A 115,517-nucleotide genomic window follows, 5' to 3' on the forward strand; every position below is an offset into this window, starting at 1 on the left:
GCTTGAATTCATTGTATTCTACGCATATTGCATTTTAAACTGAAAGAAACGAAGAGCTCATAAAGGGAGAAATGAAAAAGTATTCACCAATACACTCAACCCACTTTCCCAAACGGATATTCTAGGGTTTTTGTCCAGTGATTTCTAGTGCAATATTTATCCTACACGTTCCAATGCTGCCTTTAATATTTACTTTTCAAGTATCACAGGATTTTGAACGCTTGCACCTTAATTTTCTGCCCTACACCTATTCACCAAATAGTGGGCTAACCTAGGATTATTATTGGCACCAGCGAATGCTCTACTTAATTTCCCCCAAGATGACTGTAATTAGCATAATTTCTGATGTAGCAGACTGTTGAGTACAGAATATACTGTCAAAATTATAATTTTATTTCTTTCTCCGAGGTCTTGTGTACTCGATTTTTCATTTGAATATTTTTTTTGTTTTTCCTAGCAAGAAATAGAGCCTAGCAAATACAAAATACTTATAATTGCTTCAGTTGGGGCAATTAAATTCCTTTTCGTAGCCATCTAATCTAATAACCCTAGCTCTTTTATGGCTTTCGCTAGGGCAAATATTAACAATACGTAATCTATTTCTGTTGGCTCTCACGGCATAAAGGTCGTCAATAGCAATGTTAAACAAGAGTATAAGTCACTTCCTCAAAAATTCATTATGACTTTCACAATAGGGATGCTTTCAATTTTGTTCGTACAGAGGAATTCTGTCTGCATAGTGCAGTCCTTTTTACAAAGACAATTTATTATCATTTAAGCGAACGTCATTTTTTCTTGCATTACAGTTGTTAAGAACAAATTTCAGGGAAAAGAGGGCATATCTTCCTAAGTAGAACAAAATTTAGAATACTGTCGCAAAAGAAGGTACACCCATGTATTTAGACCGCAGCCTGCTGGAGGTTAGATATGAAGCAGCAAATCCTTTTTAGAGCCTGTGCATTGCCTAAAAAATAACTGCAAAGAATAGGCTAGAATTAAAGTTGGCATAATATGTCGGCATTGGAATGTGAGTCGAAACCATATCACTGATCTACATAACCTAAAAATACCAGAAGCAATTTCGCAAGAGATTACATTAATTTGAGTTGTCAATCAAATTTTTGCTTCTTGCAGGCTAGGAAATTCAATTTTGACATTGTACCCACAAGTACTTCCTTTATGGTGATCGGGGAACGTCCTCCAGTATTGTTAAAAAAGATATCTGGTACTCTGAGGCATAGGTTTAGCGCTCTTCACACAAAAACAAGGGAAAAATCACTTCTAAACACATTACCCGCCGTAAATAGATATTTGCTCGATCATCTAGAGAAGTGACTTTCCTGTTTCCCAACACGGGCAAGTCAAACACGCGACTTATTTGATACAGATATTAGGTTTAAAGAGAGGAACAAATTTAATTAGAGAAATTGATATCCATTTATTTTTTAATTTCGTAGTCGAATTCATATTCCCAACTGCCGGTACTCTACGTATCTACTTATACAACTTTGAAATCCGCCGCAATTGAATCATGATATGCGTAATGCGTTGGGCAAGTTTGCGTCTGACAGTATGAATCAGCTGATTATGGATGTGTCATTCTTGTACCGTCTGTTTTCTCAGCATTCCTATTAGGTTTAGGTTTACCAAATAATTTTGTACTGTATTTCAAGGAACTAGGTGGAATATTAAAGGTAACACAAACTCAAGGTTGAAATGCAGAATTAAATATTCTCTTAAAAATATACGAAAACAGCCCATGAAAAGCACGATGATCGATTACAAATTGTTTAATATTTTTTCAAAAAGTGAACTGAAAATCGGACTGTTAACATCAATTTACTATCATGCCCTCTTCCCTAAATGTTTGGGCGATTTTTATTTTCCGGAGCAGAATTTTAGGGTAATCCTCAAGTTAGTGTGTATTTGGTTACAAAATATTCTTCTTCTACCGAGGCCTTGAATATTTTATAAATTTTAAAGGGAGCCATACGGTTAATGTTGTATGTAAATTATCAAAATCCGTGTCGGCCATTTTTCATTCAACTTTCAGACCAAACAACCACATTTCAGAATTTGTGCGAAATCCACCCATACAATAAATTTATGGTACTAGGCAAAAAGCTGACTTCCATGTTCTTTAAATTCGAACCAGAAAAACAGCTTGCTGTCTGAATCATACGGCTCTCCGACTATAAAAATCCTCACAAGAAGCTTAAAAGTCTCCATATGCACCTAATAGTTTAAAATGAAGATTATTATTGGTATTCTAGCGGCTAAGGTAGGATTTTGGTGGAAAATTATGCAACAATACTTTTACCTGCCTATTCTATCAAAAAACAAACCTGACGTTGGACACTGTAGTTAGCCCCTCTTCTGTTTCACATACTTCCTTCATTCCGTCCAACATTCCTACCCTGCTCCTGCCCTTTCCATGCTTGCCAACATTCTCCCCCTATCACAGTCATCAACACCCCATTGCCAGACAATATGCTCTGAATCCAACTTTCTTGCCTCCTTTGGACTTCTCCCATACATCCTCTCTCCTCCCCCACCATACCCAGCACCTACCCATTAGTTTTCCTTTCTGTCCTCTTACTTCACATTCTCCATCCGTCTCCACACCCTCATTTCAAAAGCCTCCAATCTATGCCTATCATCCTATATCGATGACCATGTTTCCTCACCGTACATAACTATGCTGTATATCAAAGTTTTAACTGAGCCTTTTCTCATCATGATTACTCATCGTCATCCTGTCATCAGTTCCCTCCTCCTTGTGAAAGCTTCCTTGCCTAACACAATTCTTCTCCTTACATTCCTACTACTTGGACCATTTTAGTCGAGAACATTTTGAGATAGGGAAAATGTTCTACCTGTTGTAGTTTATGAACTCCTATTTTAATATTTAACTTCACCTTCGTAGAAAACTGCATAACCGTTGTTTTGTTTATATTTATTCTCATCCCATATCTATATCTCTGTCTTTCCAATTCACTCAGCAATGCTTGCAATGCCTTAGATGATTTACAAACAAGAGCTTGGTTATAACGTAACTGATTTAATGTATTCCCTGCCAACTAGCATTTCTATCTCCAGTTTTTCCCTTGCCTCTTTAATAATTTCCTCCACATGAACGTTTAACAGCACAGGTGATAATGTACACTCTAACCCATCTTACTCCTGTTAACACTGTGCATCCCCACTCTCCGTCTCCCACTTGCAACTGAGCAGTCTAAAACATGTGCAGGTTGCAGAGTAGCCTCCTGCTCCTCTACTACTATTTTCTACAATGACTTAATTGATTCTACCTAAATCATGAAACACTTTCTTGAAATCTACAAAACAGACAATTCCTCACTGATTGTATGTAAACTGAAGATAAAATCTTTTTTACATGCCAATTGTTTTTACTGAATTCAGGAATATCCATCAATTTAAATCACTTGTTTTCTTCAATAATATTAATACAATATCAAACTGTATGATTTTGCCAATTGTCTTGTGTACCAATCCTCTATGTTTCTTATTTCTGCATATTCCATAACTTTGGGGAATAAAATGTCTTATTTTTTCTCCAAAATAAGATGTTTTGAGTAACACGTTAACGATTGCACATGCTGATGAATTATTGGATTTTTTTGTAATCTTACCCAAAACATATGCTCACATCAAGCTTTCTCCATCACTTGCGGTACAGTTACTCACCTGAACGCTCTAACCACATGCCAAAGTTTCCACATTGGCAAGCGATTTCCTAAGAAGCAGACAGGGTAATATGTGCTTGGAAAATTTCATTAAAATTGAGATAATTTTTAGATATGCATGTAAGTGCTTTGATGGTTAATTCCAACTGAGTTAGGCACAGAAAAATCCTAATTTTTTGGAGAACAGAAAACAATTCCACAACTGCCTTTTCCTTGTAAACTTTTGTGCCTCTGTTACATTTTTTCAATCATCCCATTCTGGTCCTGAGGCTAAATTCTCAGTGACTTGAGGATCTCTTTCCTTTCACCCATTACTTTCTTGGCTCATTTCTCTCACTCAAACCATTTTATCTTCTGCCATATTTTGCTCGATGATGACTCTTAACTCACTTTCTTAGGATGACCAACAATTGAAAATTACTTCTTTCACACTCAGTTTTTATGTTTTCCACATACTGCTAACTTCATTGTCAGGTCTTTTTATCTCTTCATTTAACTATATCATGTTACACAAACCTGATTTTGAGTAGAATACATGATAAACATTGTTCAATTATTTCATTGTTTCTACTCATAGAGAATTATTCATACCTTCATTCTTTCTTTATCAACTAAAACTATTTACACACTTTGAAGTGCCATGCTCTTGACTACTATCTTACAGAAGCTCAACCAACAGCAATCTGTCAGTATTAGGTTAGAAATTTTACATTTACTCCGGTCAGTATGAATATGTTTTCCATATCTTTTTCTTTTCTAAATCCATGAAAGCATTGAATATCTAGGATTATTATTTATTCTCATATGCATATTGTTAATTACCAGCCACTCAAACCCCGATTACATCTTACATTTGCCCCATTCCTTTCATACAATCCTCAAAAGAACATTGCACAACAAATACTCTATGCAAGATATAACATTCTAGAATAAGGCCCCATAATGTAGACATGGTACATAACTGTGAACTGCAAATGGTACCCAAATCCATCTACATAACTGATGTATTGGCCTGGTATATAGCACAGGCATAAACTTGATGGGTAACAGTTGGGTAGACTTTTGATATAATGTATGAATAGGCTTCACTCGACATATTTTAACTTATTTTTGAAACTTTTAAGTGTTTTTCAAAATATTTCTCGCCGTTCAAAGATGAATGCCAAGTGAATTAACATATTTTTGTACACTAATGAAATGCACGAGGTTTGGCGTGAATATACATAATATCAATGGTTTGGTAAAGCCTAATAACTGAAGCAAGTCAGTATCCCACTGGATTATGTTCTTTGCAACTATCGACCCAGAATCTGCTCAGACTATATTCAATCATACCATATTCAATGCTGAACTTTTACTTGACAAGAAATGCCAAATCTATGCTTGTAATACAATGGATTTATTTCCTGCCACAAACATCAGTATTGACCATTACCAAATTCATTATTGCAATAAAATTGTTTAATGCAATTAAATAATTGCAGTTTTACGCTAAGTGGAATAACATGATCTCATAAATATTATGCTGTCCAAATAATCCATCATAGCGCAAACAGAGTCAGCAAGGTGATTTTATTCGGGTAGTCTTGAGAAGCTATTTCCAAAGGCAGGGAAAACTCACCTACAGATTGTATGTAGGATTAGGGAAAAGACTCACTCCAACACTATTAACACTGAGCAAAAAGAGCATTCTACCAAGAGAATTTTACTGGGAAATGGGGTGCATTAACTGGGCAGCAATATATGAAAGTACAAAGTCCAAGACTGATGCTTCACTAATGCACAATCAGTGATAATTGCCATAGATTCAAACAGTTCTGTTAGTTTTATTAAGATTGTAGTTGAGAGTGAATTGCAGATTGTGCTTGGGGCGTTCAAGAAATTAATTATTTTTTATGAGTCCTTTATTTTGTGTGCATTACAGAACATTGGGAGTGGTGTGTTCCATGTGAGACTTATTTATCACTCTCTTTCCCTTAGGAACAAACTCTTTCTGGAAAACACATTTTGAGTAAAAAAAAAGACGATAAGTATTGTGATACTTATTTTTGGGGAAGACCCTGTAGATGATAGTAGCTCATACAAAGCAGGAGCATGAGTCATATCAGGCTGAAATTCAGTAAGAAAAGGCTTCTGGTTGCACGAGTATGCAAGTGACTGAAAGAATACCAATTTTGTCTTTACTAGTTTTTACACCATGACTTTAGACACTAATTGAAAGATGGCACTGGCAGCTTTCAATAAGTGGCTAACTGACCCCAGCTTTCCTACTCCAGCTACATATACAGTTGAATTGGCAAGATGTGAACTGCAAAACCTGCAATATGAGAATTTTAAATCCACCTCACAGCACAGAAATTCAGGGGAAACTACAGCTCCTGAGTAATGGGGGTAGTCTGATCTCCATGTTGGAACGTGGATAAATAAATTTTATAGAGTATGAAGGAACAGTATTATTTTCCAGCCAGTTTCATTTATATCACTTTTAATGTACCATGAAATGCATAAGGACCGCAACACCCTATGTTTATCATCGAGGTGAATCAGGTCTTTTATTCAGGTGATTAGTCAATATGCTAAGAACTTCAGGTAAGCATTTGCGCCATTCATCAAGACCTGCAAATTTAGGACCTGAGTTATCTTACAAAACCCACCAAGGAAGTCAATTGCTGTGGGACGGTCCAAAGACATAGCCATGAGGTCCAAGCTGGAGATTTTACTCTTTACTTCATTCCAGAATCTTATACAAACCTGACCTACATGAACTCCCAGCCGGGAAATTCTTGTCAGCACCACCAGTGCTGCTGATTAATGACCTCAATCAAAATCATCAAACTGTGTGCAAAATTCAAGCTATCCATGGAATAATATGCAGCTGTGCAATCTTATAAAAAACTGATGCTATTCCAAAAAAATCTGTCAGTCAAATGAAAACAAAATGTAATCATGCACAAACATTTAAGTATTGTACAGGCCTTCAAAAAGTCTATTCTACACAAAGGCTGCTGAGAGCTAGGAGACATTACAGAATTTCTCCCAACTCCTTTGGTATTAATAAAGTGAATAGCACCAAGAACTTGCCTCAATTGTTTTATATTTCATCAACAAACAATGCTAAAATTATTATTTTTTTCAATTTTTATGACTTTTTGAGGCTCCAGCCATGGTATTTGGGTTGACAGTATGGTTCAACTAAATGTATAGTAGTGATTTTTTAATGATGGTAATGATATTCTGTTGGGGCAGCACTTTCTTTGGGCATTGATATCAGGAGAGAGAATATGTGTAGCCAAATAGGGCCTAATAAAGTGAAAATATGTACCTAGGCAATGGTTACTGTAGTTGGTCCTAGTCTACTGTTCACAGAAAAAAGTATTTATTGTGATCACCAAAAAATAAAACAGAAGGGCACAAGCAGAATAACAGTGATTAGAAAACTCAAATAAATTTCATAAATATGGTGACTTATCATGATGATCATAGATATCTATATTATGCTCTACCCAACTATGGCCTATATTGGTTGATTGGCATTTAAAAATGTCATAATTTTTTGACGATTTGAGGTAACTTCTCCTATTATGAATAATATGTCAAGCTTTTAAAAACACCCTTTCACTGGGAACTGATGTTGCTATTTCAGCTAGGCATTTCTTTGGCTAGTTAAAGTCTACTTGGGTATACTTTCTCCCTCAACTCCCACTATGCTAGAGGATTTTTCTTCCTTGATACGAATGGTTCATTTGTGAACTGTCGGAATTCCATCAGTGCTAAGGGCATAGAGATAACTTTAAAGGATGTTACTCAACTATCAAAGTAATGCCAAATTGAATTATCATCTACTGGGCAAGCACAACCACCATCTTCCATCAGAATTACAATTTTCCTCTCTTCAGTGAAGTCTTTCTTCTACATCTGTCAATATGTCTTTTACTGCCTTCAACGAGTATATCTCTAGGAATGCATTAATTTCAAATCAAGGATCTTGGAAGGATGAAATGACATACATTCAACTCTGTAGAATTGAGATGACAATGTCTTTAAAAGAGCTTCAAGCAATTATAGTGATTTTTCTGCCAAGAGGAAGATTTCAGTCTACATGGGCTATTATGAAAGTAATGTGCATGCTTTAATTGTGATGCAATTATCCATGGCAGCAGAGTAAAACTGGTTGGGAAATGGTGGGGGGTCTGCCCTTCCAACGCAGCCGGTGGACAGTTTGTTCCGAGCAGTCTGAGTGAAAAGGCATGCCTCTGCATGAAGTGTGTTTTTTGGATTTGTAACACAGCACGATGGAGCATTCACTTGAACAGTAATGTGCCCTCAAATTTTGCATGCAGCTGGGAAAGAATGCAACCAAAGCATTCCAGATGCTTCAAGAGGCCTTCAAGGACAACTAAATTTCAAGATTACAGTCAGGGAAGTGGCACTAGGCAGTCACTAGGCCAGGAGGAGGTCGCCAATGAACCCCATTTTGGATGCCCACCAACGGCCAGAATCGATGAATACGTGAATCGTGTGTGTGAAGTTTGGCATTCCAACCATCGATTGAGCATCCAGCAAATTGCTGACGCCCTACACATGTCCACATTTGGAGTACATGGGATAGTGACCAAGGATCTGGAAGTGCGCAAGGTCAGAGCGAAGCTTGTGCCAAAAGTTTTGCCACAGGTCCTTCATTGTTACCAACTTTCTGGCCCGGAGCACCACCATGGTGTTCCCCCAGCCACCTTATAGTTTCGACTTGGCTCTGTATGACTATCTTTTGTTTCCCCAACTGAAGAGGGAGCTGAAAGGAGAGCATTAGGAGACTGTGAAATACATCCAAAAGCATGTTACAATGTTCCTGAGAGACATTCCCCTTGAGGAGTTTCAGGGTGCCTTCCAGATGTGGCAGAAACGTCTCCGCAAGTGTATTGATGCATTGGGAGAGTATTTTGAAGAATATTAAGCATTTGTACAAGTTTGGTCAATAGATCTACTTCTCCCAGTGAATGCGCATTACTTTTATATTGGACCCTGTATTTAGTGCAGCCATAAGCCTTCAAGGAATGGCAATTACCTTGGACACAAGGACTGATTTCTCACTGCACAACTCAACAGTCACTATGTCAAAAGGCTTCAGTAATGAGCGTATTACACTTTAAGTGCACCACTGTAGGTCAGTCAAGCTCTCCGCAGGATTGTGTGCCATTCCCAAAGTTGTTTCCACTGATTCCTGAACGTCACATTTTCACTGGAACATGTGGTAGGTGGAATTCCATCGGGTAATGACATCCATCTCTAATTTTAATGGCTGAGAGTCCTTCCTCTTCTAATGCTGAAGTGAAAAGAATTTTTCATTATCCTAGGAGCTTCTATAAAAATATTCAAAAATCCCTTCAACCTTTTCATGAATTGACTTAATGATTTTAAAACCACTCAGCACTACAAGATTAAGTGTGTGAGTGAAGCAAGGCAAATGAGCCCAGCCTGTTAATCTCACAGCTGTACTTATCCATGACAATGGTATCAAATTTTCTTGAATATCCCAGTCATATGCAATTTTCTTTATCCTGCACAACAAATTTTCACCAGCATGCCTACTCTCAAACTTGAAACCCTTAAGTAACACAGAAAAGGTCTCCCATTTCTCAGAAATAAAACGAGCTGTTATAGCTATGTATATCTCATTGGCCACTGTAGTTCAGCCACCTGTTTTCAAGGTGAATGGCACAGCAGTTTTCAACTGTCTTTTCTTGGCTTGTATTGTATTGTCATACCTCTGAGGTAGTAGTGTACTCCTGAACATAGTCTGGCTTGGAAGCTGATATACAAATTCTTTTTCTGCCATTCATTTGTTGAAACATCTATCCTTCAGTACAGTGAAATTCCATAACAACCATTTCCAGTATTAATCATCAATTTCCTTGTGACATCTAATAGATATGGGATGGAGAACAAGGTTGCTAATTGATATCTTCTGCACTGCAGATCTGTGCACTGAATTCACTGTGGCACTACTTGTGGGTACACTTGATGAGGGATTGATCACTGAAGAGAAGGTGCTGACATAAGGTTTTGAGGAGGCAAGTGAGGTAGGTAGTGCTTTATTTGCATCTACTGCCAGCAATGATTACTTCTGGGTGCCACAAGTTTATGCGGTTTTGCTATATAGAGGTGGTTCTACTTTTGTAAGAGCAGAATAAAACTATTAATCACATCTACCCACTCACTGCTTTTACTTTCCACATCATCCAAATGAAATTATAGTTTGCTACTTGAGCCTAACAGCTGATAGTTAATTTCTGAGTCTTGTAGGGACGTAAGGGTATCTTCAGCAAAAACAAATGTAAGGGCATGGCACAAATGACCTCAGCTCTTGGTTGCCTCCCCTAAATCTACTACTTACGAGTGTAAGGACCCTGCTGAGTGTCGTGTATGCGCAGTAAGAGTGGGTACTACTCGCATATTTTTAATTATAATTGACACCATTATGCAGCAAGGTAAAATAAGAATATATGTAATATATATGCATACGCATATTCAAATAATTATCTTACATAAATACATAACAATATAGTTGTGTACTTCCTGTTAGCCATTGCCTATCATTTTTCAAGAAATGAATGATACTCATTTAGATGAATTCAGAAGTTTTAGAGGAAGTCATACTTAGCACAGAAAATATTCCTGAAAGTAAATTATGTTGGATTCTTAAATGTACTATCCAAAATGTATGGCTGAATTGGTGCAGATATTTACTGCATTGAAATAAAAGTAATTAGACAATTTTTTCAATGCATATTTATTTAAGCATAACATCTTGTGTTTATTGTGATTACTTTACCAACATAAGGATTAGAATTTACATTAACTGATACATACTATACATGTATTTTTTAAGCATTTCATGCCATTAAAAGAAAAGACTCTTCCAGTGGTTTCATTAATTGGGGAAAACATACATCCAATGCATTTTTCATGATTGCATTTTCTGAAGAATTGATGCATTCACATATTTTGACAGATGTGAGACTTTATGTAACTAAACAATACTTGATACCCACCCAAGAATTCTGTGATTACAATCAACAATTCCTCAAAAAAGGCACATCTACCCATTTCTTATTCTAGTTATCCTCATCTAGACATTGGAAGGTACATCTATGAGTGTACCTATAGTAGGATCATTACATCCATATATGGAAGTATCTAAAATATGAATGTGATGACCATTTCCCATGTTTGTGATTTATTATGCTAATTTAAATAATATTTTGTCTTTAATTTTAAATATGTTCCCTTGTCAAAAAGAAGACAGCCGCAAAAGAATAAAAATAACCGTAGAAATGAAAAGTAAAATTACTGAAAAGGGAGAGATAAGAGGAGAGGGCATGGCAGATCTAGCACATAAATAAACAATTGGTCAAAATCAATGATTGGGCTTTTCTTCAAGAACACAGACAAGACTAAGGAGATAATTGCTTCAAATAGTGACAAAAGTATCTATGCAATGGTAATGAATTCTCAATGATGTTGAAAGGTTGCTTCTCATGTAGAAACAAAAAGCAATGGTAACTCAACACTATTAACAAGAATATCATTTGTGAGATGGGGAAAGTGATTTGCAGATCTCATTAATAAGATACCAGGATCATCAATGGTTAAATAAGTATTTAAGGGGAGCTTTACGTGGTTCAAGATATTTAATAGAAGAACCAGCATCCACAGAGAACTTCCATTAGTGACCTCAAGATGCTGGTAGGTTCAGAAGGATACCTGCCACGGCAGTTATCCCTAAGTAATTGTGATATGATGGGTCTTTTACTTTAAGTTTTTTGTGAACAAAATTTTGAAGTACCAGCAAAAATAAATGCCCCTTGGCCGCTTTATAGTAAAATAGAAATGTATCATAAATAATAAAAAGTACCAGCAAAAATAAATGCCCCTTGGCCGCTTTATAGTAAAATAGAAATGTATCATAAATAATAAACTCTTTCAATTATTTTTTGTTCTCTACAAATCAAATTGACATTCCAGGTTGTTCATTCCATGATATAAGAAAAGATGATTTATGATCATATACAACAAATATATAACTTTCTTTGAATAAACATTGAACATAACTTTTGTTCAGAATGGAATACGAAATCATATTACACATGAATTAATATGGCTATATTTGTTCTGCTTAATGAGTAGATTCCGGATCCAATTACATTTATGGCTTCACTGTAGTTGTAGCTTCAATTGTGTTCAGATATTTGTGTTAACGCATTGAGTGCAGATCACTCATTGCCTGACGTAGTAAGAGCTGTGCTGCCCTTGTGATGAGTCAATGGGTAGTTTTAGGCTTTACTAGGTGGAAATGATACACATACAGGCGAATCACTTTGTTTCCATATACACAGGTCCTAAAGACAAAATTTAAGACTTTGTACATCAAAACTTTGGTCGGACAAAGAAGTTAATGTGGATAAACAAAGTAGTTTGCCTCAGCAGGAGTCACTGATTCAGGCAGGTGAGCCTTATCTTTTCTAATAAAACACATGCACAAACATGGTGCTAAGATTTACATGCTAAATGGACACCCAGGTGTTACCCTGAAACTGTTAGTTTACTCTGGTAATGGGTAATCATTGGGTCATTGTGGGCATGTTCATAATTTTGTACTACGTGATTTTCTGAAATGATTTCGGAATTACATTGTATCACCATTGTGAAATTTGGGAAATATTCTCAGAAAGATGAATTCCTGAAATTTTCAAGGACTTTGTAATTTCAAGTAGAAGTTCCCAAATGTACCTTCAAAATTTTACCTCCTTGTCCCTCTTCAACAATAAAATAATTACATTATTTCTCCCATAACATATTTTCATAACTTAGCGATATAATTATACATACATCTACATTTTGCCATCATCATAGCCTGTTGTTGAAATGTGAGTTTGCACTACAATTGCATTGTGGGTTCCATTGCAACATATCACCATGATGATCCTTCCATTTTCTTGCAGCCAGCTCTTTAATCACCCACAAACTATGCAAAACTGTGCCCATTCCAAGATTTCCATTCCTAAAGCCAGTGCCAATGACCGATAGTCACCACTCTGTCACTTTCTTTAGGCCATTTCATTTCATTAACACCCAAGATGTCAAACTCCATTCTCTAAATCTCTCCCTTTGGATTCTCTGACCTCCCATAAGCCAGGCATTCCAAGTTACCAGCCTAAAATGACTGATATGCTCAATTGATTAGTCCCAGCCACGAGATCCAAATTCAGGACTAGTTCATATCTGGAATATTTTACTTGAGTCTCCCATCATGTCTGTTGTTTAATTCAATATAAGAAAAATAAAAAATTGGTGACCTAGGAATAAACACTATAATTATCATTATAGAGGTAAATACATACGACACCATCTCCCTCATTATTCCAGTACCCAAATTAGGGTCTGTATGCACTTACGTTGCCAGATCTATAATTATTGCCTGAAATTCTCTGCATACTCCCCATTTCTGGTGGCATTGACAGGAGACTTTTTGCTCGCACCAGACTTGGCTCAATCCATGCTTCTGTTACTTTAAGGTTACCATTACTTGTTTTCATACTCATTTGCAGAAGCAATATCAAGTGAAATTACCCATAAAAAGTGTATGTGGTGTATATAAATCTGTTGTCTAAAACAAGAATTTTAAGGCAGGAGGGTTCTATTTGGCACAATTCCTCTGGAAATGTAGTAAACATTCCATATTTTACCGTAAATTCCTGAATAATCATACATACTTAGCCTTCAAGTGGTGTCACTTCAGAAGCTAGGCACCATTCTGTGGTATCAGAATGAGTAGAGACATGGCATCAAAAGTGACCAATCTATGCAAGTAATGGCATCAGCCCATATGATGTGGATGTCCTTGTAACACTGGAATACTTGGATGTACATAAATCTGAATATCTCTCAACAGTCTCCTAGCTGTGTGTCCATTGTCAGCCAGCAATAATAGAAATGGTACGCAACCATTGATGCAGTTTTTGACATTGGAGCCTTCGAAGAGTGTATCCAAGCTGAGTAGCTCTTCAGATAAGATTTAGTACTGACACAGGTTTACTTCAAAATTTTAAAGGTTTCAAAATATTAAAAGTCAACATAGGCCAGGGGAAATGAAAACTATAAATGAAGGATGCTCTTATTTCACACAGCTTCCAAAGTTTCAGCAACTTATCTATATGAGTAGTTTCTGGATCCAATTATATACACAGTTTCACTGCAGTTGCAGCTTCAACTGTGCCCACATATTCATGTTCACACATTGAGTGCAGATCACTCATTGCCTGACGTACTGGGGGCTATCTTTCTGTGGGACTGCAAACACTTGCTATTGGAAAATAATTTTTGCACAATGTTATCATTAATTTTCATAGGTCACTCACTCGTACATTTATTTTTCAGCTAAAAGTGGTTTTATGGCTCCAGACACTCCTAGCTTTGTCCAACATGTGTGATTTCGTAGGTACCAAAACTTCATAGGAAACCACAGGTGACAGAGTGAAGAGATTTCCAGTCCTGATGAATGACTTTCACACACCATGGGGATAAATATTAGGTGAGTCTTAAATACAGTTTTCTATATTTTGTTTCCAAGTTTGCATGGGATTTCAGTCACCTTCCCTTAGGGCATGCAGGTGCTGGAAACAGCCATTACAATAATATGACTAATGCTCGTGAAAGAACTCAGAAGATCCTTGAGAAACTTCAACATACTCTCCAGCAAATATCATGGTCCATCAAATCTGTCGTCATGTGTGCTGGTGGGGAAAGGTGTCCTTAACCATGACAGCTCGTTTATACTCTTTACAGCATTACTCATGCTTCAAGAATATTTTTAATTGAATCATTGTATGTGGAATTTTTTTGGTAAAATATTTAATTATTTATATGACCTGCCATGCATGTAAACTAAACATCAAAGAAACACAAAATACACAATAGGTAACTTCCTAGATACAGTGAAAACTATGGCCATGCTCTTTGCTAACTGGATTACTTCAGTTACATGTGAGGGAAGTAATTGACATTCGCTATGGGCAACAACAACATCTAGCACTATAATTGAAGGCTTAGGAAAGAGGAAATACTGGCAAATTAAACTAGTCACAAAATTTGAAAGCTATTTAATGTCACTCAAAATCATAAAACAAAACATTGGATGTTGATTAATAAAATGCATTCAGTTAACTTATAATAATGGGATAACAAGACAATTTTCATCATACATAAGAGCTATACATTTTGTGAACAAAAATTGAAAACATTGAAATGAGAATTCAACACAAATCAAACAACATAATGATTTTTAAAATCAATAATAAGTAAAAAATTTGAAAAAAAATAAAAACTAAGTTTAAAGAATAAATAGCAATGGTCCTGTTAGGCAATACATTACAACTTACCTTGTGAGTAAGTATTCCTAAATTCTAAGAAATTATGGCTAGATGAACTAAGAAAACTTATAGTATGATTCAAAATAATTTTATTTCTTATTCACTCTATTGCAGGATAAGCTATGCAACCATAACAGATACAATTACTTATCAGTTCGTATATTCCCCCTCCAAGTTTTAGAGAATTTTATTAAACCATGTTTCAACAATTTATAATTAAACTGTGATATCTGAATATAATTCAGTCATGCTTTTGCGATTCATACAATGCTTAGGGCAAATACTTCCATCAACACAAAAGATTCCTCAATCACTGACCTCACCTATGATTCAATTACCAAAAATTGGCATCTTGGTTAAGAGTACAAAATCACACATCCAAACTTCAGCTTTTCTAACAGGCTTGGAGTAGTCCTCGGGTGAAGATGCAACCAAATGAGAACTCAGCACCTCATCTCCTCTGCTCGCGTTTTCTTCTTTCCTCTGGTCTGAACACAATCCATTGTGCAGAGGCATGGCAGGGAGAGAGCACACCAGTTGCAAACTGTGCCCTCCCCTTACTTGCCTCATCAGTTTGACTCTCCTTTGGCCTGCCTCCGTTGCAGAGCGGCTGCAAGGTCATGCTGGAGAAGTTTTTCACGTGTCTTATCTACCAATGGCTCAACAGAACGAAGGCCATTCACTATATCTTTTGTTTTTCCAAAATATATTTCATTCAGCGTATTTCGTATTTTGTTCTCCATATCTTCAACCATACGTCCTATATTTGCTATATGAGGGGAGGCCTCACTCACACTAGCATCCTGCTCCACCTGCAAGCAAAGCAGCCACAAATCAATGACTGTTGACAAATATTATATGCAGCAAAATTACCTGGTTTAACTCACAAAATAATGATGATGGGATGCACACCTTCAGATTTTAAGGGTCAAACATTTCAATGATTTCTCTTCAAACATTAATTAATAAATTCACATTTGTTTTGTCTAGTGGTCTACTAGTTGCTCCAACAACTGTCACTTCTGAGCTCCAATCCAGTAGTCTACTTAAAACATAATATCCCCTTTTTATTAGGCAGTGCACAGAGACTTATGTTGTGGAAATGGATTCTAGTACAACCAGCCATTTCGATAGAAGAACAACTCTGGGTTTGGAATAGATGTAGCCTATACCTTTTGGTGGGGTTAAATCAAAATATACATGTATCTACAATGAAATTTGAAGCCATGACCTGGTTCCATGACTTCCAAACCATGTACATGTTTAAAATCATGTTCACATTTTAAGCATTCCAGGAACCCCTTTTCATCTCTGTATTAAGTACAACCAAACCAGTAGATCTTATGGAAAGTGTCCAAAATAACCTTCAATCAATGCCTGCTCAGTGTACAATTGGTTATATCTCAAGGGAAAGTTGTTCATACATAAAGTTAACTCATTTGGACAAAGGATAGTGAGCACTATTCACATACCAACTTTCATCATGAGAAACTAGGAAAGGATGCTGAAAAGTTAATATTAGGCCAAATAAGCAAAGGACTCTAGGCTTTGAATCACTTTCAGAAATGGATTTCCCCTTGTTACTCCACTTAAAAATAGTTCAATCTCAAGGAAATAGATTCTGCTTCTTTACTAGGGTCTCTATTTACAATTGGGTCAGAATATGTAAAAATTGTATGACACCTTGCAACCAAGATTTTTCCTGAATATAGCAGGGTTCTGCTCATTACAGGTTCCACTTGGCATGTTTCACTTTAGTAAGGCTTCCAGGGCATATAGTATATTATTTGATTTTCAACCCAGCTGTAAATTAAATTACAACCATTTGCACAGAAGCGACCAATTAAAATAATGAATGAGGGAGAATGATAATAATACGGGGTAATAGAAAAGGGAAAAATGTAATTAAGCACATCTCAAACGAAACAGGAGAGGGTCTTCTCCTTTCCATACCCACATGAGCATGGAAACATGAAAACTTACTTGGCGGGTCAAACTTCCTCCTAGATTCATTGTACCAGAGCCATCTTTATTGGTTTGCAGCCACAGCATGGCAGTCGATGTCAATTTGTAATGTGCGCTTCTTCCACTAGACTTTTCTTGCACTTCGACTACATGAATTGAATCCCAGCATCCTTTAATCTTTTTTGAACCATCACCTGCTTTCTTAATGAGGATGACACCTGAAAATCACACATCGATCTTTCATGTAAAAATCATACATGTACTAATATAAAGTTAACAGTTTCAGGCTTAACTTTGTGGAATTCCTTAATGATGAGGGTAAAAAATAAGAGAAAGTTTACACTTCCACACACTTTTAATGTTCTACAACCATGGTTTCGACTCTGTGCATCATCGTCACCTAATGATGATGCACAGCATCGAAACCGTGGTCATAGAACATTAAAAAGGTGTGGAAGTGTAAAGTTTCTCTTATTTTTTACCCTCATCATGTACTAATATTATTATTGTAGGCTGCACATTTTCTCACCAATTCTGTTTCCATTAGAAAAAAATAGCAGCCTCTATTCTCACAAATCACAGCCATATTCCTATAAGACTTTTAAATAAAATTATCTAATGGAACATTCACGGACCAATGGAAATCATTTGCCCTCCTCACGTGCCTAATCCCCAATGCCTGACAGTTTTGAATGGGTTCATTTGAAAAGTGAATTGATGCAATGGAAGTGCAGGGTTGAGACTTTGCACAACAATGACTCATTTCTGACAACACCATTTGCAATGCACACTGATGCTCCATAGGAGGGCATCAGGCTAAGTGGAGCCCCATCCATATTTTTCTGTGTCGCTTCTTGTGACTTCATTTGACATGTACCTACCGTTAAATATTTTTGGAGGAGAGCTCTGATACAGTGATATTTAAACGAACTTTCAGTAAAAGTGAATGATTTTAATTTTTCAGGAATGACATTGTTGAGTCCATTGAAATTGGATCAAGACAAAATAAGCAACAGTTACTTTCCATCACTATCATTTCCAGCAAAAGAAGGACAATACACATGAGTGAGCAAGGCCTATGATGTTCAATTCACAACAGAAAATGACAGGAAATTCCTAGAGTTTACGAGATCTTCCTGTTTTCCAAAAATATGTCCACCATTAACTGAAAATAATCAACAGAGAGACTTGAAGAAAAAACAAAATATCAAAGGCCGTACTATGTTTTGCAGTCATCATACAAAAACCTCAATGAAATGTATTTCACAGTTTTAATTTGGGACACGTTAAACGTAAGAGGACTTAATGAGGTATTATAGAAAAGTTTCTCACAAATAATGTAAATTTTCAGGCTTCTTTCTCATGTTTTTCAATTTCCCTGCTCTATCACGCATTTCACATTAGGAGTCTCCGGTTTCATTTGAGAAGAGAGGTTCTGTACGTGAATTCTGTGAAAATGAGTAGAGAAAGATATGCTTGAAAACTTCATCACGCCTGCAATGTGCATTGGGCATCAGCAAAAGTTACGTTTCAGTGGAATGCTAGAGACTGAAGTTATATAAACTGAGATGTAGGTGTCAGCCAGTTACGATAAATGTAAATCAAGTTAAGATTTACCCTGCACTTATGAAAAAGATAAAAGTTTGCATATTCCTGTCTTCGGCTGTATTCAACATAAATATATAATAACAAAGTTCACAATGTCACCAGTTAAGATGTTAACCAAAGGATTTCCCAATAACTAATTGATATGACTTTTCAGATTAGTATAGCATTCATTTTGGGTATTTTGCAGGGTAATTATAGAGATACCACATTTTACATAATTAATAATGATTGTTCTACATGTCTCTGACCGTGTAATTTTTAAGGCATACATTAACATGCATATTATCAGGCTTTGGCATTAATGATTAAAAATGCAGCGATTAATTTCATTAGAGTAAGACTGGAACACTTGACTGTGGTAAGTTGACTGTTTTTGATTTTCAGGTGGGCATAAATTAATTTTTGTCTTTTTTTAAATATTTTACTTTATTCATTTTAGAAAAAGGCAACACTTTCCAGCATAATATTTTGAATAGATGTATTAGTAGTAGTTTTTTATGGGACGTGACCAACAGCTAAGGTCATTTGTGCCATTAGGGATGGATGGGAAAGGAAAGGAAGGTTGGAGAGAAACCTGATGTCAGCATGAGCCTACTCTTGTCAAAAGGTGCCATAAGGTCCACAGTTTAACGTCTCACCCGCTGGACGTCTTACTCACTCAAAGTGCTCTCCACAAAGTACTTCAAGTACGGATTGGGATACAGCTGAGAAATATTTGTTGTCTCCAGGATTTGAACCCAGGCAAGTAGTACTAGTTATTAGGATAGGCAACCAAGAGCAGAGTTCGTTTGCACCAGAAGAGATAGGTGGGTAATCTGGTAGGGATAGGATGTTATAGGAAAGGAGGAAGGGTTTCTAAGCAAAGACTCCAACAAAGGTCTTAGCAAAAGATTTCCAACAGCTACTTTGAATAATATCAATTGAAAGCAAATTTTTTGATAACAATTTGATAGTTCGAGAAAGAAATAATTTGAAAAAAACTTTTACGAATGCCTTTTTGAACTGCTAAAAATGTATACGAGAAAGTGCTTAATATATGATCAGTGAGTAAAGCTAATTTCATCCTTTGGTGTTCTCTTGTGGCATTAGTGACAGGATTTGCACCACTGGGCTTGTGCAGCAGTGTCACACATGCATCACCACTCTCGATGCAGCTAGGCATAGGGGTACGCGAAAATCTGTGCACAAGCACTGCCTGGCCCTTCTATGTCACCATCGCTTGCACTGCACTCAAAGTTGTGCAGGTCGGCAAGAGAGACTAAGTACAAACTGAACAAAAAGAGACAAGTAAAATACAAATTGAGAGGGATGAGCAATTCATCACTCATCATCCCTCAGGAACAGCAAGTGAGCTGTGCACCAATTTTAGTGCTGGATGCCCACTTAAAACAAGTAGGCAGCCAGCTGGTGGCAAGCCCTTCTGAAAACTTTACAGTCAGCAGCATAGCTGGGGACTAAACCCCCTAACTAGATTATATTATTCAGTTAATTTAAAGTTTTTTTGATTTACACATATAATTTAATGTTTTTAGGGAGAGTTTAGGTTCTATAAGAATGAGAATATTGTGTGCGCAACTCCTCAGCTGGCTAGAGGACATGGTAGTGCGATTGGGGTTTATACAGGGTCCTTCCCAAAGGTAAGTAAAATGATGCTCATTATCTTTTTTGACTCAAAAAGCATTATCCACACAGAGTTTGTGCCTCAGGAAATACAGTGAACGGCATGTTTTGCAAGGAAGCCCTCGAAAGACTGTGACAAAGAGTGGAACACATCAGCAGGAAGGAGATCTTTGCCAGTTCGAGGCCGCGAGACAACACCAGCAAGTACCAGTGAAGTTCTGAGTCCCTAGCCAGGCACAAGGAGGCAATGCTACCCCAGCCACCCTACAGCCCACAAATAGCCAGACTTATTTTGGTTCCAACAAATAATGAGGAGCCTGAAAGGCAACCATTTTGGCAAAACGGATATTGTCAAAGAGGCTTTGATGAGGCACCTTAACAGAGTTGACACCTCCAGGAAGCATCCCACGACTGGCAGAGGAACTGCCATCAGTGTGTTGATGCCTTAGATTGCTTTTTTGAAGAATTTTAGTCATTTGCACAAGGATGTAGAATAAATTTCCCCTGGTATTTTTTCTATTTATTTTTTGTACAGGCAGGAATGAAACGTGTGTCGCACAGGTGGTCATTTGGAGTTCATGGAGAGGAGGGAGTGTGGCACACCACAGACTGGCCAAAGCTATGACACTTTTAGTCCCTGTTTTTCTGGTACACACAATTGATTTGACCTGTTCTGAGAACAATGCCATTTTTAATATTTAGGTACACTACATGTGAGAACAGTTTAACCAAGCCTATCCCGTTATTAAATTATGCTTCGTCACTTCATTGTTTGATCTGTTACAGCAAAAGCTCAACAAAATATAAGTATAAACTACACACAAACGGGAAAGAAAAATTTTCCACCTGCTGATGGAGAGTTTTGATTGGAAACATTCAGTATTTGGCACGAAATTTGATCAATTGAAAGTAACCACCATCAGGGCTGAGCTTGCCCTTCATTTACAGAGGAAAACTTAGTTTTTAAAAGGAATGCTACATTTTACATGTTATCTTCTGAATTATTGGTAATTCTTTTTAAATTTTTCAGTGAAGGAAAATTCCAGCTAGTTATTTTGCCGAGGTAAATCTATACATTTGGCCATCATGACTCCTAATTTTTCCAGTTGGAGGATTCACAGTGTACTCATTGACAGTCACTAAGTACGACAATAAAATAATTTTGTCATGATTATCATAAATAAATGGAGAAGTGTTTTTGAAAATATTGAAGGTAGTTTTTGTTTATCAAGTCTCATTTGAGATATCTTCTAACATAGCAGTTAGAGTATCACTTCAACAAATATCAGTACAATATCAATAATAAATTAAAACAACAAAATAAAGCTTAATTTTTTACATTTTATAAAATGAATATTATTATTTCATTTTTCAGGGAAAAATATCCCCCAAGCATTTATGCAGTGAGAAAGAGTTATATTTAATTTCAAAGGGAATTATAGTTGTTTTACACATAACATTAATATATAAATTTTATTGAAAGGAACTAATTACTTGAGACTATATTTGACAAAAGTTTACAAGTTAAAACTAAAATAGATTCACTGGAATTAACTAAGCAGAATTCCATAATTGAAAAACTAATTTTGAATAATACACATGACAAGTAAAAAACAGAAATTTTAAGTAATAATTTGGGGGTCAACCGATATAAGAAATCAACCTATTTTACCTTGTGTAAAAAATGGATTTGAAAAAGCTTTAGGCAATATTTTAACACCAGTGCTAGAAGATGAGGAAGAGTTAACTTGGTGATGGGCTTGAAGAGATAACAAATGCAATTAATTCATTTAATTGTGATTTAGGTGAAGAATTTCTTGGATTCGAGTGATCTACCTATCCTATCATACATTTATGCGGACGTCTATATAATACGACGTACTCTACTCTACGATGTGAAGTACTATGCACTAGAATAAAGAAGTGCTAAGTATTATAATAAATGAAGTATAGAAATTATATGTTTCTTCTTTTCCTCATGAGATGAAATAACTGTAACAGTCGCAGATCTGTATAATATAGAATGCAATTAGAAAGGCATGCCTTTTAATTTAATTTATTTTTGCGAGACTCTTCTTTAAATTACGGTGAACATAGGTATGTTAATGCTTGGATATTTTCAATTTTCATTACACAACGCGCATCGTCATTTTTTTCGATCACTGAACATTTTTGTATAGATAACGCACACGTTATCGATGGGAAAATATGGTGTATTTGATGGCAATGAAGATTCAACTACCTACACAAAATATTGTATGTTAATTAATAATTAATTCCAGTGAGCAAATCCCAGTGATATGGAAAATTGTCTCTGTCATAGCATAACAATGTTATTCCATTTCTTTCATATGTTACTTATATTATATTATGCATAATGATAAATATTATGCAAGCCTATTCAAGGATCACCCCATATCCCAACCAAAAAATGCTGCCTTGATGGGGTTTCACTGTGTTCAGGGATCCAAGATGATCGTAAATGCACTTGGGAGTTCCCTCAGCTACTGAGAATCAAAAGTTGCCTGCCTGAACACACCAATGCTTGGTCTACATAGGCAAGGGAACAATGCTCATGAATGCTGATTACAATTATCATTTCCAAATGGATTTTTTTTAATTCATTGATTATATATTAAAATATATAAGTTAAATAATATTCTGCAAAAATAGATTTAATTACTTATCAATGACGGCTAAGTACATAAAGTTTGTAATTTGAGTGTGTAGCAGCTATACCATATATCAGGGAGGACAAGTTATCATGCCTTTTAAGCCGTGATGGGCCTCCTTCAACACTTTCACAAATAATAATCTATTTATTAATTGTTTTCAAGTAAAAGAGGTAGTTCATTATAATATTTGAGTAATCACTTAAATGATTTTTAACCACTATAAAAGGATCATGGTATTTTATTAATAATTATTGGGTCTATCTTATTATGCCATTTCTTGACCTTTCATAGTCCTTAGATATGTACAGTAAACTCTCAATTATCCATTTTGTGCATTATATGAACTATTCTCTCTTTTGGCACATCACATTTTTGATAAAATTACAATTGTGCAGCTAATTAACCGCTTTGGAACTGCGATATGCTTTTTCAATAAATACCAATGTGAAATGCCTTGACTTAAAAGTTTTTAGTTTCACAAAATCAAGAGTTGCCAATAATATTTAACGTTTTAATTGAAGCATTTCTGTATTCTCCTTATTTTCTCATTATAATTTCTCTTGCATTAATTAACCCTAAGAATTCTGCATTCTCTTTTAAGCATAAATAATTATACAGGTAGCTTCACTATCCATCAAGTTCATCATTAACTATTTAACACAGCTTCATTTTCATTGGTGTATCATGCAACAAATAAAAAATCCATATAAGTGATCCTTTCCAGAAATTCGTCCTTTGCCAGTAATTTTCCTATTTTTTTCCTGGCTATGTGGTTGTTTCTGCTTTCCGAGGAAAATACATTCTGCTCTTCTCTTGATCAATTAATTCTGTGTCTATCAATTAATTGTTGAACTATAAGGCCACCCTTACATAAATGGCTGAAACATGGAAAAAAATTGTACTTTCCAATGCTAAAAAATGCAAATTAATCACACGGAATGAAAAAGGGGAGTCTGTATATATCTATTACATATCACGGCCATATTTTCTGCATATTTTGATTAATCATGTTTTTCAATTTTCTACTTTCAATGTGCTACTTCATGAATCCATTAGCACGGGCAATCGAGAGTTCACTGTATAACTTTGCCAAGAGTAGACATTAGTAGTATCAGAAATTTGGTGACATTAGATGAATAAAGACTCAAATGTACTTTAAAATGCTGACACCAACATTTTAATTCATGTTTAGTAGTTAGTAAATGGTCATTACATTCCCTTAAATTCGTGTCAGTTAGTTCATCTGATAAGTAGCTGCTGGCTGAGAACTGAGATGTTTAACAATGAGCATTATATTGGTCCAAAGGATAATACTTAATATTAGTTTGTCTAGCAACATTTTGTATGGCTACGCTTAGTGTTGGCTCCTAAGAAGATTCTTCTTTGAAAGCATTCACTTGGGCTTCATAAAAACCACCTAAAAAGGAAAAAAATAATTCCTCAGGACACTCCATAAGCGCTCATCATCAATTTGAGCCTAGTTTTCTTCTCATGTACTTATCGCTGGCATCAACTTTATATCGCACCATAGTGCATTCATTGCTCGTGGCGCATGAGGAGTTTCAAATATTAGGAAATGTGTGCATCATCAGCTGGGTCTTTGGTCTTGACATTGGAATGGAAGATCAAAATGTATCACCACTGCAACTGCCATATGAGTTTCACATGGATGATTACTTTTGTGAGGAGAAGACCTCAAAATGGCATTGAGTGCACTCATAAGGATCCTGAGCCATGGATTAGAATGATTTTTGAAATGACTACACGACTACAGTTGATGGCCATGCCTCAGATGCAGAACAATGGTGGTGCTATGGACAGTGTACCACTCAAAGTGCATCAGCAATGATGGCATGAGAATCGTTATTGGTGACAGACCAGCACAGTGGTGCCTGTAGGCACACACATTGGCCCCTTCTGACAGATCCTTTTTGCAATAGGCCACTGAAGCCTCATCCCCACCAGCTCAAAGATATTAATCTAAATCCATTTAAAAGCTAATATGATGCCATGGCATGAGTGAAAATTTTCAGGCCGAGGTGGTGAAAAATATATGCTCAATCATAAATTATGGATGCAGTTTAATCATTTCCATTTTTATTCAGATGTTGAATCAGTTTTTAATTTGAAACAACCACTTTATGTACAATTTTATGGTCTTGCTATCATTGATTTTATTTACATTGAAATCTAGGTAAATATTGTCCACAACACCGATAAATCTCATTTGATTTAAAGTTTCATCAAATATTGATTGAGTTTGCTACACTTACAGTCAAAACTGAGCAAAAGGATTTCATACTCTTTCTGAATTAATTAATAAAATGAATCAAATAATTAAGTTTAGGGCAAATTCATAAGTTCAAACATCACACACTAAAGTTTTCAATTATTCTGCTATAATTATATAAAAAACTGCCTGTTATTGAGGCACAAATGAAATGAACAGGCTTTGTAATGTAGTCTCTAATATCTGTCCTAATTTATATACTAAAATGGGGTCTAACTTGCATTGTAGTGAAAAGCTTAGTGACTCACTAATATCTAAGGTAATTCATAATGTTAGTAGCTTGAGAGTGATTAATCCACGGAGAGTTAAAAATGTCAGGGTTGCCCTAAAACAGATTAAATAAAGAGAAGTACATATAAAAATATTGCTATATGAAATAATATAGTTTTCCTGAAAATGTTTGGTCAAGCGTGCTGAATACGAACATAATGTTCCCCAAAAGAGATCATATACCTGCAAAACCATAGTCCAGATCCCAAAGATATACAGATGAAACACCACCTTCGAAGTACATTTCTCTGTATTGGTCAAAGGCATGATTGGCATCTATCTCCAGTTTGCGCAATCGCTCAGATGGCATTGACCCATCTTCAAGTGGTGGATCGTATGCATTGCTCCAGGGTGATCTGAAAGAAAATACATTCCATAATTAAAGTGATGCTCAACTGTAATGGTAAATTTAAGAGTGACTTTTTTAATATAAGAAAATTATTATTTTTCATGCTGTAATTTGCATTGTAGTGTTCCAATAGCTGAGGTCATACCACACCAAGAACTCAACTTTTAAAAGATTCAGTTCATAATAAGACCTTAATGTTAAATTCAAAAATCCAAAATTCAGCTTTATCGGAATGATTAAATAAAAAATGATGCTAAAGCAATATTCAATTATTCTGAACAGAATGCGCTATGGTGAAATGAATGAGAGGTGCTGTGTGGAATCCCATTTTGTGATTTGTTGACAAATAGGGAGGAATTCATACGGCTGATCACTTCATCAGCAAAGCCAACAAAGGTTAATCACCATGGTTTCTTTTTTCTTCAAAGTATAAGCGCAATTAGAAGTTACACCGATTCTCCACACTGACTTATAGAGACAAATACTTCAACGTGCCATTATAATGACTTCAAGTCTGGTAGCATAATCACTGTTTATCCTTAAAATTCAGAGTGCATAAAGAGAGAACCATGTGAGAGATTGATCTAACGAGGAGTATTCATGAGTAATGTGGGGCATTATGTGTGACTTGAGTGAGTGGATGGGTATTCTCACTGCCCTCCCTCTTGAGTCTCATCAAGTGTTATGAAGAAAGAAGGACTTGACTGACACCAAGTCTTTAAATCCTCCCCAAGGCTCTTCACATACACAAGTTCTATTGTTGAAATATCTTAAACCCATTTCCTTTAGCCCACTTCCAGACCAACAGTCAACCTCCCCTTGCCCCCCTCCTCCAGATCTCTATTCTGTTCCATTTTCCTATATACATTCCGCTATAGGCTTCTTATGTGAAAGTACCACAATCCGACTAAGCCCAGGGCATATTAATTCACAAAGAGGATTTATTAGTATTGGATAGTCGACTGTTTAAGGAAAATTATGGATTGACTCTGTCGGACCATGCCTCATTTCTTGGCCTCCTCTAACAAGACACAACTGATTACCCTGTACAACAATAAACTGCTCTGCAATTGCAAATGGGTTCTATCTCCTGTCATTCCATCCAAAATACCTCAACCTTCTTTTCCTCCCCCTCCTTCACAGCCCTAACTCCCTTCCCTCTATATCATTATTTTCAACATTCCATTCCCAATCAAAACACTCTGCATTCACCTTTCATGCCTCCTTTGGATTTCTCAATGCCAACAATCAACGCACTTTCCTCCCCCACCATCCTTAGTACATTTTCATTAGTTTTACTGCACATCCATTTTACCTTCAACATCCATCTCCACACCAACATAACAAAGCCTTCAGTCTATGCCTATCATTCTTCCTCAATGACCAAGTATTTTAATGGTACAAAACCAATTTCCATACCTGAGTTTTCACTAGTCTTTTTGTCTTTACTACTTTGATTGTCTTGGGGTCCAAATCTCTTCCCAGATAGGTAAAAGGCTCCACCTTCTCTTGTTTTTGCCCTCATATTTTAAATGCGCGAGGTCTGGTCATGAAGTTCCCAAAACTTTTGAATAGGGTATCTCTGGTTTGTTATTTTTTAACCTGCTTAGAGGTGTCGTGTTCATGGAAACTTCCCGGTTAATCATTTTTCAACCACTTTTTTGATATCTTGTTTTGTTGATGACTTATGGCCGTTTATGTAAAGGGGTGTTCGCAGAGTGTGGTGAAAAATTGGATCCACAGAAATGAGCTATTTGAAGGAGTGGCGTTGTTCTATGAAATTCTGTGTGAAACTCTGCAAATCCTTCATAGAAATTTGAGTTTATAACCAAGAGTTATGGTGAGGATACTATGAAATGTACCGTGTGTTATGAGTGGTTTATCAGATTCAAAACGTGGTGGTAATCAGTGGGAGACCATGAGCATTTCAGAATACCATCAATGTTCCAAAGAAACTGCGGGAGATGCCGCAACAGTAACTTTTAACGGAGTCATCCGCTAATGTGCATTTCAATGCAACAATTTCAGAGTGTAAAAATCATTCGCCTTGACTGGGATCCCAGTCAAGGCAAATGATTTTTACACTCTGAAATTGTTGCATTGAAATGACCATCAATGTTGATTATTGACCCTCACATCAAGAAAGCAAACACACTCGTTCATCGAAATCAACGTTTGACTGTCAGGGAGCATGCAGATGAGTGTGACATCTCGATTGGTTTGTGCTATTAAATTCCCACTGAAATTGAGGATGCATCGAGTTGCCACCAAATTCATGCCTCGCCTGATTACAGCAGACTAGAAACAACATTAAGTAGAAGTCCCTCAGGAACTGTTTGATCCAGCTGAAGAGGATAAAACCTCGTCCTGGATCATAACAGGTGATGCACCATGGGTTTCTGATATGACATCAAAACAAAAGTGCTATCTTCACCACAGATTTCTGAAAAATCCCCCCACCTCAAAAAAGCTCAACAAGTTTGCTCAACGGTCAGGGTGATGTTGACTTTTTTCCGATGCATAGGGGGTTGTGCATCACGAATACCAGCCTAAAGGCCAGAAAGTCAACACGGAGAGCTACTTGGGGTTTATGAAATGCCTAAGAGAGAGAATCAGAAGAAAACCTTCTGAATTTTGGAGGAATGGAGAGTGGTTTTTTCACCACAACAACAGAGCAGCTCACTTATCTCTGAGAACTCCCGAGTTTTCAGGCAAAATCAAGATCATTGTGTTTTCCCACCCACCTTACCAGATCTGACCCCATGCAACCATTACCTGTTCCCATAACTGAAAACCCTGCACTCAAAAGAAAAAGATTTTCCACCATTCCAGAGATAGAGAAAATTTCGATGAAGGGAATAAGTGTTCCAGGACTATCTCAAAAAGTGGAAACACCATTGAGAGAAGTGTATACATTTGGGAGGAGACTAATTTGAAGGGGACCTTGACCAATAATTTGCTAGTGAAGTATTTTTTCTGTAATAAATAATGTTCAGGAACTTTTTGAACATACCTCATAAATCACCCTTTTTTTCTCTAAAGTTTCCTAATCTTTGTTTTGTTAACAATGATTCTCTTCCGTTACCATTCACACTGGTTTTTTAATTTGCTCAGTAATGATTGTATCGCCTTGGCAGACTGGCCACCTAAAGCATGATCATCTACAAACCAAACTTTCATGAGTTCCCTGTCTCCTTTCATCCCCCGCTCCATTCCCTCCTATTCCTCTCTTGCCATTACCTTCAAATATACATTGAAAAGAACAGGTGCTAATGGACATCCTACCCTACCTCACTTCTCCTCCTAACACTGCCCATCTCCACTCCACATCCCTCACTCGCATCTGAGCAGTCTGAGACATGTACAGGTTATTGATAAATCACCTATCCCTCCAATCTTAACCTACCATCTGTGATAAGTTAATAAATTCTATCCAATTTACTCAAAGAATGGTTTCTTAATATCTACAAAACAGACATCTTGATTGTTCTCTACGCTCCTCACTATTGGTGACCTCATTTTTGCTTTGTCATCATTCACATGCCCCTCTTCCTTAGACTAACCTGAATACCCCTTAGGTAATCACATGCCCTTCTTTCCATCCTCTTATCAATCCTAAGTACCACCTTACCTGCATGTGAAATCAAACTTATTGTCATATATTCCTTATATATGACTACCTTTCCCTTTTTTTGGTGGGAACCAACACTGATTTAAATCTTTCAGCTAAATCCCTCTCCCACAAATGCTATGAATTACCCCTTAAAACTTCCTCCCACATTTTCCCAGTCCCTTAAATAGTTACTCTCAGATGTTATCCATCTCTTTGGCCTTACTTTATGTCTATTTCCTTAACGCCCTTTCTATGTTACAATCAAGGAAGCCTAGACCTAAGCTCTTCTCATTTTTGCCATGTTCTCTTTCTATGCTTAAACTTATGGCCTAATAGCCTTAAATATAATCCCTGATGTATTCTTTCCATCTCTCATAGTTTAATTGAGAATTTTCCTACATTATCTCTCATAGTGTGGATATGTATTTTCCTTCCCTACTTCTTGAGAGAGCTTAGCGTAGTGATGATGCTGCAAACAATCAAAAGACCACGTGACTGTTCTGTCCTGTGTTTCTATGCTTTTAGCACTTTCACTCTGTTCGAGTGACATGAGGTAACAGGTGGCCACTGGATTAGAGAAGTGATGTGGTCAAAGGACAAAAAGTATTTCAGGGAGGATCAGAGGGAAACAGAAAAGGGAGAAAGGGGATGCGATGCTATTCCAATGGCAGGCCCATTTTTGTTGGGCAAAATATGATATTGGAATGATTGCAATACAGTTAGGTGGCAAGAAAAGTGAAGGGGGAATAAATGAGAGATAAGAGAGGAGGAAGACAATGTGACCCATGCCTGCACTTATACTACTACCTGATTTTCAGGTGAAATGCATTGGCAGAAGTCACAGAGATGGACTTTTTAAGATACGTAAATCTAAGGGAGATAAGGAGTGGTTGGTTTCTATTAGAAATTTGTAGAGACTGACTTTTTCAGTCTATTGTGCTAAAAATGACCTAAATATTCTCTGAATCAGTTGAGGAGTTGATCATTCGTTTGTCAGGTATATGACAAAGTTGATTCCATCCGTCCTACCTATGGCCTTCCCTTTATTTTCAAAAAAACATAACTTTGTTTCTGGAACAAATTTAAATTAAAACTTCTGCTTTTCCGTGGTAACAAAGGCAGCCCTTCTCTTCAGATAACTGTTATATACCCTATCCAGTGCCCTTCCCCCTCTTACAACAAACAAATACTGGACTGATTGCAATTTAATTCACTTTCTTCCTTTTGCACACCTGGATGATTTCATTATTTTGTCTCTACTAATTCTTTCTTCTCCATCAGTGGACTTGGTTCATTCAGAAGACAGCCCTGAAAAAGCCATCAGTTGACTGAATCGAATTATTGGAATAACATGTGAGATGCCAACCTTCCCATGGAAGAGATCAACACCAGCAGACTAAATGGACACAGGAAGTGGTGAGATACTGAAACACTAATGTGGATGAGGGCAATTTGACATAAAAGAAGGCACCCCCAACTTGCATCAAATTGCTTTATTGGCATATGCTCAATTCACTTTCCAAATCCTATGACTCTAAGCTGATGGGGACTATGCAAGGGAATTTGAGTGGGCACTGCTTTTAATTCCAGGCTTCACTCCCCACAATTCATCGGACAGAATCATGCTACAGCTGGATATTGCTCTGATAGATTACTGCTGTCAGCCATGGATAAGATGGGGTTTCGAGGCATAGCAAAGGATAGTTCAAAGCAACTTGAGCACACCAAAGCTGAATTCGAATCAGCACATGGTTGAAAACAGCATAAGCCAGTCTGAGAATTTTTCTGACATGAAACATGACCATTCTATTAATTTCCAATCTGAATGATAGCTTACCCCATATTACTATGTTTGCCTTTTTCCCTCCCTGTCTCTTGCATGCATGCTGTTACTACTGCTCTTGTTTTCTTTTTTATTTGTGAGTCTCATTCTCACTGTATTTGTCGGGGATATTTTCAATTAATGTGACAAGCTCCACTGAAGTCTTAATAATGTCTTTTAGGAACCAATAAACATCATCATCTTTCCGATAATGATGCCTCTATACCAGACACTGAGTTATCCAACATGGATGGCACTTACAGAAAACTCTTACTCTTTATTTGGATAAAACAAAACTATCCACCCATTATCAATTAAGAAACTTTGTGGAAATGGAGGACATTGAAATTGAGTCAAATGCATAGCCTGGAGGAGAAATAAAAAAATATTCCCCTATTTTGATGAAGTTGTTAAAATATTTTTACTTCTAAAGCTTCATTGCTGCTTTCCTGAAATGTTTGGAAGATTACATGCATGATGACTACCAGTAGAAATTAATCCCTTGATAGGAGTAAAATCACCTGCGTCCATAGCTTTCATCATCATTCCCATGAAATGAATGTCGTCAGAGTCAATTGAAAGTAATATTGACATGATTTATATGCCATTTGGATTTTGCTGCCTATTTCCACTTGGCATAAGTCATGATAGCCCAGTGGGTAGATAATTTGACAGCAAAGCAGAGGGCAAATGTTGAAATCTGGGTGGTCTTTAGGCATCACCCTAAAAAACTCAAGCCTGTCATTTTTTGGAAATCTGAACTTCTTTGGAAACCACAGGCAGCTCATGGAAAGCAACTAGCCCCCGTCCCCCAATACCTTGAATGTGCACTTTTATGCACCACAGAGCTTGGCGCTAGACAAGCTTAGCGTGACGACCAATTTGAAGCCACAAGAGATATTATTGCAAAAACAATATACAACTGCACCCAAGAAATGTGAAATTGCACGTAACAAAGGCAATGATTCTAGAAGCCATAAATTCCAGGGTTCATGCCAAAATTCCCTCGCTATTCTCACAATGTAGGACTTCCTGGAGATAACAAGCAATAGAAAAATTTTTGGTAATTAACTAAGTTAACATGACAAACAGTAAATACAATTTGCTACACGAAATAATATGTGATCCATTAACCTGCATTTTGAGCTTTTAAACACATTATGGTGACTGCTTCATAAACAGCAAAATAGCATTTGCCAAACCTTTTCTCTTATTGAAGCAAACACCCATAAGGCCAGTTCTACAAATATACATATTAGAGACTGATAAACGAAGTATCGGATGTAATCTCTGTTGTTTCATCATGATGGCACTCTATAACTTGTCTTCCTTAAAATTCCATATACATGCATGTATATACATATAGATTGTCAAATCTGATGACACTGCAGTCAAACATCTGTTGCCAAAGCATAACAAGGGAAAGTAATAGAGGAACTTCACCATAGGAGGAGTTTACCTCTTACAGCAGGGAGTAATTGAGGCAATTTTAATTGTGGATATAGGGAGCAGATTTGTGTGAAGGTAGTAATTTGGTAGAACCTATAGGAAGAAGCTGGCAAAATATACTTGGTACTTAATTGCTGAAACTCGTTTTTAGTGTGGTTGCTAAAAAAAGAAGGATCACAAAGCATTGATTGAAAACTTAAGATTGTGTCCCAGATGCCATTTTATAAACTCACTTATTAAACATGTGAAAGTAAATGAGAGATTTTGAGCCAGCAGCAGACAGGAGAAACTGTTGGGGCCAAGTGACATACTATCGTGAAAGAACTCCCAAAACCACTGTGAATAAACGCCAAGGAAAACCTCAGATTCCACTCAATGTTAAGCATTTACTCTAATGCCATTTTTGTTTTGAGCAATTGTGAATTACTGAAGAAGAGTCCAACACCGGAAGGATAATGGTATAATTGAAGCACATTAGCTACTGTACATTTCATCATTCCTTTAAAAAAATTCACATACCATGGTAGGGGGACAGTTCCTTTCACTATGCTGGCTATGGTCTGGAAGGTCTAGTACCGAAAAAATCACACAGTTCGGGTGGAGCTGAGGGTACCCAGGGAGGCTTGCCTAGGAATTGAACCCAGGCCCTATGGTCAGTAGTCCAATGCTCTACCCCTAGACAACCATTCCTACCAATTTGGAATATTAGAGAAAATATGACATCCAGATTGTGGTCAACTAAATCTGAATTTCGAGAAATTTGGAAAGGAAAATATTTATATAACTGTTAATTCTTTCACAATATCAATTCTAAAGATATGTTTTCATTACCTTTTCGATTTTAGAAATGGTCAGCTTTGAACAGAAAATCACTTTAAGCTAGATGTGGCTTTCGGTGATAGAAGAAAGAGTTTTTTTTTAGTAGTCGAAAAATTTATATCTATCTGCTGATGTTACCTATCAAATTAATTGTACAAAAGGAAAGGAATGGTAATGAAATTGAAATTTGCGTTGAGTTATCAAAAAATGACAAACTGATGCTTGGCTGTACTCGTCTGTGAGAAGCAAAACATCACCTTGCTCATGGCCCTATTTCGACTTGTCTCGGCACAACCGCGATTCTTGTCCGAGCTTGCACATGCTTGCTGTACAGTTTTGTGTCGGTGTGAATAAGGGGGTTAGAGAAACAACACGTGTACCCATAATGCGTATGTGACCACAATTAGGCCATAGTCCATATTATTTCAGAAAGGAGTATTAAGAAGTCCAGAAGAGGCATAACTTGTGACCTCCATGACAACTTCAAGTTAACTAAAAAGTTATACGTTAAAACACCATCATTTATGATCGAGACCATTCGATTACATGGCTCATTAGCCCATAAATTTCTTCATCAATAAATACTAGCAAATTCGACAGATACCATAGACATTAAATAAATAAGAAAGGACACACCTGTATGAATCACCGTCACGGTTATAGTCACACAGAAGGTAATCTTTCCCAATTTCCTTATCTCGGGCAATTTTTAGGGGTTGATCCACAGACGACAAAAGGTCCTCGCATAGGCTTGGAACAAGATCAATTAAATCACTGAGATTTTTTTCTATTTGTTGAGGAGGAAGTCTTCGCATCAAATCTAATGCACAATCCAATTGCTGCTCAGTCTATAAAAAACAGATACAATACAGACATGAATCACATAATTATCAATTCGCAATCCGAAACGCGCGATGTCAAAGTATTCCAGTCGCTCTGAAATAATCCTGGGGGAGAGAGCCATAAAGTTTTGCAAAACAATCAAGAGTACAATCACACTCATCAATCAGGACAATCACACTAAACTTAGCAAACGAAAAACCAGTAAGAGGAGAAATAGCTCTTTCAATTATTGAATCAATCTATACTACTGCCTTAACTGCAGATTAAATATAAGAAGAATAAATAAGAAAAAAACAAATAACGTCATTTGCATAATTCAGAGGGCTAAAGCGGTTAGCGATCTTGCGAATCCGCAGAGGCGGAGAATTCTCAAACAAAAAATTAAATAGAGTAAGCAGATACAGTCACCACTACGGAATCATACGTTTAATTTGAAATAAAGATCCTAAATTATCAAATTTTCCTAAGCCAACTACTACTTATAGTTCCGGTAAAATCTCAACGTCATAATCGCATACATATACGAACGATTAAAAGCTTGTGGTTTTAAAAAAATTCATTAAAATCGACACAAAAATATTTTTGGGTACATACCATATTTATAAGTATCCAGTTTCACAATGCGACTAAACACCTGACGACCGGAATCTACTCAATAACTGTTGGGTACCAGCAGGTGGACGGAAACTACTATTTGCGTCAAAATAAATACCCCCTCGCACTTTTGAAACAATTATTGCGTTAAAATGAGTGACATAGCAACAATTATTTTAAATAAATTAAAATAAAATTATTTTTACACGTAAAATATCATCATGTAATTATTTTCTTAAACTTTATGATTAATGTCAAAAAAAAACTTGTCCATAATTCCATAAATTATGAAGCATTATAAATGGTCAACGGTAGTTGACGTATTTCTTGAAGCTCTTCACCTCTGAAGTTGAACTTTGTTTCATTTCATATAGGCGCAGGAATTTGTTAGATTATTTACAGTTAAATCCTTAACCCCTTGCGACCTCGTAAAGGTATCTCGCTCATGAGTAGGCGCTGTTCGTCAGAGATGCATTGGGATTAGGCGGGGTTGTAGTCATCGAATTAATTAGTCAATAGTAAGTCACTATTTATGTTTGTTTTAAATAGCTATTAGAGCTGAAATGAACTTTGGGTAGTTTATAATGAATGGTTCTTTTTGAAGCAAGTATTTTGAACTTTTAAATTTGAGCTAAATAAATTGGTAATCTAGTTCTTAACCAAATTAAAAAAATATATATTTAAATTACCCGTGCAATGAAAACTTCTTTTTATGAAATAGATATGCTTAAATGTATCTATTCCTTCTTATAGAAGCGGAAACCAGTCACCTTCTTGAATGAATTTTACGTAAATCTCGTCGGGTGTCAGTGCAGAATACACATTAAGTTAAAACGTTAATGCCAAGATGCCGACTCAAATGGCTGTTGAAACAGATGTGACAGAAATTCGGGTGAAGACAGCATACAATGGGTTAGTGATTTTTAGAATATTCTACGTAAATAATATCTGTGACTGTTCATCTTAGTCCTGTCATTATTTATGATTTAACAAGTTGCACATCACAGCGGCTGTTATAGCTTAAATAGTTTCCCGTCTGTTCTTAAAATAAATCAATAATTATCTCGATGTGTTTATTCACGGCGTCAATATTTTCGTATGTTGATGGTGTGGCAACTGCCCAGTAACTTGGTTGATGTTAAGATGATAAAGGGCTCACATTTTCCTTAGCTTTTAATAAAATTTTAAGCATTGTCAGTGATACCTGTAACATTAGTGTAAACAGCAGGTGTCACATTAAATGAGTTGCATCAAAGGGAGTAACATATAATATTGTCAATGAAGTAAAGGGGCCTTGGGGCTGTCCTATTTTGCTAGTAGGTATTTTGATTGTATATTGCAAACTCAAACCTTGTTTTTTTTCACATCAGGGAGGTAATGATTACATACATTGATCCTCGCATCTCTGTGGATCAACTCCGTAAGGAAATGCGAGATATTTGCCGTTTCAGCCCAGATCAGCCGTTTACCATGAAGTGGGTCGACGAAGAGGGTGAGTAGAGCATTTCCTTATCATTTGCTTCGGAATATGGGTGTAGTTGATTAGATTTGTCACTTCAACTAATTAATGTTGAAACCATTGTGTGTGAACAAAATTGACCTTTGCTCCATGGTCAAATATTAATATTTTTGTAGAATTAGCTGCTTAAGAGGTAATGTGGTGTGCTATTAAATTTTATATTTATTTAGTAACTTAAAAAAAACATCCACCCATGAGGGGAGTTGAAATGGTGTTGACCATATGCTCCATCTATAATAGGATAAACTTTCGGTATTTTCCTCATGTCAGTATATATTTAAATCCAACATTTGCGGCTACATAACTTCCATTTTTTAAAAGTAAAACCTCTTTTAAAAAGGAAGTTTTGTTGCCGCTCTTTATATTTCTGATGTCAGAGCTCTCTTCAGGAATGAGGTATGCCAGAGTTATACCTCACCCCTCAAGAGATCTCCAACATTGGAATGTAAGTATTGGATTTTGATGGAGATTGACATGGAAAAATTCCAAAAGTTATTTTATTGCTAATCATTGTCTCAGATTATCAATCCAAGGATTGGTTTGTAGCAGGTCTTTCCAGATTCACCTTTTCCCTGCTTATCTATCCATTCCCTAATATGTCATTGCACAGACATATTCCATTACCTGCTTCTCATAGTTCATCGTGGTAATCCTTTATAATTCTTCCCCTCCATATTTCTTTCAGCTACAGACTTCAGTAATCCATCTACCAAGTCTCTCTTGCATAGATAATAAGACTGCATAAATAACTCGGAATGAATTGATTCTTTATGTTGCTTGTTTACTATTTGTTGTTTCTTCTGTTAGAAAGCCTTCCTTGCAATTCTCACTCTGCTTGGTCTTTCCCTATTACTTCTTCCACCTGAGAATTTTTTCCCTAACTCCATTGCTGATCATGACCTTAGTTTTTATCTTGTGGTTTTATTTTTCATCCTGTCATTCATATTGGCTGGTATCCTTGTGAAGACCTCTTTTTTCTATGTCAGTATAGCTATACCATATGCAAATTTCAGCATACCTAATCAACCTTTTTTCCTTAAATCCGTACACCTCCTCTATCTTTTTCTTGATATCATTAATTGCCCCATCAATATGCACTTAGAAAGTAAATGGAAATAATGGGCAGACATTTCTTACACCTTTCACTAGCTTTCCTAGCTTCTAATCCCTGGTGACTGCTCTCTGCGTAGAGCATGCGCCATTCTCCTGTCCTTGTAGTTCATTCCAAATTCCTTCTGGGTACATATCATTGTATACCATTGTCTATGTTGTCAAAGGCTGCCTCCTGATCAAGGAATGCGACTTGGTTGATATTTCACTGCTCTTGTCTCTGCATTGATTCTGAGGAGCATAGCTTCTCTCCTGCCTCTAGCTTCTTCCAAATCCAAATTGACCATCATTTAAATGCTCATCCACGTTGCTCTTCTTTCTTAGGTAAATTATTCTTGCCATAATCTTCGATGTATGGATCATCGGACTGATTTGCTCAAACTGTTCTGCTCTCTTGATTTTTGGTGTGGAGACATTTACATTCTTCTTAAAGTCCATTGGTATTTTTCCTTTTATATGCAGATCACCTATAAGGTTTTATATCTCTGTCAGAAACTTATCTACTATTATCTAATTAGTTCCCTGGTTCATTATTTGCCCCAAGTCCTTCACTGCAGTGTCAACTTCAGACTTCCATTTAACTTGAATTATGTCTTAACCATTTATTATTACTTATTCTTACAAGTAAAGGAGACATTTTGCATTTATTTTCCTGAGGGCACTCCTGAGTGGTGGCATAAAAGGTCCGTACGAAAAGATGAGACTGGTCTTTCTACGTGCGAACTGTTGGAAGGATCACAATCAGTGAGGTGTCGCCTTCTAGTGGTGGTTGTGGGAAGTAAAACACTGCCTTGCTCGTGGTCCATTCTTGACGTGAACTGAAACTAATGCAATGAATAAAGAGCCATTCGGCAATGAATCTATGAGTTGGGCTCAGTGTTTTTGTTGTTATAACCACTTTCAATCTTGCCAAACCTCAACTGATGAAGAGCTGAGAAGTGGACCACCACCGATGGCAACAAGCGATGATCATATCAACAGTATGAATGACCTAGTGCATGCAAACTGTCGGGAAGTTTGACAATGAAGTTGATATTAGTGTTGGATTGTGTTTCACCATTTTGACATAAATTTTGGGCATGCAGTGCATCGTGTCCAAAATTGTGTCGTGGGTCTTAATGGATAAACAGAGGCAAAAATATCTTGACATCAGCCAGGAGCTGCTCTCTCCTACAAACTATGACCAAATCTTCTTAAAAACAGTCGTTTCAGGTGGTGAAACCTGGTTATATTGTAATGATATAGAAACCAAAGCCCAGTCTTGTGGATGGGGCCATCTTCCCTGTGAACCAAAAAAGCTCGAAGGTTGCGATCGATTGTGGTGTTGATTGTTTTCTTCGATTGGGAAGGGATTATTCATTATGAATATGCCCCCAAAGGTCAAACAGTGAATGGGCAGCCCTAGAGGAGTTAGTGGTAGTAGTTTTTAGGGGAGGTATCTCAAAGCTGAGGTCATTTATGCTATTAGGCATAGACAGGAAAGGAGGAAGGGTGGAGATAAACCCAGCTTCAGCATTAGCCTACTCTCATTGAATGGCCTCAAAGGGTCCATAGTTTAACATCCCATCTGACAGACCGCATACTCACTCAAAGGGCTCTCCTCAAAGCACCTCAATTAGGGATTGGGATACCACTGAAAAATATCAGCCAAATGTGGGATTTGAACCTGGACCCTCTGGGTAGGAAGCAAGTACGTTGGCCACCACACCATCCCAATCCCCCACATAGAGGTTATGAGAATGTTAAGTCATGCCATGTTGCAGAAGAGACCACAAATGTGGAAGAACAAGTCTCAGTGCTTTCATTATAAAAATGCAACAGCGTGCACATAATTAATTGTTACAGAGTTTTCAACCAAAAACAGCACACTGATGGTAATCCAGCCACCCTACTCTCTAGATCATGCTCCAGTGGTTGTTTTCTTATTTCCTAAGTTGAAATCCAACTTGAAAGGATGCTTATTTAAAACTATTGAAGACTTCCAACAGTATTGTACCACAGACTTAAATGATATCCCGAAAGAAGTATTTCAGGTGGAATTCAAAATCTGGAAAAAATGCTAGGAATTTTGTATTGGTAGTGAAGGGCTGTATCTTGAAGATGATAAGCGTGATTAAAGGGTAACTAATAAATTAAATATTTATTCAAACTTTGTCATCTGTTTTTGAAAAGCCCTTTTATTAGGTTTCTAATTTGATGAAATCATATTTGGAGGTAGTGAAATAGAGTTGGCTGTTAGATTCAAAGTAATTTGTGCAAAAATATGAGGATAAAGTGGGAGTTCTTATAGATAGAGCACAAAATTATCAATCTACATTGGTAGCATTGCCTTAGATGATGGGAAATTCCAGTTTTGTTATTCAATGAAAAAGTATTTGAAATTTAGCCAGTATCTTTGTTGTCAGTTCCCTATGTTTTATGAGTGATAAACAATGGTAATGACTTATATGCATTGATGAGTGCAATGGATCATTGACTGCATACTAAAAGCACTTTTCTAGAGGTAAATTATTGTGTTGTTAAGTTTCAGATTGAATTGTGGGAAATGAAGTGTGCCAATGCAAAAATCGTACAAAGTATTTTTATAGGTTATTACTGAGCAATCGAAAGGAAAAATCTAATGTGCATTACACTTAAGTATGGTATAATGTTTACAGTATTTAATATCATGAATGTTAGTAGAATATCATCCAGGACAGATTACTTTTCAGCAGGAAGATTGATATGAATCTGGTCCAAGCAGCTCACTAATACCGTCTGTCATGATTGTTCCGTTAAGTGTAATATTGTGTGTTAAACGTAGCATGTTTTTCAGTGTGTTGAAGTACTCTCACCCCTCTGAAACATATTAGTCCTTCTTTGCTGCAGTTAAAATTATGTTAAGATGATAGGGTTGGTAGTGGCCCTAGGAAAGATTGGCGCTAAAAAAATAAATTATTATCTTGAGACTATTCGTTAAGTTCTTATTCCATTGTTAGCAGTTTTCCATCAGTGTAGGTTAAGTTTTCGAAGGATGCAGACATTTCACAGTGCCGTTCTGTGCTCCTATGCCCTGAGTTTCATGAAAAAAATAACCTTCAAAACCTCATGGTTCATGTGGCAAACACTTGTTCTTTAACTCTGTGTAATTTCTACCTCCCTTAATTCCATTCAAAATGCCCATTCTCTTATCCTCCCTCTGCCTTGCTTGCTTTCTCAGCATTCTCTCCTCTGCATCCCATTGCTTCTCCTGCTTACAGTTGTCCTGCCTTCTTTCAATTTCTCCCAGAAACCTTCTCTTTCGTGTACGATGCCCAAAACTTCCTTATTTGTTTTCCTTTCTGTCCATTACATTTTCACCATGCTTCTTTCTCCACACCCAAATGTCCTATAGGTCCAAAATCATGCGTATACATCCTTTTACCTCAAAGGCCAATTTTCAAGCCATACAATATTTGCTCTGTATTCAATTTTCACTAGTCTGCCCTTCAGGACTTTATCTAAAGTGATTATTCTCAACTCCAGCTTGTTTTAATAAGCTTCTTTCCCAAAATAATTTTTCTTTTAATGTCCCTTGATTAGCTTTTGTGAGTCTTTTAGGAGAAGCCTATCTTCTCTGAAAAGACTTAAATGGGTTACCTTTTCTACCTGTTCTAGTTTATGTCTCCTAACTTAAAAGGTTATGGTACCCTTCCTATTTCTCGAGATTAACGTTGATCATCATTTACTTATGAAAAGTTTTCATCCCAAATCCATGGCTCTTATTCTACAGTTCATTTAGTAACATTGGCAACCCTTTGGCTGATAAGCTAAGAAATGTGTGATCATTTGCTTATCTAACTGATAGCCTATCTAGCCTGCAGCCCATTCCATGCATTCCTTATCATTTCCTCAGCATACTCATTGAAAAGAGCAATTGATAAAATGCAGCCCTTTCTTACTTCTCATGCTGGCTCTTATTTTGCTATTAGAAATCTTGTAGTGTAAGATTTGCAGATTCCAGGTAGTCAATGATCCTCCCTCCAGTCAACTCCTTTCTTCTAAATGTGCACTTATCGACTCCAGTTTATTCTGTCAAACACAATATAAAAATACCTGAAGCAAACAAATGCATCCTGGATCATTCTGATGTTTCATGGATAACTCTCCCTGAAATTTATGTGCCTATATGTAATCATTTGCTCTTTTCTACATCCTTTTGAAACCAATGTGAATGAAACTTTTTCCTGGATGATCTGAAAACTTTCCACCCTCAACATGAAGATGGTGACGCTCTTCAACAAAGTTAGGGAATGTGTTTGCGCATGTGTTGGAAGGTACTCGTCAAAGTCCATTATAGTTACTCAGTTGTTGTTTGACAAACATTAGAGTGAGTAATTGTGAGAGTTTTTGTGAAAATGAAAAAATGAGTATCGAGCTGTCATCAAATATTTGTTGTCGAAAGGCAAATGCATATGCAAATCAAAGACAAGCTGGATGCTGTGCACGGAGACTCTGCAGCATCATTTATGACCATGAAATTTTCAGGTTAAAAAGGGTTAAGAATGTTGGTGTTTAGCTTGAAAAAGTTTACAGACTTAAGAGAAGATAATTTTGAAAAATAAATTAAAAGAAAAAATGTCTTGTTTATTTGTTAGGTTGGAAACTTATTAGACTACCCACATAGCCTAGTTTTCCCTTGTTAATGGGTGTCAATATGAATCTAAAAGTCTTCAAGCTAAATTCTTCCCTCTTGCTGTGAAAGAGCCCATTAAAACTGTGCCTATCCCATTACCTTAAAGTTTTGAGTAGTTCTGCAAGGATGTTGGCTGTCCTCACAGCCTTCTTCATTGAAGTATCCTCTTATGCCCCTTCTATATATATATATATATATATATATATATATATATATATATATATATATATAATTATCTATATTCACTTTTAACTCCCCAACTCAAGAGTTAAAAGTTACATAATAATCCTCCATAAGCATCATTAGTGAATATCATATAAAATAAGCAGAATTCATACTCTTCTTTAACAGCACTTCTCATTTAGAACTGGTTTAGAAAGCCTATTATGAACATTTATTGTACCATGCCAAAATGTTGTATCAATTATTTCACAAGTTTAATGATTGATTTTGGGTTCAATGTCGTCCCTGAATGTGTTCAGCATATTGTGAGCTGGTAAAATGTCAGAATCAACTAAAATTTGGCTCCAAAATCAATCAGATTTCTAAAGGAGTGGAAATTCATATTTTTACTGTACTTCATTACCCTAATCATTTTTTTAGTTAATTGATTTTAAGAGTCAATGATTATTACCTCAAGTGATGCATGGTTGAGGAAATATTTTTGAGTTCATGGAGTATGCCCTAACATTAGGAGTAAATTTAAAAGGTGAAAATTATACATATCACATTCATATCAAGGTTCACAATAGATTATGAACAGGGATTTTGAACTTCCATAAGTGATGGAGCGAATAATTAAGTAATAACGTAGAATATACAAAGAATTAAATGCACAATGAACATCTTAGTTGCTCCAGGAATCACAAACTGAAAAGGAATGATAAATAAGGAAAATTGAAAACGCTCTGAATAAGTAATCCTGGAAAAAACAAAAATGCCAAAAGATTTATCAATACATGCAGGTATTTATTTTGAGCATCTAATTATGGTATAGGCAGTTCATTAAGTATTGAAATTCATGGCTAAGTCAGTACAAGTAAGAGAGATGAAAATATTTTTTGGAAATGAATACCTGTACATTTTCAAGTGTCATTTCATCATAGCTTTCTTTTTTTTGCGTCTCTTATGCCTGTATCTAGGCAATGACTGACTTGCTAAAGGCAGTTGTGCACATCCTGTCACAAGACATCCTCAGTTGAGAACTTTTACCAAGTTGACTGAAAGCCATACCTTTAAATGAAGGCAAAATGTGTAAAGATAATATAAAGACCATTAGTGTATAGATTATTTTTAATTTGCTTGCTTTGGAAGGAAGTATGTTGAGTTGAAAGGGGCTTATTGCAGTGTTGGATGTCAGATTATGTTTTTTTAAGAGAGACAAGGGAATTATTGCTGTGCCGTTTGGCAGCATGTGTCCAATCAAAATGTACCTCAACTGGTAAATTACCAATAATAATTTAGGAATATCTGGTAAGCCAGGGTTTTTCATTGTACTTTGGATTAAATGAAAATATTATCTCCCATTGAGTCAAACATGGCAGGTGTTCCCATTACTTGTAAATGAAATGAAGAAGAAAAGTTCTCCATTAAATTTGGCTGAAGGAGACATCTATTGTTTGGGGATAAAACATGTTAAGAGTGCATTTACTTAGCTGCAGAGCCCTCCCTCCTTCCCTTAGCCTTTCTCTCACCTTTCTCTATCTAATAATGTCCACCTTTTTGAACAGAATCGCAATATTGTATAGTTTTATTTGAAATTGAGTCTAGTGTTTACAATTCAAATTATCTTTTGATAACCACATTTCCTGGCCCCTAAGACCCACATTTTTTACTAAAAATGTGCCTTAAAATCAGCCTGCATCTCATGGGAAGGGTGTATATGGGTATAACCTCAATCCCATAGTCACAAGTCTATTCGCCAGAAAAATACTTACTGTTAAGTATTTTTTCCTGCATCATGCGTAGAAAATGGGTGCCGTGATTACAAATTTCAATAATATCACAGTTTTAAGTCGGTACTACGCAATAGAGGTTTAATATTTCATTGAAAGTACATCCTCTAAATATTCCCAAATTATGCATAAAATATATATATATATATATATATATATATATATATATATATATATATATATATATATATATATATATATATATATATATATATATATATATATATATATATATATATATATTCTATAATATAAATATAAATATTCCCATTTATGTACCATTTAGTTTCATCTAAAGTGAGGTGCAGAGTCTACATGCATTCAACCTTGAGTAGTATTAGAGTGTCGTAAAGACATAGAAAATGGTTGCCCTTAATACAAATTTCAATAATATCAAAATAATAACAGAAACTAAGCATCACATAAAAAGTTAAAATAATAACCTCTCATGGGATCTTTAAAGAAAAGATTGTCTTACAATATTGCATATAAACTTAACTTTGTGACTTGCAATGCAACAATTTCAGAGTGTAAAAATCATTCGCCTTGACTGGGATTCGAACCCTGATCCCTCAATATCCGGTCGAGTGCTTTAGCCACTTAAGCTACCGAGGCGTCCTCTTAAACTCTGAAATTTTGGGGCTTTTAAAGGAACTAGATGAGAGTTTCTTTGGAATTTGTCAAGGTATAAACACCATAAGTGTTTAAAAGTTGGCTTTAACCTCGTGGACAGTGGTGCGTCGCGCAAGAATATGAATGCCTTTGACATTGTATGTACGGCATTTCGTCACAACATCTAGTTCCTTTAAAAGCCCCAAAATTTCAGAGTTTAAGAGGACGCCTTGGTAGCTTTAGTAGCTAAAGCACTCGACCGGATATTGAGGGATCTGGGTTCGAATCCCAGTCAAGGCGAATGATTTTTACACTCTGAAATTGTTGCATTGAAATACACATTAGCGGATGACTCCGTTAAAAGTTACTGTTGCGGCATCTCCCACAGTTTCTTTGGAATTTGTTTGTGACTTGCGCTTGAAAACATGGAAACAAGGCAACTGAGAGGCGTCTTGGGCCAGTGATGATGAATTTCTGGGATTCTACAATGAATAAACGTTGATATACTCATGGATGCTAATTTTTTAATGTAATAATTCAATTTTCTTCATTTTAAGTGTTAACGTCATAGTACTTTGATATTTTATGTCTTATTTATAATTCATAAATTTTAAATGAAAAAAATTACAGTGCATCTGATGAGCTGGGAAACAGTACTATTTTTTATTTAAGTTGCATCCTAACAGGTTAGGCATTTGGGCATGCATGGTTTTAGGTGGGTGCCTAAATGTAAGTATGGCACCTAATGAAAAGGCAGCTTAAGTTTGGACACCCTTCACAGTAATACTGCCATCTATGTAGCCAAGAATACAGAATTTACTGTTTATGTTCCAATGTAAATATTTTGACTATCGAGATAGCTTGTGCAAGCATTGTGTGTAGTTGCTAAAATCACGTTATGGTTTTTGTGTGCTGCTGAGTTCACTTTATAATTCATTCTATAGTTTTTTATTAAAATTTTCTGTTTCTTTCTTTTAATTTAGTAGCTTGGGCAATTTTTGGGACTAGTTTCGTGTTTTTCTTTTCTCTTATTGGACTATATTTACTCGATAGGTTTTCCGGCTTTGTTAGAGTTGGCTCTAATTTATTAGGTCATTGAGTATTTCATATAAATAATTTTAGGCTTCATACTGTATTATTAGTATTTTAATCCAGGATAGTTATCTGGTCATTAATCCTTGTCGGTAATTGTTTTAAGGTATGCTTTTTGTTGGAAGTATTTCATTTATATTTAGGCATATTTTTATAGTTAAAGGTTTCATATTTTTAAATTTAGCTTAGTATCAATTGACTTTTAATCATACAATTAGTTTTTGTCGGCACCTTTTTAATTTTTGTTGGTTGTATTACTTTTCAGGCTTTTTCTAAGTGGTGAAATGGTGACTCCCTTTGAAAGCCCAGTTGCATGAATGTAGACAACTCAGTTTTAATTAAGGGCATTTTTACGCTCTTCAAAACACAACATTTAGCTTGTAGGTTATTTTCTGCAATGTGTATATACTAAAATAATATTTTTTAAATGAGGATATTTGAAAAAAACACAAACTAGGCATGATACAATCACTGTGGTATCCTGGGAAAACAGATGGTACGGGCAAATAAGAGTAAACAGAACAACTTAGAAACACAATGTTCTTAGTCATGACATGGAGCACCAAACAAGAAAAATGTTCTCACCTCGACATTTCAAATATTTGTATTCTATAACCAGATAAAATAAAGTTATTACTGGAATTAAACTACATTCATTCAGAATATGTCAAATTTCTCTTGCCTTGGATAAGCTTTCCCTTTTCCCACATGACGTTAATAAAGCCCTTCGTTTTTTCAGCGCTTCCTGAGTCATGATAAGTGTACTCTCTCAAAGAAAAAACCAGTGTTATTGTGACCTACATGTATAATACAATCCCACCATGGTGATTATTCTTCTGCTGGTTGCCATGCTTCTAGCCATTGTAATTATGGGGTCGCAAGATGGTGTATTTAGAATACACTTCTTGTATCCTAAATCTGGGGCCAAGATAGGTGCCCTCTTGCTGCCTAACAAGTTGGAACACCTTTCAAGATGACGTCATCTCTAAATTTAAGCAGATTAGGTACCTAACTGATAAGTTTTGATGGAGCTTTACTACTTTTATTTGTCTACCAGGCATGAAATTGACATTATTCTCTTAGCTCTATAGCTCCACTCAGATCTTCTAAGTCCATTTCTTCTGCATGTGATAATTAATATTTCTGAAAATGGGTTGTGTGTACATATTTTTTGATATTCATGGCCATTTAAGACTCAAAAATATTAAAGAAGTGGGCACCAATGATTCGCCTTTTTGGTGAATCAATATTGAAGTTAAAAATGGACCAGAGCACACATTTGTTGTGGGTGGAGGTGGCAATATCATGTGGCCTCTTTGTGCACTCGGTCCATTCTAGTGCTCCAATCTCTCTCTCTCTTTTATTTGTTTGCATTCCTCCATCAATACTGTTCCCAGATACAAGTGTCTTTGGTTTTGCTCCAGCTGCTCTTCTTCCACATTGATATTCAACTGCTTTTCCTTTCCAATCTTTACTAATTTTCACTTCTGCTTGTTTATTTTGTGTCCTTATTCCTGTTCTGTTTTCCTCAGGTGCTCTAATATCACATTTGGGTCCTCTTCACCCTGATCTCACTTAAAAAATCATGTTGTCTTCAAATCATTAATTAGTTTTGTTTTTCTTCCCCCTATGCTCACTCTGGGCATATTCACCTGTATGACAAATTACACTCTTCATATTCCATTAACTTTTATCACCATTACACAAATATTATTTTGCTTGTAAAAGTCTTTCCTCATCATATTTGCAATGAGCTTAATTTTTCTTCTACTTCTTAAGCTATCAGTGAAATAAAATGTATTTTCCTTGAGTATATCTTCAACACGCCTTTCTCATAGCACTTCACCTTTCATTCCAATTTAGTCCTCTTGTTTTCGTTCATTCCTCCTCTGTTCCTTCCAACTTTTCCTTCCAAATGCTCCTTACATTCCTTGTCCTTGTTGTAAGTGCTCTATTGTCCCTTTTCCTTCCTCCTCCTCACACTTCTTACCTGAGTGCATTTTTTTCTCTCCCGCAGATAAACCTTGTTTCGGGTGCCATTTTAATAGCCTTGGTGGAAAAATGATCAGAAAAACCCCTTGTTCAGATTCTCAATTGTATTCAATTGAGTTGTTGTCCACATCAAAGGAGCATTATATTGGAGTAGCAGAATGTGTTGCTTAAAGTAAATTGTTCTTTCGATGCAAATAATAATGAGAAAGAATGCTTCCATAACAAGAAACATAAGTGTTTACTCTAAAGTGAATTTAAAAAGGTCATTCTCCTCATGAGCTTATGGCAGCCATGTTGATGTCTGGTTGGTAATTCTGTGAGTTGGATCTCCTATTCACATCCCCTTATGATTAGCCGCAAACCCGCATGCTCTTACAAGAAAATACCTTGCAATATCATCATACCATGGTCATAGGGTCTTAATTTAAGCTAGAGAATAACTAGTTAAGTAGTTTAAGCACCCAAACTTATTCTCTTCTGCTAAGTGATTTGCTCATGAGTGTCTTTAGTTTTTGTTGTTTAAGGAACCTCGGGCAATCTTTTGCATCAGTTATGGTGAAGGGTGTTTTAAAAGAAAGATTCGTGTGATGAAAGTACCGAAACCATCTTCAAGCTGAAATTTATGTCTTTGTGTGCTCTGTACTGTATTTAATGTAAAACAGACATGGACTGTATATTTGAGTGAACTGCAAATCTTTTTCACCATCACATGAGATGGTGTCTGCATTTGAATAAAATGAGATGACAGCCTAACAGACCCATGTGTGGTGAAGAAAGATTGGCAGATCTACACTTAGAGCCAAAAGTTAACCTTTGGGCTTGCTGGTGTACTTTATCAGCCATATTGTCTGCTTCAAAATTTGATAACCTATGGGATAGGAATTCTGTGGCTGATAATTGTTAATTCATAGATAATAAGTTTAATCGTACATCAATTGTCACCTAAGTGAAATTTTTTATTATTAACTTCTACCCTTGTGCCTAGAATGGGATCAGGTTGTAAAAATCATTAGCTAGGTTGAGAGAATTAATGTAATACTAATTCTTGTCTAGGAAAACAAAAATAACTAAGTAAATAATTATGGTGAGCACAGGGGTGAATTGGGCAGGTTTTCACAGTTAAGGTCAATACAAAAGGTAAGTGGCCTCAAATGCCTTCCTGCTAGGGACACAGGTATATTTTCGCAAAGCCCTTTTGGGAGGAGTGACCACCACTGCGCAAGTTCATGGCAACATATACGTTTATGATGATAATCGCTTCAGATGTTTATTCTGTCTCTGTGAAAGAGCGATGTAAATTGTGATTTTATCTGTGAAAGAGCGATGTAAATTGTGATTTTTATCTGTGAAAGAGTGATGTAAATTGTGATTTTATTTACTTAGGGTTACAATGGAGACAAAAGTAGAACTTAAACTTTAGAGTAGACGAGTAGGAATAAAGGGAAAAATGGAACAAGCACATGTGTTGCATTTAAAATTAGAGGTCTTACACAAATAGTGTTAGGCAGTGCATTCATAATCTTTCATTTATGCATAGCTTGGGTGCATTTAGCCAGAGTTAGGATATCCAATGAGGTCACCACCAGCTCATGCCGTGCTTCCATTCCATTGGAGGGCATGCTATTATTTCACATGAATGCCACCTGTAAATGCCCGTTAATGTCTTCTTCCCTGTACAAATTGAGAAAAGGATTTTTATTTTCTTGTTCTTTGAATGGGGGTCATGGTAATCGAGAGTTGGTAAAGGGCTCCAGTTAGGTTCTGGGTGATGCATCTGCTCCCCCCTCCCAAGCTTCAGCCAGGTTGTGTGGTTATTTAGGTAAGAGATCATCCTGAGCAACCACCTCTGGTGAGGAAGGAACTGTCCCCACTAATTACCCTGCTAATGTGTGAATTTCAGATGCCTTACGGGGGCTTATCATTGTGAGGTGAGTCCTATTCTCACCAATGAAACAAACCTTTAGGTTGATTACTATAGGAGTGTTTTTGTTTCTTCTTATGTTAATGAGGAAGATAATTAAAAATACTATTGACCATTATGTACAAAATGCAGTAGAATCTTTGAGGTTTTTCAATGTCACGTTATTTAAGCCTAATATAGGTAGTATCGGGGTTTTTTAAATAGATTTTAGGTTACCTATATGTTTTATAGTCATTGGTGATTGTATTTGTCACAATTTCATTGTTTATTACAGGAGATCCATGTACGATATCAACACAGCTTGAATTGGATGAAGCAATACGCCTTTATGAAGTGAACAAGGACTCAGAGCTTACTATCCATGGTAATTATTTGCATAATTTTAACATTTTTACAAATATAGGAGAAAATTAGCTATTAAGAAACAAGTTTCCTTTAAATACAGGAAGGCAGTCAGGAAAACTCAATGAGTTTTGCTAACTGCCCATGTGAATGTAAGATGCAGTGTGGTTAACCTGGTTGATATTTTCAGAGTCACGTTGTGGTCCGGTTGTTGTTTGTGGCCTCTGTGCCAAAACCAATTTTTGTGGTTGGGGATTTAATTGTGAGTAAAATCATTGTCCTTGGAGCATGAGATTTGTTTTGAAGCCTGTCTTATTGCTTCCTCCAATTGTCATCCCCCAATAACGACACCTTTCTCCGCATGCAGTGTGGCCACACTTCTCTCAAGTGAGTCAACAGGAAAATGTGTGACCCCAGTTATAGGCCACACATTTTCAAACAAATTAGCAGCCATCACCTCCATGGGAACATACCCTGCAGATCTTTCTCAGGTGTACTTACCATGTTACTATTTATTATCATATTTTATTGATATCACAGGCATATTTTATTGATTCATGGCTTAAATTATATACATTAGGATGACAGAAGTTTGAAAACAAAAAAACTTGATGATTACAACAGAGTACTGCAGGCCCAAGTTTGAAAAACATTTGACTAGGTATTTTTTATGCATAGAACTTAAATTGTTAGAGATATGTCATTTCACGTACACTTGCTGCAATGCAGAAATATTCTTGGCGTAGTCTCACATCTCAAATTCATTTATTTATGGTAGCCCTGGTTAGGAATAGTGCATTTATTTTCGTCAGGTATTAGGCAACATATACTGTTTATTAATTTATTTTAATCTCTGAGGAGTACAAAATTGCAATGAAACTGATGTTTGAGTTATGTCTTCTCTTTAAATAGTATAAGATAGATTTTTAAAGAATAAAATGAAAGTGTTTCAATGATTACTGCATTATTTAGTCTTATGCCTATAGTTGTATTATAATTTTTATTATTATTGAAGATTAAAAATACCAGGGTTCTCTGAAATGTTTCCAACCTCAGCATGAAAATGGCAGTGCTCTTCAGCAAAAAATGTGGGATGTGTTTGCATATGCAGTGAAAAGTAGTTACCAAAACTTCAGCCATTTTGGACACTCATTTGTTGGAGTGAAATCATCGTGGGTTTTTCATGGGGTTAGTGTCTCCATTGATGGTGATGTTTCAGAAGCCCTGAGGATGATGACGGAGTCAGTTTTCGAAACATTGACAGCAATGGTGACATTAACCAGGGGGAAGACCCATAAGTATTTCACTCAACAGATATACTGAGAAAGTACAAGATTTTTCTTCGCTCATTTGTTGTTTGGCAAACATTTGAGTGAGTTGTTGTTAGAGTTTTTGTGAAAATCGAAAAATTGAGTATCAAGCGGTACTTAAATGTTTTCTTTTGAAAGGCAATATGCCTACACAAATCAAACAACAGTTGGATACTGTGTACAGGGACTCAGCAGCGTTAACAGTCATGAAATTGTGGACAGCTGAAGTTATGCATGGACATACCAACTTGATTTGATGATGGGTGTTTGGGACAGCCAAAAACTGCAATAACCAGTGATAACATCAAAAAAGTTCTCCAAAATAAATGGCCATCAAATTAAGGCTAGAGAGATAGCAAAGGCTATGGGCATATTGAAAGAATGTGTCTATCATATATTGATTGAAGAATTGGACATGCGTAAGATATCCATGTGTTAGCTATTCATGTTTTGGGTTAGATCATTTTGGACCAAAAATACATTCAAATTAACATTTCAAAGGCCCTGTTGGAGCGGTTTGAGTGGAGCGAGTCCGATTTTTGAGTCGATTCATAACTGCAGATGAAACTTGGATTCACTGCTACACTCCTGAGATGAGAGAACAGTCCAAGCAGTGGACTGCATTGGGTGAACCTACTCCGAAAAAGGCAAAGACTCGTTCCATCGGCTATGAAGGTGATGGCGACTGTTTCTTGTGATAGTCACCGTATTGTGTTTATTATTATCTTCTAAAAGGTAAAGCAACAGTGTGAGAGTATTACCCATCACTTCTTGGCAAGCCGAAGGCAGAAATTACAAAAAAACAACCAGAAGAAGAAGAAAGTGCCTTCCCATGAGGTCACTGAACCAGCTCACACTTTGGTGGTCACCATGGCTAAAATTCACGAATTACACTTCAAGTCGGTTGACCACCCACCATTTATATTTATCCAACCTGGCCCCCAGCAACTTTCCTGTTTCCTAACCTTAAAGTTTCTCTTGGAGGAGATAGATTTTTAGTGGACAAGGAGGTTATCGCATTTTCTAATGCCTGTTTTGAGGAGAAAGACTACTATTTGGACGGGTAAAATAAGTTAGGGCATCGCTTGAAAAAATGTGTTGACTTACTATGTTGAAAAATAAAATGAATTTGAAGAAAAACTGTCGCAATTATTTGTTAGGTGGGAAACTTTTCAGACTACCCTCGTAGTTTACGTGTTTAGGTAGGTTTTCGGTGGACACACTGACTAACTGCTGCTGCACTAAGTCTCTCTTCAAATCCACATACTTCCTTCCTCCCTCCATCTGCCTTTTCTGCCTCGTATTCCTTCCCCTTCCATGCTTCCCCAAGATCTGTCCCTTCTATCTTCAGCATTCCATCACCAATCAAAATGTCCTGAATTCACTTTTCTTGTTCCTCAGGATTTCTTCCTGCAATCCCCCTCTTCCCCCACCATATCCTGCACTTCCTCATTTATTTTCCTTTCTGTCCTTTTAACCTTTAGTAGTTGTAGTTTTATCCTTCCGACTTATTGTGCATTATAATATAAAGTATTCTTGCATTCATTGATGGAAATGGAACTAACTTAAAATGTGGAATGCATATTTGTAATGTTCTCAGTGTACACCATTCATGGCAGTTGCAGAGTATTTCTTGAACTTCCTAAGAACCATGTCTAGCACTAAGTTCCAAGTTTGTTGTTTTCAATATAACACTTTGAGGATTGCATTATGCATTGCACTATTTTGTGTTTTTTAAATATTATGTTCTAGTATCAGATCAAGTCATATGTTTTCATAATGTTGTAGGTATATTGATTTCTTCCATTAAAGTCATTTTTAATCCTAATTATTAAGTTCCGTTGAATTACTTGTGAGATTTTCTTGAAAGTGCTATGCTGATGTAACGGTTGATTTCTGTAGGAATTGCCTTAATTTTGTACCCTTTTTATTTCTCTTTAATAGGTATGGGTATTTCTGGTGGCCATACTGTCATGAAATAAATGTATGAGCTTTCCCAGCCTTGATCAATTAGAATAAAATGCCGAAAAACTCCCAAGGCCATAAAGGGCAGTGACACCAAAAGTGTTTCAAATGAAATTAAATACTTGTGTGATGGTTTACGGAGAAATTAATCCCTCAGTAGGGATCACCTCACACAGGCAGTCTACTTTAACAGGCTCTTGTGGTTGCTTACTGAAAGATTAATGCATAGCCAGGGAGAGCCACAAGAATCACCCACACAATCCATTTCTAAGTACTGTGACAGGGTATTTAAGGAAAGGGAGGGCCAGAAGGAGTATGGCGCAGAAAGTAGTTTGTGAAGAAAAATGATCCCACAGCAGGTACTGGCTTGCCAGGCTCTCACTTACCTTGTTTTACCCATAGTGGTTTACAAGGGGGTGATAAAAGTCCATGGACCGACTTTGGTAAACCTTGCCATACTGACAAACACACTGTTACATATCTTTTGCCAACTGCCAAAGTCAAACAGGCCAAGAACAGGCTATGTAAGTCTTAAAGGAAAAAGAGCGACCAGGTGGTACTTGGCTATCAAAAAGAAAAAGAGGAAATGGTGAAGAATGGAGCTGAACATTTTGGCTGCAAAGCGATCTTTTCCCCCGCTTTGGAGATAGGTTACCACTACGACACAGGACTGAAATGACTTCCGTGTCTCAGTGTTGGAGTGACTGGTTCCTCTCTCATGCTTCAAGGTTGATTTTATTATTCTTTTAATGATGAGTGTACCTTATGTTCTGTTTTCTTTTCATTATTTGTTCATTAGGGCTACTTCTTTAGCAGATATTGCTTTTTGGGAAACTGCCCACATAACACAATGTGCTATGTTTTTTGTCCATTGTAGATTCTTATTTATTTCTTTAATAGTGGAAATGTTAATTTCCTTTGCTTCTAAGTGTTTTAGTGTGTCGTGGACTCACACTAGTCCATCTAAAAATGATAAAGCTCACCAATTTGTCATGGCCATTGCTTATCCATGAGGTCGCATGTTTGCAGTTTTTATTCACTCAAATGCCTCTCTCCCGCATGATAGTTCATCCCTGTTCATAGATGTAAGCCCTACACTAAGGTCATTCAGTTAATTTTTCCATTGTTATTTATCAGTCTGTGAAAAGTATTTGGGAAACTTATTTTTTATTTGCATATAACAATTAGTAAATGATATGATTCTGATATTCTCTATATCTATGACAGGGAAATTAGTGCATTTATCTCACTGGAGTCTAATTGGATCTATTGTGTCCTTATTAACTATTGTAGAATTGAATTCCTCTTTGCTTCAACTTTGTTAAGAAGGCACAAAAACTTAATATATTTATCTACAAATTTAGACATCAAGAAACTGGATTAGAGGAGTCCTACATCTACTAGTGCTTTCAGTTGATCTTTGTAGCTAATTTAGAGGGCAGATTATCACACTAGATTACATGTTACTATGTTTCCTTAGCATTACTTTTCAACAGGAATTAAAGTTTACTCTTGGCCTGACGTCATGCCTCAAATATTTGTTCTCCCTTTCTGTTATATAGTGTATCAGGCAAAAATTAACTTTTGCTATCAAAATTTTGGTTTGTAAATTGAAGGAGCTTTATTTCTTTTGATACTTCCAAATTTTTTTGTTTTTTCATCTCATGCTAATGTGTGTCATATTGATCTCTAGGGGCAGTGATGGGCATGAGTTGAAAGAAGTACCCTAGCATTAGGGACAGTATATTTGGATATACATCCAGAGGGCAACTTTGTACTAGATGTCACAGAGGACATCAAATAGTGGATACTCGACCAAATACAGTGTTGGCATGGCCAGTTCGAATTTTTTCCAAACTCCATTATGGTTTGAATATTTTCACACACCGTAATTACTAATTGATGACATGCAAGTACTGAATGGAATTACTTTTACTTCGAAGTTTCAACTATCTTTTAAAGTGGAGGCCCCCAGCAGTGCAATCTCACCTAACATTAAAGCAGTGGGTGAAAACCATTTTTAAATATTTGCATATTGACTAGGTGATCCTCACATAGTCATACAGTGGGGTTAGTGAAAAATTGACCTGTTATTGTAACATAATTAATATGCCCCTAACATAAAACTTGTTTGTGTCACCATGCCTTGGAAATTTCAGATGGGTTTCATGAGTTACGTTTTGCATTAATGGTACACCAATTTAACATAAAACAGAGGAGTTATAAATTTTCAGTTTTGAACCATTCTGCTATGCATTCCCCTACTACTTCAAGAGAAACTCAACCTGTTCTGCAATATGCGCTGATGGCTGAAGTTGCCAATATCGACTCTTGTGATGCTGCAATTGCAGCCGCCAGTGGTGGGCTAAGCTCGCTGTCTGATATATATCTCCCATCAAAATACACAGGACTTCGGTGATCATCTTCTTTTCCCTGTGTTGCACTGTGATAAGCATGGAAAGGTGGTGTGATGGTGACACTGCTTTTGATATTTGTGTCATCTAATTCATGTAATAGCGTCAAATAAGTTGCCTCTGTAGGCATGCATTTGAATCCTGTATTTATTCTGCAATATCTCGGTTAACTTAGCCTGTTCCACAAGGTCAAGTGACCACAAAATCCACAGAGCACACAAAGGCATTTTCGATATTCTTTATTTTTAATGTTCTCATCACTGAAATTGGGCCCTGTGTTCTTCTCCCTCTTCTAAACCTGAACTGATTTTCCTGTAGGTAGTTAGTAGCACTATTTTTTGACTATTGATGATTATTTGAATTAACTTTTCCATTTGTGAAAGTAAACTTGTAGCCCTATATTTCCCACATTCAGTAGCTTCACTCTTTTCTGGTAATGGGATCAAAATTGACCTGAGGGAATCTTGTACACTTATACCTTTGTCTTAAATGCTGCACATTACGAGGTTTTAGGTCAAAAAACCCCACTCTTACAGTTTCATACTAACACTTTAAGTAATTCTTCGGGGATGTTATTTACTCGTATCTTTTTTGACTCCATTTCCCACCTCACTTATCTGCTGTCTATTATTCCTCTACCCCGGCTATCATTGTCTACGTGTCATTCCCTTTCTATTTTCTAATATCTTTACCATACAGCTCTACGCATTCTTTTGCAAACCCCGAAGTCCCTGCCTTATTTTAATGGTAGGAATAATTTTCCTTTGCTACATCCAGACTATTCTTATGCCTTTAGATATGCACTTCTATGTTTTCCTTTATATGAAATTTCTTCTAATCATTGCACTGATTTTCCACCACATTTCCTTTTCCTAATTTTTTTATCGTTTAATCTTATTGTTTACTTCTCTGTTCAGTCTTCTTTCCGCTTCCATGTTTACTCTTCCATTTTCTGCTTTCATCCATCATCCTCTTAAGCATCTCTCTTGTAACCAATGGCTGGCTGGCTTCTTTATTCTCCTTTCTTCTACCACTCGTATTATTTCCTTAGCTGCTCTTTCTATCCCGCTATTAAACTCTACCCTCATTACCCCCACCATTTGTGTTCCCTAATCTGCATTTAGATATTTAATTAGATTTGTGTAGTTTTCCTTCATTTTCACTCTGGTTAAACCAGCAAGATTCAATGCTGGTGCCTTATACACTTCCATCCTAATCCTTTTGAAATTTAAATTGCATTTCATAGCAGCTAATGTATCATCCAATTCTGCATCACTATCCAGGAGGCTGTGTGAGTTGATGATGCGGTTTTCAAATCTATGTCGAACATTGATATAATCTAACTAGTATCTACTGGGAGGCTGTTAACATCAGCATCTTCCAATTGTGCCAATGCTAATAGTGATGTTTGAACCAGGTTGTGGCCAATATTTATCTAATTCTGCAGAGATCGACTGCTTTCTCTCTGCCATTCTTTCGAATTCCTAAGCCATACTCTTCGTAAATCTCTACAGGCCCTCTATTTGCCTGCCACTGTATTTCAATCCTTATTACTATAATATGCTTTCTCTCTTACTTATTCCCAAGTATTTCTTCTAATTGATCTGACAGACTCTTTTTTTCTTTCTGATGACTCATGTCAGCATATAAATGTGGGATGCCACTAGATTGGTCAGGTGAGCTTTTTCATCTGCTCTATATATTCATTCCTTTCTCCCCAGCTTCCCATTCAATAGTACAGTCTCTCTATGTTGACTGTCCTCCCCCATGATGTATGACTTTGTAACCATCTTTCCAGTAATCTCCACCATCTCTCCATATAACCTCCTACAGGCCCAACATGCCTAGACCCCTGTTTTCCATTTATCTTTTGACATTTTCTACCTTCTGTATCCCCATCATTGTTCTAATATTCCATCTATGTATCGCAAAGCTGTGCTCCCCCTCCAGGTCATCTTTTCATCTGCTCTCCATTTGATTATCTATTGATTTCATGAGATGACGACCCCCGAGGTCTTGCCTCTCCTGCTGCTGGGCATAACACCCAGCAGGCAGTTCATATAGTTGCCAGGATTCACCGTTTATTTGTTTACATCTGTATTTTTAATCAGAAAAATAATTGAGGTGCTTTCTTCTTGCCTTACTCAATGGTGTTTTTAATGTGGCACATTAGAGAGACCATCTGGGAAGCATTTACACACACACTCAGGGTATACAAGGATCCCTCCTATGTCAGTGACTCACCAATCACACCGATGAATACAAACTAATAAAATGGATGTATGCACGCTTTTGCTCAATCACTCAGGTGTGTTTTCGAAAGCAGTGACCTTTGCAATTCACAAGTACTCACTCATTCAGGGTTTACCAGGATTCCTCTTATGCCAGAGACCAATCAATCACACAGAAGTAACAAACGAAACATAAAGGACATATGTAAACACGCAATCACTCGGGTGTATCAGACCATTGTGAATCGCACGCACTCACCTTTAATAAATATGTAAAGAAGAGACCATCAAAAACGCTAATATGGAGCTTAGTTTTGTTAAGATTCAGGAGTTTCGTCGTTAAGATAGGGGAATCAATGCAGTTTAAAGGCCTTTGGGTTGTAGTTGTTCATAATAACGGAGGAATTAAAATGGACGCAAATGAAAACGTTAGACTAAGTTCCAAGGCATGGAAGGGGAAAGGAAAGTAAGGTGGAGGGAGGAGAAGAAAATCGTAGTTGATGTAATGGATGGGGGTAGAAAGTATGCTGGAAGATGACCGGCCGAGTGCTTTAGCTAATTGAGCTACCCGAAGAGGCGTCCTCTTACACTCCGAAATTTTGGGAAAGATCTTATGACGAAATACCATACATACGAGTACAATGTCACAAGTATTCGTGCGCGTGGGGCCGCAGTCCACGAGGTTAAAGGGATCCGGGTTCGAATCCCGGTCCAGACGAATGATTTTTTACTCTGTGAAATGTCTGCATTTTGAAGTTCCTTATTTTACACCTATCTAGGCAGTAGCCCAAAATTTTAAATGCAAAGGTGTTTACCTTAGACAAATTCAAAGAACTGCAAGAGGTACCGCGGCAATAAAGTGTCATGCATTTATATGCAACTTACATGTATGCATTATAATTTAGACATTTCAAAATCTCGTAGTGTAAAGGACACCACGGTAGTTTAACTGGCTAAAGCACTCGGCCGGACATCTAGGGATCGAATCCCGGTCAAGGCGAATGATTTTTACACTTGGAAATGTCTTCATTTTAATGCATATTAGTGGATGACTCTTTCAAAGGTTACTGTCGCGGAATCTCCCGCCGTTCTTTGAAGAAGGAAAGTTGTCATTTTAATTGCCTCCGTCCCAGAGAATGCTAATGCGTTCTTATACAAGATCTGATCAAAAGTTCCCGAACTTTATTCATTCCAAAAAATTCTTCACTAACAAATTACTGGTCATGGCTCCCTTCAAAGTAGTCTCCTCCTCAACGCAAACACTTATTCCAACGGTGTTTCCACTTTTGGAAACAGCCCTGGAACATTTCTTCCAGAAAGCTCATAAACTCCTCCGTCGAAGTTTTCTCAATCTCTTTAATGGTGGCAAAGCTTTTCCTTTGAGCGGGGTTTTATTTAGGGGAACAGGGAAATGTCATGACATGGGGCCAGTTCTGGTGAGTAGGGTGGGTGGGGAAGTACAGCGGTCTTCTTTTTGGCTAGAAACTCACGAGTTCTGAGAGACGAATGACGAGTTGCACAAACGAGATCGTTCACTTTATCGATTTGGGGGTCATCAGTTGACGTCGATGGTCTGCTGGAAAGCTCATCCTCATCCTCTGGTTGCCGCCTCTTTTTAAACCGGGTAAACCACTCGTAACACGCGGTACGTTTCATAGCATCCTCACCATACGCCTATTAATATAATAATAATAAACTCAAAAGCTTCCGTGAAAGATTTGCTGAGTTTCACGCTGACTTTCACAGAACCACACTGCTCCTTCAAAGAGCTCATTACCGCGGAACCTATTTTTCCCCGCATTCCACGAATATCCCTTAACATAAACGGTGGTAACTAATCAAAAAAACAATATACAAAGGCGGTTTAATAAGTACCCGTGCTAGAAATGAAGAAACCATTTTTTCAAAAGCAATTTCTTTATTTTTCAACGTAGTCCCCTTTTAGAAAGATTCACTTCTCCCAACGTTCAGGCCATTTTTTTAACCCCTCCAAAAAATAGGATTTGTCGAACTCTCCAAAATACGCCTCTGTCTCGCCGACAACTTCCTCGTTTGAGCTAAATTTTTTTCCCGCGAGCCATTACTTCATGCTACGGAATAAGAAAAAGTCACAGGGAACCATATCGGGTGAATACGGGGAGTGCGGCAGCAATTCATAACGTAGTTCATGCAGTTTGGCGACGACAACTCTGGATGAATGTGCTGGTGCGTTATCGTGGTGAAACAACCATCGCGGCACCCATCGGGCCGACATTTTTTTCATCGCCAACTTATCGTGTAAAATATTAATTGCCGTTCTGGTCGACACACCCACGGCCTCTGCTACTTCGCGCTCTTTCGTTCGTCGATCAGCGAGAATCATGGTGTGGCCTTTTTGAATGATTTCCTTGGTAACAACGTCTGCCGGGCGTCCTGGTCTCTCCTCATCAAAAACAGATGTTCGCCCACGTTTAAATTCGTCGAACCAATGTCTAACTGTGGTCATAGATGGCGAAGTTTCCCCATAAACAGCATTCCACTTTGCTTGTATCTCCTCGCATTTCTTCCCATCCAAAAACAAAAAGCGAATTACCGAACGATGCTGCTCTTTTTCCATCTTAGCGAAAATCACGAAACACGACTTACTCGAATGGCTGCCAAATCCAAACTAACCTTTAAATCAGTCTGAAATTTGTTTCGCCGTCGTTTGATAGATAGCAGCACACGATGATAACATAAACTTCCCTCAGGAACGCCCTTTGTCGTCAAACATGGGTACTTATTGAACCGCCCTCGTATCAACAAAGTGGGTGAAGACGGTTATTCGGGAAGTTTCCACGGACACAGCACGTCCAAGCGTATTCAAAAATAACCAACTGGAGGCGCGCGATTCAAAAAGCTCGGGAACTTACTGAACATACCTCACTAAAACAAGGTTCTGGCCTGTATGATCGTGAATAATCAAATATCCTTTCTTATAACTCGTAGCCGTACGTTATGAGTATCCATATTTTCCCCACAATTTTCAAAGGTTTTACTCATGTATTGCGTGGCGTACGCAACGTATATTATTTTGATTGATAAGTGAATTGTGAGTAGACAATATCCTAATCGAGTGCTGGAGAAAAATACCATAATCACAGTTATCAACCCGAAGGTCGGTTTGATGGAGTCAGAGTGGAGATGGAGATCAGTAGAGTTCATCCAATACTAGGCCTAAGTAGTAGAAGTTTTTATGGGAGGCGACCGACAACTAAAGTCATTTGCGCCATTACGGAAGGATGGGAAAGGGAAAAGGGTGGAGGGAAACCCGGCATCGGCATTAGCCCACTCTTAACGAAAGGCGCCAAAGGGTCCGCAGTTGAACGTCCCATCCGATGGACGGCGCACTCACTCAAAGTGCTCTCCACAAGGCACATCAAGTGCGTGTATGGATCGGGATACAGCTAAGAAATATTTGTTGTCTCCAGGATTTGAACCCAGGCAAGTAGTATTAGTTATTTAGCCAACAGCAGAGTTCGTTTGCACCAGAAGTGATAGGTGGGTAATCTGGTAGGGATAGGATGTTACAGGAAAGGAGGAAGGGTGTCTGAGCAAAGAATCCAACAAAGGTCTTAGTAAAAGATTTCCAACAGCTACTTTGAATAATATCAATTGAAAGCAAAATTTTTGATAAGAATTTGAAAGTTTGAGAAAGAAATAATTTGAAAAAACAAACTCTCGGTGGGAAGCCAATATGTCAACCACCGCACCATCTCGATCCCCTCTAAGCCCAACCGCGCGTGGAATTCACACATCAGAATAGGGGAGCCTTTCCTTGTGCCGATTAAGGTTTCTTAGGAAGATCTGGTATCCGAAAAAAAATCTCAGAGTTGGAGGTCAGTAGTCCAATGCTCTACCCCAGGACTACCGCGACCCACGATAGTTGAAAGGCAAGTTAAATTAAAATCTCGTCAGAATTCTGGCATCCATAGTCTGACGTGTTCTCTACGACTTGTGTCGCAGGGAGATTTACGAGGTACGGTGAGATGAGTTTTTATTGTAAAATATTTTAAGACGATACTTTGTTGCCACGTCATCAGCGTCGCCGTTGGCGTAGTGGTGCTGATTTCGTCGGAATAGCGAAGGTTGTATTGATATTCTGTTCATTTAATTGTGTATCTTCCTTAGGAAGTAATTTTCAGGTGCCAAAAGTATACCGCAAATAGACGTTTTTTTTAATTTCAAGTGTAAATATATTTGGTTACTTACGCATGAAATTGCAGTCTTAAGTTAGCAAATTTAACCAGTTTTCTCACGTTTTCGCACGATATATCCAACCTCTGGTTGCAGGTACATTTTAACGTTTATGGTGACGAAATTTACTCCTGGCAACTCAATCATTAGACCCATGTTTGCTACCGAAACCCTTTTACTAATTTAATAGCATGGAAGAATTTATTCAATAATGCATACATATTATATGAATTATATAGCGTTGCTTTTTATGAAAGCTAGCGTTTAGTTCATCATCTCCTGGGCCCTGGGCCTTCTCTTCTGTGCATAATGATAAGGCGGTTTGCGCAGCGCCGTGTTTTATCTATGTTGCTTAATGTACTGGTACGTAAATTGTGAGAGAATTCCTTGTTACAAATTTCCACGTGTTGGGAGGACGTGTTGAATGTACGGACCTGTATGAGCTTCTCAGGTAGTGAAGCCAACTTTTTTCATGGTAAAAACAAGGAAAGGTAGAGCCAGGTCTGTAATTGGCCATGTGCAATTTACCTGATAAGTATTTCTGTTTATTGAATCGATTTCTTTCTCCCCATCTTAATCGCCATCATCGGGGGTTATTTTACATTTTGTTCGTCGCCTTTGAAGTGTCCATAATGGCTCCTATAGCACCATGTTGAATATGGAATTATTTTTGCGGTCGTGATCATAACCTTTTGTAAACGATCACTCTCCTACTTGAAAATGTTATATGCCTTGTCCAATGTCCCTATTCGGAATCAAAGTGCAAACTTATAAATTTCTGTAAAAATTGGAAAAATTGAATGATATATGAACACATTGGTGTGTCAAAATTTTTGTATTATTAAAATTACTTCAGATTTTGGCTGCTCATTGCGGCTTGAAGAACCACTGGGTGTGATTTATGCAAAGATATTTCTCGGGAGTCATTATTGATTGAAACAATTCTAGTCTCATTCCTGCGGAATTTGCACAGGTATGCAATTTCGTCATAGTTTTTCTTTCTACGAAACATGAAAGCTTTCCGTTGTGTTGGTTTCCAACGCCCTTGGGATTTTCGTTCGAAGTGGTAATTGGAAATACATGTCTTGGCTACTCGCTCGAAGCTTCGTTGCTCGGGGATGCCATTAGTGCAGCCAGCAAAATGATTGGGATCGACGGGAATCGGACTGCAGGACAAGAGTTATTATCTGTCACGATGGTTTTCCCTTCGAATTTCCCCTCCCTCCCGTTCGCGATCGCTTTAAATATTTTTCAATGACGACGCCGCCTTCTAGTCGAGGCGGGAATGTCGGTCGATTTTGTTTTCGTTCAATGGGACGCCGTTATGCCGCGTTCATTTCATCAGTTGCGCCGGGCTGGTTATCGACCGAGCGAGCTCTCTCGGGCGAGGGTGCAGGGCGGGGCAAGGGGGGGGGGAGGGGTTTCGGGAGCGCAGCGGGTGGGTAGGCGGACGCCAGAGAGCGGACGGCGGGAGCGCGCGACGGCCGCGACGGTGTCGATGGCGTGGGGCTACTGGAACGCCACCTCGACCACCGAGGGCGGGCGCTCTCCGCGGAGGGAGGCGGCGCGGCGCGGCGGCAATCGCGGAATTGCCCCCCCCGCGGCGGCGTCATCGGTCGAAGCCGCCCTTCCGGACGAGGAGGAAGGTACGAGCCACGTCCGCAGCGTCCGCCGCCACCGTCTTGCCGCCGTCTCCAGTCGCGTGGGCAAAGTGTGTCCTATGGCGGCCGCCGTCGGCGGCACGTGGCCACGAGGTGGGCCCGCGCCCTCCGCGTCGGCATCCGGCCGTCCCCTCCGACGCCTCCCTTGCCTCCGTCGTCGTGTTTGAAGGTCCGTCTCTCCGATTGTTTTCCCCAAGCCTGCTCAACTGCGCGGCCACACATCATGTCTCCACGATGTCCTACAATTCGATCGCAATTCAAAACCCGTCGTTTTTCTGGCATTGGAATTGCGGATCATGCTGGCTGTTACGTTTTAGTTGATCTGGAAGATTTTCCGTCGCTCTAAAAGAATTGTGGTAATTTAATTCATCAAAACTCAGTCACTTATCAAAGTGCTGCATTATATTTTAATAGTGCTGTAAAATTTGGTTGGATGCATTGGAAAGTGCAGCACTTTGGGAATGGAAATGACTAACACCACGAGCGCTTCCAGTTATCCTAAGGGTGTAATGCGGGCAGAGGAAAATTATGTGCGTCTTTCCAACTCGAGTATACCCACCTTGCCGAAGTGGCCTTATGCTGGAGCTTGTTAATGGGTATCGGTCAGTATTTGCCATCCACCCACACAGGGCAATGTGACAACATTGGTATGGATGTCTTGTTTATCTTTCATGAACTTGTTTTCTGTTGCTGGAATTATTATTGCTAATAGGTTTTTAATAATTTTTTATTAGCATTTCTTTTATCCTCAGAATTATCTAATTTCAATCAAAGTAGTTGTTAAAAAGACATGTACTGCTCTTAATTTCAGTCGTCTTTAATATGTGAGCATAATTATGAAAGTCCCATCAATATGAAAAAATAATAAGTAAAACCTTGCCTAGGCAGGATTTCTACTATGCTCCACTTTTAGAATTATATTGGACATTACAAGGTTTTCTTAATTTCATGTGAAAACTAAAGCAATTTTGATGGGCATTTGTTTATCATGTTAATATGATTGGGTAGTTGTGAAAATATTTGTTTGGATAACTGATGACATTATTTCATGACATTTTTGTTGTTTGCATATCCTTGACTTGGCATTTCAAATAACTACGTTCAGAAAAAATTCTTTCTCATGCATGATGTGGAAATTGCTTAATATTGCAGCACACTATTATGCTGTTGAATCAGGTGTCAAATATGCTATCTTCTCCATGCAATCCCTTTATTGGAGTTCATTTTGTCTTTTGTGTCTGTGGGCCTTGAATGGTTCTCATGAATAATGCTTCTCAGTAATTGTCATGTGATACTTAAGTTTGACTTGAAACATTTTTGGCTTTCATTGCATAATGAATGTGTCAGTTAAATTATGCCTTAATATGTGTTAGGAGAGTAAGATATATAGCACTCGCCTCTAGCAATTGGGCTAGTTTTTAAGCCCTACACACAAAGGAATAATATTCTGGGATGTGTCGTAAGTCCCATGACTGGGAATCAGGGACTCATATGCGTTGAAGAATCAACATCCTCAAGTAGACACACTGATAGTTTGGATAACTGTAAGAAATATCATGTTAAAGCATGAAATACATTTTACATACCTTGCCTAGAATGTTTTCAATTATGGAACTGGTATTATTCTATTATTTCTGACTCAACTCAATTGATAATTGTATTGAATGTAATTTCCTTTGCATAATTATTTTGAGCATAGTAGGTTTCATAAATAAATATATACTTATGTAATGGAGTGGATGAATAGACAAAGAATTTCCACTAGGAATTTCAAAGTATATAAGTTAGCATAGAGTTTAATTTTTTAGGTTTTGGTGTCATTAACTCTTTAGGAATTTGATCGAAATTAATTGCATTGCATATGATGAGAGTAAGACTAGTTATGGAATTTGGCTTTATCACTATACTTATTAATGGAATGCTTATGGGAAAACAAAACTGGAAATCAACAAGTGGTTGATAAACTTTCTTTCATTCATGCTATGGAATTTCAAAGAAACCTAGGCATCATTAAATGAGACATGTGTATTTTTCTAATTTTACTATAAAGATGTTCTCTTTGTAAAATTTTATAACATTCAAATTATTGTTTGGATTATGCTGATTGTTTATATTTTCTGATTATTTATTGTAAATGCTTTTATGCTAGTCATGTCCTAATTCAAAATTTTAAATAGAAATTGTACCATGAAATTGTGTTACTTCTTAGTTATACAGTTTCTCTGTGCGACTCCCATATGAAATTTTGAGATTATCCATATATTGCCAATACTGCAGCTGATCTTCCTAGGGAGAAATCGAGTAATCTATGAATGTGAGGCTAACAATTTTTATGACTGTTATATTCTGAGAGAGCAGAATGATGCTCCATTTTATCCTTTTCTTTTCAGGCGTTGGTACAAACAAGAATGCATGAGTTACCAAAAGCAAGCCTAAATATCACTTTGCAAATGAAAAAATGTGTTAAAAAAAATTAATTATATTTGTTATACTCAGAAAAAATGAGCCTGTACCTTTTGGAAAGTTTGTGACATGCTTAGTTGAAATTTTAATATAATATTGGTAGACTCCTTTGTAGATGGCAAGGCTTGCTTGTACTCTTTGGAATGTTCTAACAAAAGTCTGATAAAAATCATATTAATTAAGCTATGTAGAAGCCAGTGAACATGTACCATGTAACTTAGAAATTTTTATATTTTTATGCTATACTTGGCTCTCTCAGCATGATTATTTATTGAAATTTGGCTTGCTATAACTAATGAGTTGGTTTATGGTTCAAAGTTAGCACATTTATTCATGAATCAATTTGAGGTATTTTTGCTAGTTTATCTACAGATGATCCATTGGTAATAGTGTAAAGATCAATAGATTTGAAATACAGTAGATTTTAAAAAATGACCTTTCCAGCATTGCTATCACTGGTAGTGAATGTTAATGTGTAGCATACAAAGATTGCTTCTTAATTTTGTAAGATCCACTCCTAGAAGTTGTTAGAAATGTATTCCTGCTTAACTTCTGCAACCTTATTTATAACAAGAAAGGCTAATATTGATTATTTCTCTGCTCTGTCATTTTAATGACTTTCATGTAATATATTTCAAACAGTAACATTATGTGAAACATATAGCTATTAAAATCTCTAAGTTATGTATTTTCTACTCAGTACAGCCATTATAATGTTCCGGAACAGTTTTATCACATTTTAAATATGATTGCATTATCAGTGTCAAAAAAGGCTAATTAAAGTTAGATAAAAATCACAGAGAAATATTTTCTAAAATGTCATAACTTCAAAATTGGTAAATTTTCATAAAATGTGAGTGGGATAAAATACCAATTATTTTATATAAATTGTATCCATTATATAATTTTTATGATCAATACTCTTTTTATCATCTTCTTTCATATTATGGCTACTTTCCTTGATGAAATACTAAGAAACTGTAAAATTTACATGAAGTGAATCGTTTTCCCCATCTTGTAACATTCATTTCTTTATTCATTCCCATTTGTTTAATGTAATCAGTGGAGTTTAAATATTGTACTACCTCAATATCTGTTGCACTTGAGTAGCATACACTTGTTTATAAGTGTTAAAATACCCACACATTTTTTATGAGTGACTTTGTGGAATCAGAAGGTTAATTAGAAGTAAACTTGTGTGCATAATGTTTCAGAAAAGAGTTAGCATGGCAAAACTTTTTCAAAATTTGTCAAAACATATTTAGATAATGATAAGAGCATTCTTCAGTTCATTTCAGCTGGAAAATCATAATTGGTATATGTTTTCTTGTAGTATTATAACTTCAGCTGTAGCCAAGTCAATTATTCCAGTCTGAAATTGACCTGCTTTTATATGACCTAAAGTTGAAATTTTCTCTTGACTAATTAATTTTGATTAATTTTTTGCCATTTTCAAACTATCATGTGCTTCACAAAATAATTAAAAATTTTTGTGTATTAGTCGAGACTTGGAAATACTAATCTCATTTGTGATGCGTGTGTTTTGTGTGTGCTGTAAGCTCTCCATACATTAATTACTTTTAAATTTTTAACCGTGAAATTATCTCAGAAAAGCTTATCAACACTTATCTTGAAGGCCATGTATGAATCATGCACATTCCTGAATTGAAAATTGTAGTAAACCCTATTAAAGTCACTGTGCTGTTGATTATATACTATGCATTTCCTTTACCCCAAGCTTGTTATAAATTTAACTCTTTTTGTATGCTAGTATTGTAATAAATCAAACTTAAAAAGGTAGCATAACACTACATCACAAGTCCTTCTAATGTGTAGTGTAGCGTTATAAAATACTGTCCATGTTTTCTTAAACTAGTTTGATTTGTTAATTAGAAATGTTAACTAACTAGTTTTATTAATACTTTCAGTTTTCCCAAATATACCTGAAGCTCCAGGCATGCCCTGTCAAGGAGAAGACAGTAAGTTTGTTTAGATAGTCAAAATTTTTCTGTGTATTTGTTTTTAACCAGCTTACTTGTTTTGGCTACAAAATTTTGATTAACCTTAAAATACTATAAGTATTGTGTATTAGCTAATTGTTTATTTATTCAGAAGTGAATAACAATGTCAACTTTAATTCATTGCCATTACTAAAATATTCATGTGGGAAATAATTAAAAGTTAGCAAAGAAAAGTTTATTCACTCTAACATGCTCAGGCTATATTAAATTTGTGTAAGTATCATGTTAGCATCCATCTTGATGCATGTATTGAAGCCTTATTGAAGTCAATAAGCTTTCTGTAATCAAATAAGTAGCCCAAAGTTAAGTCACCGCATTCTAAATGTCCCCCACTGATGATCCTATTTTTTACTAGTTCTATACGAATCATCATTTCCCCTGTTTAAAACTGGATTTAGTGTTGTCAAAAGAAGCTTAATGCATTTACTCCTAGCGCAAAATTAAAAGAAAATGAGAAAAATACCATGTTCAAAATGTTTCTAGCAGCTCGTAATTTCATGTCTCATATTTTCCAGCCCATAAGATGCCCATCTTTTACTACAAATTGTGCTCTATGAACAGTATTAGTAGGTGTTATGGGAGGTGACCAACAGCTGAAGCCATTAGCACCATTAGGGATGTGTGGGAGAGAAACCTGGCATTGGTATTAGCCAACTTTAAACAAAAGGCACCAAGGGATCTGTAGGTTAACATCCCATCTGATGGACGGCAGTCTCAAGCCAAGTGCTCTCCACAAAGCACCCCAAATAGGGATTGGGATACCACTGAAAAAGATTTCCAACTCGATGATTTGAACCCTGGGTGGGAAGCCAGTTCTAATATCAGTTTGCAATGTATGGGTCGTGGCTATATGGGTACAACTTCATTGTATAAGATGCAAGTTGATTCCCTGAAACAAATACCATTAAGTACAGCATTTCCCAGCCCATAAAATGCACATTTTTTTACTCCAAAATGTGCTCTAATACCAGCCTGTGTCTTATGGGTCGAGGGTAGAGGGACATAATTTTCACCTATAACCACAATCTGGTTCGCTAGGATAATACTTAATGCTACATATTTTTACCTGAATTAGGCATAGGAAATGGTTCCCATTATTACAAATTTTGATATTATCACTTTTAAGTTAGTAATTAGGAGCAGAGTTTTAATATTTCATTAAAAGTACTTCCTACAAAAATTCCCAAATGAATCGTAAATGTATACTCTGTAGTGCGTTTCGTTACATCTCATGTGTCGTGCTGCTGTGAGAATCAATATGCATTGGGCTATCAGAGATATCGTCCCTCTGCTAGCGCATACGTACATTGTATCTCTCCTGATAAACTCTTAGTCTGCAGGCATTCAACTTTAAGTAGTGTGAGGGTGACATAAAGATATAAAAAATGATTGCCTTTAATACGGATATTAGTAGTATTGAAATAATAATGGATACTTAAGTGTCACATTTATAGTTAAAATGATAATAACCTCTTAAGAGAGAAGATTGTCATACAATATTACATTTAAACTTGATTTCAAAAGTTATATGCTTCAGAATATGGAAAAAAAGGCAGCTTAGAGGTGTTTTGGCCCACCTTTGACTGTGAAGACGATACAAGAATAGAGGGAATAAAATGTAGATTTAGTAAATGCAGATGTGAGTTTAAAAAATTACATTCATGTGCTCCTAAATGACCAAAGCTTCCACTGAAAATACCAGCTGGATTTGAAAGAAAGGTAATGAGGCCCCAACTCATGGTGTCATTCTGATGGAAAGAATGAAACAGAATTTCAAAAGTGCTTGCAGAGAGTTGAAATTGAGACTGTCATAATATCTTTTTAGAACTGTGAAATAAGCAATGCACTTGCTGGAAATGAAGATGACATTGTGTACGAATAAAGTGACAACCCCAGTGGAAATAACTGCAAAAATGGTTAAGCAGTAGTGATGATAGATTTCTAGGATTTATTGTTGAATAAACGTTTATAAAGCTGCTAATTTTTAATGTAACAATGCGAGTTGCTTCATATTAAATGTTTGCATCAAAATACAGGGTTCTGCCAGACAAAACCCAATTTGAAATACCTGCCATTTTATACCACCTGTGGAGGTCGCCATTGGTGCTCAAATAAGCTTGACATGCATACTGAGCAGTCATAACCTCAAAATGGTCGCAATGCTGAGAGCAAGTGCTGAGGATAATTCAAGAGCCAAAATTATTGAAAGTGTTAGCACTGATTGCTCAGAGAAGTTATTCAGTTCTTCAGGTACCATAGATCAATGGTATATAATGTTGTCAGAAAGTATAATGAGTTGGAAAAGTCCAACAATGGTTTTGCTACACCGGCGAGGAAAATTAACTTGAAGGAGCCCGCTGTCAGGATGCCTGGCATCATCCAACACACGCGGGAGCTAATTTTTTGGGATCCAGGGTAACCAATCCGAAATTGTCATCCATTGTCATTGTGAGTGAAAAAACTAAGCGTCAAATCATCGATGAGGACCTCCGCTGCAGGTCATTCACCATTAAAATAAGACAGATGCTTTACGAAGTCACCAGGGCAAAGTGAGTTGAATGTTACAACCTGCTCTTGTGTTCCTTAAAAACAATGCTTCTGGACAAATCAGATTTTTTTCTGATGCAAAATTTTTACTCTGGAAGCTAAAATAATTGTAGGAACAACTGCTGGCTCACCCATGATCCTGTAGATATGCCCGTTGTTTCCAGAAAGAAATTTCTGGCGAATGTTCGCGTGCTAAGTGCTATATCCAGTGAGGGTGAGGTCATACCACCTTATTTCTTCAGCAAAGGGGGAAATATTGTCAGAGAAATTTATTTGTGTGTTCTAATGAGTGTGGTGAAGCCGTGGATGGAAACTGTCATCTGGAGGGCCTTATGTTTTCTAGCAGGATGGTGCACCAGCCAATGCAAGTATTTGGGTGAAGTATTGGTTGTTGGACGTCTACATATTTTGGTCCAAATAATTTTACCCTCCCAGCAGTTCAGATTTTAATCTGTTGGACTACTATGTGTGGAGCTTTGTCAAAAGGGTCACCAACAAGTCTAAATATCCAAATGTTGCGTTATTGAGAGCCATTATTGAAAAGAGATTCTCCAATATGAACTGAGATGCATTAAAAGGGGCCTGCGAATACTTCAGACCCAAAAGGAGGCTGTCATTCAAGCAAGTGGAGGATACATTGAATAAATTTTTTTTATATCATCATACAAACGAATGATAAAATATTTTGTAAACATATTCGTTTTTGTTATAAAAATATTTTTGAAGAAATTTTTTAATGTCTGGATTTTTGCACCGTACCCTGTACTTTGATCCTTTTCATTCTCATTTTTTGTATATTCTGACCCAAAAAATCAGGGTGCATCGTATGGGCCAGGAAATATGGTATTTTTCTCACATCTGGTGTAAAAAATGTTTGACCTTATTACCAATGTTAATAATATCACTATTTTTACACAGTAGTTAGCAGCTGAGTTTTAATATTTTCTTGAAAGTATTTCCTTAACAAATTCACAATTAAATCATAAATGTATACAATACAGCATGTTTAATACATCTCATATTTGATGCTGCTGCTAAACTTAAAATGCATTAGGCTAATGGGGACGTTGCCTCTCGGCTCATTCATTGTATCTCTCCTGATAAACTCTTTTGAGTCTACAGCACTCAACCTAAAGTAGTATGAATGTTGTAAAGGCAGAGAAAATGGATGCTTTTAATATTTTAATGCAGATTTCAATACTATCAAAGTATTAACAGAAACTAATTGTTGCTTAAAAAGTAAAATAGAACAACCTCTTGAGATCTAAAGAGAAATTTTTGTCTATGTAAGTGTCTAATAACTTAGAATGAATTTTAATTCCCTCACTAATTTACAACTTCATAGGAAGTATATACAGACGAGGAGCACGGAGGTGGCGCAAACTATACCGAGTTAATGGACACAACTTCCAGGCCAAAAGATTTAATAGGGTAAGTTCATGATGGTAATCCACTTTTGAAGCATTTCTACCAATCGTATGTTTAGTTTTTACAAAATTTCTGGAATGCATTTTTCATTTACCCATTTATGCCTAGTGTGATCATATGATCATAGATTATGCAAGTATTCCATGAATTTTGTGCTTTCCTTACTTCTTAAACCTTTTTGTTGATTTTTTGAAATCATAATTCTGTTCATTTTCCCTTTTTATATCAAAATTATTTTATTCATATGTGAAAGGTTTTCATGAGGCCATTTCTAAAAGGTGCACAACGCTCAAATTGTAAGAGTTAGACTTCGCTTTGTTTCAAATATTTATTTCATTTTTATCTTAAATCTTTATATTTTATGTCTAAAATATGCATAATTTTATATGAGTGAGAAATAATAACTTTTCAGTTTTATTATGTTTGTTGTTGTTTGTACGAGGAAACATTTTTGTCTTATCATATTATCGTCTTTGATATATATATCAGCATAATGGCAGAGACGAAAATTCTTGCAACGTACATCGAAACTAGTGGATAATAAATCTTTATTAAGGGGAAAATTGTGAGAGTTTTGATCTCTGTTATTATGGAACTGTTCGACCACATCACACGTGAACCTGTAATTTAGATAAGAAGTGCCAGATGTGTTAGCAATTCGGTTCCTTGGAGAAATGCCTAATGTCATACACGTCGTTTTTTTTGGGAGATATTATATTGATACAAAAGTATATATATCATTATTACTTTTGTTTATAACTATCTCTTTTGATTTTTTTCTTAGTTGACCTTTTCCAAACTTTTTCAATGTGTTTGCAAAAAAGTCACTTTGTGACAACAATCCTTATACCTGTTTTAATTTGATCATTGGCGCTCTGTCCTTAGATGGATTATGGGTAAACTTTGTTTCGAATTGCCCTCATCCAATGCAAATTATATAAATATGAGATGTAAACAGCTTTTATGTACCTATACAGCACTCAGCGATGCCAAAAGTGGAAGGTGGTGATTTTGTTATTATTGAGGTTTGTAGCCTTCAAAATGTCACTACCAAACAAGCCTTTGGTTGGTAGATATTTTTTCTGTGTAACTAGTTATTCCCTCTATTTTCGGTCATTAACAAGTTGGTTAGTTTATGTGCAAAGGAAATATTTCAGTGGTGCAATTCTAAGTTCTTTCGCTGCATAGAAAATTCACATTAATGTGGATGACACAACATTTGGATAAAAACACTGTTGAATACATTCTAAATGCACTTTTCATCAGTGTTTCATCCAGGACACTTAGCTTTCGATGAACATATGGTTTAGTATTTTGGATATCTCATGTGTAAAAAGTTTTTGAATGTTGGATTTAGCTACCAACTATAGTCATTCATCGATACAGTAATCTACTGAACTATGTTCTCTGCAATGGAATCTCACTAGAGTGTTCTTTGATAGTATGTTTTCCTTGTTAGTTTGCCTATTCACTAAGGTCGAGGTTCCATCCAATCAGATCAGCCACTAACCTGGAGAATCTGGAAACCTGGAAAAGTCAGGGAATATATTTTGGGGATATGGTAAACCTGGGGGCATGGGAATCAAGACTGGGAAAACTATTTTTCTTTGCCCATGTCATCAGCAACACAATTTGGTGCAAAAGGTGTATGGTGTTTGGTAAGGGAAGGCTGAGTTGGTATATATTCAATTATTAGCAGCTGGTTCCCTCCCTTCCTCGTTATTTTGATTTCACTTATGCATTAGAAAAGGATTGGGCTAGAATATAAAAATATTCAATGGTTGTGCAATAATTTTTGGGAATCAAACGTTGAGAGTTACTCTTTGCCAGGTGTTCTGTTGCATCAGATTTGAGTTTAGTAACTTTCATCAGCTTTTGGGGATACTGAGCCCTCCAGTCTAGTTGTAGGGAGCTCCATGACTCCCTCTCCCTTATATATATGCGGATTTGCAAGTAGTTACCTATGTCCTGGAATCCCTCCCTGATGCAGCCACCAATATAAAGATGAGAACTTGCGAATCCACATATATACTAGCATTACAATCGTTTGAGTTTCCCGGCCTGAACCATCACCACTAGATCCTTACAGCTTTCCTCCCCTCCTTCCCAGCTCCTCCTACTCCAAACCTTGCATCCCTCTTGCCCGAAACCTTTTAGTCTGATCTGAAGAAGATGTAAGAGAAAGCCGTAGGCTCAGAATAGGGCTCTTCTGATTGGGTATTTTTTAGTTCAATTAGAGGCATTGTGTCCACAGGAACTTCCCCAAAAACCGCCTCCAACCATTTTGTTGATGTTTTATCTTGTTGCCGTTTATGTGAAGGGGTATTCGTGGAGTGTGATTAGAAATCGGATCCGCAGAAATTAGCTCTTTGAAGGAGCGGTGTTGTTCTGTGAAATTCTGCTAATCCTTCACACAAACTTCTGAGTTTATTACTAAGATATATGTTAAGGATGGTATGAAACGTACGGCGTGCTGTGAGTGGTTTATCCTGTTCAAAAAGTGGTGGCAATCAGTGGAAGACAATGAGCACTCCAGAACACCATTAATGTTGACTGATGACCCCCTCATCAAGAAAGTGAACAATTCCATCCATGCAAATCAATGTTTGACTGTCAGGGAACTTGCGGAAGAGTGTGGCATCTTGATTGATTCGTGCCATGGAATCCTGGCTGAAAAATTGAGGACGCATTGAGTCACCACCAAATTCATGCCTTGCTTGATCACGGCAGACCTGAAAAAAAGCCGGGTCAAAGTCTGTCTGGAACTGTTGGATAAAGCTGATGAGGATAAAACCTTGTCTTGGATCATAACAGGTGATGAATCATGAGTTTTATGGATATGACATCAAAGCAATAGTGCTATCTTCACAATGAATTGGTGAAACCATACCCCTATCCCAAAAAAAGCTTGACAAGTTTGTCGGAATGTCAGGGTGATGTTGACTTTTTTCAATGCAAAGGGGCATTGTGCATCACGAATACTTACCTAAAGGCCACACAGTCAACATAGAGTTCTACCTGGGGGTTAAAACACCTAAGAGAGAGAATCATGCAAAAACCACCCAAACTTTGGAGGGGTGGCTTGTATTTTTTTTCACCATGACAACACAACACCTCATTCGTCTCTCAGAACTCATGAGTTTTTTAGCCAAAAACAAGATCACTGTACTTCCCCACCTACCCTACACATGTGACTTTTCCATGTTCCCTAAACTAAAAACCCTGCTCAAAGGGAAAAGATTTACCACCATTCCGTAAAGAGAGAAAATTTCAATGGATGAGTTTATGAGCCCACCAGAAGGAGCCAGTACAAAAATAAACCATGATTAATATTTCAAACATGTATTCATGTGAAGTTCATTCTTTAGTAACATTGAGAAAACTTGAAACCTTAATTTTGTTTGAAGAAATGGCTGCAATGAAAGGGATTTTCACCCTTAAAACTGTTTCTGTTTTTTTGCGATTTCTATAGGGTCCATTATTAATCCTTCGGTATAATATCATGACTCAGGCTCAATCTCAGAACTTCTCCGTGTGATAAAAACAAATGGAAAAGCAGGAGCCTCCAACTATAACAGCGAATGAGGCAGACTGAAGACTGGATGTAGAAAACTGACTAGAGGCTGACCAGTCACTGGCAGCATGTCAGCCTGTGCCCAAGAGCTCAACAAAAAAAGCTGAGTGGGAGAAACATCGTGAGGAATACCCACACTGCTTGCACACTCAAGGAATCAATATTCTATATCATTAAGTGGTTACTCGAAAAATTCTTTGAAATCAAATTTCCTCAGAAAACGAAGTGGCAGCAGTAAATATTAACAACGCATTTGATATGAATATGTTTACTTTTTTAACAAAAAAAAATGTCTTTAATCATAATGTAATTTCATATTAACTTTTACTGTCATATATTTAAAATGGCCGGCAGTGAAATTTTCCATTTATCATTAGTGTTAATGAATGCTTTAACATGACCAGGTTGTTGAAATGATGTTCAACCCTCAAGTAAGTGTGTAAAAATTATTAAAAGTTAAATTGCCAATGCCATTTTTCTTTGCAGAGGGCATTCTGTGCATTTTGTCAAGATCGAATATGGGGTTTAGGGCGGCAAGGATTTAAGTGTGTACAATGTAAGCTTCTAGTGCACAAGAAATGCCACAAATTGGTGCAGAGACCCTGCAGTGATGAATGTGTGGAACCAATTGTTAATGAAAATGCTAATGGTGAAGTACCTCCTATTGGTAAGTTTAATTATAAGCTGCATATTACTGACAAAATATCTTTGGTCATGGAGCATGGTTGAAGTGTTACTTCTTAACCAGGTGCAAGGATTGTTATGAAATTAGTTTCCAAATTTATGCAAGGTTTTATGCATGCTGTTTGGGATTGTCAATATTTATAGTAGTCTACTGGTTTAGGGTAGGTGTTTGATGAACCTTGAAACTGCACCCTACTGTACTCATAAGCCATAGCTAGCATGGCTCAAAATATCTATTAACTCCATGCTACATTTTGTAAAGACTCATTCTTTAGCCAAGCATTCTTTCTACCTGCCCTAATTTCATTCAAAATGCCTATTCTCTCATCCCTCCTCTGCCTTGCTTGCTTTCCCAACATTCTCCCCTCTGCATCATAGTCGTCAGCATCCCATAGCCTCTCCTGCTTACACTTTTCCTGCCTTCTTTGAATTTCACCCATATGCCTTCTCTCTTGCCATACCATGCCCAGAACTTCCTCATTTGTTTTCTTCTCTGTCCATATGATTTTCACCATGCTTCTCCGCATCTACATCTCAAAAGCCCCCAATTTATGCTTATCCTCCTGCCACAAAGACCAGGTTTGCTAAATTGTACAGAAATACATTCCATTTTAGATTTACTAGTCTTTTATTTATGTCTTTACATGAGGTACCTGTCATCAATTCCAACCTCATAGTAAAAGCTTCTTTACCTAATGCAATTATTTTTTAATATCCTTATTTCTTTGACCTTATTCTTCAAAGAACTTCCTACCTATTAAGGTGAATGATTCTACCTATTCCATTTTAAGTCCCCCAACTTAAATGTTTATCTTAGCTTTCCTACTAACTGGGAGTCTCATTACCGGTTTCTTATGATTACTTCTCATCCCATACATATCAAACTGATTCCGCAATGCACCAAGCAATGATTGTAACCCTTCGGCTGACTACCAATTTAATACATGATCATCTACAAATCTAACTGATTTGAAGAGTTACCCACTTACTTTTAATCCTACCTCCATCCCTTTCATTCAACATCTCCCTTATCATTTCCCCTACATATTTATTGAAAAGAACAGGTGATAATGGGTGTCACTGTTTTATTCCCTGCCTAGAACTGCCCATCCTGCCTCCCCATTTGCTGTTATGCTGCTGCACCTGTGCCATATGAAACATATACAAGTTCTGCATAAGTAATCTATCTCTTGTATCTACTCCTACCCACTGCAAAATGTTCATTTTATTTGTCCAGTATCCTCTGTCAGAGGTCCATCTCAGAATCAATGAAGCATCAAAATACATCCTGTATGCTATGTTCCTTTGTGCTAGTGACCTCATTATTTAAATGGTCCTCAATGCATACCCCTCCTCTTTCTAAATCCAAACTAATCGCCTCCTAAGTATGCATTTGCTCTCTTGTATGTGCCTCATTTTGTCGATGGCCCTAAGTAACACCTTCGCCACATGAGTAATCAAACATATAGCTTTTGAGTCCTCATATACTGCTGCTTTTCCTTCTTTTGAGATGATATCAATGCTGATCCATGTCTTCCAGGAAGTAAACCATAACTACCTTTGTTGTATTCTCTTTCTATATCTAATTTGGCTGGCCTAATATCTGTACAGATCCTATATGCATTTATTCTCACTTGAATATTTCCTTGTTCATTTAATAACTTTTGCTATTTTGTCTCCCCATTGGCTTGTCATCAGTATTTCAATCATAAGATATGGTTCCTACAGTTTCCCTTCTTCTCTGTTCATTCATTGTTAATGCCCTCACCCCATGTCAGCCCTTCTGTTTTACGTTTTACGATTTTTCAGAACTCTATACTGATATATCAGTCTACTAGGTGACCATTGTTAGGAGTGAGAATCTGAAAGTGGGGAGACAACAGGAGCAAAGCACTGCCTGCTCAAGTGCATTCTCTACTTCTCTTTCTGACATCTTTATCTTCTCATGGTAACTTCCCATGAGCATCTCGGATGCTGCAGGCTTTCATTTTTTTTCTTCAAATTGTCTCTTCATCAGACCAGGAGCGGTTTAGCAATTTCCCTTCTTCGTGATGTCATTGATTTCTTTGCAGCTGGTTTTCATCAACTCTTCCTTGGCCTTCTTGCACTCTCGCATGACTCCGTTCCTCAGGTTTTTGTCTAGAGTTTCCTCTGTCTTGTTTTTTTGGATTCTTGCATTTTCTTCTTGACTCTATGAGTTTTCTTATTTCAGCTGTTATTCATGGTCGTCTAGATTTTAATACCTTGCTCACTAGTTGCTCATCTGCTACTATGGTTATTCTATTCTTTATTTCCTTCCACTTTCCTCCCCTGCTAGGCTCATTTATGCTACTTTTCTGTCAATGGTGGTGGTGAACTTTCTCTTGATTGCTTTTCCTTCAGTATCTCAACTATCTTTCCAATCATCCCTTGTGTAATCCATGTCATTCATGCCCTTTTCCTATTTACTATTCCTATTCCTATATATGTGCTTTTTGGTTTTGATGTCCATTTTTAATATATTCCTGTCTTTCTTCTTCTGTACCTGTCTGACTGCACTCAATTTTTCTGCAGTCTACAGGAGGGTTATTCCCCAATGATGGCACCTGTTGCTATTGGTTTGGTAATGTCATAAAGCCATTGGCTACATGAAATGGTATCAGCAGCTATTCTGTAAAAGTTGCGGTTGCTGTTTCTTCATGCTATATGTGTGTTGGACCACTGAGGCCATGGTGTAATGGCACTGCCAAAATACCATTGACAAATGCGTTGCTCTGTGGTCATATTTTGTCTTTATTTTTGTTTAGCATGTACTTTAAACATGAAAATGCATGAGAATTCAGGGAATTGATGCAGTACATTTTTATTGTCTTGATACTGGGTATAAAAAAATGAGTTCAAGTAATTCAAAAGAGAAGGATAGAGGATTAGTAAAAGCTTTTTTAGGTTTGTGGCTGAGATTTTGTCCACTATTTTTAAAATTCTAAATACTGCTACGCTTTTATTTATATATATGTATGTGCCTACATTAGGAATTTGAGTTATACCTTAGATATCATGTATCCACAACTTCTAACTCATAAATGTACCAAGTTTATAAAGACATTCATTCCATGGCACATAATAATATGCAGCATTATCACTGCATATGATTATTATTTGACAAATGGAGGGAACTTAGATTTTAATATTTGATGAAATACTGCTCTTTCCATTCTCAGTTCATTTTATATTTTGTGGAATGGAATTTGAACTTCCGTATTGCTGGGTAAATTTAAAAAAATAGGATTTTGTTCACACTAAAATATTTGGATGAAGATAGCCACCCATGAGGTGTTGGACAGTATTCTGCACTGGTAAGCCGGGCATCAGTATTTAAAAACATGTTGAAAATGACAGTAAGTTTGCCCTAAGTTGCAATTATTTTTATATACTGCCCTGTTAAAGTCTAATGTCTTTAATGCCTTGTGACATGAGTTATAATACTTAACAAATTTGGTGCTGAAGAGTTCCTGTTTCATAATTTCATATCAGACTGCATTATCTACCATAATCTATTCATGATATAGAAATGGTAATTGCAAAATACTAGGTAAATGCAGTGTACTATTTTTATAGTGAACCCATGAATATCGATAGAGCTTTCTTTATTCATTCAGTGAACAAAAATAATCCAAACTTGCTGTTTTTCAATTGCTTAGAACTAATTTCAACCAGTGCTATTGATCGTAAGAAAAAAATTTTCTTTTGTCAATTTTCCATCAACTTCACTAGTCATGCATAAGGTGTTAACTTCACTCTCCTTGAAAGCTTCCATGGCATTAGAAATAGTTTGTCAATGCTGATGCCAGGCCCTTTTACAAAATAACTCCAATGCCATTTTCAGATGCCTTTCAAAGAATTGTATTGGGCGATTTAGAGTGACAGGTTTACCCTTTTGTTGGTATTCCTTTTGTTTCATTCCAGTGAATGCTTCTACATTCCATTTCCTTATTCATCTTCCCTGTTTTATCCTTTTGAATCTGATGTTATATTTGGTTATTACTAAATTATCATCTGAATCTGCATCTATTCCCAGGAAACTGTGAGAATTAATCATGCTGTTCTTAAATCTCTGCTTACCCCTAATGTAGTCTAATAGATATCTCTCTGAACCACAAGACATTTTGCATGTATGTCTGTGCCAGTTGTGGTGTTTTAAAAAGTGTTCTGTATGATTCAATCCTGTCTCCTGCAGAGCGCTATTGCTTTCTCCATATAGTGTCATCCTTGTCCCTGGACCATAGTCCCCTACATCACTACTGTCTTCCCCTTGTCCAAAGTCATATTCCAATCTCCCATCACAGTCCAATATTCCCTTCCAGGAACGTCTAAATTATTGCCTCGATTGTATCAAAGTAGCCATTGCAGGTATCCTCTGTTGTACCTGTATTGCATTGATCGTATGCCCCACCAACCTCTTCCTTAGTGTGATTGATTATTGGCTTGTAAACTTGAATGATGACTAAGTTCATTGGATGAGCTTTTATTCTATTATTAATATGCTTTCACTCACCTGCTCTGTGTTTGCCATGCTTCTTCCTGCCACCTCTTTAAATCCTGTTGCCACTCCTCAATGTTTCCCCTTCTCTGCTATAAAAATCACTCCAATAACCACCACCACTCTTCCATCTCAGCTCGGATAGCCCTAAAATTTCTAAATTTCCTCTCTCCATGTCTCGCTTTGTGTTTTCTAATTGCCATGTCCTCACTTTTGTCTTAACATTCCACACCCTATTCTAACTGAACTCGGTCCTCTTCTGTGTCTTCTGTTGTCTTCTGTGTTTCCGCTGCCGATTTTGCTATGCTAGGATTTCATGCGACTGAACCACGGAAGCCTTGCCTCTCCTGCTACTGGGCACAACATACAGCCTTGTGGGCCCTGTCCCATAGTTGCCAGGACTCATTTTCATGCTTTTGTTCATCATTTCTTGGGATAAATGAGGTACTTTCCTCTTTCCTTCCTCAGTAGTGTTTTTAGTGTGACACCATGACTCAATGGCTGCCCCACTGGGGTCAGATGCCTTTGCAGCTGCCTCACTGAAGTTCAGATGCTGTGTGGACTACGTTTGGCTCCTACACTTCGACCTATATGGAATGGGTGACCCTATCAGGAGCAATTATCATTGCTCTTGCCAGTGCAGCTCTATGGATCATCGGAACACAAGTCCGTACACCTCATCAAGGTTGTAGTCAGTGCAGAGGGGAAAATGGCCACAATGGGCTTGTGATAACCAAAGGGTGAAATATAGAGGTTAGATGTTATTTTGTAGACATATCTTGAGATGACAGCACCAATGACTGGGCAATATCTCACTGTTCCCTCTTATGGAATTACATCTAAAATTCATTTTTCTTCTAAATAAGAAAAATGGTTTTGGATTGTCAGAGGCAGAACCAACATTGACATCACCACTAATGATGAGAGGAACTTCATGAAATTGTTCACCTATTATGTATATGTGAACCCTCAGGGGTGTATGCAAGAAGGACCTGATGGATGAAATGTATGTTATCGTTTAATTCCTGATTAGGCAAAATATGCACGTAAACTAATATAAAAGAAGGAAGGAGGGATTTCATTGAACTAAATGTGGTATTTAAGGGGTAGTAGTAGTGGTACAAGACGTCTCTAGGTCAGTTGTAATCTGAGTCCCAAAAAAATGCGAAGCAGCTGTATGCAAGGAGTATAGGGCAATGAATTTAATTTTGCAAGTAGCAAAGATAAGAATCATCAAATGTAGGTTACCAAATAGTGAGAAGTGCAACCCTTGTGAAGATCAGCTTACATGGAAAATGGTTGAGGAATGCATGTTGCTATTTGACTGATGAGAGTATTAGTAGAATGGAAAATCAAATGAATCAGGATTTCTTTGTGTATATAATGGATTTTGAGAAGCTGTTCAACCCTGTAGAATGGGTAAAGTTAATGTACGATAGATATTTCAGAATATGGGTCTACACAAGAGGGATAGGTGACTTGTTTGAAATTTGTGCATCAGATGGCTCAGGTAAGGGTAGCTGAGAGGGAGGTTGAAGATGTGTAGGGAATGGCAAAGGGAAGGGAGGCAGGGTGTCCCGTAATCACTTGAGGAGATGTTGAGGGTTGCATAGGAAAGACTTGAGCTGGAAATAACAGTGGCCTTTGAGACCATTTAGTCAGGTTTGCAGGTGATCAAGCAACAGTAAGTCAAACAGCCCAGGGATTGCAGTTACTATTGAGTGCTCTACAGGAATAATGTGAGAGGTAAGGGATGAGAATTATCCGCAAGAATATAAAAGTAATGATGTTCTCGAGAACCAGGAAAGTTACATTAAACATTGTTGGAGGGTGTAAACTAGGTCAGGTGGATCATTTTGTGGTCTCAGGCAGCATTTTCCAGGAAAAGCAGCAAATAAGTGGGTGCATCAGCAAACCAGACCTTTGCAAAATTAAAGTTGATAATGGGTTCAATGAGTACCGTATTTTCCGGCCCATCAAATGCATGTTTTTTACTCTAAAATCAGCCTACATCTTATGGGCCAAAGGTATATGTACGTGTATAACTTTAACCTATGGAACATGAGCCAGAAAAATATTAATATCAATTAATTTTCCTTACATCAGGCATAGGCAGGGGATGTCATTATTAAAAATTTTGAATGTGAGTGTTCTAAAGGCATAGAAAATGTTTGTCTTTAATATAAATTTTGATATTATGAAAATAATAATGAAAACTAAGTGTCGCATAAAAATTTACAATTAAAGTAACCTCATGGATATAAAGTGAGAAGATTGCCGCACAGAATTGCATTTATACTTGAAGTCTTGAATTAGGGTGCAGAATATGGAAACAGGGCAGGTGTAAGGTGTTTTGGCCCACCTCTGACTGAGAGAATGAAACAAAAATGGAGGAAGCTGAAGGTTGATTTAGTGAATGCAGATATGAGTAGAAACCTTAACATTCATGTGCTCCTAAATTCAAAAGCTCAAGGAGCATTTTAAGAACTGGATAATATAATTACAAGAAGAATGGGATCACTGTTTCAACAAATATGATTTTGATTGAAGTGAAAAAATTAGCAATAAGTATGTCTGTTGCTGATTGTTCTTGGACAGCCTTATGGTGCAAAGGAATTACGAAGAGAGATGGTCCTTGCCTGCATACCAGAACTACATTAGCACAATAACTGCCATTTGAATATAAATGGGGATCGAGATGGTGTGGTGGCTAGCACACTGGCTTCTCACCCAGAGTGCCCTGGTTTGAATGCTGGAGATGGCCAATCTTTTTCAGTAGCATCCAGATCCCGACTTGAGGTGCATGTGGAGAGCACTTGGATTAAGTATGTCGTCTGTCAGATGGGACGTTACATTGTGTGTGACTCCTTGGCACCTTTCATTAAGAGTTGGCTAATGCCGACGCCGGATTTCTCTCCACCCTTTGTCCTTTTCCATCCATCCCTTATGGCGCTAATGACCTCAGCTGTTTATTACCTCCCCTAAAACTGCTACTTGAATATACTTATAAAAGAAAGTTTTTGAGGCACCAACTCATGATGGCACATCAGTGGTAAGAATGACCATTATTTGCTAGTGATTGTGATTGGTTGAAAAAGTCCTGGTAGAAAGCTCAAAGTGAGACTATCTTAAAATCTTTTTCACAATATGGAATAAGCATTGTACTTGCTGGAAGCAAAGATAATATTGTCTACAAGGAAAGTGACAACCGAAGAGTAAATAACTGCAGAAATGGTTTAGCAGGAGTGATGATGAATAAACGCTGATATATATGTAGCTGCTTATTTTTAAATGTAATAATTCCAGGTCCTTTGTGTCAAATGTTAACATCTGACTCAAAGGACCTGGAATGCATCTGCTCTGATCCTTTTCTGTTGGATCTAAGGGTTTTTCATTAATGCTAACCTGAAAAATCATAGTGCTTCTTATGGGCCAGGAAATTTGGTAAAAATGTGAGAAAAAGATTATTAAACACTTGGATAATAATGGAGTGTAGTGTATTATCGATGAAAGACCTGTTCTCTGAGGCAAGAGGATGAGCATATTTTAGAGGCTTCTGAGATGTGGGTATGGTGGAAGAGAATGGAGAAAATAAGTCAAACAGAGAGGAAGGCAATTGCAGAGATTTTCAATAAGGTGAATGAAGAAAGGAAGTTGTAGGAAGAAATATGAAAAAGCCTTTCATTTTGGATAGAGGAATATTGGATGGGATGGGGATTCGGAAGACTGTAATAGAAGGGAGAATATTGGATAAGCAGATTAGAGGATGGAGGAAGAAGTGGGCATTTTAGACAGCATGATGGCATGTAAAAGTTATGAAGAAATGAAGAAAGGGATAATTTAGGGCTAAGAAAGAGGAAGTTCTCACTATACCTGGGAGTGAATTGTGCTAGGGACCACGGAAACCTACATTTAGTATGTAGGTGAAATACCTTGAGTGGAGAAGTGGAAATCGTAGGTTGGTTTTGATAAGTGGTAATACCTCCTGTTTTGTTGGTCTTTTGCATTGAATCACACTGAAAATCTTAGTATCAACGAATTTATTGTCTTTGAGCAAAGTTTCCATGAAAAGCAGGAAATTAGAATTTTTAGCAATTTAGGTATCCAAATCGATTGCATGCACATGAAGACTTCATGAAGTTCTGATAGTCTGTGAAACTCTTCTTCTAAAGGCAGCAAGTTATTATTTATGCTGCTGCCATGATTAAGTCATGAATCATCACAGCATATGATTCCAATGAAGAGTATCTGTGGACTTGTCACTCTTGACAATGCAACATGTAATAGTGGTTGTTTTTTCTGCTGTCAATGTAAACAATTCCATCAAAAGTAGAACATTGTGATTTATAAATAGTCATTGCAGATGCAGCCTTAAGCGAAATATGATTGCTCTCAGTAATAATCTTATATTATTATTGAAAGAAAATTTTGCTGATCTGCAGGGTGTGGGTGTTGAACAGTCACATGTGTTATACTCAGTAACATAATTAGCCCAGTTTCATCATGCTTGTGAACCTCTCTTCCCCTTCCTCACCAGTCTCCCCAACCACCTCTGCCATTTAATGCTTCTGCTATATTCCCTTCTCTTTATTGCTCCCTCAGCATTTTTTAGTTTACTCCCTTATGGTGAGAGCTTTGCAGTGTAATAGTGATAAAGAAGTTTTGAATTCAAAAGTCTGATAAAAATTTATTTCTTGTTAATATATTCATGCACAAAATTTTTTTGTTATTCATGTTGCAGACAAGTAGTATTTTTGTGCTCCCCTTTTCTTTGCCCTGTTACTATATATTTTGATTTGAAGTTTCATTATGTTTCTCTTAATTTTCAACTGAAAATATCTGTTGATTCGATGGCACACAAATGAAAAACTCTCAAGATAAAATCCCCCAACCACATGTAGACCTTGCTTCAAACGTCCGCTTGTGATGGGAGTGGACTGAAAAGGATATGGTTTTACTGGAAATAAAACTTGGTTGCAATCTCATCTACAATTTAGATTCCCTGCTGTCGAGTGTGTTCAGAGTTTCTGAGAGACACAGACCCCTGGCCTCTTTAATTCCATGAGAAATGGCAATGCTTGGTTGCTATTTCTGTAGTTAAAGTTTGCTGAAAGCTCCTGAATGAAACAACTCTTCCTTTTGGCAGCATGTTTGCTCAAAGAGCTCCAAAATCTAGTGGTCAAGTGGCAAGATATTGGGAAATAATAATAAATGAGAAGTTGTGTCAAAAAAATGAAATTTTACTAACACAATCTGCAACCATATTCAGAACTAATTGACTGCTGCTAAAGCCTAACTTTTTGGTCCAAATTCAGTGTAATTATGTAAAATTTTATGCTTTTAGATCATAATTTGAAATAGTTAGACATAGGCTTGTTGTTTTGAAATGTCTAATTGTATAGTATGATGGGTGAGAGGATTTAACTAGTTTGTATGTTATTAAAGTTTATTTTTTTAACGTGTATGAGGTAGGTCTGAAAGATATCCGACCTTTTGCTGGGAAAAATTTATTATTTGTATGATGAGATTAAGTCCCCAATCCCCTTCAAAGTAGGCCAAATCCTTGCACTTCCATGCACTAAGCATAACTGACGGTAATCTGCCATCCAAATTTCTGGTATTTGTATTATAAACTGCATCACAAAGTCGGTGGAGAACTTGTTGAGAGTACTCTTTTGTCACATTTTGTCCTTCCAGGGCATATTCATGATGTGTAATTCCACAGATATCAAAGAACACAGCATCACCTTGATTTTGTTTCACACCTCTCTCGCTTTGGAGACTTAGGGGACTTCCAATGTAATGACTGCGCTTTATTTCCAAGTCATACCCATACAGCCATGACTCATCTCCAGTGATCACAGCATTCAGAAACTCAGGGTCAGTATTGGAAGTGTCCAGCGGGTCCTGTGCAACCTCAAGAGGGAATTCTTCCTGTTCTACTGACAGCTGCTTGGACACAAACTTTGCAGCCACTCATGTTCAAATCTTCACACAAAATTATATGTGCAGAATCTTTACCTATCCCTAACCTCTTTGGCAATCTCTCGTATGGTCAAACAACCATCTCCCATCCCCAGATCTCACCCTCTCAACAGCAGCTGCAATCAAAGCATTTTGAGGCCTCCGTGATCACTCTCTCCCAATGTGTGACAATCTTTGAGTCAGTTGAACCATTCCTCAATTTGTGCTAAACCCCCATCATAGCACCTCCAAACACCTGCTGAATCTTAGAAATTGTTTCACTTTGAGAATCACCAAACTTTGACAAATTTTGATGCAGTATCTTTGCTCAACTAGCTCAGTCAACTTGAGTGAGAAATGGAAAAGCAATTAACACATATGATGGATGGCACCTCACTTGGCGCGGCCAACAGGCAGGGACTGGCTCACTTTAAGGTGGAGAGAACATTCAAGGATGCGCATTAAGATGTCCACTTCAACTGTGCACCATGGCACCACCCTAGCATCACTACTTTGTCCTGGAAAATTCAAGGTCTGATATTTTTCCAAAAGGCCTCTTATAGACATCAAAAGCTTTGTTCATAAATTTTTTGCTGGTTTGGTTATCCAGATCACACACCTTTTGTTTCACATCACATCTGCACTTGCGTGACTACTCTGATGTGGTTTTGCATGTGTTTTGGTATGATATCTAATTGCCTCTCACACAAAAGGCTCCCTCTTCTACATATTTCATATTTCTGTCAAAATTACTTACATTTGTAAAACTTCAACCTGAATACATTTATGATATATTCTGAAAAATTTCAGCAATCTGTAGGTGCCATTAATACAACTTTCTGACACCCAACTATCCGTAGTTTAAAAAAAATGATTGTGACTGACCTCTAATATGCATGTGTGTATTGGTAGCTCAAAAGTATTAAAACACAAATTTAATTAAATGTTGGTGAAGGCATCATTCGTAAATAAGATTAATCCTCTACCATCTGATAATAAATAATGTACTTCATTAGTTTGAAATTTTATATTGGGAGATAACATTGGTCAAGGCTTGCCTCTATTTTAAAATCAATGTTTTCTGTAAAATTTTGAATTGCTCATGTCCTCTTAGCACCAGCCACAGAAACTACATCTGTTATCTCCAAAGACCTCCCAGAAGTGTCAGATGTGGGGGATGACTCAGTGCCAGTGGAAGACCCTTCAGAAGGTTAGTTTTTGAATGCTTTTGTAAATTTAAATTATACCTTAGTGCTTCTGAAGTTGCAATGCATTTGAGTCATTCATTGGGTTCTAAATTCGTGAATTAACTGCAGCCCACAACCTAATGCTATCCATTGCCATTTTTCTTTGGCTTCTATATGATCTGAGAGTTTCTTCTTACATGTATCCCTTTACGTTTGGGCCTTATCTCTGCTTTAAATGACTTTTTTGGTCAGAAATTTCTCACATTTATGGTTATTAGCAAATTGATGATAAAATTCACAATTGAAGTTCATAGATTTGTTTTGAAACTCGCCATGGATTGCATTAATTGATTATCATAGTTTGTGAACATTTAATTTACCAATTTTCAATTTATTTCCTTATGCATCAGTATAGATTAACTATCATTGAAAATTACAGAGGGATTTTTCTTGTCTTCAACATATACTGATGCCTAGGATTTTAGCAAGTGTTAGGCTGGTAAGTGTGTTTCCATTCATACTTGAACCAAACTCTGCTTAAATACAGTGGAACCTCGTAAAATGGGCATAATTTATACAGCATATAATAATTCGTGCTTCGATCTTTCTCATAATGCAAAACACTCTAAAAGCAACTTTTTGTGTATTAACTAATGTAATATATGACAATTCATTCCATGCTGAAAAAATTATGTATAGGGTTTATTCAAAGAAAAGTATATACACATTGTTTAGGATGGTGGATCATGCTTATATTTTCTTCTATTGCCAAATGAAGCAACCCAGGAATGCAGACTTGATTTGTAAAAGCAAAAATGAATTTAAATAAATAGTTAATTATTTATGATGTATACCTAATTCCTTTTTACTAGAAAGCTGTCTAGAGACGTTTATTTTTGCTGATGGCTTAACAATTTGTGAAAATGCAACTCTTTTACTACTTAAAATGGTAATGGCCCGAGTTATCTTTGTGAGGAAGTCTCATCAAATCATTTGCCTTAAAATCTGTAAAGGTGGACTGAGTTCAAAAGAATTCCATAATCAAATAAGTCACATGCCTTCTTTATAAAAAGGCTCATGGTATTGAAATGACAATCTAAGCCATCCAGAAGTTAGTTACTGTGTATTAAGGGCAAATTCTGCAAAAATAACATTTGATGAAGCCAAATTGAGAGCTTGATGAATTACTGTTTTTTAGAAGAAATGTCTTTACCCTATTAGCTAAGGCAATTTCTAATATTTTTGATAAGACAAAGTTTTTATGTAAGGTGATATTTGTACATTGTGTGAATGATCACCATTTCCGTGTAAATGGATACAAACTTCCATTTTTAGTTTATGAGCAATTGTTCATGTAGACAGAGAGGCATTAACTTCAAATGAGTAATAGAAGATGATTGCAGCTAGGAAAAAGTCACTGGGAACTGAAGTGAGTAGGCTAGGTACATTTATGCATGGCTGAAGGGCAGTTGGAAGATAAAATGCATTTTCTATTGAATTAAAGAAGTGGCCATTAAAAGTGGTGGCTATCACATCAAGTTCAGCACCAGTCTATTGATGTGGAGGATAGGATCAAGTGATTTACTTTTCCGCAAATTTACCAAAGCTATTATAAGTAATGTGTTGAACTGTTTTGGTTAGGTTGTCAAAGGAAAGGATGGAATTTAGCGTTGTATTCCTCGGAAACTTGGTCTGAGAGTGAACAGGATGAGCATAGAATTAGGGTTTTTGAGGTGCGGGTGTGGAGAAGAATAGAAAAAATAAAATGGATAGATAAGGAAGCAAATGCAGTTCTAGGTGTGATGTATGGAGTGTGAGAAGGAGTTGAAAGAGTCAGTGGTGCACTGATTCCTCTGGCACAAGGCCGACTGTAAATGGGTTTGTAAGATGGAATGGAATGAGGTGGGAATGATATTAAGTTAGCAATGTTTTATTGCAGAGTAGATTGTTTTGATTTTTAGCTTTTAATTAGTGCCCTTTCAATAATACTGTGGGAGAAGAGTAATACTGTGAAGAGATTCTTATTGTGGTCCCACTATATGGCTGAACATGACAAATGATTCATTGGTAATGAATTCATAGTAGTCTCATTGAAAAACTAAGAGGAGCAGATTCTGAGTTAAAGTTATTGGATTGAACAACAATGGATTGTGCAATGCTCTTGGTTTCTCATCACTTGTACTCATTTGTGCACACATTGAAATTAATCAGTCATAAGGCTTCCACGATGTGTATCTGATTGATGTTCCATGCTGCCTCCGGGAATTCCCATCATGTGGTTTGGCCTGTTCGATAACAGTTTGGCCCCCCAGTCCCGGAGATATCTTCAGGTGTAAGGCATCTTCGTCTTAATTTGCTCAACAAGCCAACCTACACAATGGAAATTCTTGGAAACAGCATGGAACATGCATTTAATTAAAAACTTAACTATTTGCTGGGGATAGAATGTGCTTAATATAATGACAATTGTGTTTCTATTATGCTAGATTGGTATTTTTCTATGTAATGAGTTACTGAATTACTCATCCCTTGACATATTAAGGCTGCATAAAAAGTGATCATTTTTCATGATGGGAAAGTGATATTTAAACAGTGCATATCTTTGAGTAATACCTTTGTTTTCTACCCCTCCTTAGAGGAAGAAGCTCTGGAACCAGAGGCTCAGCGTCAATATTCGTTAAATGACTTTGATTTAATTAGAGTCATTGGACGTGGGAGCTATGCCAAAGTTCTAATGGTGGAACTCAAAAAGACGCGTAGAATATACGCCATGAAAATTATTAAGAAGGCTATTGTTACTGATGATGAGGTAAGATAATCATATTTTTTAATTAACTGAAGAGGTTTCATACCCTCACTATAATTCCACTGCTTAATTTTTCATTTCTAAAGAATTTCTTTCAATATTATATTTTTTTACTTGCATGTAGTTGTGTTGTACTTAAATTGGATGTATCGCCAAAATGGATGTCACGTTGATCCCTTTTCAATGTAGGACTCTGGACAGCAAAATCCTGTATTGTGCACAGCTTTAAAGTGTTGTTGCACTTTCAGTTGCAATTTTTATGCAAAAAATGTTGATGCAATCATGCACATGAAGGATACGATGGTCTGGTCAAATAAATGCAAAATATTTTTGATAAATTAATGGAAATAAACATAAAAAGGAACTTGGTACATTGTCACACATTTATGCATTAACAGTCATATGACATTCAGGCTCTAACTTAACTTCCCCCTGTTTACTTGTATTTACATTCTAATTTGTTCATAACTGTGCAGTTGTGCTCTGAGTGAGCAGCTTGGAAATCCACACTTGAGTGCCGTGCCTATCTTAAAAGTCATAAAAAGAGAGATTACTAATGTATAGTAATATTTATGGATGGGTCCTTAGTAAAAATATGACAAGGAGGATGTAAGCATAGATTAAAACCTGGTGTTTTAATATAATGCTGCAGTAAATGCATTTTTAAAACAGGATGCAGCATTTATATAGATGCCACATGGAAGTTCATGATATTACCTAATCATTCTGTTTATGGCCCTATGTAGGAGAAATTTTTTCTGCAGAATAGCACACTAAAAAACTATTTTATTGGCATAAACATTTGTTTTTACATATTTATTGGACCAAAAATGTATAGTGCTAAGTTCTCTCAATCCAATAATAATGATTTTGATAAATCAATACCAAAACGTTTAGCTATATTTCAGAATTAAGCTAACTAGAAAATAATATAGCATTCTTAGGACATTTAAAATAGATTTTATAAAAGAATATACAAACCCTGAAATTTTATAACTTTTATTAAAAATACATTCAATATGTAAGTCAGAGGAAATTGATATGTGACAAAATAATACCAAGATCACTTGCCCTATCAACACAAAGTACAATTCATGACCCAATTAGTAATTATGGTAAAGGAGAACCTTCTAATGATGGAATAATATCACCAAGCATTTTTTATGGAAAATAATATTTTATTTGTTGATCTTATCAAAAGTCTTGAAAAGTTAGTGTATGTTTTGTCAACTTGAAAGCCACTTTCAGTAGCTTGTATCACCTGATCATTAAAAGTGAAGTCTCTGGACACGACAGGACTTTTCCAAAGCCCTGCTCTTGAGGAACAGTAGTATTTTTCAGTGTATGGAAATACTGACATTCCATAATACTTACCATGACCTGAGCAGGGCAAACCTCTGTGTAGAAGTTTTTATGGCTTCAAGCATTCAAGAAATTGGGTTCTTGGTTAGTTTGGGCACCAGAATATCTTGTGTATTAAATGTGTGAGTATTAATTCAGGTACATATGTGTAGCTTTGGCCTTAGATATAGTAAAATCATATGATTTTTGTTAATGAAGTGTAAATAATTAAAACCCTTTATCCCTCTAGGATATTGACTGGGTACAGACCGAGAAACATGTATTTGAGACTGCTTCCAATCACCCATTTCTAGTTGGCCTTCATTCTTGTTTCCAAACTCCCAGCCGACTTTTTTTTGTCATAGAGTTTGTTCGTGGAGGTGACCTTATGTTTCACATGCAGAGACAAAGGCGCCTGCCTGAAGAGCATGCTCGATTTTATGCTGCTGAAATATCACTCGCGTTGAACTTTCTGCATGAGAAAGGCAAGTATTATTTCCTTATTTTGATTTTGTTTCAGGTATAGTTGTTCTTGTAATAGAATGTAATGCACTAGTTTGTTGCCATTGATGTGTGAATTGGTAAAAATTGATTAATTATGAATTGAAACATTTGTGATATTATTAATAGCCATCCTAATGTATCCAATGATCAAATGACCAGAGAGCAAAAACAATACACTAATGATGGAAAGGAAACACACTATGCAAATTTCACTTGAATAGGATTTATTCACGACCCGGGTTTCAAACACTTAATGTCATCTTCAGGTGACTATACAGAGTTACATATCCTATATATATGACAAGCAATGGGGGGGGGTAGGGGTTTAGGAGCGGAGGAGAAGGGAAGAGGGAGGGGCGAGAGGGGGGGGAGAGGGAAAAGAGTGTAGAGGGAGGTTTGAGAGAGAAAGGGGTGTTTGGGTTGGGTAAGGAGAGAGAAGGAGGAAAACGGGGGGGGGGGGGGGGGGTTGGGGAAGAAAGGGAGGGAGGGAGGGTTCTGGTAGAGGATGGGAGGGGGGGAAGGTCCACGAGCCGAAAATTCCGCTGTGTCCTGTGAGTCATAGTCGGTCACTGGTGTCGTTGGCTGGGCGTTGACCGGTTGGGCTTGGTGGCTTTTAGGTAACGTCCTCATTACCTGGCTTGGTTTCCAAGGGTCGGCGTTGGAAGGGCCTCCTGCGGGGGAGGCCAGCGTACCGGGAGGAAAAGGGGGGGGGAAGGGGAAATTCCGTCTCCTCCTCATCAGCGTCTTACATTGGGTAGTCCCATGGACTCAAAGGGAATGGAAAAAAATGGGGAGTGGGATGGGAGAATTTGGTCGTTAACCAGTAACGTCTTTCTTCGGGAATGCTGGACGATTTCCAACGCTTCGAGGGCGTCCAGTCTCCTCTCCTTATCTTCGAAGTGCAACATTTCTGGAGCGAAATTGCTATAATGTCCATATTCAAGGAGATGCCTGGCGAACAAAGAATGATCCTTGCCCGCTTCGAAGCACTTCCGGTGTTCATCCGTTCTTATTTCAAGGCTCCGAATAGTCCTCCCGATGTACATGGCTGGGCAGTCGTTACATTTTAACCGATAGACGCCACTCTTTTTCCGGTCGGGTACGTCATCTTTGGCATTGATTAACTGTTTGCCTAGCGTGGATGGAGTAGCGTAGGCGATACGGTATTTGTCCACTGGGATTTTTTTGGCAGCCGCGTACGATATTTTTCCCAGAAAGGTCATTTTGCGCCACTGTTTTGGTTTGTCACTTAACTCAAGGGCGGAAGTTTCCGAAACTGCAAGCTTATGGAGGGCTTTCCTAAGAATTTTTTCTACTAAGTTGGAGGAGTATCCATTCGTGGAAGCGATGCACTTGATCACACGGAGTTCGTGTTCATAGTTGGATTTTGACATGGGGATTCTGATTAGTCTGTTAATGGCTGCATATAGGGCGGCGGTTTTCTGAGAGAATGGGTGGCAGGAGTCAGCCGGGATGATTTCGTCTGTGCTGGTAGGTTTCCGGTAAATGGAGAATTGATGCCTACCGTTGTTGATCTCAATGGTCAAATCTAGGAAATTGATGCGTCTCCCGTTGTCATTGTCCACTGTGAAATTAATTCTTTCATGAAGGGAGTTAAGCAAAATTAGAAATTTATCAATCTGTCTCGTGGTGCCCGTCCAGCAGCAAAGGACGTCATCCACATACCTAAACCAATAGAAAATGTTGCTTAAGAGTTTGTTATCAGAGCTGAAAAGTCTTTCCTCAAAATCGGTCATGAACATTTCCGCCAAAAGGGGGGATAGTGATGATCCCATGGCTAGTCCTTCCGTTTGGTTATAGAACGCGCCATTAAAGCGGAAATAACTTTGGTTGAGGCACAGTTCGGTCAGGGAATGAATAAAGAAGGGAGAAAACGGACTTCGAGTTTTACCCCAGAGTCGTTAACCTGTCATCTCATCAGTTCCCACCAAAAGAATTGGAACTCTTAAACAAAGGTATGAAGTTTGCTCCACATCTACCTCTGACCCAACACGCTGCCAAAAACCTCGCGGTGGACTGTGAAATTGCTTTAAGACTAGAAAACTACGGCACTAAGCAACTGGTGGCAGAATCTCTTAAAAATCACTTCCAATTGCCCCCGAATAATAAGTGCAACACCGAATCCCGCCTAGACACCCTCAGACACCTCAAGGAGTCGATTAAGAGTGAAAACCTTATAATCACTAAAGCCGACAAAGGTAGCTCGCTTGTTGTCCTGTCAAAAACCGAGTACGTTCTCAAGTGCCAAAGTTTCATCTCGGACAACGATTTCGTGGAACTATCGAAAGACCCCACCAAATCTTTTCAAACATCCGCAAAACTAGCGATCAACTCGTGCGATGGGTTGTTTAGTGAAAGGGAAAAAATGCTTTTGATTCAGAGGAACCCCCTACCCCCACGGCTCTACGGCTTGATTAAAACCCACAAGCCCACAATGCCGATTAGACCGGTTGTCTCTTCCCTGTCTTCCCCTACTCACAAACTAGCCTCCAAGTTGAACCACATTATAAGAGAACACTCAACGTTCTCTTCCAACCACAGCATCAGAAATTCGGTGGAACTAACCGAAAAACTAAGAGCCATCTCAGTGCCCCCAAATTCCAAACTAATCTCCTTTGACGTCAAGAACTTATTTACCAGTGTTCCAAAACAAGAGGTCTACATCTACATCTACATCTACATAATACCCCGCAAGCCGCCGCAAGGGCGTGTGGCGGGGGGTGTTAGGTCACCAACCGTAAAAACGAAAAATACCACATGCAAAAAACAACACGGAAAATTACACCCCAGCAGCGCACACACTCATGCAAAACTCCCTCCATCCAATACTCATGCAAACACATACACCGCCAAACAACAAAAAACTGCACCCCAGGATACAGCAGGAAAGCCATCCTAAAACACGCAAGCCACGACACAACAAGCAAGAATGTGAAACATCACTACCACATGAAAATGCACCACAAAACACTCAACCCCCCAAAGAGACAGTAAAAGGAAGGGAATTCGACCCAACGTTGCAGGTAGCAGGAATTTCCCCCCGCGGAGAGGGACGAGGGATTGAAAGGGAAACTTAAAAACAGATGAACAGAACACGAATGAGGTCATTCGGAAAGAATGGAGCAATGTATGTAGGAGTACGAATAATCTGCGAGACCTCGGTGCTGAAACATGCGGATCTGAATTTATTTAATAATTTCAGTCTTGCATTGAATCGTCTCTCTTCTAATGATTCCCACCCCAAATCCATGAGCATTTCGGTAACGCTTTGCGTTTTATCGTAGGAATTTTTTACAAAACGGGCTGCCCGGCGTTGAACCTTCTCAATTTCCCGAATGAGACCTTTTTCACTCGGGTCCCACACGCTGCATGCGTATTCTAAATGAGGCCTTACAAGAGCGTGGTAACAACGTTCCTTGACCTTTGAGTCACTTTTGCCGACAATGCGTCTAATGAATCCAAATTTTTTATTTGCTTGACCGCAGACTTTACGTATGTTAGTCCCCCAAGTTAAGTCTTTAGTGAATGTGACACCTAGGTATTTTACCGTATCAACTACTGCTAGGTCACCTCCAGCTAATTTGTAAGCAAATCCCGTTGATCTTTTAAAGAAATTTACCACGGAACATTTATTATAATTTAGAGTCAATCCCCAGTTAGAACACCATTTAGTAATGCAATCTAAATCCTGCGCTAGAATAAAACGATCCTCATCCCCAGATATCTCCCGATAGATCACCGTGTCATCCGCAAACATCCTAATGTTACTTTTCACTTCGCGGTTCAAATCGTTAACAAAAATCAAGAAAAGTAACGGCCCGATCACACTTCCCTGAGGTACCCCCGACGTGACTCGAACGCTGTCGGAACTAGCGCCATCAAGGACTACCCTCTGTTCCCGCTCTGAAAGAAAATCTTTAACCCAACTTATGGCGCCCTTGTTTATACCCGCAACCTTTAATTTATGAATGAGTTTACCATGTGGGACTTTATCAAATGCCTTTTGAAAATCTAAGAAGATGGCATCCACTTGCCTACCTCTCTCACCAGATACAAGTAAATCATGTGTAAATAATCCTAATTGGGTTTCGCAGGAGTGGGTTTTCCTGAATCCGTGTTGATTGTCACTTAAAAAGTTAATATTGTCAAGGTGTCTCATTATTGAACTGACAATTATGTGCTCTAAGATTTTACAACAGATAGAAGTGAGAGATATAGGTCTGTAATTACTGGGATCCTCCCTGTCACCACCTTTAAAAATAGGCGTTATTTGCGCGGTTTTCCAAATCTTAGGTACTTTGCACTCTGTGAGGGATTTGTTAAATATAAATTCAAGGTACGGGGCAATGTTTGGAGCTAAATGTTTAATCACCCTAGCTGGTATATTTTCGGGGCCCGGGGATTTGTTGGGTTTAATCTCATTAAGTAATTTTAGAATTCCTTGTTGGTCCACTGTTATTTTTTCCATGGGTGGAGTATGTATTGTTTCTTGGAGATATGCGGTGGCAACATCATTCGAGAAAACGCTTTGGAAGAATGAATTTAAGATGTTAGCTTTAACCTCGCTGTCTGTATGAATTACATTGCTACAATCCCTTAAGCAAGCCACGGTTTGTTTACTCCCATTTACTTCCCTAACATATGACCAGAAAGCTTTGGGGTCAGTGTCCAAGTGCTCGCAAAGTACTTTGCGTTTAAATTCCAGTAAGGCGCTACGTAATTGTTTTTTGGTTTCAATTTTAGAGGATCTATATGTGTCCCATAATTGTGTATTCTCAGGAGATGATGTGTTCACGCCTGCCCTCTTTACCCTAGAGTGTAGCATTCTCTGCTTTCGAAGGGCTTTTCTAACGTCTTTATTGTACCACCTGGGGTCGCGATTTGCTTTAACGTATTTTATAGGTATGAAATCTACGATTCCTTTTTGCATGATATTGACAAATTCTGTCCAAGTTTCTTCCACGTTGACATGACTTAAGCGGGTTTTGAACTCGGGTAGTGAAGAGTTTAATTGATTGGCAAAAGATTCAAAGTCTGCTTTATGGTAATTATAAATTTTTCTTTTTGGTTTAACAATCTTTTTTATTGCTATGTCCAAATGGACATTAATTGCTTTATGGTCACTCAAGCCCTCATCAGTTGATACACTAATAATACGTTCCGGCGTGTTTGTAAGAAATAGATCCAATATGTTTTTTCCACGGGTGGGCATGCGTACTGCTTGATGAAGGGAGTTTCTTTGAACCAATTTTATCATGGAATTGCAAGATTCGCGATCGCGGGTCCCAGATTTAACGATATTGCTGTCCCAATCTATACCAGGGAGGTTAAAGTCGCCACCAATTATGTTTATGCTGTTATTATATTTACGTGTAAACTTGTGAATTTGATCGTTGAGGGTGTGAAGTGTTTTCAAATCTGAGTCTGGAGGTCTGTAGAAAGAGCATAAATTTATGTTGGGTCCTACAGCTAGTGAGGAATCATCTGGAAAAAGCCGCTACCAACCCAGTAATTTCCGAAGAAATTCATTCCCTGACCGAACTGTGCCTCAACCAAAGTTATTTCCGCTTTAATGGCGCGTTCTATAACCAAACGGAAGGACTAGCCATGGGATCATCACTATCCCCCCTTTTGGCGGAAATGTTCATGACCGATTTTGAGGAAAGACTTTTCAGCTCTGATAACAAACTCTTAAGCAACATTTTCTATTGGTTTAGGTATGTGGATGACGTCCTTTGCTGCTGGACGGGCACCACGAGACAGATTGATAAATTTCTAATTTTGCTTAACTCCCTTCATGAAAGAATTAATTTCACAGTGGACAATGACAACGGGAGACGCATCAATTTCCTAGATTTGACCATTGAGATCAACAACGGTAGGCATCAATTCTCCATTTACCGGAAACCTACCAGCACAGACGAAATCATCCCGGCTGACTCCTGCCACCCATTCTCTCAGAAAACCGCCGCCCTATATGCAGCCATTAACAGACTAATCAGAATCCCCATGTCAAAATCCAACTATGAACACGAACTCCGTGTGATCAAGTGCATCGCTTCCACGAATGGATACTCCTCCAACTTAGTAGAAAAAATTCTTAGGAAAGCCCTCCATAAGCTTGCAGTTTCGGAAACTTCCGCCCTTGAGTTAAGTGACAAACCAAAACAGTGGCGCAAAATGACCTTTCTGGGAAAAATATCGTACGCGGCTGCCAAAAAAATCCCAGTGGACAAATACCGTATCGCCTACGCTACTCCATCCACGCTAGGCAAACAGTTAATCAATGCCAAAGATGACGTACCCGACCGGAAAAAGAGTGGCGTCTATCGGTTAAAATGTAACGACTGCCCAGCCATGTACATCGGGAGGACTATTCGGAGCCTTGAAATAAGAACGGATGAACACCGGAAGTGCTTCGAAGCGGGCAAGGATCATTCTTTGTTCGCCAGGCATCTCCTTGAATATGGACATTATAGCAATTTCGCTCCAGAAATGTTGCACTTCGAAGATAAGGAGAGGAGACTGGACGCCCTCGAAGCGTTGGAAATCGTCCAGCATTCCCGAAGAAAGACGTTACTGGTTAACGACCAAATTCTCCCATCCCACTCCCCATTTTTTTCCATTCCCTTTGAGTCCATGGGACTACCCAATGTAAGACGCTGATGAGGAGGAGACGGAATTTCCCCTTCCCCCCCCCTTTTCCTCCCGGTACGCTGGCCTCCCCCGCAGGAGGCCCTTCCAACGCCGACCCTTGGAAACCAAGCCAGGTAATGAGGACGTTACCTAAAAGCCACCAAGCCCAACCGGTCAACGCCCAGCCAACGACACCAGTGACCGACTATGACTCACAGGACACAGCGGAATTTTCGGCTCGTGGACCTTCCCCCCCTCCCATCCTCTACCAGAACCCTCCCTCCCTCCCTTTCTTCCCCAACCCCCCCCCCCCCCCCCCCCCGTTTTCCTCCTTCTCTCTCCTTACCCAACCCAAACACCCCTTTCTCTCTCAAACCTCCCTCTACACTCTTTTCCCTCTCCCCCCCCTCTCGCCCCTCCCTCTTCCCTTCTCCTCCGCTCCTAAACCCCTACCCCCCCCCATTGCTTGTCATATATATAGGATATGTAACTCTGTATAGTCACCTGAAGATGACATTAAGTGTTTGAAACCCGGGTCGTGAATAAATCTCTATTCAAGTGAAATTTGCATAGTTTGTTTCCTTTCCATCATGGATAAATTTCACAGGGTTAACCCTAATACCGTTCGGTTTGTTAATACACTAATGATTTGGCTGCCCTGTGTATCATTTCCATTCATAGGCCAGTTTTGTGTGTAGCATTGTCATTGGGTTCCCTTGGCCACGGTGAATAGTGAGGAGTGAGGTGGACTATCTTAGGAAGCAGGGTGATGACTGCCATGCTTCCCATCTTTCCAAAAGTGAAATGATGAGGGAAGGGGAGATGGGGAGCACGTAAAATTGCATTGGTGATATTAATATTTTGGCCGGCATTTTCTAACCACTAGGGCAAATTGTCTACCCAGAAGTTATGCACTTTGAAAGTAGAGGTCCCAGACTGGCTGTTCTTGAATAACTAAAAGTTTTAAAATGTCCATTTTAATTGTAAAATCAAAAACAAATTGTTGTATTCTTCGCGCAGACTTCTCAGACATTCCATCTTCCAGCCAATGAGTGCAGCAGACTTCTGCTCTTGGAGGTAGCCTCACCTCCCCTCATCCCTCTCCCTCACTGGCTGCCCCTCATTGTTGGGACCCCAGCCTTGCATCCCAGGCATTTTTACCCTCAACTCTAGTTCTAAAAAGGAAGATTTTGTGAGCATTCTTGCTTGATGATGCTTCATGTCAAAACAGAGTTAGGAGCAATAAGAATTATCATATGAGATGTGTAAGGTTAGTGTTTCAAATCACAATGGAGCAGTGGTGAGGCTGAGCTCTCATGCTTGCAATGTTTTGGAGGAAGTGCCTATTTTTCTCCGGTGTTTATTTCTAGAGCTGAGTTTGTTTATGGTGTTAGAATAAATTTCTTTTCATTAATTATCCCATCATCACTGAGAATTATCCCTTGCCAGCAGACAATTCGCCTCAAAATAGGTCACAAAGCACAAGTCCTGTTCAGGTGGAGCTTAGTGATAGAAATCTCAAATTTGACTGCAACTGGTAACTGTATCAGAGACCCAAAAATAATCCCTCTAATATACTGATGCAATACGGAATTCCTGACTTTAGTTATAAATTGAGGCATTCTAAATACAGTGAATTCTTCTTTGCATGTTCTTAAAAAGACTGGCTCTGATTGCCTTTAATTATTCTGTTCCTACTCTTTATCCTGTTTAAAGTTTGCTTCCCCTATTATCCTTTCTTCTTCTTTGTTTTCATCCTCAACGTGGTAGTGGGTGAAGAAGCACCTTAGTGCCATCTCTTGGGAATTACTCTTGACAGTTTGAATGCATAGACCCCTTCATATTTGAGGAGATGCTGTTGCAGAAGGGAATTTGTGACGTGTCTGGAACAGGTTTTGCATCTGGTACAGGTGCTCGAAGTTGGGAGGGATTCTGGAAATCAGGGTGAGAAAGGGGTTTTAAGAGTATTCACAGGATTCTCACGATGTTTAAATATTGCAAAGGTAAATTTTGCCTGCAAATAAGTGGTTTTGATGTTAGACAAGATGGGGAGAGGATTTATTTATTTAGCATTAGTTTGAAAACAGTACTTTTTGTCCGTTACATTAGACATTTAACAATGATAAAGAGAAAAACTACAAACACCCAAGCCCTAGGTGAAGGGAAACTACCCAGGCAGGAGTGAAACCTGCGACCTTCAGGTTGACGGACGAGGACGTTACCTTGCCATCACTGGGGCCGGATCTCTTAGGATAAGCATTATGGACTACTCACGAGGGAAGTTGGATGGTCATGCAATGATGGAAGTGTCAAGGCGGCTGTTTTGACACATTTTAGGCGTGTATTTATTATCCTCACTATATACTGTAATGTGTGCTCTTTGCATATCTGATTATTGATTCAAGCCATTCTTTTGTGTCATTTTTCATTTTCTATTATATGATCAAATTGGTTGTTAAAATAGTATGTGTACAGTAGATATTACATGATATTCGGAGTATATTTTCTGTAGGTACAAAATATACTAAAATGTATCAAGAAACTTGGTATGTATATGTGCTAACAAGTAACATGGCAATCCAGGCTGGGATCTTGTGTCTTAAAATGAGAGGTGGTCATATTTATATCTTGAGAACATTTGCCATTGACAAAATTCATTAAACCATAATTAAAATTTTTCCAGGAATTATATATCGCGACTTGAAACTAGACAATGTGTTACTTGACCATGAGGGTCACATAAAACTCACTGACTATGGAATGTGTAAGGAGGGAATAAGGCCTGGAGATACCACATCCACATTCTGCGGCACACCTAATTACATTGCTCCTGAGATACTTCGAGGAGAAGATTATGGATTCAGGTATGGCAAATTATGTACAATTACAAGTATGATTTAATTCTAGATACCTGATTTTTTGACTGGTTTGAAATGTATGAATCAAGAATGAAAGTTAGATGACTATTAAAATCTTAACCAAAGATAAATCCTAATTAACCATGTAGTTTGAATTTCAGGAGATTCTGTACTAATTGGTATAATTGCATTTTTGTCATATGTAATACTTTCTAAGGATGGTAGACAATATTGTTAGCAGTGAGGCAAGAGTCATGGGAAGGGAGCCTGGACAGACACGTAGACTTTCCATGGCTCTTCAAGGGCGATGAGTATTTAAAAAAATACTATGGTCACTAATAATATTTCAGGTACCTTTGGTACCTGAACACCAAATGTACTCAGGACATTGAGCAACATTGGTGGAAATCAATGTGCTCATAAATATCTATGGTTTCACACCTGAAGAATCTTTCAGCAGCGGTCGCAAATATTTGTTTTATGTAGTTTTTCACATGAATATGTGGTGCAAAAAAATCACCTGAGCATTGCTTTGAAGGCATGGATTAAAGTGTGTTTTTTGCACTGAGCAGCTGAGAGAAATGAAGGTTGCAAGATGTAACAATTGGGAAGAAACATATTAGCAAATCGGTGTTAGATTTGTCTCACTAATTTTAATACATTAATATGCTGTACATAGTTTTACTCTATACTCTATAAAGTGTGAAGTTTTAAGACAATAGTGTCATACATTTCATAAATTAAATAAACTCTCAATTTTCTGTGCTAGTGACTGGTCAAGTGTGCACAGTTAAGCAGAAAACATTGATAATCTGCCATTGAGGCTGTTTCCATGGCTCCTTCCCCTGCCATGCCACATCAAAATGAATAAACAAGCTAAGAATGTACTGCCAGCCACCAATGAGTAGATCCTTGTTGCCTTAACATTTTATGACAGAAAAGGATCAAGGTGGAATCCCTGGTTTGTTCATCCACATCTGATTGATCAAAATCCATCCTTACCATCCAAACTGTCATTGAGGTTCTTGTATTCATGAAAACCTTTTCTCATTTCACATCAATTTGTGATTTTATTCCAACATTTCTTCCAGTCTTCCCCTGCACCTGCATCTTTGAAACATTAAATACACCATCAACGTGGCATACTCTTCCAATGGACACAATGTTTTCACTATCTGCAACAAACATCTTTAGCACCTCTCACCTTCAGAGTTCTTCATGAATGCATTTACAGACTTCGGGAGCAGCTTTTATCTTGAACTTGTCATATGAAGTTTCTAGATTCATCCAAGTGTTTCCAGGTGCACTATGGTAGTGAAGTGGTATGTTAGTCATCACCGGTCCTTGGAAGGAGTATGTCTCCCCATCATGCATGACCACAGCAGAACGCCCTCTCTCCTTCCCTCCACCTCTCTCTCCCCCCCTCCCCAAGTTTTGTGCCTGGAAGCTGATTTTTCATTTTCCACAAAAAGTGAGCATTATGGCAGATGCTTCCAGTGGAAGTTGCAATGTGAAGATCAATCCTGTCACCAATATTGGCTCTAGAATCGTCACCTCACAAGCTCGCAGGCAATAGTTGACACCCTCTTTGTTTCACTTCCAATAGAAAGAAGTGTAGCAGCGCTCAAAACTCGCCTTCATCCACCGAAAAATCAATGAAATGCTTGACTCTCTCTGCCTGGATAGGCCTTGACAGAGGAATTTCTTTTGTTTGAATCACAAGAGCATCTCAGTGTCAAGCTTTGGATTGGCTGATTCTTTCACCAACTTTCTTTTCATTACCGTGGAGAGTGCTGTCACAATCAAAAAGCATGAAAGTGTTTCATTTATTGTTGAATACTTTCACAAACTCTTTTACACCCTCTTCCCCCAATTCTTCAGCAGGCATTTTTGCTTTTTGACCTTTGCCCAAACAGATCATAACATGGCACTTCTGTTTTACCAATTGCACATACTTTTTGTAGCAATTTCCCACTTAAACTACATTTGACAAGCATTAACTACTTGCTGGATTTTCCCTCATCTGAGCAATGGAGTCTAAACCAATGAGAATGAAGTGTGCAATCTCTTTTTGCCAACCAGGGAAAACTGTAAAAAATTGGTGTGGATCATGGGGATGAGAGGCGGTGCCTTCCCCTGCTTTGCAGTCCCTGCCAGGCCCTAATTGCCTGTGAACGGTGTGCAGTGGAGAGGAAAGGGCACTCATTTTGGAACAGGCTGATGGAGACTATAGAATAATGCTCCAAACCCCCTCAAGGAACATTCCTACTGCATCTTAGCAACGTTATCTCTCTTGCACAAACAAATCCCATTAATAAATGGTCTTCCTTTCTTGTGAATGGGGAAACATCCCAGCCTATTGCCCTCCACTCCGCCAACACCACCAATACATGAAGCCAATGCATGGGTAATGTCTATAACCCAGTTGACCATGTATGAATAATTAGGGGTTTACCATATGCTGAATAGCAATGAGGCAGTAATGAGAGGTAGTCATTTACCCCCTATACCAAAGGGTTAATTCATTGAGTGTAACCACATGCTTGATTGAATGTTATACTCAGCCAATATTCCATTGAGTAAATAAATATGGTTTGAGGTGATGCCAGAGGTAAATAAGATGGAGAGAGGTCATGACCACACCAAAAACCATTTTGAAAAAAATTCCAATATAATTTTTCAAGAGGAAAAACAAAATATATCCACATGAGAATTAGAAAAAGCTTGGTTGCACTAGTATTTATAATTAGGATGCATGGCCCTCATTATATTTACTACCATTAAACCTTTAGAGAAGTGCTATTGTTTACAAAAACAAATTTCAAAGAGTCAAATTTTCAAATATTTCAATAATTTTCAATGCCAATGCATTTATCCCTAATTTGCAAAGAATTACCCAATTATGTGAACTTTGTTCTGTAAATAATTTTAGCTGCACAGCAATACTTTAGTCTTGAAAATATTGGCTCTATCTAAGATTATTTTGTTAAACCAAGAGAAGACTGTATAACTCCATATGGATCGTCTAGATTCACCTCTAGACTTGTTGCAATCAGTCAACCCAATGTATCATGTGAACTTCCATTAAGGGCTTCACGATAAAGCTGTTTCTTTTTAAAACTGAAATTAAATTATCACTTTGATTTTCCCTATCAATCAAATCATCAAGTTAACTTACGTATTCATTGACGAAGCTTTCAAATGCTTCATAAGGAGAAATGATAAATTAACATGTTTTTCCTTGTGATCAACATAAGAAACTCAAGCTCAATTCCTAAGTCAGTTTATGATAAAATTATTTCTCAGTTTATTATTTATTAAATGTAGTTCATTATTGAAATGCTTGCCATGAAGCATATGAATATATTTTATTGCTAGAAATTTCCTAATATCACTGATAATGTAACTTTTTTAAACAGTGTGGACTGGTGGGCCTTGGGAGTCCTGTTATATGAAATGTTGGCAGGCAGAAGCCCTTTCGATATAGCAGGTGCCTCGGAAAATCCAGATCAGAACACAGAGGATTACCTATTTCAAGGTAATTGTCAAAATAGTCTTCATTTGTGCCTACAATTTTTTATTTAATTATTGACATGGTGATGTAAGAAGATATTCAGAAAATATTCATGCTTTGCTTTCACACCTGTTTAGAACTAGAATTTAGACCTTAGTGTGTCTGCATATGTTCAAGTAACCAATTGTAGGCATGTTCCGTAACTTTTTCATTTTTTCCATTCTCGAGGTTATGAGTTTTAATCTATTGCAGAGTACCTAAAGTGCTCAAATAAATACTGTTCTCTTTTTTGCTTGGTTTTTCATGCTTTATTATAATATTTGATTGATAGTTTATGATATTATGTCTGTAATTATTAAGTATACTTGGGAAGGACAAAGCTATCCCAATTCTGCATAGACATCTGTACATATGATTGCCATTGAATTTAAGTTGGGATTTAGTCTTATCATGATGACTTCTGATATTTTAATACCATGTTTGTATAAACACTACTGTAATTGCAAAATGTGAGTATTGTTTCAAAAGTTTCTTTTACTGTTATTTAAATTTGATGTTTCCTTGTTAGTAAGTACTCTTAAGGTAAAGTCTTTTTGTTTTATCTTAGTTCATCTCTTTGCTTCTTTGCAGTTATTCTGGATAAAACCATCCGAATTCCACGTTCACTCTCTGTGAAAGCTGCTTCGGTTTTAAAAGGCTTCCTCAATAAAAGTCCAGTGGACAGATTGGGGTGTCACCCAGAAACTGGATTCTTAGACATTGCCAATCACTCATTCTTCAAAAGTATAGATTGGGAAATGGTAAGTTCACATGGTTTTTTATGATGCTTCAAATTGGTAATACATATTTGAGGTTTTTTTTATCATGCCCACATTCATTTCCCAATCAATGGAAGTATTGTACTTTTCTCTCCTTAGTTGGAGCGTAAGCAAGTAGCACCACCACATCGGCCAAGATTAGAATCTGACAGGGATTTGGCCAATTTCCCTCCTGAATTCACTGATGAGCCAGTACACTTAACCCCTGATGACATGTAAGTGAGCATGACTAAATTGTTGTAGTTAATTAACATAAGTTATCCAGATAGCAATAAAAGTAGCTAAGATCCACCCACTTAGACTCAGCTTCTCATTTATTTAAATGGTTTAGATTTTATACTTTTATTATCATTTAAAATATTAGTGATTCTTTGATTAGTTCAGTGCCAATTAATGAGTACAGAAAATAAGTTCTGCTATTGTCAATTTTCATTGTAGCTTCATGGTCATGTCCTTTTACATGCTGTTTAAAGGTTTATTATTAGTATTGTTGTAGTGAGGCTGATATAATAATGCTTTTTATTATTGAAAAGAGTGAGTGTTAAATGGGTGGGGAAAGTAGAGAGCATGCCACAGGCAGTGGTCAAATTCAAAAGAGAGCATCTGCCCACAGATGTGGTACGCATTGTGGCACAGGACATGGCCACCATATTGCTGCATTGTGTGCAGGCACATTGTTTGTGTGGTTTTAATGTAAGTGCAGTTTGTGCTTGCGTAGTTTTGTGTTGCAGATAGTGAAACAGCACGTATACACATAATTCACCAGCTTGATGAGAGGTAAAGTGCTGCCAGAACTTGGTTGTCTGTGGAACACTGATGATTGGAATGTACTTTTTCTTTTCTGTTGCAAGGCATGAAAATACAACCGATTTTTGGGTGCATAAGTGCTTTGAGTTGCCACAGGCATGTACCAATTCTCACTGCATACATATTGATCGACTTAATTCTAATTATAGATGAACTTCGTTGTATAATTCTCACATAATCCTCAAGGTAACAAAGTCAGTGAAAATTGTACCACACATATTTATTGCCCAAACAAAAATTTCAGCATTTGTGTATTACTTGGCTTGATGGTAGAAGTGGCGAGAGCCACAAAATTTTAAAGCACATGGTTCTATCATGTTGAAACCGACAGTAGTGGACTAATGCCATTAGGCCAGCAGATGATATGATAGGTAGTTATTTTGAATGTAAATGTTCCAAGGCCTTACTTGTTGAAACTATTTAATGGTTAATGTTTTAAAGTGGTGTGGATCATGAAACATTTTGAGAATTATTTTTATTTCAATTTGAAGTTAAATCTGAAACCCCTGCTAATTGAATGGTATCACTTTTCCCCTAGATTCTCTGATTAACCCCTTGTCCAAATTTAGGGCAGTTGATCAAGTTTGCACAGTGTTCATAGTATTGAAACCAGGAGAGTTTTGAGCGAAATGTTACTCAATAGTTGCAAAATAAATTTTAAATGTATGGAGCACAAAATCTTTTTATAGCTTTGTGAGCAAATAGCACCTTGTCACTAACTGACATCTAAGACCATCAATCATAATTTATTTCACATTTCTTGAAGGTGTAATTTGGGTGCTAGTCTGAGGATTACCCTTAAAACCCATTACATTTTCAGCTGTCATGAAAGTTGGGCACAATGCTGTGATTTTTATTCAGGCAGGCAGTGATATTATCTTCACATAGGTGCAATTTTAAGAATGGGAAATTACAAGGCCTTTAAAAAAAAATTTCACTGATATAGTGTGATTTCTATCCAAGTTCCATCTCCAAGCGTTTTTCACCTACAGAGGACATTTTTTTATGGTAGTTACCTTAGTTTGGTCTCTTAACATTGGAAAGTATTAGGTTGTTGTCTTTAATAACATATTATCACCTGCTCAAACAAGTGGCATTGAAAAGAGGCTTAACTGTTGTCAAAAATCAATTTAGCTCATGTGTAATGTGTTTAATACTTTTTCATATTTTCATTTCAGACGTGTCATCGATAAAATTGACCAAACCGAGTTTGAAGGTTTTGAGTATGTCAACCCTCTTCTAATGTCAATGGAGGACTGTGTCTAATGGTGCTGATCCCTTAAGTGTATTTATCCATAAGAAGTCGTTTTGGCTTTGAGGCTCCCCCAAAATACCATACATGATAATCACTATGATACAAAGAATATCCATTACTATTTTTTGTGGAAGAAAATTGAATTTTTATTTTCTGTAGATGTCAGACATTCCATTACCATGCAAGTTTTACACTCGCAGTAGTATTATATCTAGGTTTGCTTGTTTCTTGAAATCCAGTGCATCCTCAATGGACTCGATGGATTCTCACAATGGATGTATAATTAAATTGGTACTACACTTAAGCTTTGTTGTTGTGCATCGGAGCCACTCTGTTATGTAAATAAAATGTAGAAGTACAGGTTTCAGGAAGCCTACTTGTTGCATAGCTCCCAATGTTAATCCAGTCCCTATAAAATGCTTTTTCATTTAGTTTTAATGATTTATGCTTGAATGGAAGACATGCAGTTAATTTTAATTCCTCTTTAAAATGTTAGGATGAAATGTAATTAATGTCTGACTGCTTTACTGTGATAGCTCCATTTCCCACATGCCTAACTATCCAGGGCTGATCACAGTTGTGTATTGAAGTACATGTAGTAGATGTGCTTTTCTCTAACGACCATTTGTGCTAGTAACACTTGAATGCTGCTATCATTCTGGGTAATACATTGGTGAAATAATGAAATCTCCCTGCTCCTGTCTTTCTGTCGTTTGGGGACTGTGATGAGTGAGCAGACAGAGATCAGGTTGTCATCTCCATTGTCATGAAATGAATCACACCTGGGGCAGATTAATTATTGGGCTAATGTGTATATCCCTAAAAGTCCTCCCGAGGCACGTATCTAATAGTTTGGCAAACATTATATGAACTGAAATTAGTGAAAAGGAGAACTCTTAGGATAGAAATTAAAATCTCTCACTTTGCTTCTCTGCCAATGAATTTTAATTTATATTAAAAAATCATTCAGTTGGATGGAGCTATTTTTAATAGGATTGAGGCTTACTGCTTGTCTGAAGTGCTCTTTGTGCCAGGTCTAACCACTTTTTCTAATATAAGTTTGCCAAATATTTTGCTAAGTTTTGTATATTTGGAACAAACTTTTTTACTGCTGTGTGTAACGTGAGTACATAAGGAGGCTAGAGTGTTTTATTCCTACCATTGATTCTTCATTCTAAAATACTTTTACCGTGCCTTCTTTGACAAAGTTTACAGAAAAAAATTGATTAAATCTGTATCTAGGGTGTTTGTTGATTGGTTAGATAATACCAAATTTTTGTGCACCTATAAATTCCTATATTTATGTGATTTTGTTACAAATTCCATTCCTGGAATTATTATAAAAGTAGAAATGTTCATTCCTTTATCTTGCTAAAACAGTGCTCCTGTTGAGGCCTTTTTTGTCCGGGTAATGTACCATTTACATTGTGTGATGCTAGTAGCTGCAATCTGTGTTATTGGTAAGAGAAGGTAAATGGAAAGAAGAATGTTCTCATGACAAATTGTTGAGTAGGTATGGGGCATGCTTATTTTTAAATTAAAATTAAGACAATGTGGAGGCTACTGCATGTTATTCCATTTTATGGTTTGATGAATGAAGATTGGAACTATATGGTTACTTGGATATATGGAGGATGTGGGTAGAAAATTTTGCTGCCAACCAGAGGGTCCCAGATTCAAATCCAGGTGATGCCTTGGACAGCCTCAGCTAAACCCAAGCTGTAATTTTTTTGGGTCCCAGGACTTACTGGGAAACTGCAGAACGTGTGCTAGAGGAGAAGCTTACCTATGTGAATGTCACCTGCAGGGCAAAATGTGAGGTGACCTCGACTGTGTCCTAAACCGAAAGGCAATTATTTGATTTTTAACAAGTACTTCAGCAGCACCCTAATAAATTATAGAGTTGACATTCCAGTTATAAGATTTTTCTGGTGTCACCAATCTGAGTTGATCTCTAAATATGAATTATTTGGAGCTTTATTACATTGAGGATGCACCAAACCCGTGATTCTTTCACTTTGTGACAAAATTGTATATTTTGAAGAGTTAAGAGGTTAATGTTTATATATTTAAAATTCATTTGTATTCATGTTGTATTATATAGTAATCGGATTAAAATTCAATTTAGATTTGCTCATGTTTTTATTTCCAAAAATTGGCATGGACAATAATGATAACACTTGCTGCTGTCTTGATAGAAATCTTATGAAATGATAATTCTATGTAATGTAGCGTTTCTTGTGAACACTGATCAATAAATGATATTCAGTATCAGGACAAGGTCATGATACTTCCTCACAAGGAAGAAAGGAGTGAGTTCCGAAGTTGATGACTTTGTCCTAAAGTCAGGTTAAACACTTATTTTCTGGACTTAAGAAATGAATACGGATTGTTCAATAAATGATTTAACATCTCCGGTAAATGTGTCAATTTTTGATAAAATGGTGCTCCTTTCCACTGCATTGCTCTTTATTTGTATGAAAATACTTTTTGCATTCTAAACAATGGGCAGTTAGTATTCATATTCTTTCCAGCATGAACTACATGTATAATTTTCAACAAATAGGAATTTTAATTGATTGAAACACTATTTCTCTTTATTATTTTATTATTAGGTAATCTCCCGGTTCAGGTAGGTTTTTGGATGGACACAGCTACTAGATAGATATTTTGTGCTTCCTAACAAAATACAAAATCCAGTATCCTACTCTACATCAGACCCCTCTTCATCTCTGTGTACTTTCTTCCTCCCTTCATCCCGTCCAACATCCCAATCCTGTTCCATCCTTTTCCTCATTTGCCTAACATTCTCCCCTCTATTACAGTCTTCAACATCCCACTGCCGGTCAATACCCCCTTCATCCACTTTTCCTATTTCTCTTTATGTTACCAAAAATAAAATTTTGTGCGATAACTTTTTAAAAAAATGAATAACTCTTGGTCGAGTCTAGAATAGTTAAATAAATTCTGATTATTCTTAATTTCCTGCACAAATTTATTTTCCACCTTGGATTGAATTGAGTGGGTAATGTGTGTTCTTTTTGCCTCTAACTAACAGAGGATCAAACTATGAAGTAGTATTTCTCTTGTTTTTTATTGCTAGAACTTTGGGACAGTTGAAGGGGACTACTATTTTTAATTGTTTGAGAATTCACATTCCATTGTGACTGAGTACAAATCATACTTCTGTGCAGTTAATTGGTTGTGTGGAACATAACCTTATTGCTGTGAGTAATAACTGTTGAATCAGCTCTTGAATTATTTTCATTTTATCTAGATGAAATTAATGTATGTTACTATGTAATTTGGAGTGTTTCCATCCAAGACAATATATTTGCAAGTGGTATTAATTACCTACTGCATTTGCATTTATGTTCAATGTTAAATTAGTTAATTGTTCATTTGATAGTAAATAGTATCATTGCAATATTTTCTGTACATGGCAATTCAAGTTATTTCACAAGGAGGAGAAAATTGATGACAGGGATGTTGAGTAAGGATGTTAAGAAAAGACTCATTTAAACTTTGATGTGGAGTGAATTCATGTACGGCACGGAAACATGGTCACTGAAGCAGGATGATAGAAGTAGATAAGAGGATTTATGAATGTGGGTGTGGAAAAGGTGAAGTGGATGAAAAGGAAAACAAAGGAGGAAGTGCTGGTCATGATAGAGGAGGAGAGAGGATTGTTGGAAGAAATTATAAGGAGGCAGGAGAGATGGATGCAAAGCATAAGATTGGCAATAGGATGTACAGAGATGAAGCGGGGCTTATTATAGTGTTAGATGTCAGGTTATTTTTTGTTCAGTTAGGTATTGTTGCTGTACTATTCGGTAGCTTGTGTCATTCCAAAACATACATTAACTGGTATATAACTAATAGTTATATAATGGGAAGAGTTCACCCCAGCCGTACTCTTATAAATGGGCAAAGGATGGGTGGGGGATATTGGAGAAAATAGAAACAGTAAATCGATAAAAATTATAAAATTAAATAATTAACTGAAAATAAGACTAACAATAAATATAGTAAAAAACTGAAAATAATTGAAATATTTAAATACCGCAAACGGTTAGAACAATGAAATGGAGGGGGGGGGGGAAAATAATAATTTTTTTTTGAATACTAAAAAAGTGAAAATTAATCACGCATTCTCTAGCTTGGATGTACTATGCAGCAGTGATCCTTGCTAGTCGCATACACTCTCACCCTATCAGGGCTTACGAGAGGTTTCCCTCTGCGTCAGGGGCCCACCAATCACACGTATTGAAATAAAATTAAGAAATATAATAAACGAAAAAAGATCACGCGCTCTCTAGCTCGGATGTACTATATAGCATTGATCCTTGCTAGTCACAGGCACTCACCTTCAATCAGGGCTTAGGAGAGGTTCCCTCTGCGCCAGTGGCCCGTCAGTCACACGTATAATAATAAAGGCAAAATAATCACGCACTCTCTAGCTTGGATGTACTATGCAGCAGTGATCCTTGCTAGTCGCATACACTCTCACTCTATCAGGGCTTACGAAAGCTTCTGGGCACTCCCTTTACCCTTCCACCAAGTGCGAGTCACAGTACTAACGTCGGAAGAAATTCCACGGTAGACCTGTGAGTGAGTTTTGCTAGGGTTAAGGCGTCTTCGCATACCCAAGCAAGTGAATGATTGGCGGGCCACTGCCGCAGAGGGAAACCTCTCGTAAGCCCTGATAGAGTGTGAGTGCATGCGACTAGCAAGGATCAATGCTGCTTAGTACATCCAAGCTAGAGAGTGCGTGATTATTTTGCCTTTATTATTATACGTGTGACTGACGGGCCACTGGCGCAGAGGGAACCTCTCCTAAGCCCTGATTGAAGGTGAGTGCTTGTGACTAGCAAGGATCAATGGTATTTGGTAAATCCGAGCTAGAGAGTGCGTGATCATTTTTCGTTTATCATACTTCCTAATTTTATTTCACTACGTGTGATTGGTGGGCCCCTGACGCAGAGGGAAACCTCTCGTAAGCCCTGATAGAGTGGGAGTGTATGCGACTAGCAAGGATCACTGCTGCTTAGTACATCAAAGCTAGAGAGTGCGTGATTATTTTGCCTTTATTATTATACGTGTGACTGACGGGCCACTGGCGCAGAGGGAACCTCTCCTAAGCCCTGATTGAAGGTGAGTGCCTGTGACTAGCAAGGATCAATGCTATATAGTACATCCGAGCTATAGAGCGCGTGATCATTTTTCGTTTATTATATTTCTTAATTTTATTTCAATACGTGTGATTGGTGGGCCCCTGACGCAGAGGGAAACCTCTCGTAAGCCCTGATAGAGTGAGAGTGTATGCGACTAGCAAGGATCACTGCTGCATAGTACATCCAAGCTAGAGAGTGCGTGATTATTTTGCCTTTATTATTATACGTGTGACTGACGGGCCACTGGCGCAAAGGGAACCTCTCCTAAGCCCTGATAGAGTGAGAGTGTATGCGACTAGCAAGGATCACTGCTGCATAGTACATCCAAGCTAGAGAGTGCGTGATTATTTTGCCTTTATTATTATGCGTGTGACTGACGGGCCACTGGCGCAGAGGGAACCTCTCCTAAGCCCTGATAGAGTGAGAGTGTATGCGACTAGCAAGGATCACTGCTGCATAGTACATCCAAGCTAGAGAGTGCGTGATTATTTTGCCTTTATTATTATACGTGTGACTGACGGGCCACTGGCGCAGAGGGAACCTCTCCTAAGCCCTGATAGAGTGAGAGTGTATGCGACTAGCAAGGATCACTGCTGCATAGTACATCCAAGCTAGAGAGTGCGTGATTATTTTGCCTTTATTATTATACGTGTGACTGACGGGCCACTGGCGCAGAGGGAACCTCTCCTAAGCCCTGATTGAAGGTGAGTGCCTGTGACTAGCAAGGATCAATGCTATATAGTACATCCGAGCTAGAGAGCGCGTGATCTTTTTTCGTTTATTATATTTCTTAATTTTATTTCAATACGTGTGATTGGTGGGCCCCTGACGCAGAGGGAAACCTCTCGTAAGCCCTGATAGGGTGAGAGTGTATGCGACTAGCAAGGATCACTGCTGCATAGTACATCCAAGCTAGAGAATGCGTGATTAATTTTCACTTTTTTAGTATTCAAAAAAAAATTATTATTTTTTTCCCCCCCCTCCATTTCATTGTTCTAACCGTTTGCGGTATTTAAATATTTCAATTATTTTCAGTTTTTTACTATATTTATTGTTAGTCTTATTTTCAGTTAATTATTTAATTTTATAATTTTTATCGATTTACTGTTTCTATTTTCTCCAATATCCCCCACCCATCCTTTGCCCATTTATAAGAGTACGGCTGGGGTGAACTCTTCCCATTATATTTATACGGCCGTAGTTACCGTTCGCTTTGTATCTAATAGTTATAGTTTTTATTAGATCCTGGAAATTAAAATTTTGTTCCTGGTCATAGTAAATTAAATAAATTAGTTACATTTATTTTGGTAGCATATTTATGCTCAGCAGATATTCAACTCTCAAAACAAAACA

The 115,517-nt window shown here is 37.4% G+C and overlaps 2 protein-coding genes across 4 annotated transcripts; one reads left to right on the forward strand and one right to left on the reverse strand.

The window, feature by feature from the left end:
- Positions 1–14,866: 14,866 nt before the first annotated feature.
- cpb (F-actin-capping protein subunit beta) lies at positions 14,867–35,161 on the reverse strand. Its single transcript, XM_071594420.1, has 5 exons — positions 35,051–35,161; positions 34,250–34,461; positions 25,745–25,917; positions 17,117–17,316; positions 14,867–15,945 (listed from the first exon to the last, which is right to left on the reverse strand). Exons 1-5 carry the CDS (start codon positions 35,051–35,053, stop codon positions 15,703–15,705), a joined length of 831 nt encoding a protein of 276 aa, XP_071450521.1. The 5' UTR covers positions 35,054–35,161; the 3' UTR covers positions 14,867–15,702.
- A 182-nt stretch (positions 35,162–35,343) lies between these two features.
- Positions 35,344–111,401, forward strand: aPKC (protein kinase C iota type). Of its 3 annotated transcripts, XM_071594417.1 has the most exons (15): positions 35,344–35,568; positions 35,804–35,962; positions 36,421–36,542; positions 50,180–50,269; positions 68,435–68,485; positions 72,420–72,505; positions 76,563–76,743; positions 88,358–88,453; positions 91,067–91,239; positions 92,828–93,062; positions 102,422–102,602; positions 106,016–106,134; positions 106,741–106,910; positions 107,028–107,143; positions 108,914–111,401. In XM_071594417.1, the coding sequence occupies exons 2-15, from the start codon at positions 35,898–35,900 to the stop codon at positions 108,999–109,001; spliced, it is 1,773 nt and encodes a 590-aa protein (XP_071450518.1). In that variant the 5' UTR covers positions 35,344–35,568; positions 35,804–35,897; the 3' UTR covers positions 109,002–111,401. The 3 variants fall into 3 exon arrangements, with proteins under 3 accessions (XP_071450518.1, XP_071450520.1, XP_071450519.1); XM_071594419.1 differs by lacking the exons at positions 35,344–35,568; positions 35,804–35,962; positions 36,421–36,542; positions 50,180–50,269 and adding an exon at positions 63,972–64,028; XM_071594418.1 differs by lacking the exons at positions 35,344–35,568; positions 35,804–35,962; positions 36,421–36,542; positions 50,180–50,269 and adding an exon at positions 64,155–64,645.
- Positions 111,402–115,517: the final 4,116 nt, after the last annotated feature.

Source organism: Hetaerina americana, unplaced genomic scaffold (assembly GCF_022747635.1).
Source record: "Hetaerina americana unplaced genomic scaffold, ioHetAmer1.1.p SCAF_60, whole genome shotgun sequence".
NCBI lineage: Eukaryota > Metazoa > Arthropoda > Insecta > Odonata > Calopterygidae > Hetaerina > Hetaerina americana.

Bases quoted from the DNA above. Each gene is read 5' to 3' on its own strand.
- cpb (XM_071594420.1), bottom strand. The intron at 25,918-34,249 runs GTGTGTCCTTTC...ATTTTCTTTCAG, and splicing joins CGTGACGGTGATTCATACAG to ATCACCCTGGAGCAATGCAT. The intron at 17,317-25,744 runs GTATATGATCTC...TGTGATTTTCAG, and splicing joins TCTGGACTATGGTTTTGCAG to GTGTCATCCTCATTAAGAAA.
- aPKC (XM_071594417.1), top strand. From the start codon at position 35,898: ATGCCGACTCAAATGGCTGTTGAAACAGATGTGACAGAAATTCGGGTG. The intron at 50,270-68,434 runs GTAATTATTTGC...TAATACTTTCAG, and splicing joins CTCAGAGCTTACTATCCATG to TTTTCCCAAATATACCTGAA. The intron at 107,144-108,913 runs GTAAGTGAGCAT...TTTTCATTTCAG, and splicing joins CACTTAACCCCTGATGACAT to ACGTGTCATCGATAAAATTG.